The sequence below is a fragment of the Oryx dammah genome, unplaced genomic scaffold (assembly GCF_014754425.2).
Source record: "Oryx dammah isolate SB20612 unplaced genomic scaffold, SCBI_Odam_1.1 HiC_scaffold_29, whole genome shotgun sequence".
Taxonomy (NCBI): domain Eukaryota; kingdom Metazoa; phylum Chordata; class Mammalia; order Artiodactyla; family Bovidae; genus Oryx; species Oryx dammah.
In genome coordinates this window covers 23,711,491-23,855,669 of record NW_024070213.1, presented here as the reverse complement: position 1 = coordinate 23,855,669, position 144,179 = coordinate 23,711,491, and the positions used below count along the sequence as shown (strand labels likewise).

The 144,179-nt window shown below is 41.7% G+C and overlaps 4 protein-coding genes and 1 non-coding gene across 5 annotated transcripts; 3 read left to right on the top strand and 2 right to left on the bottom strand.

The window, feature by feature from the left end:
• Window positions 1-19,855: 19,855 nt before the first annotated feature.
• TRNAY-GUA lies at window positions 19,856-19,928 on the bottom strand. The gene has a single exon. It is a non-coding gene; the product is annotated as a tRNA-Tyr (tRNA).
• A 413-nt stretch (window positions 19,929-20,341) lies between these two features.
• PDE6H (phosphodiesterase 6H) lies at window positions 20,342-24,942 on the bottom strand. The gene is made up of 3 exons (XM_040235251.1): window positions 24,772-24,942; window positions 23,721-23,761; window positions 20,342-20,791 (listed from the first exon to the last, which is right to left on the bottom strand). Exons 1-3 carry the CDS (start codon window positions 24,903-24,905, stop codon window positions 20,715-20,717), a joined length of 252 nt encoding a protein of 83 aa, XP_040091185.1. The 5' UTR covers window positions 24,906-24,942; the 3' UTR covers window positions 20,342-20,714.
• Window positions 24,943-42,725: 17,783 nt separating this feature from the next.
• On the top strand, window positions 42,726-64,600 carry ARHGDIB (Rho GDP dissociation inhibitor beta). Its single transcript, XM_040235250.1, is given in 7 exon segments — window positions 42,726-42,776; window positions 53,852-53,929; window positions 53,931-54,036; window positions 54,716-54,799; window positions 57,150-57,226; window positions 58,796-58,859; window positions 63,933-64,600. Coding segments are annotated over 6 exon segments (603 nt in total). The 5' UTR covers window positions 42,726-42,776; window positions 53,852-53,857; the 3' UTR covers window positions 64,133-64,600.
• Window positions 64,601-65,952: 1,352 nt separating this feature from the next.
• On the top strand, window positions 65,953-89,914 carry ERP27 (endoplasmic reticulum protein 27). The gene is made up of 7 exons (XM_040235249.1): window positions 65,953-66,587; window positions 67,158-67,255; window positions 69,397-69,534; window positions 82,990-83,106; window positions 87,193-87,318; window positions 88,719-88,916; window positions 89,795-89,914. The coding sequence occupies exons 1-7, from the start codon at window positions 66,494-66,496 to the stop codon at window positions 89,840-89,842; spliced, it is 819 nt and encodes a 272-aa protein (XP_040091183.1). The 5' UTR covers window positions 65,953-66,493; the 3' UTR covers window positions 89,843-89,914.
• A 39,897-nt stretch (window positions 89,915-129,811) lies between these two features.
• Window positions 129,812-133,481, top strand: LOC120858893 (matrix Gla protein). The gene is made up of 4 exons (XM_040235248.1): window positions 129,812-130,053; window positions 131,542-131,574; window positions 132,425-132,500; window positions 133,097-133,481. The coding sequence occupies exons 1-4, from the start codon at window positions 129,993-129,995 to the stop codon at window positions 133,236-133,238; spliced, it is 312 nt and encodes a 103-aa protein (XP_040091182.1). The 5' UTR covers window positions 129,812-129,992; the 3' UTR covers window positions 133,239-133,481.
• The last annotated feature ends 10,698 nt before the right edge of the window (window positions 133,482-144,179 follow it).

The window sequence follows — 144,179 nt, the reverse complement described above, 5'->3', positions numbered from 1 at the left end:
CTAAAATTAAATAAAAGAGAAATTTTGAGTGATCAATAGCTTCTAATGGCCAGTAGTGTTAGGTCCATGGGGAAAATGGTGTATTCAATCCACATCCTTTCCCTAATGTGATGAACGAAAATTTTGCAGAAATAACTAATTGCTCCAGTTTACCTGAATTGACATTTTACATTAACTTTCTCCCTGCCATAAGCCATTGTTTCAACTGTCAGTGGCTCAGGATAAGCAGCCCGATTGACAACATGTACCTGATAAAGGAACACCTAAGATTTGTTGCTTTCCGGGAAGAGCTTTAATACAGACACATCAGCTCAAGGCCAGCTCATTGAGTTGGGTGGGCTGCAAGATACTTTCTTTGAGGATGTTCTGGGGTCCCAGACATATTCCATGGGTGTCTGAAATGATCTATCTCAAAGAGTTTTTCTGATGAGCTGCAGGTGCAGATTTTGTAGGAGAAATTAAAACCTAGAGCAGATGTTTCAGGGACTGATGCTTCTTTTAAAGCTTCAGTGACAAATCCTCTATTTGTAGCTTACTCCAAATTCCTAGTGGCTACTGCTTGTAGATGTCATCTAAAATGTAGCACAATCTCTGGTTCTGCTCAGTCAGCTTTACCCAGTTCCATCACCTACTGGCCCAAGAGATATTTGAGCTTTTCAGACTCTGTATTCTACTGAACAGCTCAGAAGAGATATTAACAATATTTAATAACCAGTAAGGCATGGGCAGGGTGACAATATACAGCCTTGACATACTCCTTTTCCTATTTGGAACCAGTCTGTTGTTCCATGTCCAGTTCTAACTGTTGCTTCCTGACCTGTCACCATGCTTATTTAACTTATATGCAGAATACATCATGAGAAACGCTGGGCTGGAGGAAGCACAGGCTGGAAACAAGATTGCTGGGAGAAATATCAATAACCTCAGATATGCAGATGACACCACCCTTATGGCAGAAAGTGAAGAGGAACTAAAAAGCCTCTTGATGAAAGTGAAAGAGGACAGTGTAACAGCTGGCTTAAAGCTCAACATTCAGAAAACGAAGATCATGGCATCCAGTCCCATCACTTCATGGGAAATAGATGGGAAAACAGTGGAAACAGTGTCAGACTTTATTTTGGGGGGCCTCCAAAATCACTGCAGATGGTGACTGCAGCCGTGAAATTAAAAGACACTTACTCCTTGGAAGAAAAGTTATGACCAACCTAGACAGCATATTCAAAAGCAGAGACATTACTTTGCCGACTAAGGTCCATCTAGTCAAGGCTATGGTTTTTGCAGTAGTCATGTATGGATGTGAGAGTTGGACTGTGAAGAAAGCTGAGCGCTGAAGAATTGATGCTTTTGAACTGTGGTGTTGGAGAAGACTCTTGAGAGTCCCTTGGACTGCCAGGAGATCCAACCAGTCCATTCTGAAGGAGATCAACCCTGGGATTTCTTTGGAAGGAATGATGCTAAAGCTGAAACTCCAGTACTTTGGCCACCTCATGCGAAGACTTGACTCACTGGAAAAGACTCTGATGCTGGGAGGGATTGGGGGCAGGAGGAGAAGGGGACGACAGAGGATGAGATGGCTGGATGGCATCACTGACTCGATGGACGTGAATCTGAGTGAAATCCGGGAGCTGGTGATGGACAGGGAGGCCTGACGTGCTGCAATTCTTGGGGTCACAAAGAGTGGGACACGACTGAGCGACTGAACTGAGCTGAACTGAAGGCATGGGCAATAGGGCCAAATTCTAAAGGTCTTAGGCAATGTTAGGTATTAACCTCTTGGTTTCTGATTGTGAGGAGAAGAGGCTAGGGTGTGGGGGTGCAGGGAAAACTTAGGGGGCTCAGAGTGGTAGTTACTTGCCTATGTTGTGAAAATATCAATATCTGAACAACCCAATGGTCATATTGATTGAATGTCAGATCTAGGTGAACACTTTAAGCAAAGGAGTTATGAAACTTTTCATGAGTTTAAGGTGACTGTTGAGAGAAAAGAAGATATAGAAGTGAAAGAAAAGATGGAGTGAAGAAAGAAGATATGGGATCTTCAGTTGCATAAATCTAGAGAATAAAGGAAGAGGGGGTGTGTGTGTATACCAGAAAACCTAACTAAGGAAAGCCTGTAGAGAGTAGAAACTGAAACAGGAGGAAAGGGGGTAGGGCACAACCTTTAAGAGAATGAAATAAGCATAGGACATGCATGATGAAAACTGATTAGTACCAAATAGGTCCAAGATGACAGACGAGTCGTCTTCCATGAGACCTTGAGCCTCAGTATATGCTCATTGTAACACATCAGCAAGCTAAATCACACCCCCACAGGCTCCACGACAGACAGTTCCAAAGCTGACCATAAAGGTCAAAAAGTAGGCAGTGAGCCAATTCCTGGAAATCTCCACCCCTTCCCCAAAATAGCTGGAATACTCCTCCTACTCATTAGCCTATGAAATTCAGTTCAGTTCAGTCGCTCAGTTGTGTCGACTCTTTGCGACCCCATGGACAGCAGCACTTCAGGACTCCCTGTCCATCACCAACTCCTGGAGTTTACTCAAACTCATGTCCATTGCGTTGGTGATGCCATCCAACCATCTCACCCATCTCATCCCAGGGGTATGAAATTACCCACTCTTATAAAAACTGACAACCCCATACCCTGGGGCTGCTCTCACCTTCTGAGATGACCTACACTCTGTCTGTGGAGTGTGTTTCTCTCTAAATAAGTCCACTTGTTAACTATCATTTTGTCTCTCACTGAATTCTTTCTGTGATGAGACATCAAGAACCTGAGCTTCATTCAATCCTGAGACCAGGTATGTGATCTCAGTTAAAAGACTGTGGGTTTATACCCCAATGTGAGTTACATGGTTTCAAGAGAATATTGTTTCTGAGGCCCTGAACTTTGAGCTCTATCAGATGCTAGGAAACAACTAAGAGACTCCTGTCTTAAAATGGATAAGGAAAGCAATGATTCCCTGGGCCTGCAGGCCTCATAATGGAAAAACTTGGGCAACAAGACCACTATTTGATCCCTTATTCCACTTATCTTTCCCTTTCCACTGGACTGAGATTTCTTTGGACTTTGTATTTTCCATACATAAGACAGCGCCTGGCACATGGTATATTTCTGCCAATACCCTTCCAACTTCAAGCTGATTTAGGTGTTCTCCTTTTGCTCCAATTTATCAGTCTTCACTGGAAGGTCCCTGAGGGAACAGACTGTGCCATTTACTTATCATTGTGATAGCACTTGGCTCAGAGTAAGACTTAATATAAATATTTGTTGAACAGATAAGTAGATGAATATCAATCCATAAACTATCTTGGCAAATCCTTTTAGGGAAAAGTCCATAAGCTTAGGCATTTATTTGTTTAAAATATGCTGCTGATTTATGGGAAAATGAGTCAGACGTTAATGACTGTGCCCAAAAGCTATTCCCAACACCTTCATCTTAGTGGTCTCTTTGTATAGCAGCTGAAAAGCTTCATAGTTCACTTTGCTTAGAGGTAACCATGTAATGTAGCTCTGATCCATAAACAGAAATCCACAGCGGGGAGGATAGGTGTAAGTGTCTTATTCTCTGGCTATTTTTGGATCTTTTCCATATTTTCTTCATCCTGTCTTAAACATGGATGTGATGGCTGGTACCGAAGCAGCCATCTTGAAGTCATGAAAGAAAAGACATGAAAATCCAGTCCAGGACATCTTTGAGCACCTGAACTTTCACTAGAATCTACATATATTCACTCTACTTTTTTATGATTAAAAAAAAGTGAAGGTTAAAAAATAAACAAATGTCCTATTACTTGCAACTGGAAACAATACCAATTAATAAATTGCAAGTGTTAAAGTTATACAGTTCTGGAATATAGTCTCTGGTGAGCACACTGTGGGACCAGGGAATGTAAATGTATTTAGATTGAAGGATTTGAAAGAGTGGGAAAAAAGTTAGAAGCCAAGGTGTGTTTCCTGAATTTTCTCTACAGTCTTTAGACAATTTCCTGCCTACACACACTAAGAATGAACCTACCTTGCTGAAAAAATGAGAAAAAAAAAAAAGTAGACTTAGAAATTTATTACTCCATTTTTCTGAAATGAGACAAGCCTCTTGTTAAGCTAATTTTCAAGTTGGAAATGTTCCTAAACTTCTGGGTACAATTTCTCTCCTTTCCCATTTCCCCAGTGGCCTTTGCACCAGTTTTATTGACTAATAATAAGTTTAGCCCTGCCCCAAAGTGTAGTCCTTCTGTATTTTCACAGTAAAACTCTTATAAGAAGTGCTTTATTACCCTACTGTATGTTAGTCATTTGGTCATGTCCAACTCTTTGTGATCACATGGACTGTAGCTCGTCAGGCTCCTGTGCCTGTGGAATCCTCCAGGCAAGAATAGTGGTGTAAGTAGCCATTCCCTTCTCCAGAGGATCTTCCCAACCCAGGGATTGAACCCAGATCTCCACAGTGTAGGCAGATTCTTTACCATCTGGGTCACCAAGGAAGTACCCTACTACAATGTTATAAAACCAATTACAGTAGTTAAAATATTAATCATATTGCTACCATTAATACTTATCATTGAAAAACTAGTGAATATTGATTAATTCAACTCTGTCTGTCCTTGACTTTCATTTCCAGCAGCTTGAAAGCTTCTGGATTAAAAATGAAATAGGCAACAACTTATTGAATAATCTTTAAAAGGAGACTTAGAGATTCTATCAGCTGATTTTACAAGTGAGGAAACTGAGTGACCTAAAACAGAAGTCATCTTTATGTATATTTTCATGTTTCCATCAGCTATGTTTATTTATGTAATCTAATCGGGACAGTTTGAAGGTGAGAGCCATTTGAAAGTGGCTCAGATGGTAAAGAGTGACTTGGCAATGAAGGAGACCTGGGTTTGATCCCTGTGTCAGGAAGATCCCCCGAAGAAAGGAATGGCAACCTACTCCAGCATTCTTGTCTGGAGAATCCCATGGACAGAGGAGCCTGGCAGGCTACATACCATGGGGTTGCAAAGAGCTGGACGTGACTGAAAGACTAACACTTTCACCTTCACTTTCAATGAGGGACAAAGATTGCTTTCTCACATCCTTTTTCCTGCTTTATTCATCCAGTGGCTGACATAGTACTTTGCACATAGAAGATGCTCAGTTAATGTTTACTAACTGAGGACATGATTCCACACATTTGACTGGGTTTCGTCTCATTCATCAGACAATAAAAAGCTGGCCTCCATCTAGTCCTCATGGGCCTCAATGGACCTCTGAATGTACCTTGATCATTCTTACCCACCCATCTTCTGTCTGATTGCGGTCCCCTCTTCAGCCAGCTCAGATTCTAGCTCCCCTAAGGAGTCATCCATGCAATCTCCAGGCCTCATGGTTCTTATCCTGCTAAAAAAGCTCAAAGGGCAATCAGCCTGTTTTATACAATTTAGTATTTCTTTTATTGATTTCTCTTTTGCTTGAATAATTGTGTCCCTGCTATATCTAAACTCCCAGAAGGCAGGAATAATATGCTATGTTTTCTATGTGCCAAAGGGCACATCTTGTTCCAGAGTACATGAAGGTCCTCAGTCTGGAAGAGACAGAAGCTGCCTCCAAGTTCCTTTGTGAATTCCTACTCTAAAAAGTAGATATGAAACAACTTCCGTATCATGAAACCAGCATCCTAAAAACACAAATACACAAATGAGAGGCAGAATATTTTATTGAGAATCAGAAAGCCACACTATCACTAATAAAGTAAAACAATTTAACATCAAAAGGATTCTAACAAATTGTTCAAGATGCTGGACTGAGTAACTGTATTTATATGCTGTACCTCCCAGAACACACTGAAATAGTTCCAACACACACACACACACACACACACACACACAATCCAGAAAACAGCAGGGATAAGGGATGAAAATAACCAATAGATGAGAGGTTTCAATAAGCTCGTGGAAGACAGGACACAGATAGGAGTATATTGATGGACCACACTAAAGGAAGTCAAAGCCTGGAATGTTCTATAAGGGGGCCATTATGGGGATGGGGGTGCCATGATCTGCCAACTAGAATCTCGGTGGGGCTCTGGACTCAGGAGGAAAGATTGGTCTGAGTCCTAGAAAAAGATGGATTTATTGAACATATAAACAAAGAATAGGTATGACAGTTCATTTCTCCTCTCTACACCTCCTTCATCTGGGGAGCTGAGGCTTCTAGCTGGCACCCACAGTAAAGTTTTCTCACTCTCACCTTTGAAGGAACCCCACCTGACAGCCACCCCCACATCATTTCATTTTACAGCTAAGCCTGCCATTCCACAAGCTCCCATCTGTGTAAACAACTCCATCTCAGAATTTCCACTCCATGGAGCAGCCTATCAGGAAAGCAATTGGAAATCAGTTTAGCAGAGGAGATGCCTGTACCAGATGCCATCTCTCATTCTTAAATATGAAGATAATCAAAGATAACCAGACATGAGAGCGCCAAAAAGAGAAGAAAAGAAGAGAAAAGCAAAAATGAAATCACAAGGAAAAAATGAGAATTCAAGATATTCAAAAAGACTTTTTATTCATGAATCAATGCAAAGAAAAAGGAGCAAGCAAAGGACAGTAAAGAGGTTAACAATAGAATTGCCAACAAACCCAGTAAATAGTAGAAAAATAAAAAAGAGAAATGTCAAAAAATGGAAGAAAAATGATAAAGAGAAAGAAACATAACACAAGAGAAAAAAGAGAACCCATCTTTTGATTTAGAATTCCAGAGAAAAGGGGACAGAGAAAATGGTAGAGAGGATATTATCAAAGAGTTTTAATAAAAAGAATCCTCAAACTTGGAAAGACAGAACTTTTCAACAGAGAAGGATTCCCTGATAGCTGAGAGGATGTGTGAAAAATCTTTGTCATTTTTAGATCACCAAGGATAAAAGATAATCATAAACATTTCTATAAAGGAAAACACAAGTGTGATCTAAAAAACAAGGGTGTCTGAGATGACACAGTAATGCTATGAGGTTGGAAGATAAAGAGTCCAGAGTGGTCCAGTAAGACAGAGGCTCTGGTAGGGACTGAATTTAGGGAATAAGATTATATAAGGCAAGTAGTCAATGGCATAAGATAATATTTCATCTTTTATAGCAAGGAGTCTATAAATGGTAATTAAATAAAGGTATAAGCCTATTACTTAAAGTTGTGGTAACTACAAGAAGATAAAAAATAGAAGCATAAGCATAGAAACAGTCGCCTCTAAGAAGCGGAGAAGTGAAAGCATATAATGAGTACTTTGCTGTGGAATAAGCTCTTTAGCTTTACAAAACATGTTTTTATACTGTTTTATAACACTAAAATTGTGATAAAATAATATATTAAGAATTATCCCTCAGCCTCATTCCCATTCTTGAACCTCATCCTATCTTTTAGTTCTGTTCAGTTGCTCAGTCGTGCCCGACTCTGCAACCCCATGAATTGCAGCACGCCAGACCTCCCTGTCCATCACCAACTCCCAGAGCCTATCCAAACTCATGTCTATAGAGTTGCTGATGCCATCCAATCATTTCATCTTCTGTCGTCCCCTTCTCCTCCTACCCTCAATCTTTCCCAGCATCAGGGTCTTTTCAAATGAGTCAGCTCTTCTCATCAGGTGGCCAAAGTATTGGAGTTTCAGCTTCAACTCCAATTGAACACCCAACTGAACCTTCCAATGAACACCCAGGACTGATCTCCTTTAGGATGGACTGGTTGGATCTCCTTGCAGTCCAAGGGACTCTCAAGAGTCTTCTCCAACACCACAGTTCAAAAGCATCAATTCTTCGGAACTCAGCTTTCTTTATAGGCCAATTCTCACATCCATACATGACTACTGGAAAAACCATAGCTTTGACTAGACAGACCTTTGTTGGCAAAGTAATGTCTCTGCTTTTTAATATGCTGTCTAGGTTGGTCATAACTTTCCTTCCAAGGAGCAAGTGTCTTTTAATTCCATGGCTGCAATCACCATCTGCAGTGATTTTGGAGCCCAAAATAATAAAGTTAGCCACTGTTTCCCCATCTATTTGCCATGAAGTGTTGGGACCAGATGCCAAGATCTTAGTTTTCTAAATGTTGAACTTTAAGCCAGCTTTTTCACTCTCCTCTTTCACTTTCATCAAGAGGCTCTTTAGTTCCTCTTCACTTTTTAAGATGCCATGATCTTAGTTTTCTGAATGTTGAACTTTAAGCCAACTTTTTCACTCTCCTCTTTCACTTTCATCAAGAGGCTCTTGAGTTCCTCTTCACTTTCTGCTATAACGGTGCTGTCATCTGCATATCTGAGGTTATTGAGGTTTCTCCCGGCAATCTTGTTTCCAGCCTGTGCTTCATCCAGCCCAGCGTTTCTCATGATGTACTCTGCAAATAAGTTAACAAAGCAGGGTGACAATATACAGCTTTGACATACTCCTTTTCCTATTTGGAACCAGTCTGTTGTTCCATGTCCAGTTCTTTAATCTCACCCCAAATCTCATATCTGTCCAACCTGGGACTTACTCAGTCTTCATTACTGAGCTGGGAGGGCATAGTTCATATATCAAAATTGCCCATCAGATTGACCAAATGAAAATGTCACGAGGTCATTTCATCCTCTGGGCCTCAAGCTTTTCTTCTGCAACATGAGGGCCTTCAGTGAATAATCAAATCTCTTCCAATAGTTTTCATATACCTTAAGAATGAATGTGTACATTTGTTTACATATTTGTTTTTGTCAGCACTAGATTGCAAATCTAAACATCCACAAGATGGCAGTCTAAGTCCAGTTCTATGAAGACTCTGCCTTTGTTTTGTTTTATAGCTCTCTTAGTCTTGCTGGTAGGAACTACACACCATAAAGAACTAAGAAATATTTTGAGGAAAATTCATTGTAGCCATCAACACCACCCACAGACCAGGCTTACTTCTCCTAACTTTCAAGTATTTATGATAAATAAATGCTCTCCAACTGCTTGTGAATTGCGTTGTTGTGCTTTCCAGGTGGTTCCATGGTAAAGAATCCACTTGCCGATCCTGAAGATACAGGTTCAATCCCTGGATTGGAAAGATCCCCTGGAGAAGGAAATGGCAACTCACTCCCGTATTCTTGCCTGGAGAATCCCGTGGACAGAGAGGCCTGGCTGTCTACAGTCCATGGGGTCACAAAGAGACTCAACTGAGCAACACACGCACACAAGTTGTAACAGCTTGAGTGTAAAGGTGGTTTCAAAATAATAATCATAGGGAATTCCCTGGTGGTCCAGTGGTTAGGACTCAGCACTTTCACTGCTGAGGGAGCAGGCTCAGTCCTTGGTCAGGGAATTAAGATCCTGCGAGCCAGGCAGCATGGCCAAAAAACAATCACAAAACCAGATTCTCTGGTTTGGACCTCACCATCACTGAAGGAAGCTGAGTCTGCTGCCCATTCCCCCAAGCCACCTGGCTATTTCTGAGATGCCTGACAGGTGCTTTATCAGCCAAACCTATTACAGCTTCACTTCTGTATCAGCCTCAAGTCTCTAAGGAAGCATCTTTCCCTGCTTCACCCAGCTTCTGATAGTACAGGTGTTTCTTGGCTGTCACAGCACAACTCCTATCTCTGCCCTTATTGTCATATGGCCATCTTTCCCTCTGTATGTCTGTGTCTGTGTCCAAATTCTCTTTCTCTTTTTTCCTTTTCTATTGTTATTTATTTACTTATTTATCAAAGTACAGTTGATTTACAGTATGACATTAGTTTCAAATGTATAGCACATTGATTCCTATATATATATATTCTTTTTTGAATTTTTTACCCTTAAAAGTTATTATAAAATTTTGAATATATAGTAATATATTAAGTATTGAATATATTAATATAATATGTATATGTGTATATATTATATATTAATATAATAGGATTAGTATAATATATTGTGTGTGGGTACTAAGCCACTTCAGTCATGTCTGACTCTGTGAGACTCTATGGACTGTAGCCTTCCAGGCTTCTCTGTGCATGGGATTCTCCAGGCAAGAATACTGGAGTGGATTGCTATGCCCTCCTCCAGGGGATATTCCTGATCCAGGGACTGAACCCACTTCTCTTATGTCTCCTGCATTGGCAGGTGGGTTCTTTACCATTAGTGCCACCTGGGAAGCCCAATATAATATCTTAATATATGTCAATTAATTATTATATAGTCAACACTTTGTAATAACTTATAAAAGTAAAAATTGATATGTAGTAATATATAATGTTAATTGATATACTAATATATATAATAGTCAATATTTTCTAATACTAAGGGTAAAAATTTTGATGCATATTAATATATAATGTATATAATATAAATATAATACACAATGAAATATTAATATATTATATAGTCAATGTTTTATAATAACTCATATGGGTAAAGATTCAAAAGAATATATATATATATTTATGTGCTATACAGGTCCTTGTTGATTATCTATTTTATATATAGTAGTAGTATCTGTTAATCTCAACCACCAATTTATCCCTCCCTTTCCCCTTTCTCCTTTGATAATCATAAATTTGTTTCCTATGTCTGCAAGTATCTTTCTGTTTTGTAAATAAGTTCATTTGTATCTTTTTTTAGAGTCCACATATAAGCAAGATCATATGATATTTGTCTTTGTCTGGCTTACTTCGCTTAGTATGATAATCTGTAGGTCCCCATGTTACTGCAAATTGCATTATTTCATTCTTTTTTATGGCTGAGGAATACTCAAAAAATGAAAAAATCTAATAGCCACTTCCCCAAAGAAGACATACAGATGGCCAACAGGCACAGGAAAAGAAGTCTAAATCACTAATTTTTGTGAAGTCGCTCAGCCGTGTCCAACTCTTTGCAATCCCAAGGACTGTAGCCCACCAGACTCCTCTATCCATGGAATTTTCCAGGCAAAAAAAAACTACAATGAAGTATCACCTCACACTGGTCAGAATGGCCATCATGAGAAAGTCTACAAATAATATTAATAAATACTGAGGGGCAGTGGAAAAAAAGGAAACCTCCTACACTGTCGGTGGAAATGTAAATTGGTGCAGCCACTGGGAGAACAGTATGGAGGTTCCTTTAAAAAGTAAAAATAGAATAAACAGATGATTCCTATAATGCCACTCCTGGGCATATATCCAGAGAAATCTATAATTCAAAAAGATACATGCACCCCATTGTTTGTTGCAGGACAATAGCCAAAACATGGAAGCAACCTAAATATCCATCAACAGAAAAGTGGGTAAAGGAGATGTGGTACATATATACAATGGAATATTACTCAGTCATAAATTCCCCTTTCCTTAAAGATAAGAGTCACATTGGATATGGACATAGAGCAGTGAGTGGAAACAAGACTTATGTTGAATTTATGTTCACTTGAGAGATGGCAACCCACTCCCGTGTTCTTGTCTGGAGAATCCCAGGGATGGGGGAGCCTGGTGGGCTGCCGTCTCTGGGGTCACACAGAGTCGGACACGACTGAAGCGACTTTACAGCAGCAGCAGTATACGCTTTAGTTCCCCCTGGTGGCTCAGACGGTAAAGCGTCTGTCTACAATGTGGGAGACCCAGGTTCAATCCCTGGGTCGGGAAGATCCACTGGAGAAGGAAATGGCAATCCACTTCAGTACTATTGCCTGGAAAATCCCTGGTAGGCTACAGTCCATGGGGTTGCAAAGAGTCGGACACGACTGAGTGACTTTGCTTATTTTGTATACTCTCAATGTTTATGTTCACTTGTATACTCTTTTAATGTTTATGTTGTGGGTAGACAAATATGTACATGATAAATATGAATAAGACTTCCCTGGTGGCTCAGACGGTAAAGTGTCTGCCTACAGTGCGGGAGACCCGGGTTCAATCCTGGGGTGGGGAAGATCTCTTGGAGAAGAAAATGGCACCCCACTCCAGTACTCTTGCCTGGAAAATCCCATGGACGGAGGAGCCTGGTAGGCTACAGTCCATGGGGTCACAAAGAGTCGGACACAACTGAGCGACTTCATTTCACTGCACTTCAAATATGAATAGCCAAGAAGCATAACAGTTCAAACTGATCAATAGAAAGGAACAGATTCAGAATCAGCCCCATGGATTCAAAAAGTCTGTTAGATAAGGTCTTCACAGTGCTCATGAAGCGCTCATTCATGACAGCAGGTGGCAGCACTGGATGCGATTTAGTTTAGGGGACCCTGGAGAAAAGTGAAAGTTGTTAACCATTCAATGCAAAAAGCTGGAAACAGGCTCAGTGACTTAGGACTTCTGGCCATAAAGAAAAATGGTTTGTTCATGTTTGAAATATGCCTAGATTTATTACTTGGTTTTTAGCATTTTATACTTGTCAATTATTTAATGCAATATCCTTGCTTTAATTCTCACACACTGAGCCCAAAGAAGACAAGTGAATTCCTGATCACTTAGCAGGCTCTGTGCAGCACAGCCAGGCAGAGCCCAGGCCTCCTGGCTGTTTTGCCCCAGGAGATGGTGTGACCAATGTGGAGAATCTTCCCCACGATTCTCACTTGTAAATTTCAGTTTTCAGCAGTCTGACTTCTCCATAGTGATGTTAGAAATCTAGCAGCTCATTTCCAGTTGCAAAAAGCACAAGCGAGTTTACACAAACATGCTATTTTTGTGGCCAGTGTAACCCTTGCCCTCTAGTCATCTATAAAACATAAGCCCTCCTCTGTTTCTCTCTCTTTTAAATAATTCAGTGTTATATTTGCTTTGTTCTCATAATATTGGTTTTGATGTTGTTCAGTCTTGTGTGATCATTTTCCCTCTTGCACTGAATATTGGGCTTAGTGATTATTCTTGTCTGTGTATCTTTTCCCTTCACATCTCTAGTTGTTGAGAAAACGCTCTCCTTTCCCCAGTTTACAGTGCTTCTTGATTTTTTTTCACAGTCAAGGTCAACAGCACCATAGCAATTGTCTAATAGCAACTGTGTCTATCTGCCTCCGGCATGCATACCAGAGGAGCATTTTTTCTCCTTATATACTATTTTCTGCTCTAACTGTGATGCTCGGAACTCTGGAGTGGGGGTTGATGCCTACCTCACCAGCTCCATCACCCCCAACTTCTTCCCAAGGATACCCACAAACAGGAAAGAGGTGGAGGATAAGTGAGGTTCACTGCCACCACCTGTCCAGAAAAAGCTCTTGATGTCCCTGGTCCACCTACTCCTGTCAGAGGAGGCAGACAAGGACAGGGAGTGACAGAGGCTACAGACGGAGAGTAGCCTCGCAAGGCCCCGGCAAGAGGTCAGCCCTAGGAATAATGGTGCAGGTTTGGCTCTAGCTTCTTGGAATTTGTCCAACACTTAGATTCTGAACTCTCTGACATTCTCTGCAACTGGAGAAGCACTTAACTGGGTTAGGTGTGGAGGAGGGAGGCATTGTCTATTCTATTAGTCAACACAAGAGTCTGAGTCAGAACTCATGCTATTAGGCCCTATTCTCACACATTACGTATGTTACTAGAGGCAAATAAGGGCTTCCCAGAAGGAAATGGCAACCCACTCCAGTGTTCTTGCCTGGAGAATCTCAGGGACGGCGGAGCCTGCTGGGCTACCGTCTATGAGGTTGCACAGAGGTGGACACGACTGAAGCGACTTAGCAGCAGCAACAGCAGCAGCTGGTGGCTCAGACAGTAAAGAATCTGCCTGCAATGTGGGAGACACAGGTTTGATTCCCTGGGTTTGGAAGACCCTCTGAAGAAGGGAATGGCTCCCCACTCCAGTATTCTTGGAGAATTCTATGGACCGTGCAGCCTGGCAGACTACATACAGTCATGGGGTTGCAAAGCATCAGACACGACTGAGTGACTAACACAGAAAACCACTTAAATCAGTCACTGGGTGGCAACATTTTCAGCATTAGCTAATTCCTAATGTTTAAAATGTAGTCTTGGACCACATCAGGGTGCAAACTGGTACAGATATAAGAACCATTGGGGAGGGACTTCCCTGGTGGTCCAGTGCTTAAGACTCTGCACTCCCACTGCAGGAGGCATGGGTTTGATCACTGATCGGGGAATTAAGATCCTCCATGGTGAAAAATACAAAACAAAATAAAGTGTTTTAAAAAAGAATTATTGGGGACTCGTGAAAAATACAGATTCTAAGATAGCTTCCTTAGAGATTCTTATTCAGAAAACCTGGAGTGGGGCTCAAATTTTGTGCATTTTAAGAAGAGATTCTCCACAGCTCTTATTTATCAACAAAACATAAAAGATTTTTTTAAATCCTCCAAATCCTAAAATTTGATGAGGATTCCTGCACTGTTTTCTTTCATGTTGTGTTCTTCATATTTGACACTGCTTCCTCCACTTCCGAGGTTTACCTTTAGAATCATATTTGAAGGTTTCAAAGGTATCCACGCTGTTTCCCACTTCTAAGTAAACATCACTGGCTGACAAAGTGTCTGTTCTTCCATACTACTGCTATGCAGTACATTTCCAACTTGCCTCGTCACACTCACTTTCCACCCTTCTCCACCTGATCTTTGGTGTTGTAAGTGGACCCTACTGATCACATTGATAAGCTCCTTTGCTTCAAAGTTAGATTTATCCAATGGGAAGGCATCAGGGCAAGAGTAGAGCTCAGGAGAACAACGTTGAGGTATTAATTAGCCTCACCCCTCCCCTCCTGACTGCCCATGTGATCAGCATGGGTTGGCAGTATCTCACTACTGAAGACCACCTCCCTCTCACCAGGTGGGTGGTGGGTGGTGGTGGTTTCTTATGATTAGAGCTGAACTTAGAGTTCCTCCAGGTCTAGGTTGGTCATGTAGCCCCAAGTTACTCTACTACCTTTTGTAGATTCTGCTTAACACTTCCCTTTGCAAATAGTCCCTTTGTTAAAAATTTCCTCACTCTGTCTTAATATGGCATCTCCACTCCTGGGATTTTGATGGGGACAATAATTTAGCTTTATCTCTTTCATATGTGCTGTTTGGGTAATCAGGATTTTCTTGTTTCTTTAGAGTTTGAAAGAGCTTTATGTCTATTCCACACCATGTTATGTAACAGGAACTAATGTAGTGTTGTAGGTAAATTATACTTCAAAGTCAAACAAACAAGCAAACAAATTCATAGGAAAAGAGAACAGATTTGTGGTTACCAAGAGATGGGGTGTTGGGAGGAGAGGGAATTAGATGAAGACAGTCAAAAGATACAAACTAACAGTTATAAGATAAATTAGTACTATTGGTGTGACGTGCGTGCTTGTGTGCTGTCGCTTCGGTCATTTCTGACTCTTTGTGACCCCGTGGACTGTAGTCCGCCAGGACTCTCTGTCCATGGGATTCTCCAGGAAAGAATACTGGAGTGGGTTGCCAAGCCCCGGGGGAGCTTCCCAACCTGGGGATAGAACACCTGTCTCCTGCATCTGTTGCATTGCAGGCGGATTCTTTACCCACGGAGCCAATGGAAGTCCAAAAATTGTATAACAGGCCCCAGAAAGATGATAAATATAGTTAATACTGCTATATGTTATATGTAAAAACTGTTGAGAGTAAATTCTAAAAGTTCTGTCATATGAAAAACATTTTTTTCCTATTTCTTTAATTTTGTATCTATAGAAGATGATAGATGTTCACTAAACTTATTGTGATAATTGTTTCATGACAAACTTAAGTCAAAATCATTATGTTCAGTTCAGTCGCTCAGTCGTGTCCAACTCTTTGTGACCCCATGAATTGCAGCACGCAAGGCCTCCCTGTCCATCACCATCTCCCGGAGTTCACCCGGACTCACGTCCATCAAGTCCATGATGCCATCCAGTCATCTCATCCTTGGTCGTCCCCTTCTCCTCCTGCCCCCAATCCCTCCCAGCATCAGAGTCTTTCCCAATGAGTCAACTCTTCGCACAAGGTGGCCAAAATACTGGAGCTTCAGCTTTAGCATCATTCCTTCCAAAGAAATCCCTGAAACTTATATAGTGCTGTATGTCAATTATATCTCAATAAAACTGGAAATACGAAATGAATTATATCTATTCTAACTTACCATTAATTACTAGAATCCTACAGGAAATGTTTGCGCCATCCTGTTCACTACAACTTTGTAAAAAAAAAATTGCTGGCGATGATCATTTTCTATTTCAGCCTAACTATTATGCATTCTTCAACAGTTCTTCATGTAGGGTGGTTTCTAGATACTTCTCCATCGTGGCCCTTTGCTGTGTTCCTTTGGGTGAATTGTGTTGTGTCAAAGTTATTGCTTCACATTTAGAAAACATTTGCAAAGTAAGCTGAATGTGGACAGGCTTCCAGCTGGAGAAGAGCACAGGCATCCCTAAGTGAAAGGCACACCCTTCCACTGGGAAGAGCAAGTGCAGACTAAAGGTTCTGGCTGCCAACAAAGCAACTCCTCGAAAACAGACACACGAGTGGAGGCAGGAGTTCCTGAGGGTGGAAAGGCATCCTTACCACTACTCACCTTGCAGGTCATAGTTTCCCTTTTAAATTTAGACCCTACTCTTTCTTCTATACTGTTTTATTTCCCACTAAGTGTACTATGGCTTCCCTGGTGCCTCGGATGGTAAAGCATCTGTCTGCAGTGGAGGAGACCTGGGTTTGATCCCTGGGTTGGGAAGATCTCCTGGAGAAGGAAATGGCAAGCCACTCCAGTACCCTTGCCTGGAAAATCCCATGGACAGGGGAGCCTGGTAGGTTACAGTCCATGGGGTTGCGAAGAGTTGGACACACCTGAGCAACTTCACTTTCTTTCACTAAGTGTACTAGGGAAGAACAAATGTGACTCCATATTGGATCTGCTTCTTTTACTTTAACCTTTCTATTCTAGTGCTTTTGCTATAAGCTAATCATGAAAAGGATGTTACCTATAACTTGGAGTATACATAGGGCTCCCCAGGTGGCTCAATGGTAAAGAATCCACATGCCAAAGCAGGACACGCAGTAGACTTGGGTTCTATCCTTGAGTGGGGAGATCCCCTGGAAAAGGAAGTGGCAGCCCACTCCAGTATTCTTGCCTAGAAAATTCCACGGACAAAGGAGGCTGGTGGGCTGTAGTTCATGGGGTTGCAAAGAATCGGACACACCAGAGCATGCACACATGCAAAGTATGCATGACAGCCCATCTCTGGGAACCCTGGCTCCCATGTCTGAATGCTGGGCTAAAATACCTCTGTTTGAGCTCACTGGAAACATCCTGACCAGGCCCACTTATAGATGGCTGCAGGAAAGAAGAAATTAACAGTCCCCTTTGGATTATGACCAAAATCAGAAAATACTTGAAAAAATTTATCACCTTTTAAAATTTTACCTCCTGCTGCTGCTGCTAAGTCACATCAGTCATGTCTGACTCTGTGCGACCCCATAGACGGCAGCCCACCAGGCTCTCCCATCCCTGGGATTCTCCAGGCAAGAACACTGGAGTGGGTTGCCATTTCCTTCTCCAATGCATGAAAGTGGAAAGTGAAAGTGAAGTCGCTCAGTTGTGTCCGACTCTTCACCATCCCATGGACTGCAGCCCACCAGGCTCCTCCATCCATGGGATTTTCCAGGCAAGAGGACTGGAGTGGGTTGTCATTGCCTTCTCTTACCTCCCGATACCTCTCTTACTTTGTTCTATAAAATAAAATAACATCCAAACCTAAGCAACACAGTTCTCCAGGACTGTAGTCCACCATCTTCTAGGTCTGCTGGCTTTCCAAACAAAGTCACCATTCTTCCCCAAATGACTCATCTCTTGATTTATTGGCCTGTCATGCAGTAAGTAGCATGAACTTGGTCTCAGAAACATAATGAATGAAAAAATGAAGTCACTCTGTCGTGTCCAACTCTTTGCGACACCATGGACTGCAGCCTACCAGGCTTCTCCGTCCATGGGATTCTCCGGGCAAGAATACTAGAGTGGGTTGCCTTTTCCTTCTCCAGGGGATCTTCCTGACCCAGGGATCGAACCCAGGTCTCCCACATTGCAGGCAGACGCTTTAACCTCTGAGCCACCAGGGAAGCCTTAAAGCAACATAAAGAAAGGACAAACGGAATTCTAGTTGGGCAAGCTAGACTTCAACAGTACTTGAACTGAGAACTTCCAGATATTCAGGCTGGATTTAGAAAAGGCAGAAAAACCAGAGAACAAATTGCCAATATCCATTGGATGAAAAAGCAAGAGAAGCCCAGAAAAACATCTACTTCTATTCCATTGACTATGCTAAAGTCTTTGATTTTGTGGATCACAACAAACTGTGGAAAATTCTCAAAGACTTGGAAATATCAGACCACCTTACCTGCCTCCTGAGAGATCTGTATGTAGGTCAAGAAGCAACAGTTAGAACCGGACATGAAACAATGGCCTGGTTCCAAATTGGGAAAGGAGTACATCAAGGCTGTATATTGTCACCCTGCTTATTTAACTTATATGCAGAGTACATCATGCAAAAATGCCAGACTGGATGAAGCACAAGCTGGAATCAAAATTGCAGGAAGAAATATCAATAACCTCAGATATGCAGATGACACCACCCTTATGGCAGAAAGTGAAGAGGAACTAAAGAGCCTCTTGATGAAAGTGAAAGAGGAGAGTGAAAAAGTTGGCTTAAAGCTCAACATTCAGAAAACGAAGATCATGGCATCCAGTCCCATCACTTCATGGGAAATAGATGGTGAAACAATGGAAACAGTGTCAGACTTTATTTTGGGAGGCTCTAAAATCACTGCAGATGGTGATTGCAGCCATGAAATTAAAAGACAGTTGCTCCTTGGAAGAAAAGCTATGACCAACTTAGATAGCATATTAAAAAGTAGAGACATTACAGACCAACAAAGGTCTGTCTAGTCAAGGCTATGGTTTTTCCAGTAGTCATGTATGGATGTGAGAGTTGGACCATAAAGAAAGCTGAGCACCAAAGAATTGATGCTTTTGAACTGTGGTGTTGGAGAAGACTCTTGAGAGTCCCTTGGACTGCAAGGAGACCCAACCAGTCAATCCTAAAGGAAATCAGTCCTGAATATTCATTGGAAGGATTGATGCTGAAGCTGAAACTCCAATACTTTGGCCACATGATATGAAGAAGTGACTTATTGGAAAAGACCCTGATGCTGGGAAAGATTGAAGGCAGGAGGAGAAGGGGACAACAGAAGATGAGATGGTTGGATATCATCACCACCTCGATGGACATGAGTTTAAGTAGGCTCCGGGAGTAGGTGATGGACAGGGAAGCCTGGTGTGCTGCAGTCCATGGGATCACAAAGAGTTGGACACAACTGAGCAATTGAACTGAAATGATGTGAGCTTTAAATTACCATGACCTGGAAATCCATTCTCTTTACCCAATTCCAATCCAGATGTGTCCTTCGGGCTTCCAGATTTCTGGCCAGAAAGTAACAGTGTTGTTGCTGCATGCACAACAGTGAGTGTAGAACCACCAGCAGAAAAAATGTTCTCCAGTGCAGAGCACCTCTCATGCTCATTCTGAGTCCCAGGATTTATCCCTACTGTGAACTTTGATTGTCTAATTCAGGCAAACTGGAGAATCCCAAGCATGAGATCTTTGCTCAAAATGATGACATGGCATTAGAACCCAAAACTCTTTCCCCTCTATCATCCTGCCTCTCTTTTCAGTTAATTTACTTCATTCTTTTACCACAAATTACAAAATTGACATGAAGAAATCAATACTGCTAGTACCCTAAAGCATCCGGGTCAGATAGAAAGCCCTTGAATTGCACAACTGCCTGGAAAGTATTGGGGAAACATAGCTGTGTGCACATTACATTTGACACAACATTGGGGTGAAGCAAAGTGAAGGCACTCAGTCATGTCCAACTCAGGCTCCTCAGGCGACAGTCCACAGAGTTTTTCAGGCAAGAGTACTGGAGTGGGTTGCCATTTCCTTCTCCAGGGGATCTTCCCAACCCAGGGATCGAACCTGGGTCTCCCGCATTACAGGCAGATGCTTTACCATCTGAGCTACAGGGAAGCCCAGGGTGAAGCAAATCATCATTTTATTTTTTGGATTCCATAACCTAGCTTTTGTATGTAAGTCTAAACTTTAAAGGATAAACAGCTTTTCAATCAATGGAACCAAGGCACTGAAAAGAAGACTCATTGTCAGGGTCTTGAGTTTACATCTCCAGTTTGCCACCGCTCAAAACTGTACAGTTTAAAGTGGCATCAGGTCTCAGGGATAACCTGGTGCAAAAAAATTTAGACCCTGAGAGGTCGTGACAAAGTCAAATCAGAACTTGCCTATTAATCCCATGCTTTTTTGCACGCACGGTGCTTACTTCCTGTGTAACTGTGCCTTCTTTGTTTGATTGGGTCTCAGAACAAGGCCACAGATATTTGCTTATAGCATTTAATACAACTTCATCATGAGATTTGAGGTAAATATCTCCTTTATTAAAGAAAAGGGGAGAGGAGGGACATGATATCTTAAAAGCCTTCTACCAAAGGTAATGAGTGCCTAAGCAAAAACAGGTTTGAAGGACTTAAGAGAAATATGCATGACTTCTAACCAGCTGATAGGAAAAAGGGGTGATGTTGGAAATGCCTCTTCACAAGTTGATTTCACCCACTGTTCTGAGTTAAACTATACTGCATGAAAGAGTCTGGCACTAAGACAACTCTTAGTAGTTACTTAAGGGAAGTGAGTGTGTGGGAAACCACTTCCGACACCTGTGTGTCAAAATTCTGGTAGATCAATAGGGCAGAAGTAATCAAAGTTACAGCAGATGCTAATGAGAGTGGCAGAACCTCCAGTGGCTTAGATGATCCCAAACTGAGCGAGCTCGTGCAACTCCAAGTGGCTGAATGCCTCCCAAGGGCAGATCACAGTGATATCTGCAAGAGAGAGAAGAACTGATAAGCCAACCTCACCCCGCAGAAGAGCCTCTTCTGCACAAAAGGATATCATTCAGGCAGAGACACCTTGCCCCTGTTTCCCATCTGTTGCCCAGATGATGGGGAAGAACAGCCCCTCATCCCAGGGAGGATCAGAACAATTGTTTCACTAATCCTCTTCGGGGCTCTGATTCCCCCCAAACAGGCTCCCCCAGGATCTGTATTAGTTTTATTTGGCATCCTTTCTGGGGAGATGCTCCAAGATTTTGGACTGGGACTATTCTGTGGGAGTGTAGTTCTCTGATCGTTCGAAGTCTCAGCAAAACACCAAGGAGGGGACAGAGGTGGAATTCTAGTTAGGCCATGGGTTAAAGTGAGAAGTTGTTCTTGTTTAGTCGCTAAGTTGTGTCTGAAACTCTCTGTGACTCCATGGACTGTAGCCCTCCAGGCTCCCCTGTCCATGGGATTTCCCAGGCCAGAATACTGGAGTAGGTTGCCATTCCCTTCTCCAGTAGATCTTCCCGACCCAGGGATCGAACCTGTATCTTGGGGTGCTTTAAATTCTCATGGTCTAGAAATCTAGTTTCCCTACTCCCTACCAACCAGATGCATTCCTTGGGCTTCTCTGACTGCTCTCAAGCTTCTTTATGTATTGTTAAAAGTTATAATATTATTCCCAAGTTACAGAGAAGCTGGCTGATACCCAAAGAGGTTAAATACCTAGAGAAAAAAAAAAAAAACTCATGGTTGTAGAGACTGAACTAGAACCAGGTCAAAGACTTCAGAATTTTCCTCAGAATAAACCTCTTGTCACTATTCCAAATAGGTTGGCAGAGTTAAGAATATATTCCAGAGTCCAAAGTGAATTTGCTGGTCTTATATACACATGGTCAAAATAGAGAAGCATTTGATTTAGAAGAATAGCAGATAAGCTTTATCAAAGTGACTAGAAATTCTATTTGAGATCTGAGGGGTAGCATCAGACAATAAAAAGTAAATCATAAGTATGCTTACGACTGATTCATATGGATGTATGGCAGAAACCAACACAATATTGTAAAGCAATTATCCTCCAATTAAAAATAAATTTAAAAAAGTAAATATACTGAGAGTTGCCCAGAAAGGAAACTAATTGCTATGAATGCCATCATTTGTCAAAAGTGTATTGGATGAGTTGAAAACTTGTGTCCACACACAAAACCTGCACAAAGAAGTTTATAGTAGCTTTATTCATAATTGTCAAAACCTGGAAGCAATCAAGATGCCTATCAACAGGATAAATAAACTGTGATACAACCATACAATAAAGTATCCAATGATAAAAAAGAAATGAGCTATCAAATCATGTCAAGACATGGAGGAAGTTTAAATAAATATTACTAAGTGAAAGAACTCTTACTATAGGATTCTAACTGTAGGACTATCTGGAAAAGGCAAAACTATAGAGCAGGAGGAGAAGGGGGTGACAGAGGATGAGATGGTTGGATGGTTTCACTGACTCGATGGACATGAGCTTGAGCAAGCTCTGGGAGAGAGTGAAGGACAGGGAAGCCTAGAGTGTAGCAGCCCATGGGGTCACAAAGAGCTGGACACAACTGAATGACTAAACAACAGCAGCAATAGAGACAGTAAAAAGATTTCTGGTTGTCAGGAGTTTATGGAGAGAAAGAAATGAACAGATAGAGCACAGGAGATTTGGGGGGGGGGCTAGTGATTCCATATGAACCTGTAATGGTGGATACCTAAGAACTGGACAACACAAAAAATGAACAAGCTATTTTGACTCATAAAAATGTGGTAATATTGGTTTATAAAGTATAACAAATGTACCACTCTACTGCAAGAGGTTAATAATAGGGGGTATGACTGATGTATGGGGGAAGAAGGTGACAGAGGGGATCTGTAGGAATCCCTTAAAAATTCTGCCTAATTTTTCCACAAACCTAAAATTTCTTTAAAATTTAAAGTCTATAATTTTTTTAAAGAGAATGTAAAGTAGTTTGCATGCATCATCCAACAAATAAAAATTCTAGCCAATTAAATCTTATTACTCCAACCCACTCCAGTGTTCTCGCCTGGAGAATCCCAGGGACAGGGGAGCCTAGGGGGCTGTCGTCTATGGGGTCGCACAGAGTCAGACACGACTGAAGTGACTTAGCAGCATTCCAGATACTTTAGTGTCTAGGGCCCTGTTCTGAGCACCAGAGGATGTGTAAAAAAGAGGAAGTTTGTGAGGGAGTGGCTGGCCCATTGCAGAGGAAAGGCTCTCTAGGCCCCACCTTTGTTTCCAACAGCTCTCTCTGTGGACTCAGATTGTCATTTAATTCCTCTATGTTTCAGATTTCTCTCCTGAAAAATAAAGGAGTTGGGCTAGACTCATTCTGAGAATTGTTCTACTGTGAATGTCTACAATTCACCACTGTATGCCTGAGAGAGAGAGAGAGAGTGTGTGTGTGTGTGTGTGTACACTCAGTTGTGTCTAACTCCTTTGTGACCCCATAGACTGTAGCCTGCCAGTCTCCCCTGTCCATGGAGTTCTCCAGGCAAGAATACCGGAGTGGATTGCCATTTCCTCCTCCAGGGGATCTTCCTGACCCAGGAATCAAACCCACTACCCATCCATCTCCTGCATTAGCAGGCGGATTCTTTACCACTGAGCCACCAAGGAAGCCTATACCTTCGAGAGTACATAACAAAACACAAGGATTCACTGAATTCTGTGACCAGTCTGATTTCTCTGAGTTTTTGCCTCTGGGCACACACATACTTATTTAGGAATTTAAATTAAAACCCTACATTCCTAGGTCTTCAAAAAAATCTGTTGCGTTATGTATTTCCAATAACATTGAACAGCTCCTTGAGGCCTGAAGCAGAAAAAATGGTCAAAGTCCAGGGGTAAGATTCTCACTTAAATATTCAGATTGCTCACCTGTTCCTAGTCCCTCCATGCCTGGAATGTCATCTCCAAACCTATGGAAAAAACACAAGAGAAGTTAGCTGATACCGAGGCCAAACGATCCTGGAATGAGTCATGTGAAGAGTTTCCTGATTCAAGGGGAAAGAAGAGGCTTCAGTTTTTGTATTTGAGAAAACCCCTTTGTTTGCACTGAACTAGGGCAAAGGAAGTGTTACTCAAGCAGGTTTTAAATAGTGTGTCCCAGAAGAAAGAGTTTCCCTCTGTAAAAATGTAAACTAAGACAATTGAGAGCCAGAAAAAAAAAAAAAAAAAGATCCGTGGAGCAACGTGGTCAAGCTCTACTTTTTAAACTAAAAATTGGAATGAGAAAGCAATATGAAAAGTCATTAAAATGATTAATTTATCTATTTGTTTAGTTTATTCAAGAGTGCATATTAAGCATCTGCTTTGTTCCTGAAACTGTATTAGGTACTGAGAGTTAAGAAAAAACAAACACCCAAATTTTCTCTCAGGGATCTCAGACTCAGGCAACAGATGAAAGAAATAGATGCACTATAAACAAGTACAAGTTACAATAGCTGAATGTACAAAATGCAAACATGGAAGGAATGACAATGTTTGTCTGAGAGAGTCCGTAATGGTTTCCAAAAGAAATTATCATGAGTGTGTGTTGAAAAACAAATCAGATTTTGCCAGGGAGAAAAAGAGAAAAACAAAGAACTGAAGAGAGAAAATCTGAAGCCAGAAAAATAAACTGTGTTCTAGAAGCAGCCAGTGATTCTGTGTTCCAAATTAAAGCACAGTTTACATCAGCAAAGGAGAGTGGTCAAGAAGAGTCTGGAAGGTCAAGCCAAAGATCACTGTGAAAGGGTCCATTTTCCATGTTAAATTTGGCTGTATATGTGGGAGCTGAGAGAGAAAGGATTCCAGGACTGAAAAAATATGATTCAGCAAAGATTGTACTAGGAAACAGAGGGTGAGGTGGAAATTTTTATGTCTATTTAATATGGTGAGTATTAATCTCTCAAAAAAAAAAAGGAAACCTTTTTCATTTTGGTCTTACCCTTTCACACCTTTCTTAGGAGGCTTGCTCTTGAACTGACGAGTCTGCCTCTGCTTGAACTTGGGGGGCCCTTTGCGTGGGGTGGTGGGACCCTGGTTTGAAGTTGGAGGAGCCAACACAGTATTGTCACTCATTCTGCTAGAGTTTGGGTGGCTGATGGTTTTCTTTCAGGCTCTTTGGACAGTGAGAGAGAGAGAAGAGAAAGAAAGATTATTCAATGATCAGTGGGGCAACGTGGTCAAGCTCTACTTTTTAAACTAAAAATTGGAATGAGAAAAGCAATATGAAAAGTCATTAAAATGATTAATTTATCCATTTGTTTAGTTTATCCTAGAGTGCATATTAAGCATCTGCAAAGGAGAGTGGTCAAGAAGAGTATGATGACCATTGCTTACTAGACCTTTACAATAATCTTCAGGGGCAGGGGGACAGGGAGAAAAGCATCTTGATAAAGAAGCTTGGCATTTTTTATTGACAGCAAAAGGGAGAGGTTACCATCTTTTAAAGAAGTTACCATCTAAGAAAATAAGGTATACGTCAATGGAGGCAGCCAGCAGAGTGGGCTATAAGCCAAAACCTGATAAATCTAGGTAGCTTTGTTGTTGCAGTAAGCCTGTCACCAGATTTCTGCGTGAATGTATAGTAATTATGTCATTTTCATTGACCACCAGTTCCACCATCTGTAAAGGGAGAGAAATGTGCTAAAGACTATTTAGGCTTGGCAGCACTGAGATGTTCTGTAAGCTTTACATATTTCTCCATCTAACTGTAAAATAGTCTGCTTCTAAATGTTTATTGACCCATTCTTATGGCCTGCATTCTTTATGGTCCGTATTTAATTTAATCCTCATGTGATCCAAAGACTTCTTTTCTAGTTATGGGAGGTGACAGTGTAGTTGTCTGGATAGGGGTAACTCTGAAACAGGTATATTGACACTATGAAAGCATTCAGTACATTCCCAGTACACACACACACACACACACACACACAGAAGACAGCAGGAGGTGATTAAGTCATAAGCTTGTACTTTAAATCCCCTACCAGATAAGAAATTCTTTAGCCACTTATTTCTCAGGAATCTTCAACTTTTTCTCCTATCCAAATCAAGAACTTATACAATATGGTTTTCCCAGACTTACATTTTAGAGACAAAAAGATACATTGTCATTCTTTAAGTACAAAGAAAAGAACATAACAAATTACTGTTATTACACGTTACAGTAACGTGATAACAAATTAATATGACAGGCTAAACTATAAGTTTTTTTTTTTTTCTTTTTCCTTTTCTATTGAAAAAGTTGATAGCGCTTAATCTGGGAAGGGAGATTCTGAAAAAGCTCCAAAACCTTAAACTCCTACTTTGAACCAACCTCTTCCATAAACCTACTGCCTGTTTTCATAGAATTCCATATTTCATCCATTATAAATTTATGCTAGTGTCCTTAACTTCCTTCTCCCTGACAATGCTAGGCTCATGTAACCATGTTCTCTCTCTCTCTTTCTGCTACAATAGTGAAAGTGAAAGTCACTCAGTCATGTCCGACTCTTTGCGGTCCCATGGTCTATTGGGATGGTAGCTATCAGTGTTACCTTACACATGCTAACATTTACATAGCTACTAGATTTCAGGTAATATTCTAAATATAAACATGCCAACTCATTTAATATTCAAGACAAGCAAAAGTCGCTCAGTTGTGTCCAACTCTTTGCGACTCCATAGACTACAAAGTCCATGGAATTCTCCAGGCCAGAATGCTGGAGAGGGTAGCCTTTCCCTTCTCCAGGGGATCTTCCCAATCCAGGGATTGAACCCAGGTCTCCTGCATTGCAGGCAGATTCTTTACCAGCTGAGCCACAAGGGGAACCTAGTATACATCCCTCAAATCTTGCTCCAGGAGAGGGAGTGGGAGCCCTCAGCCTTGTCCCTCCAGCAGGGTGGGGACCTCAGCAGAGAGGGCCTGACTGCCCTCTCTGTGTCTGAACAGATGGACACTGTGCTGACCTCTTAGCACTTCTATTTGGTGGCAGTTCCAGCAGGTGGGCCATGGCCTCCAAGCCTCAGCCTTTCTGGCTAGCTGCTCTCCATGCTCCCCGTCACCTCCGTGCTCATCCCTTCAAGTGTGGGCACTGAGGCTGCCCTGGGGAGACCCTCCTCCTGTTCTGCAGGTTGGAGACCCTCCTGCCTGCCCCAGGCCGGGTCTGGCACCTGCTGTGGGTCAGTGCATGCCCGCCGGCTCTCTTACGCCAGTTCCTTCTCTGTCTCATCTTGCAGGTTTTGGGGTTTGAGGTCACATCCCTCAAATCTTACACTGTAAAATTTATCAACTTTTTCTTCTGACTCAAAGTCAGGTTAAATTATTAATAAACCCTTGCCTCTAAAATGTTTTTCCTATTTTCTTTTCCTCAGTTACTATTTTCATTCTCTGCTGCCAGTCCTCAGCTTGTCTGATAGAAACACACTGATGATGCTGTGAGCTAGAACCAAGAAGGATGGTGAAGCTGCCCAAGGCCCTGGATCACCTGTGCATGCAGTGGATCTTGTCTTTTTTCTTTAATATATATTTTTTGATGTGGACCATTTTTAAAGTCTTTGTGGAGTTTGTTACAATATTGTTTTTTTTTTTTTTTTAAGTTTTGGCTTTTTGGCCATGAGGCATGAGGGATTCTTAGCTCCCTGACCACTGATTAAACCCACACCTCTGCATTGGAGGGTGATATCTTGGGCACTGGAGTACAACAGAAGTCACCAGTGGATCTTGTCTAATCCTTCACTGGAATATGCCCCACGAAGCTGTTTTTTCAGTCTTTATTTATTCCTGTACCCTCAGAACCTACAAGAGTACCCGGTACATAGTAGGTGTGCCATATATATTTGTTCAGTGAGTGAATACGTAAACGAAGAGACCAAACTAATGCCTTGAACCTTGGGTCTTAAGATCCCAACCCTGGATCTTCTCCATCAAGCCATAGGGAAGGCATCAGCTGATCCTCACCTCATAAAGCCCTCCGTGGTTTGGGGAAATGTTCTGCCAGGTCCTCTGCCCACTGAATCCAGTTCTGTGCCATGGGTCCTCTCCTGCCCTGGTAAACAGGCCAAGTCTGTGCCTCTCCCAAGTGTGGTTGGGACCATGGGAATGGCTGGAGGGCAGCCAAGGGCACCATTACTCTCACCCTGTGCCACCAGTGACTGACACATCCCAACTCTGCCAAAGCCACAAAGGAAAACTGGAGAGTCAGTCTCAGATCAACCTTTCTGTACTTCCCAATTCTTTCAAAGCAATGAGAGACTACAAACTTTTCTCCAATCTAGAGAGCCTACTATGTTTAGGATTACCAGATTTAGCAAATCAAGATACAAGACATCCAGTTAAGTTTGAATTTCAGATAAACAACAAATGATTTTTTTTTTGGTATAAGTATATCCCATATATTTCATGGATTTCATGATACATACTTAGAAACTAGGTGAAGGAAATGGCAACCCACTCCAGTATTCTTGCCTGGAGAATCCCGTGGACAGAGGAGCCTGGTGGGCTGCTGTCCATGGGGTTGCACAGAGTCTGGCATGACTGAGGCAACAGCATGCATGCATGCATGCATTGGAGAAGGAAATGGCAACCCACTCCAGTATTCTTGCCTGGAGAATTCCAGGGATGGAGGAGACTGGTGGGCTGCCATCTATGGGGTCGCACAGAGTCGGACACAGCTGAAGCAACTTAGCAGCAGCAGCAGCAACTTAGAAACTGTTGTTGTTGTTTATCTGAAATTCACATGTAACTGGGCATCTTCTATAATATCTGGCAACTGTAACTGGGGCCCAACCATGTAAGACCCCAAATCTATAATGTGGCTCGGTGGTAGAGAACCCACCTGCCAATGAAGAGGACACAGGTTCAATCCCTGGGTCAGGAAGATCTCCTGGAGAAGGAAATGGCAATCCACTCCAGTATTCTTTCCTGAGAAATCTCATGGACAGAGGAGCCTGGTGGGCTGTATCCATGAGGTTGCATAAGAGTCAGACAGGATTTATCAACTAAAGGACAATAGCAAAGGTAACCTTCATCAGCCAAATCACCCTTTAAGGGCAAAACAGTGTAAACAGTAGATGCCTTTGGATCAGACAGAAATAATTTCAAATTCCTGTTCCACCAAACTGTTTGATATGAACTTGGATAGGTTGCATAGCCTCTCTGGATCTCATTCTATCTAAAAATGAATCAAATATTTTTTTCTTTTTTAGGGTAATGGGGAAAATAAGAGGAAACTATGTACAGCTTTTGGTGAAAAGTACTCAAAATGGAGTAACTATGTAGTAGATCTTCTGTCAAGGGAAACTGAAAACAAATTTATGGTTGCAGCGTAGGTTCATCTGGATCCACACTCATTCCCCTGGGACCATGAGGAGTCCTTGACAAACACCAGAGAAGTAATTGCTATCTCCACTTCTTGGGTAATCCTCTGCATCATTCAAACACTAAAACTATTCCCCACTTCTGGTCTCAAAATTCCCTCTTAAGCTATCCTTGGATTTCTTTGATACCTCTAACAGTAACCCCAAAGAATTTGAAATTGATTTCTATGTCCCCCTGATTATACTTCCCCCTTTCTCTGGTGAGTTTCTTTTGCATATTTATCTAATTCTTAAGTTACAACTCTAGGCCGGGACTGAGTTCATGTCTAATTCTAAATGTGATGCATTCTGTAAAAGAATTCTCCTCGGAAAGTTATGTAACAATTGCCTGGCTAATCTCTGGATCCTCGTGACACTCAAGATTTGCCCTATGAATAACTCTTTTTACATTCATTGTGCATTTCAGGTACAGTATTTCATTTCTGAGTGTGTAGGACTGTCTACCAATTGCTAGGGTATTTCTGTCATAGACTTACCCTCCAATTTTCCCTGTAAAACTCTTGGGAGGAGCAGAACAAATATGACCCTGTCCTGCCTTGAAAGTCAGTCCTGTCAGCCACAGGTATCACCTATGGCTGCACTTATCCTGACCATGTTTTCCTAGGAACTCCAAGGACCTCCATGGAGCTGAATAAACCTGAATCCAGTATCAGACATGATTTTAGCTACAAGCAGACATTTCACATTTTTGCCTCCAAAGGGTCAAGTAATTCATTCCTTTGGGAGGCAGAATGTTTTCCTGTTTTTAAAACAATGTTAGCCCTTCCCTGTTGAAGATTACAAAGTGTTCTCTGGGAGAGAGAAGTATATGCAGCAATGTAAGATTTCAAGGCATAGTTTTGCAGGGCACTGAGCTTGGCATTGCCTTAGACCCAGGGCAGCAGAGCTCAGTTGTAGGAAGCAAGAGGGTGATGCTCCATAAACTCCAGCTAAATAAGGGCAGTTTCTGAAGATTCTTGAGTCAAGCTCTCGGATGCTTTGATTATCATCCTAGACTTCTTGTCCCTCTTTCTTAACAAAGATATGATCAGATAACCGATTCTGTTGTTGATGGCCAAGGATGGGGAGAAGACAGGCAGAGGACCCATCTCCTCCACTGATGCCATTGGACCCAGAGATGTCACCCAGGGTCCTGCTGAGGCAAAGAAAATCAAATAATTCAGAGAGTCAAAGAAGACCCAAACCAAGGCCATGAAAAAACAAAAACAAAAATCCAGCAAGTACGTTGCTTCAGCTAGGAACAAACAGACACTTTCCCCTTGGAGGGAGATGGTTGGGCGCACGCTCCTTGCACTGTGGTCGTTCCCTGGCTAACTCTGGGCTCTTTACCTTCATCCTCCCACTCCCCTGTCAGCCTCTTGATGGCTGGACCAAGTTTCCAGGCACATCCTGGGAGTAAAGGACTGTTTGCTCTTGTGGTCATCGAGTGCCCCAGATCCCTCCTTTTCCAGAAAGCTGTTTGCTATGGAGCCACCAAAAAGGGAGGGTCAGTTTGGGGTTAGTAATCAAGGTTTGCCGTGACCTTGTAAAAATGAAGTTTCACTTACTAGCTTGTCACATAAGGAAGTTTTGATGTGTTTTCTTCATGTTTTCACCCATTTCCATCCCCAATCCTGGTCCAGACCCACAGGTTCAGTGTGTTCTTTTCTTCTATTTCTTGGTTTTAGAGCCAGATTGAACCCCCAAACTCCCACAAAAGCCCTTTGATTACATCCTGCTTAAACTCTCCAGAAGTTGAGAAATACTCACAGAGTTAAATGTTTCTCTTATAAGCTGTCCAGCTGCCTTCTTCACGGTAGATGAATAAAGGACCTTCGCATCCTGATTTATCTCTCTGTAATACCCTCATGCTACCTAATCGCATCGTCATAGGCTTAAGAACATTGGCCTAGGTGCAAAGAAGTTGGAAGAATGTGGGGTGAGACTGGGGCAGGCTTTGCTGATAATCGGATGCTCTTACAAACTGACTTGGGCTCTCTCCTATCCACAAACAGGTATTGAATTCATAAACACACACAAAGTGTTGATTTCCAAGGGGGAGATTTGCAGATTATCATTCAACACTTTCTTTCCTTCTCCATTGCTACCTTTAGTTTTCACCCCCCATCCTTCCCTTTCTTTGACAAACACACACACTCACACATACTGTTTCTCTCTTTCTTCTCTCTCTCTCTCTCTCTCTCTCACACACACACACACACACACCATCATTATGTAATTCTTATGCTGCAAACTGCTTCACTGAGAACTGATTATGTGAACCATGACAATGAAAAATACTAGCATCTCTCCCTAAATGATGTTATATTAATTTTTCTCTGAAAGATGAAACCACATATCAGGAATAACCTCAGTGATATGTAACTGAGAAGGAACCCAAGCTATAGCTGGGAACTCTTAACTTGTAACTCCGTATTTGAGAATTGATTACTGGATCTTTTATACCCAAAGGGTCTAGGCTATAATCCCACTCAGTGTAACACTTGACTTCAGTCGTCCAATTGCATCGAGCCATTGGTATGAATTTATACATCACTTTGTACAGTTTTGAAATGACCTTAACTCCGATGTCTGGAGAAGGAAATGGCAATCCACTCCAGTCTTCTTACCTGGAAGATCCCATGGATGGAGAAAACCGGCAGGTCCCAGTCCATGGGGTCACAAAGAGTCGGACACAACTGAGTGACTAACACACACAGTACTTCATATGTCAGTACCATGAAGCTCTTTTGACAAATTTGTCATAGATAAATCAAGTGATTTTTTCAAGAATGCACATATAAAAAATAAAAATATTGAGAATTGGACCATAAGGAAGGCTGAGCACCAAAGAATTGATGTTTTTAAACCATGGTGCTGAAGAACACTCCTGAGAATCTCTTGGACTGCAAGAAGATCAAACCAATCAATCCTAAAGGAAATTAATTCTGAATATTTGTTGGAAGGACTGCTGTTGAAGCTGAAGCTCCAATACTTTGGCCATCGGCCCTGATGGTAAAGATTGAGGCAGGCGGAGAAGGGGACAACATAGGACAAGATGATTGGATGGCATCACCGACTCAGTAGACATGAGTTTGTGCAAACTCTGGGAGATAGTGAAGGACAAGGAAGCCTGTAGTGCTGCAGTCCGACTCTTTGTGACCCATGGACTGTAGTCCACCAGGCTCCTCTGTCCATGGATTCTCCAGGGAAAAATATTGCAGCGGGTTGCCATTTCCTTCTCCAGGAGATCTTCCAGACCAGGGATTGAACCCAGGTCTCCAGCATTGCAGGCAGATTCCTTACCTACTGAGCCACCAGTGAAGACCATGGGGTCTCAGAGAGTCAGACATGACTGAGCACCTGAACAACAACGATGACCTATACTTGAAACTAATAGGGTATTTTAGATCAATTATACATCAATAAAAAATAAAGTATTTTTTAAAGGCTGCATATAAAGTTAGAAGGGGAGCCAAGAGTAAGACCCAACCCTGCAAGTATCTTGCATATTCAGCTACCTTTCTACTCTATGAATACAAAGTGAGCCTGGACAGAGATTCCTTGTTCTGGTCACTCTTACATGTTGCTGGAAAATTGCAATGTGCTTCTCTAAATTGTCACTTGTAAGAAAAGTATACTCTGTAAGATGATACAGAAAGAAGGTCAATTTATCCTTTCTAGGCAAAAAAAGATTCTTAACCTGCCCACGCAAGCAGATTACATGGGCAGCTAACCAGCTTAAGGGTTCTTCTCAATAAGCTTTCCCTTGGTAGCTACCAAAATTAGAGGAGTTCTGATGGCAGTGAGCACCTCACAAAGGCGGCAGGGTGTTTTGTCTCTGGATGGGTCCTTCCACTCCCTTCTTTGTCTCCATCATTGTTATTGTTCAGTCGCTCCGTTGTGTCTGACTCTTTGGGACCCCATGGACTGCAGCACACCAGGCTTCCCTGTCCTTCCCTGTCTCCTTTATTACTCCCATCTTTCTCTCCATCAGACCCACGGATGTTTTGATTCTCCTCTGCTGAACCCTCCCACCATCTCCATGATTTTTTTGGTGAAGGACAGAGGATTTCTCATCAGAAACAGTGGGGGGGCTGGACGGAAATGGCACATTTTTCACATCCGGAGAGAGAAAAAAAAAAAAGTCAACTTTTGAATTCTATTATCAAGTGAACTGATCCTTCAGGAATGAAGGAGAAATAAAGACATCCTCTGAAAAAGGAAGATTAGAAGAATCTATCATCTAAATACCGGATAAGAATAATAAAGGAAGTTCTTGAAACAGAAAAAAAAAAAAATGACAGAGGGAAGTGTTGAACATCTAAAAAGAAACAGCAGTGAAAAAATTATGGGATTTGAGGTGGAGTGTGAAAGGCAGGGAATTCAGTCACCCTCAAGAAGGTTGTATGGAGAATGAAACATTGTTCAAGACACTGACATTCTAGAGTTCCCTGGTTAAAACTCTGCACTTCTACTGCAGAGGGCATAGGTTCCATCCCTGGTTAGGGAAGTTCCCTGTGCTGTATGATGCAACCAAAACAAAACAAACCAAAGAAATGTTTTTAATTAAAAGGAAAACACTGACATTCTAAAGATCTGGTCACCGTGTACTTTCAGAAAGTGCACCCATGTTTTCCTGCTCCAAGTGGATGCTCTTCCTGCCATTATCTCTACTACTCCTGCTACTCCTGAGTCTTAGAGGGTTGGGATCGACTGGTCAGTCAGTCAACACTGTCTCTGATCTTACCAATCAGGTAAGAGGGTCACACAGCTTTGTTTAAAGCTGTTTCGTCTTGTTTAAGATGATCAATGGCCAAGTAATTTCCTGGAAGAAGCTGGAGTGTGCCTTGATTTCATAGGCAAAAGAAACAAAGCTGGCGACTTCCCTGGTGCTCCAGTGATTAAGACAACCTGCTTCAAGTGGAAGAGGCGTTGGTTCGATCCCTGGTCGGGGAACTAAGATTCTACACGCAACATGTTGTAGCCAAGAAATAAAGGAAGAAAGCCAGTGCAAAAACACTAAAAATTTTTAAAAGAGAGAGAGAGAAGAAGCAAAGCCAGCAGGAAACTTGTTGAATGACAAGAAAAAGAGAGAACTTATGGATAGATGAAGTGACACAGATGTAATGACATTGTTTAATAGATAAATATTAAGCACATTTTGCCAAGGGAAAGAATCAAAGTCAAATTTTCTATGCTGTCTGACTTTATTTATGATATTCTTGGAAAGGTAAAGCTATAGCATGGGCCAGCAAATCAGTGATTCCCAGGAGTTGAGAGGAGGAGCTGACTATAAAGGGAAATGAAAGGAACTTTTGAAAGGTAATGAAATGATATTAAAGGTAGATATACAACTCTGTGTACTTGTCAAAACCTATAGAATTGTATACCACATAGAATGAGTTTTCCTAAAGCCAGTTTAAACCTAAATATCATAAAATACCTATTTTTAAAAAAAATCTTTGCTTCATAGTTCTATAATCCTTGGTTCTTGATCTTTTCCAGTGGATGGGGAAGTGTTATTAATTATATACAGGAAAAAAGTTAAAGGGCAGGTACTAAGTCATTAGAATGTGATTAAAATTTTAGCTATCCTATAAGCTGCTTACACCAATGCTAATCTCTAATCTTTCTTTAGTGTTTCTTAAAATACCAGTGAGTCAGAAGACACACGTCAAAGTCACATCTCTTCCACATTTTGAACCCCCTATACTGAACTTCCCCCTCTATCAATGCACAGTGGACTCCAGAGAGGAACATTCCAAATGTGAAGGAAGAATGTACAAGGCTGGTCCCTCCTTCCCTTAACATTTTCCATGCTTAGGAATTCTCCAGAACAGCATTCTTTTTTTTTTTTTTTTACTTTTTATTTTGTATTGGGGAATAGCCAATTAACAAACAATGTTGTGACAGTTTCCGGTGAACAGTGAAAGGATTCAGTCATCCATATACATGTATTCATTCTCCCCCAAACTCCTCTCCATCCAGGCTGCCACATAACATTGAGCAGAGTTCCCTGTGCTACACAGGAGGTCCTTGCTGGTTATCCATTTCAAATACAGCAGTGTGTACATGTCCCTCCCAAACTCCCTGACAATCCCTTACCTGCATCCTTCCCCCTGGCAACCCTAAGTTCATCCTCTAAGTCTATGAGTCTCAAGTTCATTTGCATCATTTCTTTTTATATTCCACATGTAAGGGATATCATACAATATTTCTCCTTCTCTGACTGACTTACCTCACTCAGGATGACACTCTCTAGGTCCATCCATGCAAAATAACACTCTTAATCTTAAAAAAATAACCTCATTAAAAATACAATATTCTCTTTCAGAAAATAGAAGAGTACACTTCTCAACTCATTTTATGAGACCAGTTTTACCCTTGTGGATTTTAAAAATTATTTTTAGGTAAGATTCAGGTGGAATAATTATAGTTTAACATCTGTATACACCACAAAGTGATCACCACCACTGGTCCAGTTATCATATATCACCATATAGTTGACCCCTTTACCTATACCTTCGTGAAACATTTTGACACCAAAATCAAACAAAAACAGTAAAAAAGGAAAAATACAGACCAGTGTCTCCTGTGAATTTGGATGTAAAAACCCTTAAAATTACCTTATCTAATACAGTAATATGTAAAAATGCTAATACATCAAGACCTAGTGGAGTTTATTCTATATATGCAAGATTTGTTCAATATCCAAAACTCAGTCAACATAAGGCTCTATATTAACAAACTAAAGAAGAAAAATTGTATGATCATATTAACTGATACAGAAAGCATTTCACAAAATCCAGCATCTATTAATGATAAAAACTCTCAACAAACTAGAAATAGAGAGAAACTAATAAAAAGTATCTACAGAAACATCACATTTAGTTGTGAAAGCCCGAATACTTTCTCTCTAAGATAAGGAACAAGTCAAGAATATCTGCTCTCATCACTCTTACCAATGTGGAACTGAAAGCTCTGGCCAGTGCAATCAGGCATAAAATAACAGAAACCACAAAGACTGGAGACAAAGAGGGGAAAAAAGCCTGTTTCTAGTCACAGATGACATGATTAGACAATCCTAAGGAATCTATATTTTTAAATCTCCTAAAGCTTATAAGTGAGTTCAGCAATGGACTATCTCATCCATTTTCATGGTTTAAACCAGTGTTTCTCACACTTTACAATTTACCTCAGAGTTTTTGGTGTTTTTGTTTTTTTTTTTAACAGCTTCCTGTCACCAACCCTAGAGATTCTGATACAGTAGGCCTGAAATCAGGCCTAAGGATTTCCATTTCTAAGAAATTCCTGGGTGTACTGATCTGCTGATCCTCAAACCATACTTTGGATAACCTAGTTTAAGTTACTGCCTATAACTTGATGAAATGTAAATCATCAATTTAGGGTTGAAATTCAGTTTTCTATATCTCACTTACAGTCTGAAATCACTTCCTAGAAATGACCCAGTGTCTTTCAGACTTGATGCTCATCATCTTCAAACTGAAGTCTTTTTCTCCCCCAACCCCTCTGATCCTTCCTCTGTGTGCTTTATCTCAGCTTGTTTTCCTACTGAAGGAAAGTTACATGGCTCAAATAGCCTGGAGTTAAAACTCCCCTCCGGGTGCGCCCCTACCATTCTATGCAAAACAAAGAACTCTCCCCAATTACGCCCAGCTCCCAGCCAGTCCGGCCTCTGGCCTATCTTCAGAATTCCTTGCCCCGGCCGTTTAAGAGATAACTACTCCGAACAACCTTGGAGAAGAACAGGCCCCTTAAGATAGTAGATTTCCACGTATATGCCTATATATCCTTACTCTTTTCTTGGGTTAGTGCTGCAGCTCATAATCTGACTGCTGCCCCTTCTCGCCTCATTAAAGCTGATCTGTTCCTGTAAAGTGCCAATCTCATTCTTTTTCTGTACCTCGCCTTCTCTAACTCCCTTACCCTACACCTACCAAGGACCCATTCATTCTAGCAAGAAATCCATAAGTCATCTTTGATTCCTCACTCCTCTTTACCCTCATCCTTCGCGTCTCATTAACCAACAAGCCAGGCCAATTTCACTTATATATTTCTCAAATCTGCCTCTGTCTCTACTATGAGCACTCTAGTTCAGGCCTAAACTGTCACCAAATGGTTTTTGTTCCCGTCAAATTCATCCACAGAGCTATCAGAGTAAACTACACAGGAAAACATATTCTTTCTTCACTTTCAATGGCTCTGAACCATGGACAGGATCAAAACCCAGCTCCTTGTTCACACAGCATAAGTCATCTACCATGATCTGTACCTGCACCGGCCCACCTCCAGGCATGCTTCTTCTCCTTGTGTGATGCACATTTTGAGGTCCAGCCAACCTTGAGCTGCTTTCTTGTAATCCCCTGCCCATATCATCTTATTTAAGGACGCTGCATCTTTGCTCATGCTTCCTCTTTCCTCCTAAGGCTTCCCAGGTGGTGCTAGTGGTAAGTGCCTGCCAATGCAAGAGACACAGGTTCGATCTCAGAGGAGGGGAGATCCCCTAGAGGAGGGCATGGCAACCCACTTCAGTATTCTTGCCTGGAGAATCCCATGGACAAAGCAGCCTGGCAGGCTACAGTCCATAGGCTCTCAAAGAGTCGGACTCGACTAAAGCGACTTTGCACATATACGTGACCCTTTCCGCAAATGCCTTCTCTTCCCGTTCCAACCCTCCCCATGTCAACTACCTACTATCCTTTGAGACTGAGAGCTCTAGTCACTTCCTCCAAGAAGCCTTCTCTGATATGGGTACTTAGTGCTCTCATAATACCCCAAGTATATTACTTTTCCTAAACTAACAAAAGAGTTTTCCATTTGTTTATTTCTGTTTTCCCCCATTACATCTTTGGCAACTAGAACTAGCTGCACAGATGTAGGATTGTGTCTTATCTCTGTACCTGTGCACAAGTCCTGGCCTGGTGTAGACTGGGAATGATCAAGGGTTTGTTGACTTAAGAAATGAGTTTTTATGCCAAGGCTATGAAACCCTGAATAGTATAGTTTAAAATGTCATATATATAAAAGACAGGAAGAAAAAGGAAGTTTGGTCTCAGTGACCACTCTCATGCTAATCCTTCCCCGAGGCAATTTTCTTACCCCAGAAAAGAGATGGAATTGGTGGTAGCATGTAGGTAACTCTAATTTATTTTATTTAATTTCTAAACTTATTTATTTATTTATTTGGCTGTGTCGGGTCTCAGGTGAGGCATGCAAACTCTTTGTTACAGCATGCAAGATCTAGATCCCGGATGAGGGATCAAATGAGGCCCTTGCATTGAGAGAGTGAAATCTTAGCCACTGGACCACCAGGAAGGTCCCAATTCTTTCTAATTTAGATATAATTCTACTGGTGGTGGTTTAGTCACTAAGTCGTATCTGACTCTTGGGACCCCATGGACTGTAGCCCACCAGGCTCCGCTGTCCGTGGGATTTCAAGGCAAAAATACTGGAGTGAGTAGTCATACCCTCCTCCAGGGGATCTTCCAGACTCAGGGATTTAGCTGTCATCCCTTATGTCTCCTGGATAGGCAGGTGGGTTCTAAAAAATGAACTACAACAGAAGAAAGTGAGGAATGGTAATTTCAGGTAGCCCCCAGCCCTAATAGTGATGCTGAAAGTCGTTTTAGAAGAGTTTGAAATTGTCCTCCAACTTACTGAAAGTCCACCATTGTGTCATCAAGAAGAGACTCTGGGGGCTTACCTGGTGGTCCAGTGGTTGGGATTCCTCAATTTCATTGCAGGGGGCACAGGTTATATCCCTGGTCTGGGAACTAAGATTCTGCATGCTATGCAGTGTGGCCAAAATAAATAAATAAATAAATAAAACTTTTTTTAAAAAGAAAGAAAAGAGGTTCTTCATTAGCAACTCAATCCATTTGAGGTCATGGACTTCCTTGAAAATTTGATGAAAGTTAGGAATGCTCTCCAATCCCCCCACCTCCAGTAAATGCACAGAAACACTGCATATATACATATTGATGTCACAGACACTTTTAGGGGTTTCCATATCTTCCAATGTCTGTGCCTAAAGCAGCGCATTAGGAATAATTTTGATGACACATTGGGCTTACTAGAAAAAAACGCCCTGTTTGACTAACGATGTCTTCCCTAATAGCATAAGAAATGGGTAGTGGCACCCACTGAATCTACCATTCCAAATTCTTCAAGTCCTTCTTGTTCCAAATAATGTATTCTACCTATGTTTTTCTTTTTGTTTTTTATTGAGGTACAGTGGATTTACAGTGTTGTGTTAGTTTTAGTTGTATGGATTCTTCAGATTCTTTTCCATTACAGGTATTACAAGATAATGCTTCCCTGGTGGCTCAGATGGTAAAGAATCCACTTGCAATGCAGACCTGGATTCAGTCCCTGGGTTGAGAAGATCCCCTGGAGGAGGGCATGGCAACCCATTCCAGTATTCTTGCCTGGAGAATCCCCATGGACAGAGGAGCCTGGCGGGCTACAGTCCATCGTGTCGCAAAGAGTCAGACATGACTGAGCAACACACAGTGAGCACAGCACAAGATATTGAAACAGTTCCCCATACCACCCAGCAGGATCTTGTGTAGCAGTGTTAGCTGTTAATCCCAAACTCCTTGGGATTTCCCCTTTGGTAACTATAAGTTTGTTTCCCGTGTCTGGGAGTCCATTTTTGTTTTGTAAATAAGTTCATTTGTATCATTTTTTTGGATTTCACACATAAGTGGTATCATATAATGTTTCTCTTTGTCTGACTTACTTCACTTCAGTATGATGATCTCTAGGTCCATCCACATTGCTGCAAATGGCGTTATTTTGTTCTTTTCTTATATCTGAGTAATGTTCTATTGCATGTGTGTGTATATATATATATATATATATAAAGCTCAACATTCAGAAAACGAAGATCATGGCCTCAGGTCCCATCACTTCATGGGAAATAGATGGGGAAACAGTGTCAGACTTTATTTGGGGGGGTTCCAAAATCACTGCAGATGGTGATTGCAGCCAGGAAATTAAAAGACGCTTACTCCTTGGAAGAGAAGTTATGACCAACCTAGATAGCATATGAAAAAGCAGAGACATTACTTTGCCAGCAAAGGTCTGTCTAGTCAAGGCTATGGTTTTTCCAGTGGTCATGTATGGATGTGAGAGCTGGACCATAAAGAAAGCTGAGCACCAAAGAATTGATGCTTTTGAACTGTGGTGTTGGAGAAGACTCTTGAGAGTCCCTTGGACTACAAGGAGATCCAACCAGTCCATTCTGAAGGAGATCAGCCCTGGATGTTCTTTGGAAGGAATGACGCTGAAGCTGAAACTCCAGTACTTTGGCCACCTCATGCAAAGAGTTGACTCATTGGAAAAGACTCTGATGCTGGGAGGGATTGGAGGCAGGAGGAGAAGGGGACGACAGAGGATGAGATGGCTTGTTGGCATCACCGACTCGATGGACGTGAGTCTGAGTGAACTCTGGGAGTTGGTGATGGACAGGGAGGCCTGGCGTCCTGCGATTCATGGGGTTGCAAGGAGTTGGACATGACTGACTGAGTGAACTGAACTGATATATATAAATATAACATCTACGTATATATGTGTGTGTGTGTATATACATCACACCTTCTTTATCCATTCATCTATCAGTGAACATTTAGGTTGCCTCCATGTCTTGGCTATTGTAAACAGTGTTGCTGTCAATATTGGGATGTGTGTATCTTTTCAAATTAGGGCTTTTGTCTGTTCTGGAAGTATGCTCAGCAGCGGGATAGCTGGATCAGATGGTAACTCTTCCTGTTTTAAAACTAGACCTATTTTTAAACTGTCTTCTCCCAGAACATAAATTCCACAAGACAGCAGAGATTTTGAGATTACGACTGTTGCCTGCTGCTGTATCTTGATACTTTGTATTTACCGACCGTGTATCTAGATGCAATATGTAGAACAGGACCTGGAGGAACTATGTGCTCAAAAAATATTCTTGAAAGAAGAAATATGTCCTCTCTTGAGAGTTCTGTGCTACAAAATTTACTGCCTACTGAGTAAATTAATATTTGCTTCTATTTATAATATGGTCATCCTCTTTGTTTCAAAAGCTCTTTTGTATCTACATCATCCTGAAATTTATAGACTAAATCTGTTTTTTGTTTTCAGCACTTTTACTCTTTTTCTTTTCATATTTTTCTAGATTAATCTCTTTTCTTCCATCAAATGATCACCACTTTCTTGATTACTTTAGTTCCATTGACTAAAGATAAGATTTAGCTGGTGCCATCAATATACAAAATGAAGTAAACAAAACGCATTACATTTCAAAGACAACAAAATAAATGTCAGTTTCTCCAAATATATTTGCATAATTAATCAGCTCTAAACATATTGGAACGATGTAAATACTGAATGCATGTGTGTTAAGTCACTTCACTCATGTCTGACTCTTTGTGATGCTATGGATCATAGCCCATCAGACTCCTCTATCCAAAGGATTCCCCAGGCATGTATACAGGAGTGGGTTGCCATGCCCTCCTCCAGGGGATCTTCCCCGCCCAGGGATCAAGCCCACATCTCTTACATCTCCTGTATTGGCAGGTGGGTTCTTTACCACTAGCGCCACCTGGGAAGCCCCGGAATACTGAATATTTAAATATTAATAATAAGCATTTATTATTGGCAGCAGTTGTGGAGAAGTCTAATGAAAATGTGGTTTGGGTGCTTTAAAAACTTCCCTCAAATGATTTATTTTTTTTTCCTCAAATGATTTAAATTTGGCCTCTGTAACTTGTTCCCATTCAAATTACTTCATGAGCCATTTCCTCAAATAAGGTACAAAGTCAGTTTTAGCACTTGTTAAATTATAACAAGTTCTGACTTAGAAGACTATGAATTAATGAAGTTTTATTTTTTATCTGCAATCCTTAGGTTTAATCAAAACAGGGCTTTGACTTTTTTCATATAAAAGAAAAATTAGTGAAAACTACAATACATAACGTGATGATTTGTGCTGGCATACAAGCCACATCTTGAAATTCTGACCAACAAAACTCTAAAAATCAATTTGAGGACCAATGTTAAGATTTAGGGCTAAATACGTGTGGTTAAAATTCATAATTTCTTAGCACCCCTTAGCAGTATTCACTGCCAGCAAACTTTCGACATATCTGGCTGATAAGAGAGCTGGCAGAAAACCCAAAGGAACAGAAGTTAGTCATACAAAGTAAGGCCTATGTGAATTTTCTGCTACTGGTTTTAGACAACTTGCCTCAGAAGTGTATGCACTGAAATGGCTTGATTTTTAGATGCAGCCACACAATTATTCACAGCACTCACAATGATAGGCTGCAGACCCTTGTCTGAACCCTCAGGCAGCTGCGAGTTCACCTGGGTGGGCAGGCTCTAGCATGTACCATGAATCGTCAAGAGTGCTGCTCAGAGTTGGCTGATCAAGAGATACGCAGTGCAAAGGAACAGGATTTGAGACAGCCCAGGGTTTCCTCTTTGAGTAGGTTTAAAATATTTTTTTTTTTCTCACAACTTCCTTCCTGTTCTAACTGCCAGTGCTCAGAAGTCAGGCTTGAGAGGCAGAGGCACCCAGGACGGAGACGTGGACCACTGACAGTAAGTTGAGATCCCTTCGGGGTGGGGAAGGCTGCAGGTGAGCACAGACAAATGCAAGAAATTTCTGAACCTGGCTACCGCCCTGTACAGTTTATTTATTTTAAGAGGGGTTGTTCCTCTTTAAAACAAACCATGATAAGAAAGTTATTAAGGAGGCTGCAGAGAAGGGGAAATCCGGGCAGGGAATGGCAACAGTGACTCAGGGGAGGCTGGTCTATGAGGGAGGGCGTGCACGCCCGCCCAGGAGACCTATGCTTCATGTCCTGGAGAAGGATTCCAAGGGCACCCGCCGGCAGTGCCTGGCTGGGTTCCTACAAGGTCGAAGCCGGCATCTGGCCAAGCTCAGAAGCAAAAAGACTGTAGAACCAAGTTGATACGAATCAAGCTGGTGCATGGTGAGTTGGTTGGTGCTGGGGTGGAGATGTGTGGTTTCCTGTTTTTAAGCAGACTTAAAGAGATGGGTTGAAAAGAAAAAAAATCGATTTGAAATTGTCAAACATGAAACTGTTCTCCACGGGAGGAATTTTCTGGGCACATAAAGGAAATATATAATGAAAGCCTCCCCTGGGGTCCAGTGAGATTTAACAATCCAGGGGGAACATAGCAGAACTCATGGCTATTGATTCATCAGTCTACTGAGATGGCATTTCTACCATTAGCAAAAGCCAGTGAGATGGGCAGAAAGATAACTGCTGCTGTTGCCAAGACCAGCTCTTTACATCTGAGAGGGCTAAAAGGAAACCCAGAAGACACCCAACAATTTATTGAGAAATTCGTGCTTGGTTGCTCCATCGTATCTGACTCTTTGAGATCCCATGGACTGTAGCCTGACAGGCTTCTCTGTCCAGGGGTTTTTCAGGCAAGAATACTGGAATGGATTGCCATTTCTTCCTCCAGGGGATCTTCCCTACCCAGACTGAACCCTGCATCTCCTGTCTCCTTCATTGCATGTGGATTCTTTACCTACTGAGCCATCAGGGAAGCCCCTTATTCAGAGATGCATTCTAGAAAAATTCAAGTAGGCTCAGCTAGGACACCCAGTCAGTGGGCCTTCCAAATGTTGGGGTATGGTTTTGGCAGTCATGAGAAGTGCTTTAGGTGTGACCTGGAATACTTTCTTCTCTTTTAAAGGATGTTCCAGGTAGCACATGTTACAAACATGGTCTGTACTTCAACTCTGGTTTTTTGTTTAGTTGCTAAGTCATATCAGGCTCTTTTTGTGACCCCAGAGCACACCGGGCTCCTCTGTCCCTGGCATTTCCCAGGCAAGCATACTGGAGTGGGTTAAACTCTGGACCTAGGGTAATTGGTGGTATAAGTCTGATAAACTCTGAGCTGTTCTGTTCAAGGTAGGGGAAGGCAGATGCCCTTACTTGGAGGTCCCATGGTTGTATCTTCATGGAGAGACCAAGAAACACTGGATTCAGAGTTAGCATATTGGATGCTCAAGCAAGGGAAGTCAAGAGGTCTGTGCTGGCACCCAGGAAGTTCAGTCATAGGCAGTTGCCATTTATCTTTGCCATTGCTTGATTTCATTACATTTACAAGAAAAGGCCCCTCCCAGATCTGGATAGGACACAAGCACCGTAAGATCATTTTATTCTTTCCTGATATGTGTGCAATTCTGAAAGAAAAGTTCATTCACCACCCATCCTACACAGATACAGCCCATGAAGAATAACCGGGTTATAGCTGAACAAAAGCCAACAACCTCCTCTCTTATTTGGGAGAGCATGAGCTTGTCCCTCAGGCAGTATACTCTGAGCAATGAGCAGGTTCTGTTTTCAGTGGAAGCTCAGAATAGCTAAGTCAGTCTGATGGGAACATGAGGGCCTTGGCCAATTCATGGAAGCACCATAGATTTCAACTTCAGCCGGCTGATAGAGAGACACCCTGAGGAGTGGGGGTGGGGGGCAGTAAAAATTAAGAAGATAAAGAGAATCAGCTTATGTGGAGGGCATTCTGTGTGTCAGATCTGGTGTGAGAAACGTATAAAACTGAATCCTGTGAGGACACTGAGAGGACAAGAAGGCTCAGAAGTATGCAATGACTTGACTGAAGTCACACACTGATGCAAAAAACAATCAGTAGCTATCCCGCCTCAGAAGGACATTTTAGGAAATGCCCCATGGCAGAAATGTTCTTTAAGCCCCCATTCTGAGCATCCTTATGCTGGGTCAGTATTATTGTCACCCCAGATCTTGTGTTAGAGTCCATACTGGCACCCCCCCACAGATGGGTTTCGTGTTCTTTTTGAAACTTCAATATTTATCCACTTAATAAAAAATTACTGAGTCCCTCCCTACTGGTTTCCACATTCTGGTTCCCACAACCAGATCTGGTAAAAATTCACTTGGGTTTTCTTAGAGGAGCTAATATTCACCATGTGTGCTTATAAAAATTGTCTTTGGAAAAGTGTCAGTTGCTCAGTTGTGTCTGACTCCTTGTGACCCCATGGACTGTAGCCTACTAGGCTCCTCTGTCTGTGGGGTTCTCCAGGCAAGACTACTGGAGTGGGTTGCCCTTACCTTCTCCAGGAGATCTTCCTAACCCAGGGATGGAATCCTGGTCTCCTGTATTGCAGGTGGATTCTTTACCATCTGAACCATAATTTTTCATGTTTAATTTAAAACCTCTGTGAGTGGACTGAGTAATTGCAGTGTAGTCTTTTGCCCAATAATGGCTGCCTTTATGCAATTTTCTTTGCAGATTATTTAAAATGAGTATTCATGAAAGCACCTAGCACTGTGACTTTACATAGTAGACACTCAGGAAAGCTGAATGCATCCACTGAGTTCTCTCTCCTTTTGCATATGAATCTAGGTGTCCATGGGGCATTGGTTCTAGGACCACCCCCATCCTCCTTGATACCAAAATCCATGGATGCTACAAGTCCCGTGCTCTTGGTATCGAGAGGACCAACCATACTATGAATGCCCAGGAAGGAATAACGTATTATATCTTGGGAAATAATTACTTCAAGGGAAACACTAAAGAATTCTGCTTCTAAGAATCTGTACCCCGCCTCTGGCTCGATCTTAATGTTTAATGCATGTAAGAGGACACTGTCCTCTCAGGCACTGGCTTGGTTGCTGTCTTCCGGCTCTGCAGTTGCAGAAGCTCGTGGTGGGGTGGAGGTAGTATAGAGCAGCTCCTAATTGGACGCATCAATTCCTCTGAGTCATTAGGGAATAGTGACACACCAGAAAGGAATTTAGAACCCAGACAGCGTGCTGTGTCCCGAGGGATAAAGTTAGATTCCCCAGTGAAGCCAAATCACCAGGCAGCAGAGCAGACCCAAATCCTCCTCGATTGGCTCCGAATCGTCTGTGGTCCTTCAGAGACGGTCCAGCTCACCATGACCTGCTGTAAACCAACTACCTCCAGTTTGGGGAAAGTGGGCATATCCTAGACCTCAGGAAGTGAAGATGACCGGGTGACATAGCATGCTGATGCTCACATAGGTACTTCTCTGCTGGAAACCCCCTACTTCTGGCACTTCCCCATTTCTTTCTATCCCTCCCTCAACTCTACCTCTTCTGTCTAATCCTCCTGGCCGGGGCATCAGGTTATGTGATTAGGCAACTTCGGGGCTTGAGTTAAGCCTCCACGGTGCTTTCCTCCAGAGCCAAAGGAAAATCTCTCTATTTGCTGTGCCTGTGTCTCCTATCATTTCCCATCAGTCCCAGAATGACCTCTGGCTTCACTTAGGAAACAGAGCAATAAATAGAATCTAAAATTAAATTGCTCTTTAAAGAACTAGAATAGTGACGATTGCATTTTATAGGCTGATTCAGTTCCTAAACAATCCTGGCAGTTCCCAGAACCTCTTGTCTCTTCCATGCTCCTCAAAGAAACCAAATCTATTTTTAAGAAGGAAGGAGAGGACTTTGTCAAGATGGCAGAGCCCAAAGAAAGCCTTGGTGTCTGGCAGTCAGGTACCTCGCCGAAGCTGAAACCAGCAAACACGGAGTATCATGAAGAAGGGAGGAGAAGAAGGGAACAGAGGGTCACTGAACATCTACTGTTGGCCAGAATAGTCCTAGAACTTTTCACGTCTTCTCTAACTCTTCAACTCCATCAGAAAAGTTTATGATTCCCACTTTACTGGTAGAAAAACTCAGGCTCAGTGAGGCTAATAACACCCCTACATCCTGGAACATCAATCATGGACACACATTTTGAATCTCTAGTCTATCTGACTCAGTGCTCAAGTCCCAAGAAACACAACAAAGGGTCATTTTTTTATGCATTAACCAGGTGGTTTGTTTCATCTAAATCCAAGAGTTTTACCTTGTCTTTGCCTTCCACTTATTCGGAACTGTATTATGAACCAGAAGCGTGTGCTGCCTCCTGAGGCTGGTAAATTCTTAGGTGTATGTCACTTCCGGTTTCTTGGAAATTTCACTGAATTTTTAAGCAAAAACTCTGATTTGTGCTGTTTTACCCATGCCATGAATACCCACCCTAATTTAATCTGGCATTTTAATTGAGCCTGAGAAGATTAAGTTCCTGCCTCAGCCCATCTGATGCTTGACCCTGTTTCACTGAGCAGTAAACATGGGTGTGTGAGGGTTTGCTGTGAAAATTCACCTGTATAGGCATCTGTGAAGCAGGAAATAAAGATAACTAGAGAGGCGAGCACATGAAAACAGAAAAGAAATGCATATGTGCTTTGGGGCCTTATTAAATATGTAATTGATAATTCCCCATTTCACTTTGGTGTTTCCCTGGTGGCTTGGAGGTTAGAGCGTCTGCCTGCAATGCGGGAGACCTGGGTTCGATCCCTGGGTCAGGAAGATCCCCTGGAGAAGGAAATGGCAACCCACTCCAGTATTCTTGCCTGAAGAATCCCATGGACGGAGGAGCATGGTGAGCTACAGTCCACAAGGTCACAAAGAGTTGGACATGACTGAGCGACTTCACTTTCACTTTCATTTCACTTTTACTGTGTAAAAATCTGTAGTCAAACACAGCATGAAAACAAGCGACACAGCCCTGCTCTTTGTGGAACAGGGTACAAGCCCCAGAGGGAGGTGAGCACAGCCCAATCTAGAATGTTCATTGCTGATGATCTGGGTTCTCCCCAGCCTCACATCCACTTCCTCTTTCCCTTTCTTGGTTTACAGCCTTGTTTAAATTAAGTCGCTCAGCTGTGTCCAACTCTTTGTGACCCCATGGACTGTAACTTATCAGGCTCATCTGTCCATGGGATTTTCCAGGCAATAGTACTGGAGTGGATTGCCATTTCCTTCTCCAGCGGATCTTCCCGACCCAGGGATCGAACCCAGGTCTCCCGCGTTGTAGACAGATGCTTTACCATCTGAGCCACCAGGGAAGTCGTAAGGACAGCATTAGAGTCATTGAATTATGAAGGAGCCTCAGAGATCTTTCAGTGCAACCGTCTCACTTTGCAGAGGCCAAAACTGGACCAGAGGTTTAGCAGCTTGTGCAAGGGGACATGGAGTAGAGTTGCACCAAAGTTTTCTTTAGATGACACTTCCCTGACTTGCTAAAGCCGCCCTGCAGAGTTTTGCAAAGCAGCACTTACCTCTGCCTGTGCAGCATCCCCCATGGAGATTCTCAAGATAACCAATGAGCTCTCTAATTTCATTATTACTTCTTAATAAAGACAGCTGGAGTGACAGAGCTTAGAGCCTCCTGTCAGAAACCCCCCTGGGCTCATATTCAGGCTCTCACACAGCATGCTTTCTCAGGCAAGTTATTTACTTCAAGTTTAGTTTTCTAATCTGTAGAAGGCAATGATGATAACAGCCATCCTTAAGGCTGTGGTGAGGACTAAGTGAGATAATCCTCGGGACAGGGTTTAGCACTATGTGTGATAGCTGTTAGAATTACTGTTATCAATAACAAAACCAGATGTTCTTCACGGACTTACAGAATGAATTTATGGTTTTGGGGGTGGAGGGTAGTGGGGGGAAGGAATAATTAGGGAGTTTGGAATGGGCATGTACACACTGCTATTCCTAAAACGGATAACCAACAAACATCTACTGTACAGCACAGGGAACTCTGCTCAATGTTATGTGGCAGCCTAGATGGGAGAGGAGTTTGGGGTGGAATGGATACATGTATATGTATGAGTCCCTTCACTGTTCACCTGAAACTATCATAACATTGTTAATTGGCTATACTCCAACACACACAAAAAAAGCTGTTCTTTAGATGATGCAATTGGAGAGCAACCTGGCATTTCCCTAAAATTCCTACAAAATGGAAGGGTAAAACGAGAAAAATGAGGGAGTTCCCCAGTGGTCCAGTGGCTAGGACTCTGTGGTTTCACTGCCTTGGCCAGGGTTCAATTCCTGGTCAGGAAACCAAGATCCTGCAAGGCACATGGTGCAGCCAAAAAACAAACAAACAAACAACAAGAAAAACAAACACACACACACAACACAAACAAAAAGTTTTAAACTATTTTTAAAAGGAGAAAAATGATACTTGTAGTTCACTATACACACACAGTTAGCTTGGGAAACTGTTGTCAAGGTATATTAACCAGTTGGGGCTTCGGGAGAATCTGAAATTTCCCGGAAATGAATTGTAAAATTGCAAATGCAGACTCTTTGAGGAATTCACATAAATAAACAATATGAAATAATAAAACAGAGGCAGATAGCCTTTTATACAGGTGAAATAAGGTAACGGAAGGACAACTGAGCTGACACCTGACTACAGGTAGCAACCTTAGAAAAGGAAGCACCTAGAGATGGTCTCCCCTAACCCGTCACCTCCCAAGATGAGGAAAGGAAGATCACAGTGGTTGGAACATTTGCTCACAGGGTCATAGCTAGTTAGTAGCAAAGCCAGAATGAAAACTCATGTGTGATGAGGCCTAGTTCATTGAGGGGATAATTATCCAAAATCAAGTAGATTGACCCAGAACTCTTCCCAAACCACAGCTCTTCTACTGGACTATGGTCATGTTCCCTGAGATCCAGACGTTACTCGGTATCTCTTCCTGCCTCTGCAGGTCCAGGGTTTCAGGTTCACAGACATGATCCTTGGCTTGAGGCTGAGTTGTGTTGTTGGTCTGGCCAGGCTTCAGAGAGAAGCAAAAAGTGAAAAAGAAAGTGAAGTCACTTAGTCGTATCCAACTCTTTGTGACCCAATGGACTATAGCCTACCACGCTCCTCCATCCATGGGATTTTCCAGGCAAGAGTACTAGAGTGGGGTGCCATTTCCTTCTCCAGAGGGTTTTCCCAATCCAGGGATCAAACCTGGGTCTCCCACATTGTAGGCAGATGCTTTACCATCTGAGCCACCAGGGAAGTCCATGCTTAACACTCAATGCTTTGCTTCACTGTTTCCAAGTTATAGTTTCAAGTCAAGTTCTTAGTCATGAACTCCAGGAGAGTCTACAAAGGACTTCCGGGCTCTGTGAATCCCTGTGCTGCTTGCACAATTTCATGGGCTTTTGCTTTTCTCCTTTTATAAAGACCACGACTCTTACTAGATTTTTAAAGAGACTTGCTGTCTCCAGAAAGATTAAGAACCACCAATCAAACGAGCTGGGCATTTTTGGTACGGCTAGATTGCTCATCCCCCAGCTTTTTCCACTTTGGAGAATAACTTAAACATCAGTATGTGCTAAAGAACAGTGTCTTGTAAATGCTAGATGCTCATCAAATATTTGTGACCTTCATTTTGCTTTCAGAAGGGCTTTCCCTGAGAAGTGCTTTCCAGTCCTTTCTTATCATTTTATGACATTTTCACCTTTTTTCCTTTTTTCTAATCAGCTCTTCAAAGTGAACTGATTTGGAGTCATCTGACTTCATATCTCTTTTTCTTATGCTACATAATTAGACCAAATTATTTTCATGTGGTCCCAAATTTCCTCCTCTTGACTGCCACAATTTCATATCGTAATCCCACATTATTCTCTGCTCTTCAATTCTCTAGTTAGTTAGTTAGTTAAGTTGCTTGGTCAGTCGTGTCCGACTCTTTGCGACCCCATGGACTGTAGCCCACCAGGCTCCTCCATCCATGGGATTCTCCAGGCAAGAATACTGGAGTGGGTTGCCATTTCTCTGCTCTACATTAAATAAATGTGTGGCTTATTTTCATTAAGCAATTATTATATCTGTTTAGATATGATAAAAATTTAGAAGTGACATGTCTCACCAATTAAAAAATCAGGATCTAGATGACAGATAAATTATGTTGCCAAGTATGACATTATTAAAAGTTAGAAAGTACTGTCCTAGACCAGATCTTTCTCTGTGTGTGTCTCTGTTTCCTTCTCCTTTCAAAATTGAGGTTTGAGGGTGCAGAATTACAATTTCCTGTGTGTGTGTTCAGTCACTCAGTCATGTCCGACTCTTTACGACCCCATGGACTATATCCTGCCTGGCTCCTCTGTCCATGGAATTTTCCTAGGCAAGAATACTAGAGTGGGTTGTCATTTCCCTACAGATTATTAAAATCACCTTGAGCTAATTAGTGGCTGGATGTGATGTCATCCTCTCATAGTCAAACTCTAAGCACATGACTTGTGAGAACCAAGTAATACATTCCAGAAAGGTCTTTCTGCAGTGCTGAGATGTCCTCACATGGTGATAGCTTTGCTGATGCTCTATCTGCAGTTTTTTTATGTGACCTCTACCCTGGGTATTTGGTCAGGCTTCTGGGTGTCACCAGAGGAGAACCTGTCTCATCTAATTAGTCTCATCTGCGTTGTTCTTTATCTGTGGCTTAATGGTTGTCCTTAAACTACCCACAGCCGACAACCTCCACCCACTGCATCCTTCATCGTTTTTCCAGCCAGTTCATTCACTTTCGCTGAGTGTTGTTTGGAGTAGGACTTGAATTAGTCACTCTGTTTATTGAGCTGTTCTCTAGAGGCTCAACTCTGAGTGGTGCTGGTTCTTCGGCAGAAGCAAGAGTTGCCATAGCAACAGGCCTACAAGCTTCCTTCCTGCACAGGAAGTGGGCCCAGGCGATGCAATACTGTTTGCAGAGTTGATCAAGGCTCCTAGTGTTCAGCTCGTTATTTTTCTGGAAGAGGATAAATGAGCCAAGAGATATCATTTCTTTTCCTTTCCTTTTTCTTTTTTTCCCTGTTAAAATTGCTTTTGTTTGGCTTCACTTCCAAATTATTTTTCTTCCCATTGCCAATAATAGCAACATTAAAAGTTGAAACCACAATTGATTTTGGCCACAGATAGCTTCACTCTGAGAGGAACCTTATAGGACTTGGCAGGGTCACATAAGATGAGATGTGATAGGTATTGTCTTAGAGTTCTGCCACTTTGGAACAGTAAAGCCTTTACCCAAGGCAGGGAAGAGAGTTACCCTGGGAGCAGAATGAAAGGAAACCAGGAAATTATCTCCTTGTCTAAATATCTCCCTTTTTTCCCCCAAATAGCTCCATTTCTGTGAATCCCAGGCCTGAAATTCTTCTGAGAGATTCCTTCCTCTTTATTAGGACAGGGCATCTCATTGAAATACATGAACTTGGGCAGTTCTCTTAAGCTCTGGGTTTCGAGTTTCTCAGTGATAAAATGAGGAGGAGGGAATGGCTACCCACTCCAGTATTATGGCCTGAAGAATTCCATGGACAGAGGAGCCTGGTGGGCTACAGTCCATGGGGTCACAAAGAGTTGGACACGACTGAGTGACTAGCAAGTTTTTGGGCTATATCACCTCCGCGGTTCATTTCAACTCTGAGAAGCTCTGACTATACATGCTTTAAGAAAAATAATTTTTAAATTTATGATCAGTCATTAACACTTACGTGTAAATAATTGTATTAGATCTTCCCTTGATGTTTCAAAACAAACAAGTAAATGTAGACGATGAAGGAAGAAAATAGGGTATGCCCAGGTGAGGTCTTAGAGCATAAGGTCACAGGAGATCTGGAGAAGAGAAGGAGGTACTAAAGGAGAAGTGGAGATGGATAGAAGGGCACTAAAGAGACAGTTGCAATTTGTCTAGAGGAAGTTGGAGTCCTTTATTATTTTGTGTTATTTCAAAAGAACAGAAGCTCGTTAGATACAGAACCTATTAACCCAATCAATGAGCGCCTATAAAATGGCAAGTATTCAAGTGTTTCAGGAGATTCAAGAGACTTTTTGGTGGTCCAGTATCTTAGACTCTGTGCTCCCAATGCAGGGGCCCTGGGTTTGATCCATGGTCAGGGAACTAGATCCCATATGATGCAATGAAGACCCAGGACAGCCAAATAAATTTTTAAAGTGAGGGAGAAACAAAACCCACTAGCTGGCCTTGGGGAATTATTAGCAATGTTGGGAGCAGGGGGAGGACACTCAGGCAGATATCACAGGGGCCTAAAACTCTCATGAGTTGCCTTTGAACTCTTACAGGAGTCCAGGGAAAGATGCAATGAATGGGGAAAAACTAACTTGCTTTACCAAGTACTTGACACCATTATAACTGGGATTGTATTGATACATGCTCAGCACTTTGACACCTGCAAGACTGGCTGGGTTTGTAGGACTATGATCATTTCTATAACTCTCTGAACTGGGGCTGTTCATTCACTGTTCAGGACAGCCTGTGCTACGCTGCTTCACTTGTTTTATAGAATTCACAAGTGAGTTACTTACTGTCAGTTTCATTGAGTGAATAGGCGGGATTCATCACAGTATGAAAACATTCAAACATGTCAAAGGAAAACTTGGAATGTGTTATATTCTTATTTTGTGAAATAGAATGAGGCTGAATCAGAGGGAAATCTCCTGGAAAATCATTGACAATTGCAGAAGTTTATTAGGGCAAAAAATAGCACTGAGAGTGGGCTTCCCTGGTGATTCAGTGGTAAAGAATCCATCTACCAGTGCAGGAGATGTGGATTCAATCCCTGGGCCAGGAAGATCCCCTGGAGAAGGAAACAGCAACCCACTCCAGTATTCTTGTCTGAGAAATCCCATGGACAGAGGAGCCTGGCAGGCTATAGTCCATGGGATCACAAAGAGTTGGACAGGACTTAGTGACTAAACGACAAGACTAAGAGCAGCCCCTCAAGCATAGCTCATATCCATGGACTTTTGGCCAATAGATCATCACTGTCTCTCTTTCTGTCTCCCTCTAGATCAAAATGACTGAAAAGGCCCCAGAACCACACGTGGAAGAGGATGACGATGAGCTGGATGGCAAGCTCAACTACAAACCCCCCCCCACAGAAGTCCCTGAAGGAGCTTCAGGAGATGGACAAAGATGATGAAAGTCTAATTAAGTACAAGAAAACGCTCCTGGGGGACGGTCCTGTGGTAGCAGGTATATGTATGTGAGGAGACAGAGTGGAGCAGGTCAAGGGGCATAGAAAAGGCAAACATTTGAGCTACTCAGGAGCAGGTGCAAAGGAGAGGGTACCAAGTGCTTCTAAGGTTAAGGGAGTGAGCTGCAGTCTCCATGTGCCAAACCAAGTTACAGATGGATAATTAAGTTTTCTTTGGAGATAAGGTGTACGTTGCCTTGAAACAGACAAAAATAACACATAGATAGGAAGGATTTAGAAGGAGTTTCAGACTATTACTCAGAATTGTATTTTCTCCATGGTCTTTCATATTCTCTCTTCTCTTTCTCCTTCTCTCCTTCTCCTTACCTAACATCCATCATTTCCAATACACAACAGAAGAGTCAGACATGGCCCAAAGATATGGATGCACCCTGACCAACCAGCAGACTACCTTACCCATAGCCACTCAGGAAATGTTTGCTATTGATGAATAAGGTGGACCTACAAGTACCTGAAGCAGAAATAGCATTACAGGAAGGTCCAAGGCCACTAAGACCAAGCCTGGTGAATCTGCCACTTCCATCTTTACGTCTCCTCTAGAGACAGAGATCCATTTTTCTTTTTCATCTTCTCTCTTTCCTACTTGAAATGTACACATACACACCCTGTATGTATATACCTCTTCTCTGTGCTCACAGTGCCTTTTAATTTCTGCAGACCCAACAGCCCCCAATGTCACTGTCACCCGCCTGACCCTCGTTTGTGAAAGTGCCCCAGGACCAATCACCATGGACCTCACTGGTAAGTGTTCACAGCTCTTCTGTTTGGTGGGGCCTCATGTCATCATGAGGACAAGGGCATCGTTTTTGTCCCTTGTCCCAGCACCCCCCCCAAAACAAAACCTAGTAAGGTAAACAGCTTCCCAAGTGGCACAGTGGTCAAGAATCCACCCGCCAGTGCAGGAGACACAGGAGACTCTGGTTCGATCCCTGGGTGGGGAAGATCCTCTGGAGAAGGAAATGGCAACCTACTCCAGCATTCTCGCCTGGGAAATCCCATGGACAGGGGAGCCTGGCGAGCTACAGTTTATGGGGTGGCAAAGAGTCAGACACAACTGAGCATGCACGAACTCAGTAAGGTGATTTCTAGTAAGGTATGCTGGGACCAGATCACAAATCAATGTTTTCACAGTATTTACCATGCTTAATGAGAAGCCCAACCTCCATTTCTATTTAATTGAAAGGGGTCAAGCATAAGTACTAGATATGTCTACCTGTATTATATTTATTTCAGATTTTATCTCCCCATGGCATGGGAGAATTATTATTCGTGGAAAAAGACTGCTAATGAAAATATTAAGAAGCAAGTTGTAGGCTTCTGAAATGGTAATGTTTTACCATTTCAGGTTTGGGAAGATCCCCTAGAGAAGGAAATGGCAACCCACTCCAATATTCTTGCCTGGGAAATCTCATGGACAGAGGAGCCTGGCAGGCTACAGTCCATAGAATCACAAAGAGTCAGACATAACTGAGTGTGTGCGCGCACACACACACACACACAAACACACACACATACACTATAAAGATCAGAGAAAATATTGATCCTGTGTCAGTACAGAACTTACCTGAAGGCAAGAAGAAATCTAAGACCTCCTGTTTAATGCTAGGAATTCCATTGTGAAATATGCAGGATTTTTTTAGCTTAAAACTCTGATTCTTTGAAAGAAGCAACTTCCCTCACTAAAGATGTACAACTTAACATGTTATTTTCTTTCACTTTATTGCTGCCAAGGTCAAGTCATTTCCTGAGACTTAGGTCTGGAGGAGATGATGAGAGATTGGAAAGGTGGCTGATTTGGGGGAAAGTAGGCCACTGGGAGAAATAAGGAAAGGGCCACGAAGCCAGGGGTTGGAGACATCAAAGGCAGGTCTTTCGTGGAAAAAAAAAAATATTATTACCAGATTCATAAAATAGACTCATGAGACAGAACAGAGCATGCCTCTAGAACAGTAAGCTTAGGAGCAAGGTAGTTCCTCTCTCATAAGACAATCACTCTTTACCTTATATGGGCTTTTTGTCAGAGGGAGGAAATTGGAGGCTGAAAAGACACACTTCCTGTTCAACCGAAATCATTAGAGCAGAATCCCACATTCAACTACCCCCACGTTCTAGCATCTCTTAGAAAGAAATTCTCTCTCTCTCTCACCGGGCCTCAGACCTCTTCCTGTGAGAAATTGTGTAAAGTTAACAGGTATAACTGTCATTTTGCAAGATAAGGTCTGAAGTAGTACTAAGGAAACCTGCTCTGTTCAGAAAGGCTCGATGATCGATCCTGCAGGGAAAATTTGGTCCCTGTCCCTGCAACAAGAAAAGCTTGGTTTTCTATCACCAAAAAAAAAAAAGCTACTGAAGTGAATCCTAGATGTATACAGAGGAGGCTGGTGCCAGCTATATGCATGAAGCATCTGCACAAAATTGTGCAAAACACACACACACACACACACACACAGAGTCACCCCAAATGTCAAATTATACAGGATCATAATGAGAAAGGAACAAAGACCACCTCTCTAACCAAGGTACAGGAATTAGGGGGCAGATCCCAGTTTTATGGAGCCTGAAGCCTTTAGAACTTAAGTGATGTTATCTTTTCCTTAAGGAAAAAAAAAAGTGTGCAATTGCAAATGCAAAAGCAAAATTAAGTACAAGTCTATTTTTTAAATTTTTAAATTTTATATATTTTTTAGAATGATAAAAAGAAACCAAACAAGCACATTTTCTAAAGCTTAGAAAACACCACACACATTAACAAATCTACAAAAACAAATAGCTGGCATTCTTACATAATATTTTTCTCCTATATATTTGAGGACTGGGGGCAGAGTATTTAAGGGCAAAGTCTTGTGTATTCTTAAAGCTGCAGTCAAACTTGGAGGGAAAGCTCTATCATGTTTCTTTCACATCAGCTATAAGATTTCAGGGGTTCCAAATGCGTGTTTGTGCAGCGATCTCAAACATTCTTTGACCTGAGGACCATAGGGACCGTGTTGCTCTGAGGAGTCCAGAAATGGCTCAGGAGCTTCGACTTCATTCATCTCCTTGTGAATGTCCTTCCAACGAGAATTAACGCTTTTAAAATTCGCTTCTACAGGGGATCTGGAAGCCCTTAAAAAAGAAAACTTTGTCCTAAAGGAAGGTGTTGAATATAGAGTCAAAATTAACTTCAAAGTAAGTATCTGGCCCTGTATGTTTGTATAAAGTTTTAAAATTCTTTCTGTAATCAGAAGAAGAAAAAAAATCAAATTTCTTGCATCATCACATTGGCATACTTTTTGTTAATTTCTATTTCTCCCTAAATCTGGCTCTTGGTTTTAGTTCCCAAAGCTAGGGGTGGAAGACAATCGGGAAGGGTGGGCAGGCAGAGGCAGGGAATAACAAGGAATATTCACACCTTTCTTTTGTCCATCTCAACCATGTTTATATTAAATGGATGATCTGTGGAGCAGTGGAAAAACAGGAGTCTTTCTTTTTTGAAGTCCTTATTACTACTCCACCACCATTTCTGTCCTTTTTTGGTCTTTTACCCACTAGACCACATCTTCTACTATGCCCAGGAGACCAGCTTAAAGGCTTCTAGAAGGATGTGGGTTTTTTCCCTATAGCTATGAGTCACATGCAGAAGTTAGAAGAATTAGAAAGTTAGGGTTTCATTTTATCACACTTTCTTCAATGAAGCTGTTTTCCTTCTGTCTGCTTTTGATAGCTTTATGCTACAGGTTTTGCTGAGTGCCTGTTCCAAACCTAAGCAAGAAGTATTCATGGCTATACTACTTCATTGCCAACAAAACAAAATGTATCCCTGAGAGATTGCTCTGATTGTTCTGTCCAAAATAAAATCGGAGCCCTGGTTATTGTCGAGGAGAAACAATACTCTTTCCTTCTTACATGGGTGAACAATTGATCAAGCCATCCAGCTGCTGGGGCCATGCCCACTTTAATTTGCTTGTATAAGTATGACCATGGCATAAAATTAACAGACTCGTTCAGCCCTAGGTAGAATGAATCATGGAAAAGTAAAGTGCTCAAGCTGTGTATATTTTCATTCCGCTTTAGTAAATTTTCTCTGAAAGGCTTGGGAAAGTGGCAAGATTCCAGGCAACATTTGAGAATGACAGCCATCCAAACTACATGCCAGAGGCAAATGGATTTCACCCATTATTTTCATCCAAGGAGGCTGTTTTCCTGTGACTCATCTCATCTCTAGACTCCAATCACAGTTATGTTACAAGCAAAATCATCTTCTAGGTCCAACTTTCCATTACGACTTTTCCCCCTGTTTGTTTTTCATATGTTCGGTGGATCATTTTTGAGATTAGGATTTTCAGATATTTACTTAATCATTAGTTTCCATTAATGCCTTTGTAACCTAAAAACGAGAAAGGCCTTATGGACAGTCTTCAGGGAGAAGGAGCTCAAGACCCTTCTCTGGGCCATGGAGGAAGGAGAAATGTAATGTAGAATGCTGAGACTGTGTTCTAATTAACCATCCCCTCCCCCGCACCAAAAATCATAGTATTCAACAATTGGAACCAGCTTCGGTAACACTGAGTCTTGTGACTTCCTCTCTTTCATCTCTGCCTCATCGCCAGGCTAAATGATGGTAGTGACTTATTCTGAACTAAATCTTCAGTCCTTTCATCCTTAGAGAAGCCTCAGCTAGGTCAGATCCGCATGAAATGGGAGGAAAACTTGAAGACCCTCTTTAATCTGAATGACTTGGCTCCTTCCCACCTACAGGTGAACAAGGACATTGTGTCAGGACTGAAGTATGTTCAACACACCTACCGGACGGGGGTGAAAGGTAAAGTATGCCCACTTGCCACTGTCCCAAACTCCGCTTCTCGGGGACACGTAAACTTCGGGTTATTAGCGATGTTTAGTCCTAAATTCATTGAAGAATATGATGACAGCCGTGGACATTCACCCTTGGATAGGCACACGGATATTTCCTTCCATGTTAACAGAAACCTAGTTAGGACTGGGTCAGCCACCAACCTGCAGCATTCTTCTGAAATCCAATTTTATTACTTATAAAGGGGAAGAATAAGAATTCGATCCCTGGGTCGGGAAGATCCTCCGGAGGAGGGCATGGCAACCTACTCCAGTATTCGGAGAATCCCATGGACAGAGGAGCCTGGAGGGCTACAGTCCATAGGGTCGCAAAGAGTCAAGCACGACTAAAGCAACATAGCACGCAAGCGAACACAACCAAGTTTGAATTCAAGTACATAAATGTACTCTTGAAATTTTTTAAAAAAGCAGTTCCCAAGTAAAAACTTGTGTCAGAGAAATCCAAGAGAGGAAAGACCTACCCAAATGGGAGGTGCTAGTAGCGTGTGATAGGCAGGTGGCAGGGGGCAGGGGTGGGCTGCGGTGTTCAATTTCCTAGCCAAAGAATAGGGGACAGGGGATAGGGATGGGCTGCGGTGCTCAATTTCCTAGCCAAAGAATAAGGGGGAAAAAATAGACCAACCTAGATAGCATATTGAAAGAGTTTTCTAGAATTGAGAAAAGCGGCTCAGATGGTAAAGCATCTGCCTACAATGCAGGAGACCAGGGTTCGATCCCTGTGTAGGGAAGATCCTCTGGAGAAGGCAGTGGCAACCCACTCCAGTACTCTTGCCTGGAAAATCCCATGGACGGAGGAGCCTGGTAGGCTACAATCCATGGGGTTGCAAAGAGTCAGACAGGACTAAGCGACTTCACTTTCACTTTGTAACTGAAACAAATAATATCACATTATTTAATCTACAGTTTCCTTGGCAAGCTACACCTAAACAGTACATGTTCAGTTGTGTTCTGTTAATAAGAGCAGAGAAAAATGAAAAGTGGAAGGCTGATGAAAGCATTTCCATCGTTTCGTTAACCTAACGGTGTGAAACAGCGTCGCCTAGAGGTGTGAAGCAGTAATGCATAGGTCAGTTCCACCAAATCCATCAATGAGGGTTAAGGAAGACAATAACGAGTTCATGATCTGAGCCACAGTCAGCTCCTGGTCTTGTTTTTGTTGACTGTATAGAGCTTCTGCATCTTACAAATAGCTGTGAAGAGAAGAGAGGCGAACAGCAAAGGAGAAAAGGAAAGATATAGGCATCTAAATGCAGAGTTCCAAAGAATAGCAAGAAGAGATAAGAAAGCCTTCTTCAGGGATCAATGCAAAGAAACAGAGGAAAACAACAGATTGGGAAAGACTAGAGATCTCTTCAAGAAAATGAGAGATACCGAGGGAACATTTCATGCAAAGATGGGCTCGATAAAGGACAGAAATGGTATGGACCTAACAGAAGCAGAAGATATTAAGAAGAGGTGGCAAGAATACACGGAAGAACTGTACAAAAAAGATCTTCACAACCCAGATAGTCATGATGATGTGATCACTAATCTAGAGCGAGACATCTTGGAAAGTGAAGTCAAGTGGGCCTTAGAAAGCATCACTACGAACAAAGCTAGCGGAGGTGATGGAATTCCAATTGAGCTGTTTCAAATCCTGAAAGATGATGCTGTGAAAGTGCTGCACTCAATATGCCAGCAAATTTGGAAAACTCAGCAGTGGTCACAGGACTGGAAAAGGTCAGTTTTCATTCCAATCCTAAAGAAGGGCAATACAAAAGAATGCTCAAACTACTGCACAATTGCACTCATCTCACATGCTAGTAAAGTAATGCTCAAAATTCTCCAAGCCAGGCTTCAGCAATACGTGAACTGTGAACTCCCTGATATTCAAGCTGGTTTTAGAAAAGGCAGAGGAACCAGAGATCAAATTGCCAGCATCCGCTGGATCATAGAAAAAGCAAGAGAGTTCCAGAAAAACATCTATTTCTGCTTTATTGACTATGCCAAAGCCTTTGACTGTGTGTATCACAATAAACTGTGGAAAATTCTGAAAGAGATGGGAATACCAGACCACCTGACCTGCCTCTTGAGAAACCTGTATGCAGGTCAGGAAGCAACAGTTAGAACTGGACATGGAACAACAGACTGGTTCCAAATAGGAAAAGGAGTACATCAAGGCTGTATATTGTCACCCTGCTTATTTAACTTATATGCAGAGTATATCATGAGAAACGCTGGACTGGAAGAAACACAAGCTGGAATCAAGATTGCCAGGAGAAATATCAATAACCTCAGATATGCATTTGACACCACCCTTATGGCAGAAAGTGAAGAGGAGCTAAAGAGCCTCTTGATGAAAGTGAAAGAGGACAGTGTAACATATGGCTTAAAACTCAGCATTCAGAAAACGAAGATCATGGCATCCGGTCCCATCACTTCGTGGGAAATAGATGGGGAAACAGTGGAAACGGTGTCAGACTTTATTTTTTTGGGCTCCAGAATCACTGCAGATGGTGACTGCAGCCATGAAATTAAAAGACGCTTACTCCTTGGAAGAAAAGTTATGACCAACCTAGATAGCATATTCAAAAGCAGAGACATTACTTTGCCGACTAAGGTCCGTCTAGTCAAGGTTATGGTTTTTCCTGTGGTCATGTATGGATGTGAGAGTTGGACTGTGAAGAAGGCTGAGCGCCGAAGAATTGATGCTTTTGAACTGTGGTGCTGGAGAAGACTCTTGAGAGTCCCTTGGACTGCAAGGAGATCCAACCAGTCCATTCTGAACGAGATCAACCCTGAGATTTCTTTGGAAGGAATGATGCTGAAGCTGAAACTCCAGTACTTTGGCCACCTCATGCGAAGAGTTGACTCATTGGAAAAAACTCTGATGCTGGGAGGGATGGGGGGCAGGAGGAGAAGGGGACAACCGAGGATGAGATGGCTGAATGGCATCATGGACTCGGTGGACATGAGTCTGAGTGAACTCCTGGAGATGGTGATGAACAGGGAGGCCTGGCGTGCTGTGATTCATGGGGTCGCAAAGAGTCGGACACGACTGAGCGACTGAACTGAACTGAAGGAAGACAATGATCAGTTAGCATGGAGTAAAGATCCAGACTGCAGCCATAAAAGTACAATACACTTCTTGGAAGGAAAGTTATGACCAACCTAGATATCATATTGAAAAGCAGAGACATTACTTTGCCAACAAAGGTCCGTCTAGTCAAGGCTATGGTTTTTCCAGTGGTCATGTATGGATGTGAGAGTTGGACTGTGAAGAAAGCTGAGCACAGAATTGATGCTTTTAAACTGTGGTGTTGGAGAAGACTCTTGAGAGTCCCTTGGACTGCAAGGAGATCCAACCAGTCCATTCTGAAGGAGATCGGTCCTGGGTGTTCTTTGGAAGGACTGATGCTGAAGCTGAAACTCCAGTATTTTGGCCACCTCATGCAAGAGTTGACTCATTGGAAAAGACGCTGATGGTGGGAGGGACTGGGGGCAGGAGGAGAAGGGGACAACAGAGGATGAGATGGCTGGATGGCATCACTGACTGATGGACGTGAGTCTGAGTGAATTCCGGGAGTTGGTGATGGACAGGGAGGCCTGGCATGCTGCGATTCATGGGGTCAAAAAGAGTTGGACACGACTGAGCGACTGAACTGAACTGAACTGAAAGACCCACTTAATGACTCAAATCCCACAGAAGATTGTTAACCTGAAAGATCGTCCTTGCTCTTCCAATATCTAGTCTCATGAAAAAATAGTTCAGTTTCCTATTTTCCTTTGGGTGTAAAGACTCTGATGTGTCACTTGGGCAAAAGTTTGTCAAGAATGTCTGCAGCTATTTCTTCAAACTTATTCAAAATAACAACCAATTTAAACATCACCTGCTTGCCCCCTTACCTTTACTTAAACTTTCTAGTCCTCATTATTCTTAATATATATCCCAGTTGCTCACCTTTTAATAACTCTGGTTGGCTATTTTTACCGTCTGTTTCAGTTCACCACTACTTTTTAAAAAAAAACAAATTATTGGTTTTCCCATTTCACCTAATTATCCCATCCATGATTTCTGTTCATTCTAATCAGAATGAACATCTAACATCAGAATGATTCATTCTAACCAGCTGTTACCTTATCTCTTGCAACTATCCACAGAATGATAGTTTGTAGGTAGAAGATCCTCAAGGTGGATTATATAGAAAAGAAACAGAATCCCCGAAAAGTAGATAGTAGCAGAGCTGAGATCAGAACTCTGGTCTCAATTAGCTTCAGGTATTTTTTTATTGAGATATAATTGGCATATAACATAGTGTTAATTTTAGGTATACAACATAATGACCCGTACCTGTACATATTGTAAAATAATTACCGTAATTAGTCTAATTAACCCACATCACCACACACAGTTTCAATTTTTTTTCTTGTGACGAGAACTTTTAAGATCAACTCTCTCTGTAACTTTCAAATACACAGTATAGTATTGGGAACTATGGTCACCATGCTGTACTTTAGGGCCTCCCTGGCTCAGTTGGGAATCTGCCTGCAATACAGGACACCCAAGTTCGATTCCTGGGCTGAGAAGATCCCCTGGACTTAACTTCTCTTGTAACTGGAAGTGTGTACCTTTGGAGTACCTGGAATTGTTTTTTGTTTGTTTGTTTGCTTTGTTTTTATGACATAATCTGCTACATCTTCATAGAGTCTTGATCCCCATTGATTTAGGGCACTAATTCCTCAGCTTTCCTGGATCTCAGAGTCAGCTGTGATGTGTTTTAAGGACACTGATTCTTGGGACTCACAATAGTACTAACCATAGATTGAGAGTGGGTCAAAGTATACTACATTATGAAGAGATTCCAATTTTTAAAAAAAAAAATGTTTTTTAAGGGGAAAAAAAGGTGCTCCCGGTAAATCTGATATTTAGCCAGGCTTGGAAAGTATTGCTTGGCTTTGATCACAGTGAGCTCTGCTCCAGATTGTCACATGCAGCGTTTCATCTAACAGGCTCTCACCCTAATGAACTTTCCTTTCTTCCCAGTGGATAAAGCAACATTCATGGTGGGCAGCTACGGGCCTCGGCCAGAGGAATATGAGTTTCTGACTCCAGTTGAGGAGGCCCCCAAGGGCATGCTGGCCCGAGGCACTTACCACAACAAGTCCTTCTTCACTGACGATGACAAGCATGACCACCTCACCTGGGAGTGGAACCTGTCCATTAAGAAGGACTGGACAGAATGAGCGCCTCGGCCCTTCTCTCTGCCTATCTTTGCCACCCAGAAGAGCCCTTGGTCCCTCCTCACTGATCACAGTTGGGCCCCTTCCCCAGCACCCTCCACCCTCTTAGCACTGCACCCTCTCCCACAAGGTGTCTCCCAGTGATAGCTGAACAAGATGCTTAAAATTGGGCTTTCATCCTGCCCTCCTTCTGAACATGGCCAGATCGCCCAAGTTCTCTGTCCCATAGATGATCATTTAATAGTCCCTCTTTTATTCCCATTTGAGCAACTGGAGATCAGAAAATGGGCAAACTAGCACAGTCCTTCTGCCTCAGGTCCTCGTTCCTCCCTCCACCCCTGGATTCTCCTGTGGTTACTGCTGGTTCAGTGAAGGTCTCTCATCACGTTCCCTGCCAACTGGGGTTTTTCTTTTCTGATAGACACTGTAAACAGCACAAGAGAACAAGAATAAAGCAGTTATAAGAGCTGACTGAGACTCTCCTTTCTCTGCATTCTCCCTTTAAGCAAATATGGTAACTGGATGGTTCCCATTCAAGTGTTTCCTCAGAAGAGGTGGGCAGAGCTCAATACAGGAGGTTTTACATTATTGATTGGGAGCAGTTTCACCCCCTGTTTCAGTGCAAATGCTAGAAAAATCTCAATTTATTTATTTATTTTTTAATAAGCATGGTCTTCTTCTTTTTTTTTTTAATTTGCTTTGCTGTGGCTTCCCTGGTGGCTCAGATGTTACCATCTTTACAGAAACTGCCTGCAATGCAGGAGACCCGGGTTCGATCCCTGGGTCAGGAAGATCCCCTGGAGAAGGGGATGGCAACCCACTCCAGTATTCTTCCCTGGAGAATTCCATGGACAGAGGAGCCTGGCAGACTACAGTCCAGGGGATCTCGAAGAGTCGGACACGACTCACTTGCTGTGGTAGATATTAGTTGCAGCATGCAGGATCTAGTTCCCCGACCAGAGATAGAACAAGGGTCCAATAGAAGCAAGGAGGCTGTTTTTAAATTAATTTGCTTTCTCTTTGGCCCTGCTGGGTCTTGCTGCACACAGGCTGTCTCCAGTTATGGTGAACAGGGGCTACTCTTCATTGTGGTGCTCGGGCTCTTCATTGGAGTTGCTTCTCTGGTTTCAGAGCGCAGGCTCTAAAGTACAGACTCAGTAGTTCCAGCTCCTGGGCTCTAGAGCACGGAGTCAGTAGCTGCGGCTCATGAGCTCAGTTGCTCCAAGGCATGTGGGATCTTTCTGGAGCAGCGATGGAATGTGTTCCCTTCATCTTCAGGTAGATTCCCATCTACTGCACCACCAGGGAAGTTCCTCAGTGCATTTTATTATCATATAGTGCATGCTTCAGCCTTGTCCAACTCTTGGCTAACCCATGGATATAAGTTTCTGCTAAGCTTGAGACTTACATATCCCCTCCCTACAAGAATCCCTTGGATTTATACAGGCACTTGGGCCACATCAGGCATTTTTTCTCTCCTGCTTAAGATCTTCAGTGGCTTCCCATCACCTGCAAAATATAGCTGAAGCTCCTACGCTTAGTATACAAGGTCCCCTGGGATCTGGCCTCAGAATGCCTTTCTGCCCAGATTTATTATTCCATTTTCTGGTAATGCTTAATTGCTAATAATTAGTAATTTGCACATCACATTTGCATCTCAGTGCTTTGGCTCTTTACATGAAACTCCCTTTCCACCTTCATTGCCTGGAAAAGTTTTATTTACCCAGGACTCTGCTTAGGCATGCTTCCCAGGTGGTGCAGTGGTAAAACGGCCTGCCAGCACAGGAGATGCAGGTTCAATCCATGTGTGGGGAAGATCCAAGGAGAAGAACATGGCAGCCGAGTCCAATATTCCTCCCTGGAGTCAGACATGACTGAGTCTGCACACACGCACTGCCTGGGCAACCCCCGCAGGAAGAAAGCTTTCACCAGACACCATCATTGTCCAAAATGTCTTTAGTTCATCTTCTCCTAGCACCCTTGAGTTTCCCAATTTTTTAATCACTTTCCATTTTACATTTAAATGATCTATTTAATTGCCCATTTTTCATAGTAACAATCTAAGTTGGGAGAGGTGATCAGATCACCATTATTGCTATGTACGTAGTGCCTAAGTCAACACCTGGCTAGAATGTTTTGTTTTATTTAAAGGAACTAGCCTGACTTTCTTCTGATTGGTTTTGTTCTGAGGCCCTGTTACCGAATCCTGTTTCTTATCTCAAAAGTTGAAGGTCCCCCTGCCCCGGAGCCAGCTGCAATGTTCCCAGAGCACAAATTACTCCACAATCCCTTAACTGCAGAGTGGGCTGCCCAAAGTCAGCGGCTCCAAACACCAAGACCAGGGCGTGGAGCAGGAGCAGGAAAATGGAAGCCATGCCGTCCGGATGCCTGTTTCTGTTATTTCTCTCCACATGCAAACTGTCTCCGGAAGTTGCTGCAGAAGTTCAGGAATCATCAGGTAAAAGAAAAGAACACTTGAGTGACCAGGGGATGAAAGTGTTACTGGGAGAAAGGAAGGGAATATTGGTAGAACTCTGGGTATTTGTTCCCCAAACCTAGGGACTTTTCAGGAAATGCTGGGTAAAGATCTGCCTTGCCTAGTAGAGAAGAGCGGAGTCTGACATCCTTCAGAAATAGGCTATCATGGACTTCCCTGGTGGTCCCATGACTTCAGTCTCCATGCTCCCAGTGGTGGAGGCCCCAGGTTCAATCCCTGGTCAGGGAGCTAGATCCCACATACTGCAACTAAAGATTCTGCATGCCACAACTAAGATTTGGCGTGGTCAAATAAATAAATAAATATTATTTTAAAATGGGCTATTATGAGAGGAGTCCTCCTTCCACAAGTTAGTAAAGAAATAAAACCTTGGAATGACAACTGCACTCCTAAATCTCTTTGGCCGTAGTATGAAGAGGAAAAATAGAGATGCCCTTGTGATTTAGAGTTGCTTTTTCTCCACTCAGTACCGCAAATTCTCTGTCTCTCTCTCTCTTTCTTCCTCCCACCCCTACTCTCATCTCTGGCTAGATGGTCCTGGCGCCCAGGAACCCGTGCCGCTCACAGATGTCCAAGCTGCCATGGAATTCATCGCTGCTGCTGAGGTGGCTGTCATAGGCTTCTTCCAGGTTTGTTCCGATATTGCCACCTGCCCTTCTCCCAGTTCAGTTCAGTTCAGTCACTCAGTCGTGTCTGACCCTCTGTGACCAGAAATATGCTACCTTAAGGGAGCCACGCTAGTCACTTGCTGGCCGGATGATACTGCCTTAAAAGTCAAAGGGCAGGGTCTAATTTTAGTTTGTCAATCAAGATCTCACAGTCTCTAGATGTTCCCAGTCTCTGAATCATATCTTTCTCATATTTGTTTTGAGAGTTCTGAGGCTGCTGTCTGGGTCTCCCCATCTGTACCTGCTTTGAAGCTTCAGTCAGTATTTTAACTTCCAAGGCAGGGCCCAGAGTAAACCAACTGTATCAAGCAGGCAACACACTTGTGAATAGCTGCCTCCAGTCTAGAACCTCTTACCAAGTAAGGAGTCCCCCACTCATTTTTTGCTTCCCAGGTGGCTCCATGGTAAGGAATCCACCTGCCAATGCAGGAAACACAGGTTCAATCTCTGGGTCAGAAAGGTCCCCTGGAGTAGGAAATGGCAACCCACCCCGGTATTCTTGCCTGGGAAATCCCACGGACAGAGGAGCCTGGTGAGTTACAGTCCATGGGGTCACAAAGAGTCTGACACAACTGTACAACTGAGCATGCATACACACTCTTCTTTTTTTTTTTTCTCTGAAATGTTGAACAAGGATGACATTTTGCATATTGAAGGTCTTAGCCAATCTTCCAGATTGGCTGCCTGGCTAAAAAAAATCAACCATAAAGGAGAAGGCATTATTCCAGCATTTTTCCTTTTCTCTGGAGGTAACATCTGGTGATTTCACAGCTAATCAATCCCCTACTCTCTCCTCTCAGACCTTCTTGTCTGTTTCTATTCATTAATTCCAAATCACCATCATCTTGTCTTTTCTGTGTACACAGCTGGAAATAAAATCGATGAGATATAAGTAGGGGAGGAAGACGGGAGTGGAGTGGGGAAGAGGGGGTGAGGCCTGGGGGCAAAAACAGCAGCCTACACTCAGGCGGGAGTGGCAAGGAACTGGAGGAGGGTGCGATAACTCAAATGGCCACCAGGTGTCGCTGTTTGCTCCGAGAGGAAATTCACTCTAAGGAGCAGATTTTTTAAAAAAAGACGAAGCCTTGAAGAACAATTGTTCATAACCTAAAATGAACTCCACACGCCCTTTCGGATGAGCAAAGTGCCAGCTCCCTCTACTTGACCCCAGCTGCAAGGCTAACCATGATCTTTTCTCTGAGCACATCTCCCTCTCTTGCCAGAGAAATGTCAAGGACAAACATGTTCACGGCTGTTTATTGCTCAGAGCTTCTGGGGAGGAGGGCCCCATGACCACAGGGAAATAAGGCCAGCTTGCTGTAAAAGGCCTGGAATCATCATTCAGAACAGGCTTCCCTGCTCTGTCTTGCAGGCCTTGGTTCTAGAGTTGGAGCAACAGTGGAAAGAGCATCCCAACGTCCTACACAGCCTTGTTAATAAAACTTCTAAGCTTCCACTTTAATTTCTCTTATTTTTATTTTCTCAGTTTTTGTCCTTTTGACAGCACCTATTTCTGATTTTTGCATTTCTTCTTTCCTCTACAAATTATTCCCCAAATATTTGCCTCCTTTGGTTTATCAATGACTGTGGAGGCTAACTCTTCGGGTCTTTGTGATTTTGAGCCCCCTCTCAGCTATTAACAAACTACAAGTTAGTCATTCAGTCATGTCTGACTCTTTGCGACCCCATGGATGGTAGCCCGCCAGGCTCCTGTGTCCATGGAATTCTCCAGGCAAGAAAACTAGAGTGGATAGCCATGCCCTTCTCCAGGGGAATCTTCCTGAACCTGGGTCTCCTGCATTACAGGCAGATTCTTTATCGGCTGAGCCACCAGTGAAGCCCAACAAGCTACAAGTTCTATGGTAAAGCCAGATAGGTGTTCTAGACTTAGCCACTATGTCATAGTTACCTATTAACCCACCCAGCCTGGAAAATTCAACCATGTCCCTGAGAAGCCAGCCTACATTTTTAGAGGTCAATGTTGTCTCACTGGACACTTTGATTTGATAAGTGTGAGCATATTTCTACTCTCTAGTCTCTTTCCTCCAGAAACAACCTGTGGGGTTTTTTTTTTTATTTTATTTTTTCCTTCTTGTCTTTAGGATTTAGAAGTACCGGCAGTGTCCCTAATCCACAGTGTGGTGCAAAATTTCCAAGACGTGTCTTTTGGGATCAGCACTGCCTCCAAGGTTCTGACTCACTACAACATCACTGGCAACACCATTTCCCTCTTCCGTCTGGTAAGTCAGGTGGGCAGCTCGAGCCTTCTAGTTTTTCCTTGCGTTGTGAATACACAGACTTCTGAGACCAGAAAGGAGTCTAGATCTTGAATCGCAATGGTGTTGCCAGCATCAGGGACCATATGAGGAGGATGGCTCAACTCAAGGTTCCTAAACAGATGCTGTCGTGAAATGAGAAGAGGCCTGGACTGAGGGTCAGGACATAAGATTTACAGCACTGCTTTGTCACTGAGCAGCCATGTGACTTGGGCAGGTCACAAAACACTTTCTTGGCTTCAATTCTTTCATCTATAAAATAAGGGGAGTGGGAGGGAGGCTCAGGAGGGAGGGGATATCTGTATACATATAGCTGATTCATGTTGTACAGCAGAAATTAACACAACATTGTAAAGCAATTATACTCTAATTAAAATAAATAAACTTTAAAAAGAAAAAATACCAAGAAAAAAACTACTGCATACAGCTCCATAGTTTGGACATGGCATAGCTTAATTGGCCATTTTCCTATTTATAGATAATTTGGTGTGTGTATTAGTCCCTCAGTCGTGTCTGACTCTTTGCAACCCCATGGACTGTAGCCCACCATGTTCCTCTGTCCATGGAATTCTCTAGGCAAGAATACTGGAGCGGGTTGCTATTCCCTTCTCCAGGGGATCTTCCCAATCTAGGGACTGAACTCAGGTCTCCTGGTTAGGTCTCTACAGATAATTAGATAATCCCAAGTATTTTATATTATAGCAGTTCTATAATAAATGTGTTTATGGGCCTTCCCTGGTGGCTCAGACAGTAAAGAATCTGCCTGCAATGGTGGGAGACCTGGGTTTGATCCCTGGGTCAGAGATTTTTATATTTTTATATTTCCATATATATATACTTTTAGTATCTTCATATCTTTGAGAGTTTACTTATCTTTATCAAATATGTGTTAACAACTACTGGGTTCTCTGTGCAAGGTAATGATCCTTAAAACACATTGAGTATATTCTCCCCTCTCATAGCTCTTAAAATATGGTAGAGATTGTAAACGTAACATACAAGTATCTATAATACAAACAGCATCACCATGGGTAAAATATTGTGTGTGTGTGTGTTAGTTGCTCAGTCGTGTTTGATTATTTGAGACCCCATAGACCTCCAGGCCCCTATTTGAGCCCTCCAGGCTCCTCTGCCCATGGAATTCTTCAGGCAAGAATACCGGAGTGGGTAGCCATTTCTTTCTCCAGGTGAAACATTATAAGAGTTTAAATGGTCAAAGCAGGATAGGCACTAAATGACTTGGCCCAAAATATCAGCTTTGTAACCCATGATAAAGCTCTGGCTGAATGGCCTTAAGAGTTATTCCACACTCTGGACCTTCTGTATTGCCTGCACACATTAAATCCCGAAATGTGCAAAACATAACATGTCATTTTCCTCCTTTGAGCCATCTCCCAAACCCCTACCCTTTCCCTGTCCCTTTTACAATGAAGAAAATCAACAGTAGGTTAAGAAGATTTCAGTGAGTATTGGAACATAGTTCCCTTGTTCCCTTCTTAAGGATGTTCTCAGTACTGACATCAACACAGTTTCTAATGTTAATGCTATTATCAACACAGTGTTAAGGGTAATATATTCTAATAAAAAGAATAAAAAATGAATTTAAAAAAAAAGCAGAGTAGGAATTCTGACCAAAATAAGTTATGAAGGAGACAACTGAACTGGGATTTAAAGAACAGATAAAATTTGGACAACATAGAGGAGAATTCATGGCCAAAATGGGGGAAAAAAGTTAAACTTGGGAAAGAGTGATCAAGCCAACTTGACTGGATCTCAGGGAACATGTTTTGGGCAGATGAATAAAAGAGCAATTTGATTGGAACCATATTGTCGAGAAATTTGAATACCAGCTTAATGAGTTTGCACTTAAGTTGACTGGCGCTGGGCAGCCCCTCAAGCCTTTAGATCAGGGGAGTAACATGAACAGAAATGTGTTTGTGCAAGATTATTTTGGCAGCAATGAGTCAGATGGATGATTAGGCAAAAAAGACAAGAATAAAGAGAACTTTTATTAGGCTGATGAGATAGATCGTGTACTAAGGATCTGTAGCAAAGAGGTAGCAGCAGAAAGTGAAGAAAAGGCATCATATTCTCTCTTTCCTTGACCTGGGAGCCTGCTTCTCTGGGTCCGTCTCTTCTTTTAGTCTCCTTGAGTTCTCTTTCTCTGTCCACACTACTGCAAGGATCAGATATCAAATTATGGAAAGAAGGAGAGGTTGGAAGTCACAGTATCTAAGGAATAGTGAGGTTATAACAGAAGTAGGTATTTCTGATGTTTTCTTTGGTTGTTATGTTGTTGGTGGAATGTCAAAGTGAAGATGACCAGAGTCCACTGGAAATAAGAAAGTGAGCAAACATTAAAGTTTCAAAATTTCTGGTCTGAATGTCCTTCCCACTACTCTTTATCCTTTCTCTTTCTTACATTCTTCAAATCTCTTTAAAATGTATTTTGTATTCAGTGTCTTCAGCTTTCTTTAAGCTCTTAATACATTGTTGTCTAATTTGCATATCACTCCATTAAAACTGCTTTCATCCAGGTCACCACAGCTTCCATATCTCCAAACCCAACCAACATTGTTTAGATCTTATTTTACTGACCATTTATGCCATATTTGACATTGTTAGCCACTCTTTTCTCTTTAATATTCTCTCTTTCCTTGATCTAGGAACCTGCTTCTCTCGGTCCACCTCTTCCTTTAGTCTCCTTGAGTTCTTCTCTTTCTCTACCCACACTACTGCCTGACCCAGTGCTCTTCCCAGTCTAAGTTATAGAATCGATGGAGGCAGAGACTGTCTTATTCACTACTTCAGCCACTGAGCATTTAACAGCACCTGTCAGGACCTCCTTGGTGGTCCAGTGGTTAATAATCTGCAATTCCACTGCAGGGGCATGGGTTCGATCCCTGATCAGGGAACTAAGGTTCTGCATGGGGTGATCTGTGGCCAAAAATAAACTAAAAATAAATTTAAGTAAGCATCTTTAAAAAAAAAACAAACAAAATAAAAAATAAAAGTGCCTCCCATGTAGCAGTTACTCATAAGTATTTGTTGAATAAATGAATATGTGAATGAATCATTTTTTTTAACTTTTGAAAAAGGCTTTATTTACTTAGAGCAGTTTCAAATTCAGAGCAGAATATTGAGAGTAAAATGCAAAGATTCCCCTTATATCTCCTGCCGCACACATCAATGGCCTCCCCCATCAGCAACATCTCCACCAGAGTGGTAGATTTGTCACAGCTGATTAAGCTACATTGAAATGTCATAACCACTCAAACTCTATATTTACATCATAGGTCACTCGTGGTGTTCTACAGTGTATGGTTTTGGACAATGAGTAATGGCATAAATCTATCGTTATGGTATTCCAGGATTTTCACTGCCCTTAAATTCCTCTGTGCTCTGCCTGTGAATGAATCAACTAATGAAAGAATGAGTAAGTCTTCAGTGTAGGATCTTCTCTTATGTTTGACGGTTATGTGTTTGTTGAGGATTCCGCATGTTTTATCTCTAGCCTGGACCTCTCCATGATTCAGAGGCTTGCTGGATATAACTATTTGAATAGCCTCATAAGTACTGCAGTCCTGGAGTCTGAGCAAGCTCCAGGAGTTGGTGATAGACAGGGAAGCTTGGCGTGCTGCAGTCCATGGGGTTGCAAAGAATCAGAGATGACTGAGCAACTGGACTGAACTGACTGACTGCGGTCTTCACTTAGTCAAAACTGAACTTGTCATCTTCCCTTGCTGTGCCACGTTCTTCCCATGAAAACACTATTTTACTGAATAGCCTTGTTCACTTAGTCTCTAATCTTTGCCGATCATACCTCCCACCCTGTATTTGGAGCCTATGTTCTCCTTCACTATTCTTTTTATTTTCTATTACATCAGTTTATTCAGGCACCATCAAAATATATGTAGAGACACATAAAACACAAGTGATACTTCTGAAGGAAGACAGTAATCAACAATAATGAGTTCGTAAATGTAAGGGAAAGGGTTAGTGGCTCAATTATGTCCAACTCTTTGGGACCCCATGAACTGTAGCCCACCAGGCTCCTCTGTCTGTGGAATTCTCCAGGCAAAAATACTGGAGTGAATAGCCATTTTCTTCTCCAGGGGATCTTCCTGATCCAGGGATTGAACCCAGATCTCCTTCACTGCAGGCAGATTCTTTACTATCTAAGCTATGAGGGAGGTCCCTTAACAGCAATGAAAACTCAGTGTTGCCACTGGTGAGGCTCCGTGATAGAGTCTGATTTAGCCAGTCCCACAGCCATGGCCATGACACGTTGTTTTATTATCCAGTTAATACTTCCATCTTTATTAAACAGATTAAAGTATTTTCTGTGTCTATAGCTGCCGTATCTTTTGTTGCTCCTGTGTTATTATTATTGATTCAATTAATGTACTGATGGTGTTATGCACAAAATGGACTTTTCCTCTGCTCTTGCTATTTTGTTCCTCGCTTAGACTCTTAGTACCTTTGGCATAAACATTTTCAATACCTTCTTAATAGGTTTCCCTTCATTATTTCTTATTCAGTTTCTAGACTGGTATGACAATGATGGATTTAAAATGGACATTTGACCATGACACTTCCTTCTTAAAAAACTCTTCAATATTCCCCCATATTACAAGAACAAAACCAAGACATTTAAATTTGTAGTTTTTTATGACCAGGCCACTACCTGTTTCTCCATTCCCTTTTCTAGCCCATTCCCACCTTGGTCTCTACTGTTTCAATACCCAACTATACACAGTATGAGGACATGATTCCATCATGTCACGTGGGCTATTTCTCTGCCTAGAATGCCAGCCCCACTCAGGGCCCCTTTCTCGTAGGCTCACCCAGCCAACTCCTCCTCATATTCCAGTGAATCAGTTCCAGCAGCTTATCCTTCGGAAAGGCTCCCTGGAATCTCCAAATTGTCGTAACTACTCCTCTAAAGCGTCCCAGGTCGCACAGTGGTAAAGAATCTGCCTGCCGATGCAGGAGATGCCGCAGACTCAAGTTTGATCCCTGGGTCAGCAACCCCTGGAGTAGGAAGTGGCAACCCAGGCCACTAGTCTTGCCTGGAAAATCCCATGGACAGAGGAGCCTGGCAGGCTACAATCCATGGGGTCTCAAAGAGTCAGACACGACTGAGCACAGACAGAGTTTCTGCTAAAATCCCATGTAACTGACCACTTTGGAGTGCATGTCATGTATTTCTGTGTGTTTCACCTTTTACCCTACTAGACCATGAGCTTATTCAGGCAGGAACCATGATTTATTCATCTCTGTGTCCCAAAGGTCTACAGTAGGTCTCTGGTACCTCAAAGACACTTGGAAAGTGTTTGAGGAATTTACTCACTCCCAAAACTCTGTCTGAAGATGCCTGACTCCCGTCAGCAGTTCTTCCCCCACCTGGACAGAAGCTGCTGGTTTGCACTGTAAAATAAGATTAAATCAAATCCTTCTGTGAAGAGTTTTGGTGAGAAAGATAGGGACTATGTATAAAATAGATCATAATAAGGTCTTAGTGTATTTCACAAGGAGCTATATTCAATATACTATAATAAACCATAATGGAAAAGAACATGAAAATATACATACATTATATATTAAAAATATATAATTGAATAACTTTGCTGTATACCAGAGAGTAACATAACATTGTAAGTTAACTATACTTCAATTTAAAAAAAAAAAGATGTTTTTTTAAGAAAGATATAGAAGGTTACACTAATGCATTTCCTGGTACCGCTGAACTATTTGTAGCAAACTGTCAATACAAAAAATTCCAATTAGCTACAGATCCACAAGTACTTCTTTCCCAATTTGTTGTTTATAGTCTTATGAAAGCCTGATTTAAAAGTCCTAGTTCCACCAAGATACACATTTGGGAAGAAAAACAAGTGCTTGTTGCTTCGAGTGTCTCTGCAGGTTTTACAACCTCTAACGAACGCTTTAACTTTGTTTACGATTTATTCTCTACAAAGCCCTGTTGATGACTTCCCAGAGCTGCTCGCTCTTCTTTAGAATCTGCTGGTTGTTTCCCACCAGTGACAGACCTACACCAAATGAACTCTTGGAACCTCTGTGGACAAGATTATTTATGTGCCGTATTGAAAACAAGCACCCTGCTCCACTGGCAGGTCTGTGGTGACAGATTTTAGATAAACATTTTTTTCTCAGTTTCAGTTCAGTTCACTTCAGTCGCTCAGTTGTGTCTGACTCTTTGCGACCCCATGAACTGTAGCACACCAGGCCTCCCTGTCCATCACCAACTCCTGGAGTCCACCCAAACCCATGTCCATTGAGTCGGTGATGCCAACTCCAACCAGCTCATCCTCTGTCATCCCCTTCTCCTCCTGCCCTCAATCTTTCCCAGCATCAGGGTCTTTTCCAATGATTTAGCTCTTAGCATCAGGTCACCAAAGTCTTGGACTTTCAGCTTCAACATCAATCCTTCCAATGAACACCCAAGACTGATCTCCTTTAGGATGGACTGGTTGGATCTCCTTGCAGTCCAAGGGACTCTCAAGAGTCTTCTTCAACACCACAGTTCAAAAGCATCAATTCTTCTGAGCTCAGCTTTCTTTATAGTCCAACTCTCACATCCATACATGACTACTGGAAAAACCATGGCCTTGACTAGACGGACCTTAGTTGGCAAAGTAATGTCTCTGCTTTTTAATATGCTGTCTAGGTTGGTCATAACTTTCCTTCCAAGGAGTAAGCGTCTTTTAATTTCATGGCTGCAGTCACCATCTGCAGTGATTTTAGAGCCCTACACTTTGGAAAATTCAGTCCAAATTTTACTAGGATTATTATTCAGGTTTGGGGGATAATTTTTTTTAAAAAAGAATAAGAACATCAACCACAACTGTTCTCTTTTTTTTTTAGTGTTTTCTTAAATTGAGGTATATTTAAAAGTTTGGCATTGAACAAACTGAAGCTTTTAATATATTCAAAAAATACCATACAATGTGACCATGCCCTTCAGAAGAGGATCCCAATGTTTAGAAATGATAATCAACTCCTGTGTCCTGTAGGGGTGGTCTGGGAGCGAACAGACATATTTACACAATGGACATGGTCTTCACTGATTCCTGCCTGTTGGTCTCTGTGACTCTATGCAGACCCATTAGGAGGCCCTTTTACGTCTGCAGTTAAGACTTCTTCTTGACACTGGGAAATGTGAACCAATTGCAGATCTTCTGATACTTTCTTTTATTTAAGATCTAGAATTTCATGTTTGTTTTAGTGCCTAATTTATGATAGACACTAGAATCTGATGAAATTATTATCATCCCTGTGCGCACTTGGTCACTCAGTCGTGTCTGACTCTTTGCAACCCCATAGACTGAAACCCGCCAGGCTGTTCTATCCATGGGATTTTCCAGGCAAGAAAACTGGAGTGGGTTGCCATGCCCTCATCCAGGGGATCTTCCTGACCCAGGGATTGAACCCAGGTCTCCATCATTGCAGGGGGATTCTTTACCATCTGAGCCACCAGGGAAGCCCATTATCAACCCTGTATTATCAATAAGGAAACTAAAGTTCCATGAGCTTGATTCTGATGTCTAGACTCTCAGAACTATAAAGTCACAAACATCTGACTCATAGCCAGCATTCTCTAGGCCAGAATACTGGAGTGGGTAGCCTTTCCCTTCTCTAGGAGATCTTCCCAACCCAGGGATCAAACTCATTGATCCTGCATTGCAGGCGGATTCTTTACCAGCAGAGCCACCAGGGAAGCCCAAGAATGCTGCAGTGGGTAGGCTGTCCCTTCTCCAGCGGATCTTCCCGACCCAGGAATCGAACCGGGGTCTCCTGTGTTGCAGGTGGATTCTTTACCAACTGAACTAAGAGGGAAGCCCATACCCAATATGGCCAACTCCAAAGCTACCTTTTCTACCTTATTATAGTGACTTTCTACAGTATTTAACTCTGAAAAAAGCCTGTTTTTACTCCTATATTCTACCTACTCGAATGCTCCTCATTAAATAAAGCTTTATTAAATAAAGCTAAAAAAAAAAATGTTTTTCCTAAACCATTTCTCTCTCCCTAGCACTCCTTAATCAAATCCCCAGCTTATTTCTCAAGATTTAACCTAGGCAGGACATATTTTGGGTTTTCCCAGGTGGAGCAGTAGTGAGAAGGAAAAGGCAACCCACTCCAGTATTCTTGCCTGGAGAATGCCAGAGACCGAAAAGCCTGGTGGGCTGCTGTCTACAGGATCACACAGAGTCAGACATGACTGAAGCAACTTAGCAGCAGCAGCAGTGAAGAACTCACCTGCCAGTGCAGGAGGTACAAGAGACGCGGGCTGGGTCCCTGGGTCAGCAAGATCCGATGGAGCAGGAAATGGCAACCTGCTCCAGTATTCTTGCCTGGGAAATTCCATGGACAAATTAGCCTGGTGGGATCCATGGGATCCCAAAGAGTCAGACATGACTGAATGACTGAGCATACACACACACACATATGAGGTATTTTGGCCAAAAAATTTCAGAATTAGCCCATACAGCAAATTTCCATTGGAAGAACATGTTCAGAAATAAGCTGATATAATAAGTGGAAATATGAGTTGACAGTTATATGGGAGAGAAAAGAGGGCAGCATTTGCTATATTTATGGAATGCATCAGTCTGCAAAAATAGCTCAGGCCAACTATATAAATGTGATTGAGAAAAAATTAAAATGGAGCATTAATAAGTTGTGTATGACAACCTGCCTGTGTGAGAACACAGCTTGCCTTAGCACTAGTGCGACATCCCTCCCCACTCTCCCATCCAAGCACTAACCAGGGCCGACCTTGCTGAGCTTCTGAGATCTGACGAAATCCAGGGCATTCAGGGTGGTATGGCCATAGACAGCCCCCCACTCTCAATAGGACTCTTAGTGTTACCCTAACAGAGATGTAATCCTGTGTTGAATAAACCGTGAGCCTGTCCTAAAATGGAATCTCAGATATTGTTTGAATGTGTACCTCATTTTGAGTATTCTCCATCACTTCTATTTGAAGAAATAGAATTAGTCTAACTTTGACCCAATGGGATAGTAATAGAAATAGAGTAGAGGCATCCTTTCCTGCCTTTCACAATTATTCCTGGAAACCTGTTATAAGAAATGCACCTAGCCAAGCAGAGAATCAGAGCAGAGTGCCTAAAAATAAACTGATAAGAAAGGCAATAAGTAAGATATGCCAAATGTTAAAATATTTTTCTAAAGTATATATATATATATATACTTTATATATATATATATATACTTTATATATATATATATATATATAAAAGTAAGTAAGTAAGTAAGTAAGTAAAGTCACTCAGTCGTGTCTGACTCTTTGTGACCCCATGGACTGCAGCCCACCAGGCTCCTCAGTCTATGGGATTCTCAAGGCAAGAATACTGGAATGGGTTGCCATATCCTTCTCCAGGGGATCTTCCTGACCCAGGGATCAAACTCGGGTCTCCCACATTGGAGGCAGACGCTTTAACCTCTGAGCCACCAGGGTATATAAATTTATTTATTTATGGCTGCACTGGGTCTTCACTGCTATGCATGGGCTTTCTCTAGTTGTGGTGAGCAGGGACTACTCTTTAGTTGAGGTGTGTGGGCTTCTCATTGTTGTGGCTTCTCTTGTTGCAGAGCACGGGCTCAGTAGTTTCAGCTCACAGGTCCTGGAGTTCAGGTTCAGTAGTTGTGGTGCATGGGCTCTGTTGCTCTGCAGCATGTGGGATCTTCCTGGACCAGGATTAGAACCCATGTCTCCTGCATTGGCAGGCAGATTCCCAAGCATTAGACCACCAGAGAAATCCTAAAGTATATATTTACCAAGTATATGGTAACCAAGCAGCTTATAAAAACAAACCTCAGAGACGAGAGGGCATGTACTGAACAAACGATTTCTCCATGGTAGCCAAGATAATTAATATTGTAATTGGTGCAAACTAAAACAACTTTAATGTTTTACAAAAAGCTGGGTTGTTAATTACAGGAACCTACCGGAATTAATTCAAAGGAGTATTGCCGAAATACTAACAAACAGAAAAAGAATGATGAAATCCATTGGTATGATAAAGTGTCTGAATCATATAATAATCTACATCTGATACTCTCGGGGAACCTCAAAATTATATTGTAGGGTGACAACCCTTCTGGTTTACTGTTTCTGTTTTTCTTCTGGTGCCTCTTTTCTTGAGGAGAAAAATAATGTGATTTTTCAAGGAAAATTCTTTTCAAAAACTGGAAAATATATTAAAAAATATTTTCTCCCACTCTGGGATCCAGGGCCAGATTTTCTTTCCAGGGCATTATGCAAATAAATTCCCTTTACAGAAGGGAGGTTTCCTGTTTAAATGTTTCCAGGAATCCTACACATGAGCACTCCAGAGTTTGTTGGTTTAAGAAATAGAGAAATAATCAGGTATGCTTCATTTAAAGAGCCATGACCAACTGGAGAGGCTTCGGAGGATGGCTTTTATGAAAGATCTTTGCTTCTTAGAGTATGTTATCACCACTTCACAAACTCTGCCTCCCCTATACTGCATTCCTCAAGTCCAGAGCCACCTGGAGTAGCTGGCATTTCTTGTTCATCCTGTTCTGGGAAATGCGAGGGTTTGCGGGAAAAGAGAGCAGCAAGGGAGGAGCTCCTGGCTCTGAGCACAGTTCTATCCGCTGTGGTGTAGACACTAGGCCTCCAAGTTTCTAGAAAAATAATCAGAAAGTATTTAGACATATTAAACATAAAAAGGATCCCAGTTGTGATTACAATAATGATTCTGATGGTTGTGCAATTAGCAAAACCTTAGGAAGGAAAGGTACAAGGCATTGCTAGGTCGCTTTAGTCGTGTCTGCCTCTCCAACCCCATGGACTGTAGCCCGCCAGGCTCCTTTGTCCATGGAGTTCTCCAGGCACGAATACTGGAGTGGGTTGCCATTTCCTCCTCCATGGGATCTTCCCGACCTGGGGATTGAACTCGTATCTCCTGCCTCTCCTGCATTTGCAGGCAGATTCTTTACCACTAGCACAACCTGGGCATTATGCAGCTTTAAAAATCCTTGGTGCTCATTTTCTTTCTCCTAGAGGAGAGGAATGGGAGAAGGGTGGGCGAGGCCCCACCTAGGATGACTTTTTCTCCTGCTTTCATAGTTCTCTCCCAGGATTTCTCTTAAATAGTGTGAATTTTAAAACAATTAAATATGCAAAGGGAACTCACATTTTAAAATATCCTGTGGTTTCAATGAATTTTTTTCAAGATTCTTTTTTTAAAGGCAAACATTTTCTGTACCTCGGCATTTATGTATTTCATAAGTTTGAGTTGTGGAAAAAAAAAACAACAATCATAAGGTTATTAAGTCGCCAGTTGAGTGAATGTCAGCACTTCTGGATCTCAGTACTTTGGTGTAGTCAAAGCATTTTAAACAAAACAAAAACACACACTAGTTATAAATGAAAAGGTTGATGACTACATTGAAATTAACTTCTATTCATATGCAGTTACCATTAAAATAGAAGTCCCCAGTGAAAAAAGATATGTAATATATAGCCATAAAGGGCTCATATCCCAAATATATAAAACATCTTCAAATCAACAAGGAAAGGATCAACTCAATAGAAAAACAAGCAAGTGACTTGAACAGACACTTCAAAAAAAGATGATATATAACTAGTTAATTGGGGAATTGGAGGTTAAACCACAATGAAATACTACCACATATTCATCAAAATGAATAAAATTAGAAAGGCAGATAATACCAAGTGCTGGCCAGGATGTGAAGCATTGGGATCTTTCAAACAGTACAGATGCAAGTGTACATTTTCATTCATTTTAGAAAATAGCTTGGCCTTATCTCCCCAAAAAACATCAACATGCACGTCAAAAATATACATATCCTATCGTCAAAAATGTCAACCCTAAATACATGCTCAATAGAGACAGAGGCATGAGTTCCAAGAGAAATGAACAAGAGAGTTCATTGCAGCATTATTTTAATAACCAGATCCTAGAAACAACCTAAATATGCATCAGTAGTAAAGTAAGATTTTGCATATTTATACAATGGGATACTATTACAGCAAGGAAAATGAACGTATTACAGCTATATGCAATAATATGGATGACTCTTACAAACAAAATAATTGAGATACGCAAACAAAAAAACATAGTCTGTTTCCACTTACATAATTTTTTTTATGCATCCCCACTGCATGTGGGATCTTAGTTCCCCAGCCAGGAACCAAACCCACACCACCTGCATTAGACACATGGAATCTTAACCACTGGACCACCAAAGAAGTCCCTACATAATATTTTTTAAAAGAGGAAACTAAACTGTAATAGTGAGATGCATTGTTAAGCAGTAATGCTATAAAGAATGAAAATCGTCATTGTAAAAGTCAGGATAATGGTGAACATTGGCAGAAAAATAATGGATTATAAAATGGACATGAACTTGAGCAGACTCTGGGAGATCATGGAGGACAGGGAATCCTGGCATGCCGCAGTCCATGGGGTTGCAAAGAGTCATACACAACTTAGCTACTAAACAACAACAATAGAAAGAGCACAGAGGGCTTCAGACATTCTGGCAATATTCTGTCTTTCCCTGAGTGGTGGTTCCACAGTTGTTTACTCTGTGACAATTTTCTGAGCTTTATATTTTCCATTTTGTGCTTTTCTCTGCATGTGTGTTTTATTTCACATTAGAAATGTACATAAATAAAACATAAATCTGATCCTGTAAGTGGCTCCCCTTGCTCTCAGGTTAGAATTTAATTACTTGTCTTGACCTCAAGGTTCTTTGGGAATTTGCCCTGCCTACCCCATTACCCTGATGGCTCAGATCCTAAAGAATCTGCCTGCAGTGCAGAAGACCTGGGTTTGATCCCTAAGTCAGGAAGATCCCCTGGAGAAGGAAATGGCAATCCACTCCAGTGTCCTTGCCTGGGAAATCACAAGAATAGAGGAGTCTGGCCAGCTGCAGTCACTTTCTACCCCACTGTCCATGTCTCTCTCCTACTGCACTTAACATCCACTGCTATAGTCGAGCTAACCTAACTGCAGCTTCTAGAACGGAACATCTGTCACCTTTTTGCCTTTTGCAAACCCTGTTCTTTATTTAAAACTCCCACCCCATCCTCATCCACCTGACCAAGTCTTAGCCGTTCATTAAGAGCTGTCTCTTCCTGGAAGAATTTCTCCTCTTCCTTAGGTGACATACGGGTCTGTGATGATACTTGTCACATTCTGTGGGATATTCCTGTTTACTTCTCTGTGACCCACAGGACAGTGCATTCCTCGAGGGCCAGGCACATTTACCTTTCTGTCTTTGGAGCTTGAGTTAGTGCCTGACTTGAGGTTAATAGTTCAGAAACATTTATTGATGACAGAACAGTGACAATTTTATCCTTTCTGTGTGACCCAGGTGGATAACAAACAACTGGATTTAAAGGGTGAAGACATTGAAAGCATGGATGCCACCAAGTTAAGCCGTTTCATTGAGAGCAACAACATCCACTTGGTTACAGAGTACAACGCTGTAGTAAGTAGCCCCTGTCTCTAGACCCTTAAGTCCCTTTGTCAGGGAGGGCAATTGTCTTCATAGGAGAAATCTTTTCCTCCAAGCATTCTGATCTTTTAATGAATAATAACAATTGTTATTGTTGTTTAGTCACTAAGTCATGTCAGACTCTTTTGGGACCCCATGGACTGTAGCCCACCAGGTGTCTCTGTCCATGGGATTTCCCAAGCAAGAGTACTGGACTGGATTGCCATTTCCTTTTCCAGGGGATCTTACCAACCCAGGGATCAAACCCAGGTCTCCTGCCTTGCAGGTGGATTCTTTTCCAGCTAAGCCACAAGGGAAGCCAAAGAATACTGGAGTGTGTAGCCTATCCCTTCTCCAGGGGATCTTCCCAACCCAGGAATCAAACCAGGGTCTCCTGCACTGTAGGCAGATTCTTTACCAACGGAGCTACCAGGGCAGCCCATAATAACAGTAACCACCATTAAATCAACTCCAAATTGTTTATATTGCCATCCCTACTAAAACCCTTAAGACTGATAAATTTGTTCCTACCCAACAAAGAAAGAAATAGAAAAGTGAGATGACACGTTACATGACTAGTAAGAGAGTCAGAATGCAAAGTTAAGGTGACTAATCAAAAACTTCTAAGTTTGGTTGCAAGAGAGTTCAGTGAAGCAACTCTGATGTGACCAGCATTCTAGACCATGCTTCTCAAACAAGATGGCAAGCTGGCCACAACTGCAAAAATGCTGAAGGTCAATTTTTTTCCTAAAGCATTCGAGACCAATACTTTTGTAAAATACAAATGAGCTGTTTAAAAACACTGATCACATATTTGGATGTTGCAACAATGTAAAATTTCTAAAAAGTTTTTACACACCTATTTCCATTTTCTGTGTCTACCTCCTTGCAGACTCATGACCAGCAATTCTGTCTGGTACAATCAGCACTTGCCTAGACCCTCCTGGAGTCTCAGGTTTCTTTCTGGGTGTCTTCCTTGGTTGTTGCATGCTGTCTACAACCCAGGTGAAGGTGTTGGTCCACCTGTCCTGATAATCTTCTGGACTTCTAACATCTACAGCTTATAGAACCTGAACTTACATCATTAAGTGATGGAGTGTTGATTTCTAGTGATCTACCTCGGCTCCGAAATGCTACACATTCTCTCATAACAGTACTTTATATGCATGTCATGCTTTTCAGAACTAACAAAACCCTTTTATGTCACTTTTTCATATAATACTCACAGATTTTTTTTTGAGGTAGAAGAGAGGAGATTATTATGTCCATTTTATAGAGGAGGACTCTCAAGTTCCAAGCAACATTCAATGTTACACAGTAAGTAGAAAAGACATCACTGAAGGGAGAAAATTTGATGATGCATGAAGTCATATTGTCTATTTCCATTTTATAGGAGAGGAAATGGGAGTTCAGAAAAGTGAAGTGACTTCCTCAAGCCCTACAACTTGTCATTTGAAGTTCAGTGACAGCCCTGTCCACTTGTCCCAGCTTTTTTCATGACTGATCTGTCTGACTGAGTCCTGTGGTTTTTCCATTCCCCCACATAGCCTACAACAGAAAACATCCCTCTTCCTATTGACTAAATTCCTGTCCATCTCTCACACCACGTTTGTCTCCATAGAATGGTGATCCCATTTCCACTTATACTAGGATTGCAAACACATGCATCCCAGGGGAACTGGTAGCAATAATTTAAAAGGCATTGAAAAGTGCCTAGACCATTATCATTCTGGTCATTGTCTATAAGGCTGCCAGGAGTGCACTGGGGACCAGAAAAGATGATCTTCCAGTCCCTGGTTTATGACCCAGGGTCCTGAAATTCCACAGGTGAATGAGGGCAGAGGCAAAGACTAGCCTTCCTAAGTTCTGATGATTGGGCCATCTCTCATCTTATAGAACAATGACACATTTTGTTGAATTCTACATTAGAGGTGACACCAACTCATATCAAGAAGAAATTAGGAAAGAATTTCTCCAGAGAAGCAAGTTTTATCATGACTTTTTCATTTCCCCAAAGTAGTGTTTTTCTCTTTTTGAGACCTGCCCACACTGCTATGGTTATTTCTCATCTGTTTCTGGTGCAGAGGTTTGTACCAGTAACAACTGGGCAGAAATTCCCAGTCCCGTAGTTGACCTCCTGTGCACTGTTAATGCATACACTCAACACTTGGCTTCAAGATGCAAATCGGACTGTGTCTATTAGGATTAAACTCATCATTTCTGCAATGTTCAGTCTCTTCCTCTATCCTGTCACTATATCATTTGACTCTTTAGCTTTGGTTTTTTGACTCTTCCCAAGATTTATCCTCTATCTCTGTTTTAGGCGGGTAGATTGCACACTATAAATTTAAGTAATAAAGCAAGAGACAATTATTTAAATTTCTAACCTTCCAAATTTAAAATTGAAGCCCTGTTTTAAACTCCAGGGAGAAAGTTTTTGGAAAGAACTTATTGGATCCTCCTTGCCTACATGTCGGCCAGTAGAGCTGAAAATTCTCTACAGGGTAGTGTGTAGCTTCTGGAAGAATCCTATTTAGTGACTCCCATTCCCATCATCCTGGGACTTTGCCCAAAGGTTCATTAACCTACAGCTCTCTCTCTCTCTGTGCACATGCTAGTTTTATAGCAATACTCTCTGTATTTAGAAGGGAGAGGTAAGAAGAAATGGGATTTTGTTTAAAATAGAGACAGTTGCAGCTCTGTTTCTGAAAAGGGAAATGAAGGGGGCTAGAGTCATAGTTTTACAGTCTCCCTTCTATCCTCCCTCTGCCTCACAGCTGTCTCCTCCACTCGACCATCCACAGCCTCAGGGGCAATCACCAGCTCTAATCAGCAAAGAAGGGCCAAACTTCCCGTCTGTTGAAGCAGTTATCTTACGGCTGACCTGAAATGGACTAACTCAACCGTGCTTAGGGCTGAGTTGATTTTGTTGAGGTTTTGCCATCAGCTGTATAGGAGTCTCATGGATAGTCTCATGTATAGAGTCTGTACTCTTTAAGTACAGACTCTCAAGTCACTCTGCCTGCTGAGAATTCCAGCTCATCGCTTATGTGACTTTAGGAGATCTTGCACCTCAATGTCTTTATTTATAAAACTGGGACTTTGAGGATTAACTTAGTTATTATATATAAAGACCTGAAAACACTACCCAGCACATCATAAGCACTCAAAAGTGTACACTACTAACAAGGATTCAAAATCCCATTTTAAGTGTATCTGGCTTCTCTTGGTTTTATGTTTGTTTTGCTTTGTTTTTTGCTGTGCTGTGTGGCCAGCAGGATCTTTGTTCCCTAATCAGGGAATGAACCCACACTTCCGACAGTGAAAGCTTGGAGTCCTAACCACTGGACCACCAGGGAATTCCCAAAATCTGACTGCCTTTGCCACATTTCAAAAGAGGTTGAAAAAAGTGACTAAAATATCCCATGGTGTATTTGTTGTCTAATGATGCATAACAGTTTATTCCAAAATGTAACAACTTAGAACAGAAAAATAATTGATTATCTCATACAGTTTCTGTGGGTCAAGTTTGGGAGTGGCGAGGGATGGGGGCCTCTGATCCCAGGGGCTCATGTGAGGTTGCAGCCATTGGTCAGGGAGGCAACATCTGAAGGTTTGATGGGGGCTGGAAGATTTCTTCCAAGATGATTCAGTCACCTGATTGGCAAGTCAGTGCTGGCTGTTAGCAGGAGAACTTAGTTCCTTCATAGGAACTATGTGAATCTCTTCCCAGGGCTGGTTGAGTGGACAGTATAAGAGAGTAAGTGATACAGGAGAAAACAAGCAGATGCTACTATGTCTTCTATGACCTAACCCTTGGAGGTCACACTCCATCACTACTGCAGTATCCCTGTGGTTACTCAGCTCCACCCTGTTTCGTGTGGGGATGAGGAATCTACTAAGTTGCATAAAAACTAGGAGAGTGAAACTGATCCAAAGCCATCTTGTAGGAATTGCCATTGGTGTGATGGGTGGACAGCTATCATTTATGGTCCAGTGTACCTAGTCATTGAGTTGCCACTAATATTTTTTCCCCTCCTTTTCTCTTTCATTCTGCTTTAATACATTTCAATTTGCCAGACTGCAATTGGCCTATTCAACAGTATGATTCCGATTCATCTTCTACTGATTATGAACAAGACCTTCTCAGAGTTTGAAGAAAATTTGCACAGATTTCAGGAGGCAGCTAAGCTCTTCCAGGGGAGGGTAAGTCTGGACTGGGAGATTCCCTTTTGAATACTCAGCTGTAGGACACCAGAAAAAGAGAGATGGGGCTAGGGAAGTGAGAGAAATGAGGAAAATAATTATGGTTAAGAGATAACGAAGTAAGAATTGGAGTATAATCAATCCCATTACTCTGCCTTAAAACTTAAGATGTATTTTAAACAGTTAAAGATGTATTTAATCATATCTTCCATTAGCAGTAAGTCTATTTCTTTTTTATTCATTGATGGGTGGACAAAAAATAGAGATCCAAAGAGACTGAACATAAAAATCACCTGTTAGTCATGAGAGCTTCATGTATCTGTGCTGTGCCAAGTAACTTCAGTTGTGTCTGACTCCTGGTGACTCTATGGCCTGGTAGCCTGCCAGGCTCCTCGTCCATGGGATTTTCCAGCCAAGAATCCTGGAGTGGATTGCCATGCCCTCCTCCAGGGGATCTTCCTGACTCAGGAATCAAACCCATGTCTCCTGAATTGCTGGCAGATTCTTTACCACTGAGCCACCAGGGAAGCCCTGTGATTTACTTACTCCTTACTATAAACTCTGAAGTTTTAGACCTCAGGGCTTATTTCTCACATAAAACACATATCTTGTACCTACTGCCTACTGGATAAGCAATAAATGTTTTTCTCTCCCTTCCCCACTTTGTGCAGTTCTGCTTATGTCAGTGAAATAGTAAAACTTCAACTACTTCAAGTCTACTGCATTGAACTAGAGACCACAATGATGAGAGCTATTTAGTAAAAAAGAAAAGAAAAAAGAAAAAAATCTTTCTGGTGGTTGTTTCCCTAACATTGGAAGTTTTCAGTGTTGCTAAATATAGATAACTCTCTAACTAGACTGTTATCAAGGAGATTTCCTCATTGGGCAGAGGGTTTGGTTTAATAACATAAAATAGTTAACAATTATTTACCATCTGAGCCACCAGGGAAGCCCTGTCAAGCACTTAATATGTATGCTAAAAACTGTACTAGAAATATTATCTATTCTCTCATTCAGTTTCCCCCCAACAAAATCCAATGAGAACATTGAATCTCAGAGAGGCTGAGTAATGTACCCAAAGTCAGACAGCTGGAAAGTACTAGAGGCAACATTTAAAAAGAATTCTCCATGTTTAGCCATTTAGACCATACTTTCTCCCTTAGCTAATCATTAAACTGTCTTCCAATTCTATGTTCTTAAAATTAAATAGACCTGATCCAAAGGGAAAAAACCTAAAACAATGCAAAGTAAAAGAAGAAATTCATTTTAATTCAATGAAGATTTAAATTGTGTGGCATAGACCCTAAGTTTAATCAGTGTAAACTGCAACAATCACCAAGTATCTCTTTCTTCCAAGGACCTCAGACAGATCTTTCTCTTTCAAATTTCCCCAACTGCAGATTCTTTTTATTCTGGTGGACAGTGGAGTGAAGCAAAATGAAAAGGCGATATCATTTTTCAAACTAAAGATGTCTGAACTGCCTGCTTTAGCAATTTACCAGACTCTGGATGACAAGTGGGATACATTACCTATAACAGAAGTCTTAGTAGAACAAGTGCAAAATTTTTGTGATGGATTCCTGAAAGGGAAGGGATTGGTAAGTATGAAACTGCAGGTAAAGCAAGTTGAGGTTTTTATCCCTCTCAGTTCAGTTCTGTCGCTCAGCCATGTCCGACTCTCTGCAACCCCATGGACTGCAGAATGCCAGGCTTCCTTGTACATCACCAACTCCTGGAGCTTGCTCAAACTCATGTCCATCGAATCAGATCCATGTTACCCCCTTTAATTTTCTGTTGAATAAAAATTCTTTGACCTCCACTGGATTTGATTAAAAGTAAAGGAGTAGGAGGATGTGGTGGTCAGGGTGGAGACTCTTTTTAGGATGTAATCATGGGAGTGAGTGAACTTCACTCAGTTGTGTCAGACTCTTTGTGACCCTATGCACTACCGTCCATGGGATTCTCCAGGCCACAGTTTTGGAGTGGGTAGCCTAACCCTTCTCCAGGGGATCTTCCCAACCCAGGGATAGAACCCAGGTCTCCTGCATTGCAGGTGGATTCTTTACCAGCTGAGCCACAAGGGAAGCCCAAGAATACTGGAGTGGGTAGCCTATCCCTTCTCCCAGGGATCTTCCTGACCCAGGAACTGAACCGGGGTCTCCTGCATTGCAGGTGGATTCTTTACCAACTGAGCTATCAGAGAAGCCCATAGTCATGGGAACCAAACCAAAACAGAACTCCAAAAGCACTTTGGGGAAGGTCTTGTATATTCAAGGGAGCTGAATTTTGGATTTTACCATTCTGTGTACAATATCAATGGGAAACAAGTCAAATTCATATGAGGAGTTCATGAGATAACAGTGGAGGATGGATTTGGGGCTTTCAGGAGGGATTAAATAGCTCAATTTGTTAATCTCAGAGCTCAAAAACAAGATTGGGCTCCAGAGCTCAATATCCATGTCATGATGTTTTTCAGAGAGAAAATCATGAATCAGAAGAGAAGACGTCAAAGGTGGAACTCTGATTGCTTCCCTGTTTCTTCTGCATACAATCAAGTAACTACTTTATGCTGAATAAAAAGGGATCAATAAAAAGACTCAAATCTCAGAGAAACTATATAACAGACTCACCAAGCTTCACACACACACACACACACACACACACATATACACAAAACTCCAGTTTGTTCCTTAAAATCTCAATTACTCTACTTGCCCTTTCTTTTAAATTTTCTATACTCTCTACTACCCATCTGATTTTTCTCTTCTACATTCATATTGAGTGGACCCATACACTGGATGGAGGTTTTAAGAGAAACACTGTGCTCTTGCTGTAAAGTGGGGGGGCGGGGGGAGGTTGGGAGGTGGGGAGCATTCCTAGAGGGAGACTGCTCTGATGGATCATTTAATACTGAATTCATACTGCACGAGTCTTACATACAACCTCTGGTAGAGTTGCCTAAGGGTTGAAACCTTACTCTTCATAAGCCCTTGTCCCTCTCTGACCCAGAGCCAAGGACACAAACATGGTTTTAAACACCTTTCTGGAATTGTCTTCATGCCAGAAGTCTAACAATATTTCCAAGTCTCTGAACTCGGCAGAAACAGACCGTGTACAACTCTATGCTTGTTTCGCGTTCCTAATGCCCCATATGCATCAACAACCGCACGATAAATTAAAAGCCCTATTGTATAGGAAAAGGCTGGCATCTCTTTGCAGACCTAACCTCTTGTAAATACCCCCTTGCCCAGCTCAGCAGAGTGGACCTCCCTCTTCAGTGCCTACTGTTTAGAGTCAGGCCATGAGTCACCTCTGTGTCCTTGTTCCCCGTGGTGGGGTGGGAGCTGGTGGAGACCGTCCTGCATGACCATTGGGATAAACATGGTAGTGGAGCTGGGGATTGAACTAGGTGAGAAGTTGGGGGCGAGGGGAGAAGAGAAGTGGGGCGCCTGGCCCCTGGGGCCGAGCTGGGGCTGACTGAGTGTGGGTTATTGCAGATGAGGTGTGCAATCCAGCCCATGTGGGACAGAGGGAGAGTCTGGCTGAGTGTCTCTGGCCCACAGGCTGTTACTGTCAACACACAAATGCTGCATTGTTCCCAGGAGGCCTTTGGCTCCGAAGGAAAGTGCCTAAGTGCTGAAGAGCTGAAAAACCACAGTGTATACCTAAGGGCTGGTCCAAGTGGGGAACAGACACTGAAAGACTTAGTTGTTCCTTTCTGGGGGAAAAACTCCATGGCCTGTGAGCTGGGAGCTGGCTGCTGGCTGGGAGTCCATGAAAGCAGCTGTGGAGGGCACGCCCCTCGGCAACATGAGACCAGCGGATTCCAAGGAGGCAGACCCATCCATCCACAGCGCTGCTGAAAACCACCCAAACAGTCTCCTGCTTGAGGCTGAAAAATATTCCTGGGATAGGCACATCCCAGAAGCTGCCCTTTGATCCTGCGAACCAGAACTCTTGACATTTACCATCAGGAAATTCTTCCTGATATCCTGCTGAGGTCCACTAACCACACAAGCTCGTTTCTTCTAACTTATACTGCATGGAAATTCCTAACGGCTGCCAATCACCATCTCTAAATAGTACCTTTAACTCCTTGCTGACTGCTCTTAAACCTTCCTAACCTGTCTTCTTTCCTCTATATTCGTCGTAATCCAAAATTTTCACCTTTTAAAAAAATTTCCAAGCCATTTAATTGACTTTATTATTTTCTCTTTTCCTCTTTTGTCAACATTCCTTCTTTTTTTGCGTAAAAGAATGGGATTCCAAACCCCTGTAGGTATTTGGTAAATGCTAACACATAAATTCCCATGAGCTATATTCTGTTCAATATTGGGTTCATTTTTCAATTATTTCACTTGAAGTCTTCCTGCCAATAACTATGGTCAGCATTGACTACACAGATCTTAACATCTTTACAAGGTATTTTTCTCTTGATGACCTTCAATAGCAATTTCATTATACTTTGTGCTCGGTATGTTTCTTTTTATCTTATGGTATTAAATTATTCCTTTTAGGTTTATATTTCTCCAAAACTGAAAGATATTCTTGTCTGTCTCCTTCACAGCCAATCTTGTTCTTTGTATGGGAAAGTGTTAGTTGCTCAGTTGTGTCTGACTCTTTGCAACCACATAGAATGTAGCCTGCCAGACTCCTCTGTTCATGGAACTCTCTAGGCAAGAATACTGGAATGAGCAGCCTTTCCCTTCTCCAGGGGATCTTCCCAACCCAGGGACTGAATCTGGGTCTCCTGCTTTGCAGGTAGATTCTTTACCGTCTGAGCCACGAGGGACTTATGAGCAAAGAACGGAACTTATCTAGAAAGAAGAAATTTCTAAAGGTTCTCATTCATTCACTAAAGATCAGACTTAGTACTAGAAACTTCTGTCATCTCTAGATCCTCTCTTTGTGTAATTATCTTCCTGCTGCTGCTGCTGCTAAGTCACTTCAGTCGTGTCCGACTCTGTGCGGCCCCATGGACGGCAGCCCACCAGGCTCCTCCATCCCTGGGATTCTCCGGGCAAGAACACTGGAGTGGGTTAATTATCTTCCTAAGACTCTATATTCCTTTCCCCAGGGCTGTATTATTGTTTAAATAGCTAAACATTAATATGTCACAGCTATTTTTCACTGTGGAAACAGCCATTCATTAGTCCTAGTTGGCAAGACTGCCATGTTTTTTCCTTAAATTATGCAGGAAGTGGTGATATTATCCAATACTTTGTAAAAGCTATTGGATGGTTTGGAAGACTATGACAGAAGGAAGGAGTGGGAGCAGCATGAGTCAGAGGAATGCCAGGAAAGTTTATATTTGAGACTTACCTCTCTGTGTCTGTGGCGCTGTGACCTTGGAAAAACCACTATCTTAGAACTTCCACTCATCAAGGATAATACAATAATAATTCATAGGATTTTTTTTTTTGAGATCTCAAAGTGACAATATATATTAAATAAGGTTTGTCATTACTTTTTTTGAAGACTTTTTCTGATGTGGACCATTTGTGTAAAGTCTTTATTGAATTTGTTACAATAATGTTTTTGTTTTATATTCTGGTGTTTTGGCCCCAGTGCCTGTAGGATCCCCCCAACCAGGGATCAAACCTGTACTCCCTGCACTAGAAGGTGAAGTCTTAAGCACTGGACTGCCAGGAAAGTCTCAATCATTACTTTTATTTTTTTAAATTTAATGCTACCCTCCCTTTTCTGGGTAATAATCATTTATCTAATCGTCTGAACTTATAGCAAAGGAGAGGCTTCCTTCAGGGTCTTAAAAGAATTAGGATGGGGGGCGGGGCCTCACACCTGAGATTGGAGAAATAGTTGAAACTTTAAAAGTTTTTGTTTTATCAAATATGGAGGTACTGGGAGTTGAATCTAGGGCCTCATTCCTACTGTGCATTTGCTCTACCACTGAGCTCCACCCCGACCTCCCTTGAAATAACTATAACTTGTAAAATGTGAGCTTTATTATCATCCAGATATGGTGAAGCCGACAGATCAGGAGATGATCGCCACTGCAAAGAGAGCTTGTTACTCACAGTTCCCAAGAGGAGGGAACAGCTGTGTCACAAAGAACCACTTGGGGAAGCACCAGGGTTGGTCAAGAGACAGAAGGACCAAGGGGGAAATATGGGCAAGGGCCTTCATTGTGGCATTTGTGGGAAGGAACAGTCAAGGCAGGGTAAGCAGGATGGACTGATATAAATAATTTCAGCAGACTCTGGGCTATAGAAACTGTCCTTAGTTGCATTGAACCTGGCCCTGGTGTTATTAGAGCATATGGACTGTGTTCCAGATGCGATGAGAGTCTTGTGAGAGCTCAGTAACAGAAGTAGTTGGGGTATAAAGTATGGACTTGTTGGTTTGCATATTAAAGAAACTCTATCAAGTGAATTGTTTATTATCATTAGGATTGGCTAGCTCTGGAAGGAGCAGTCTCTCCGGGGGGCAGCAAATTCCCAGATGTCAAGTCATCAGAAACATTCATTGCTTATCTGCAATCTTCTATCACTCACCTGTCATGAGATTTCTTTGTCAACTCACCTGGTTTGGTCATGCTACAAAGGAAGGCATACTGTCTTTATCAGGCCCTTATGAATATACATACACCTTGGGTGTGTGGGGATAAGATGGGTGCTAAGTGGCCCATTATGAGAGGACACTTCACTTATTCATATGTCCACTCATTTATTTAAATACTAATCAACTACAAGTAAGTCAGGCAGGACTGGAAAAGGCCAGTTTTCATTCCAATTCCAAAGAAAGGCAATGGAAAAGAATGCTCAAACTACCGCACAATTACGCTCATCTCACATGCTAGTCGGAGAAGGCAATGGCACCCCACTCCAGTACTCTTGCCTGGAAAATCCCATGGACGGAGGAGCCTGGCGGGCTGCAGTCCATGGGGTCGATGAGAGTTGGGCACGACTGAGCGACTTCACTTTCCGTTTTCACTTTCATTCATTGGAGAAGGAAATGGCAACCCACTCCAGTATTCTTGCCTGGAGAATCGCAGGGATGGAGGAGCCTGGTAGGCTGCCGTCTATAGGGTCGCACAGAGTTGGACACGACTGAAGCGACTTAGCAGCAGCTTAGCAGCAGCACATGCTAGTAAAGTAATGCTCTAAAATTCTCCAAGCCAGGCTTCAGCAATACGTGAACCGTGAACTCCCTGATGTTCAAGCTGGTTTTAGAAAAGGCAGAAGAACCAGAGATCAAATTGCCAACATCCGCTGGATCATGGAAAAAGCAAGAGAGTTCCAGAAAAACATCTCTTTCTGCTTTATTGACTATGCCAAAGCCTTTGACTGTGTGGATCACAATAAACTGTGGAAAATTCTGAAAGAGAAGGGAATACCAGACCACCTGACCTGCCTCTTAAGAAATCTGTATGCATGTCAGGAAGCAACAGTTAGAGCTGGACATGGAACAACAGACTGGTTCCAAATAGGAAAAGGAGTACATCAAGGCTGTATATTGTCACCCTGCTTATTTAACTTATATGCAGAGTACATCATGAGAAATGCTGGACTGGAAGAAACACAAGCTGGAATCAAGATTGCTGGGAGAAATGTCAATAACCTCAGATATGCAGATGACACCACCCTTATGGCAGAAAGTGAAGAGGAGCTAAAGAGCCTCTTGATGAAAGTAAAAGAGGAGAGTGCAAAAGTTGGCTTAAAGCTCAACATTCAGAAAATGAAGATCATGGCATCCGATCCCATCACTTCATGGGAAATAGGAGAAACAGTGGAAACAGTGTCAGACTTTATTTTTTTGGACTCCAAAATCACTGCAGATGGTGACTGCAGCCATGAAATTGTTATGACCAACCTAGATAGTATATTCAAAAGCAGAGACATTACTTTGCCGACTAAGGTCTGTCTAGTCAAGGCTATAGTTTTTCCTGTGGTCATGTATGGATGTGAGAGTTGGACTGTGAAGAAGGCTGAGCACCGAAGAATTGATGCTTTTGAAGTGTGGTGTTGGAGAAGACTCTTGAGAGTCCCTTGGACTGCAAGGAGATCCAAACAGTCCATTCTGAAGGAGATCAATCCTGGGATTTCTTTGGAAGGAATGATGCTGAAGCTGAAACTCCAGTACTTTGGCCACCTCATGAGAAGAGTTGACTCACTGGAAAAGACTCTGATGCTAGGAGGGATTGGGGGCAGGAGGAGAAGGGGACGACCGAGGGTGGGATGGCTGGATGGCATCATGAACTCGATGGACGTGAGTCTGAGTGAACTCTGGGAGATGGTGATGGACAGGGAAGCCTGGCGTGCTGCAATTCACGGGGTCGCAAAGAGTTGGACATGACTGAGTGACTGAACTGAACTGAACTGAAGTCAGGCAGAAATGCCTCCTAAGAGAGAAAGTTAGCCTTGACTGATGAACGACAGAACAGGGAAGTTTCAACTGTAGTGACAACAGGCAGCACAGAACCCATCAGACTGATTCTGGGTCATGGATAGAGAAAAGTAGAGCAGGGAAAGCTGGATAAAAATGAATGGAGAGCTATGTGAAGAGATGGATAAGAGGCTGGTGGTGGGCTGGGGAAGAGAAGTCAAAGGAAGAAAAAAGTGACAGGAGTATCCCACAAAAGGGAAGAGGCTCACCACAGACAACTTTATTTCACAATCGAGTTTGGAACCAGCCCTATGTGATTCAGACAGTAAGGAATCTGCCTGCAATGCAAGAGATCTGGGTTCCATCCCTGGGTCAGGAAGATCCCTTGGAGAAGCAAATGGCAACCCATACTAGTATTCATGCCTGGAAAACCCCATGGACAGAGAAGCCTGGAGGGCTACAGCCCACGGGGTCACAAAGAGTCAGACACTAGACACAACTGAGCGACTAACAACATTCGCCATGTATTTCACCTTCCTGAAAGGATCTGGTTTCCTAAGCAAGGAAAATAAACAGGAAATGGGATGGTATCTGACGCATGCCCCTAATTACAGCACTTTTACATCCAGAGACATAAGAATAGAAAAAGAAGAACATTTAAAAATTCTTTTACATTCTGAACCTTTGGAGAAAATATACTTGAGAAATCAAAGAAACAAATGAATTTTAAAATCATACTTCTGTAAACAGGCGTGAGATTCACCTGCATTCAGATCATACCTAAGGTAGGTCAAGGTGTCATTCTTGTTTTTCTGTTCCACAACCAGAGGTCATTGTTTCTGTGAGTTTCACAGCAAAATCTCTGAGTGACACTAGAGCAGAAGGTTAGGGAGAGTGAAGGGTGAGGAGGTTAAAAGCTGCATGTATGGGTTTTGAAAAGTTGTGTGGAATCCAGACTTTAATGCGTCATTGTCCAAACAGTTGCACTCGGTCTTAATAGCAGGATTCGATGTCTACATTAGACCCACTATTCTTAATATGGTAACATGGTTTTAGCCTAGGCTCGAGGAAGAAAAAAATAGATGAGATTTGATGTAATTCCAGCTGTAGTGAAGTAAGAATTTAAAAATTAACAAATGTGTAGTGTTTCAGGTCCTATTTCCCAGAAAGAAGACTCTGAGACTGAATTTCCTTCAGGAAGTTTATTGCAGGGGGAGCAGGGGGTGGTGGGCAGTGTTCTTAGGACCTATGAGGAAATGAAGAAAATCGGATTGGGCAGAAGGAAAAGCTGGTATGTGATATTGTCACATAACGTCTCAAATTATCCCATGGGGCTATTAAGGGCTGAAATGTCTTTGCAGGGTCATACCAAATTGGAGAATGGAGAAGGCGCCTTTATACCCTGACGCTGATCATTTGATGCAAATCACGTTTCCCAGGTGGCTCAGTGGTAAAGAATCTGTCTGCCAAAGCAGGAGCCCCTAGAAACAAGAGTGAGATCCCTGGGTCAGGAAGATCCCCTGGAGGAGAATATGGCAACCCACTCCAGTATTCTTGCCTGGAAAATCCCATGAACATAGGAGATCTGGTGGGCTATAATCCATGGAGTCTCAAAGAGTTGGATATGACTGAGCATGCACGCATGCACATTGCTTGTTGGGAAAAGATATTTAACAGTATCAACAGTGCCTTACCTTCCTGTCTCCATTTCCTGTTCCTCATTCCTTCTTGTACGTTCCCTTTCTTGCTAATAATTGCCAACCCTGAGTTCCATCTTTTATTACTTTCCCACCAACGCATGGTCTCTGTCTCCACTTCTTCCTCCATCTTTACCTATCCTAGGATATTGCTCCAGGTGACTACGTCGGGGAGAGGTTGAAACAGGTTGAGTTATAATATGAGCGCTGAGCACAAAGGGTCCAGGGAAAGAAGTATCTGGAAGGAAGCAGGTACATGTTGAACATTATATTGCAAGTCCTGGCCCTGTCCCACACCATCCACTTTTATCTCTGTGACCATGGGACTCTCACTGGTCTCAGTGGGCACTCCACTGCACTTGGGCAGACGTGCCACTGAATGAAAATGGGAAATAATTACTTGCATTGACTCAGTCTGCTCACTCCACCTGCTCGTTTCCCTTCACACCACTAATAATATGCCAGGGCTGGAGAGGGGAAGAGGCTAAGTCAGTCAACAAGGGGAAATGTGAGGTGTTTGTGGGCAGGCAGGTGGTTTTGTGGTAAGATATTTACACGATGGTGCAATGCAAGAATGGTAGCAGCCAATGATGGGATGTTGATTTGTAAGGCAACAGGCTAATGGGTCAGAGAACTATTGCAGGGCTGGGGCCAACCAGTGTTTGGAAAAGAATGGTAGTCAGTGAGGTTAAGCCTGGATATAATTATGGAAGCTAGACCAAGTGTTAAAATGGCAATTTACCAAAGGTGACAGTTTTAGAATTGCCGTCAACTTATGACCTCTCTTTCTCCTTCCACCATCTCATTTTCCAATTTGCTAAATTACAGCATATTCAAGTTCATCAGGACTTCTTCAGGGAGAAAGTCACCATTTTCTAATTACATGATTTTAATTACATTTTAGCATCTTATTAGCACAGCCATGTCTGAAAAGTCACAAAACACAATTTTCACATAGTTTTCAAAATATCTGGTTTTAACCACAATGTTCTCAACTTCTGAGAAGAGATAGAAATTTTAAGAATAAACTTTAAAAGGACTTTGTTGCTATATAAGTAAGGAATGAATGAGGAAGACTGTGATAACCATCAAGCAGGATCTTACAAGGGATGTATTTGGAACAAAACATATAATAGATACAACTCTTAGTCACCAAAAACAGAATAAAATCCAAACCACAGCAAAGGCTTTTTCATTTGGGAAGCCAACGGTGATTTCTCATGCACTTCTACAAATTCTTGACCATGTTTCAGTTTATCCTAAAAAAAACAGATACTCAATAATCGAGATAAAAGATTTTATTTTTTTTTCCTATGAGGGATTGACCCCTTAGAATCTGAGCAAAGTGGTTACAGTTGTATGAAAAGGAAGAAAAGTCAAGGGAATAGGAAATCTCTAAAGGAAAAAAAATCACCTCTCCAGGCAACTGTCCCTTCAAGTTACTCCTCTGTTCAGCACTAAAACGATGGTCATGGGGGACTTCCCCAGTGGTCCAGTGGTTAAAACTCCACCTTGCAATGCAGAGTACATGGGCTCAATCCCTCATCAGGGATCTAAGAACCCACAGACCCTGGTGGGGGGGCAACTAAGCCCATGTGCCACAACTAGAGAGTCTGTGAGACAACAAAAGATCCTGCGTAACACAATGAAGACTTCACATGCTGCAACTAAGACCCAATGCAGCCAAACAAACAAATAAACAAACAAAACATTTTTAAAAAGACTGTCACAGATTTTGTTTGATTAAGACATCTTACCTCTAATAATTTGTCATAATAATTGTCCACTAGAAGTGTTGGCTGTGGATAGTCCACAAAGAGGTATATGAAAGGATCTGTCTCTTTAGACTAGACATGGAGAATTAAAATTTAAAATAATAGAGTCCAAAAGAGAAGCGACTCTTAACAATCCAACCGCTCTTCAAAATTAGCCCAACATATTGAAGAAACAGAAGCATCTCTTGTGAAAATAAACCTAGGAGCAAACATGCCTTCCAGTCTTCCTTTATTAGACAACTTCTCTAATTCATATTAATAGGAGGGAATAGTAGAAGAGGGACATGATGAAGTCCCTCTTCATCATGAAGAGAGGGGACATTTGGGTTTGAATCTGGATTGGCCCATTAAATTCACCATGTCATCTTGGGAATACCGTAGATCTCATTTTCCCAGCATATAAAATAGGGTTGTCTTAAACTTTCTAACTCCTCACATTTATATAGCCAGGATTAAATGAGTTGAGGAATGTAAAACATTCTGAGATGTAAAAATACACATTGACTTTGGCCTCAGAAACTCCTGTAACTAGCCCTGCACACACACACACACACACACACACACACACACACACACCCTGTCCAGATGTACTATAAAAGGCAGTCTTGAATGGCTAAGAAGGAGAAGGGACAAAACAGGAGAATCCCCAAACATGGAGTCAATCGATTCATAAAGCGTTAACTCAGAACATATGATCAGCTGTGTTCAAGCCAAATTGTTTCTACATTAATTTCTCAACCCAGAAGAGCCAAAACTGAAACTCCTCCTTTGTAGGTGCTATGCTGTGCTTAGTCATGTCCGACTCTTTTGAGACCCCATGGACTATAGCCCACAAGGCTCCTCTGTCCATGGAGATTCTCCCAGAAAGAATACTGGAGTGGGTTGCCATGCCCACCTCCAGGGGATCATCCCAACCCAGGGACAAAACCCAGGTCTCTCGTATCGCAGGCGGATTCTTTACTGTCTGAGCCACCAGAGAAGCCACCCCCGCACCCCCTGCCCCTTTGTAGGTACTGTTTGAGACATGGTTTGATCCAGCACTAACAAGGGAAGACATCTTACTTCTCTGAAACCTAGTTCCCAGCACACAATATAAGTGATGGGAAATGTGACTGTAAAGATTCCTTGAACTAACATTGTCAATTTTGGAAAACTGAAGGACAAAGAGTGCACAACGGACTGATAGTTCCTGTCCTGGGCACCAGGCCAGACATATTGCTTCCTTATTGTCTCCTCAGAATGAAAATAACTTTGGTTCAGTTCAGGCCAGCACAGCCTTAATCTACCACTGGTTTGTAAATCAATTATTTGACTCAACTCAAAAGCAGCTGATTCTATTCCTGTCTGACTCTCCATGCCAAAACTCAGCCCCCAGTTTGTTTGATTTTAATACATTTATTCTGTTGTTGTGAACATTGTGCAAAATGGAAAAAACAAGTCTAGACGGATTTGAGTTCAGGAAGGGAGGGCAGGGTCTCTTTATTAAAAATAAACATCCTCCTCCTTGCTTCCTTTCCACTCTTTTCTCACAAATCTGCTCCCCCAAAGCCCTCAGAATCCAGGGCTTCAACATGTGCTTATTCCCTCAGATCTGTGTAGAGCAGCTCAGCGAAAAATAGAGCCCAGAATACAAGAAATTCCCAAAGGCAACTAGCAGGAACATGAATTACCTAAACCCTAGCAGAAACCTTTATCTTCCTTTTATGAAAGTTGGCACATTATCCCAGTGAATGAGACACATTTTTATCTGAATCTTGCCTTCCATGGTTTTTGGGCTCTCACTGCACTTCTAGTGTTAAGCAGGGATGGTGGTCTTTATCACTTCCTGTCCCAACATGATATTCCAACCTATAACTAAACCCAGGATTGAGTTTATTTTTGGCCCTCTCCTTCCACTTTTAAGGGTTTTCTTTTCCTTTTAGGTCTGCTTTTCTTTTTTTCTCCTCAGGAGATTTTATGAAGGGCTATTAAAATTTAAGGATTTATAGGATATTGCAGCTCTATTTACAACAGCCAGGACATGAATGTCCATCAACAGAGGAATGGATAAAAAAGATACAGTACATTATACAATGGAATATTATGCAGCGACAAAAAAGGAACAGAATAGTGCCATTTACAGTGACATAGGTGAGCCTAGAGATTGTCATACAGAATGAAGTAAGTCAGAAAGAGAAAGACAAATATCTTATAATATCACTTATATGTGAAATCTAGGAAAATGATACAGATGAACTTATTTGCAATGCAGAAATAGAGTCATAGATGTAGAGAACAAATTTAAGGTTACCAAGGGAAGCAGGAATGAGATAAATTAGGAGATTGGTATTGATATATATTTACACTATTGACACTATGTATAAAATAGACAACTAATGAGAACCTGCTGTTTAGCACTGGGACTTCTACTCAGTGCTCTATGGTGACCAAAATGGGAAGGAAGTCTAAAAAAGAGGAAATATGCATATAATTGATTCACTTTGCTGTGCAGCAGAAACCAATACAACATTATAAAACAACTATGTACCTAGTCACTCAGTCATGTCTAACTCTTTGTGACCCCATGGACTGTAGCCCACTAGGTTCCTCTGTCCATGGGGATTCTCCAGGCAAGAATATTGGAGTGGGCTGCCATGCCCTTCTCCAAGGGATCTTCCCAGCCTAGGGAAGATCTTCCCACATTGCCAGAGGATTCTTAACCACTGAGTCACCAGCGAAGCAACTATACTATAATAAAAATTAATTAAAAATATATAGAGGTTTACAATTAGTGAAAGACACAAGTGACCCACAGAAGGAACTAACACTACTATTTATTTCTAGTTCAAAAAACATGTGGAAGGAAGTGTAACATAGCATTTAGCACACAGACTCTGGGGGCAGACAGTCTGATTCTACTACTTATCAATAGTATAATAAAAGTAATGACTCTCAAAACATTACTGGTTTCTCTGTGCCTCAGTTTGTACCATGTAAAAGGGAATCATAACAGAACTAATTTCCTCAGTTTAGTTCAATTCAGTTCAGTCGTTCAGTCATGTCTGACTCTTTGCAACCCCATGAACTGCAGCATGCCAGGCTTCCCTGTCCATCACCAACTCCTGGAGATTACTCAAACTCAGGTCCATTGAGTCAGTGATGCCATCCAACCATCTCATCCTCGGTCGTCCCCTTCTCCTCCCACCTTCAATCATTCCCAGCATCAGGGTCTTTTCTAATGAGTTAGTTCTTCGCATCAGGTGGCCAAAGTATTGGAGCATCAGCTTCAGCATCAGTCCTTTTAATTAATATTCAGGACTGACTTCCTTTAGGATGGACTGGTTGGATCTCCTTGCAGTCCAAGGGACTCTCAAGAGTCTTCTCCAAGACCACAGTTCGAAAGCATCAGTTCTTCAATGCTAACTTCCTCAGTTCAGTTCAATTCAGTCACTCAGTCGTGTCCGACTCTATGCGACCCCATGAATCGCAGCACACCAGGCCTCCCTGTCCATCACCAACTCCTGGAGCTCACTCAGACTCATGTCCATCGAGTCAGTGGTGCCATCCAGCCATCTCATCCTCTGTTGTCCCCTTCTCCTCCTGCCCCCAATCCCTCCTAGCATCAGAGTCTTTTCCAATGAGTCAAGTCTTCGCATGAGATGGCCAAATTACTGGAGTTTCAGCTTTAGCATCATTCCCTCCAAAGAAATCCCAGGGCTGATCTCCTTTAGAATGGACTGGCTGGATCTCCTTTGCAGTCCAAGGGACCCTCAAGAGTCTTCTCCAACACCACAGTTCAAACGCATCAAGGTGAAGATTAAATGAAATAGCACAAGTAAACGACTTAGCACAGAGCACTTATCTGTTATCCTACTTGAGAAATATTAAAAAATGGGCAGATGTCACACACTTCACAAGCTTTCTTTGTTTTTCCTTTGCCTGGTATGTACTAAGGTATTAACTGTTCATTTTACCTAGAAATGCCCACCCCCACCTTTCCTTGTTGGCAGCCCCTCATCAATCATCAAAGGCCCCACTCAAATGGATCTCTCTGGAGCTTTCCTTGGGTCTCATTCCTCTTATTGCCATTATTAATTTATTATATATTATGTTTAAATGATATATATTATATATCATAATATATATATATTTACAAAGCATATAGCACACACTGAGAGCACAATACATAGCTTTGATCTCTGGGAAACACCTCCAAACCTGTTTTCACTAGTTTCTTTCCATCACGTCTATGATGCTCTGATAATGTATGAGCACATGACCATGACCATCAAAAGACTCAGAGCTATCTGGGCATATAGAAGGCTCTTGAACACAGGCCTGGGGCACAGTAAGTAGAGCCATAAACCTCAGGACCAGATCTGAACAAATCAAGAGACTCCACAGAGTTTATCTATTTGGTTTAGAAAATTAGCTTCACTGCCTCCAAGAATACCTTTGCTGGAAATCTATTGGTTTTCTCCTCTAAGAAACTGTATGTATATTTCCCTCCCCCTTGGAAGGCCATAGAAATTAGCAACCCCTGCTAAACAAATTAACTTTAAAAAATTTAGCTCGTTATCTAAAGAGCTTTTGCAAAATTTTTAGATTAGACCAGCCATTTATTGATGGAAAACTGTATCAGGGAGGTGGTAAGAAGGATTGATATGCAAGAAAATTAATTTTCTTAAAATAAATGAGTGTGTTTATGAGCAAGAAAAGGCAATGGCAACCCACTCCAGTACTCTTGCCTGGGAAAATCCGAAGGACGGAGGAGCCTGGTGGGCTGCAGTCCATGGGGTCGCTAAGAGTCGGACATGGCAGCGACTTCACTTTCACTTTTCACTTTCATGCATTGGAGAAGGAAATACCAGTGTTCCTGCCTGGAGAATCCCAGGGACGAGGGAGCCTGATGGGCTGCCATCTATGGGGTCGCACAGAGTCGGACACGACTGAAGTGACGCAGCAGCAGCAGCAAGAGTACAAAAAGTAGCAAAGACATAAAAGAAGAAAGACAAAAACCAAAAGAGAAGAAATGGAAGCTTTTCTCATTTGAAATGAGAAGGCACAAAATGCGGATCTCTCTCTTTTTTCCTTCTCTCTCTCTCATTGGCTCCTGTTTAGACTGGCTCTGGAGATGGTCAGAGAAACTCTAGGAGATGGGGAACATAAATTATGTAATCAACAATTCAAATCAATCAAGTCAACAAGTGTTCCAGGACAGCCTAGCGTAGAGAAGAAAGATCAAACCTGACTTCTGATCTCAACCCCAGCATCTACTGGTTCAATCTTTGAGCAAGTTAAACTTTCTAAGGGTTTCACTGGTGGCTCAGGTGGTAAAGAATCCGCCTGCAATGCAGGAGACCTGGATTTGATCCCTGGGTCAGGAAGATCTCCTGCAGGAGGGTATGGCAACCCACTCCACTGTTCTTTCCTGGAGAATTCCAAGGACAGAGTAGTCTGACAGGCTACAGTCCATGGGCTAGCAAACAGTTGGACATGACTGAGTGACTAAGCATAACTTTTCTAAACCCAAAATGGGAATAATATCCATATCTGGAACAGTTTTTATGAAAATTAAAAATAATAAAGGTGAAATATCTGGAATATATTTGGCACTTCATGAATGATAGATATCATTATTATTCAAAAGTATATAAAGCAATATAAGTAAAACATGATTCCTAACCTGCAAGAAGTATTATGTGCTGTGGGCTAAGTGGCTTCAGTCATGTCAGACTCCGTGTGACCCCATAAACTGTAGCTCACCAGCTCCTCTGTCCATGGAATTCTCCAGGCAAGTATACTAGGGTGGGTTGCCACACCCTCCTCCAGGGGATCTTCCCAACCCAGGAATCGAAACCATCTTTCCTACATTGGCAGCAATTTCTTTACCACTAGCGTCACACTGTAGTAAAGTAATGCTCAAAATTCTCCAAGCCAGGCTTCAGCAATATATAAACCATGAACTTCCAGATGTTCAAGTTGGTTTTAGAAAAGGCAGAGGAACCAGAGGTCAAATTGCCAACATCCACTGGATCATGGAAAAAGCAAGACAGTTCCAGAAAAACATCTATTTCTGCTTTATTGACTATGCCAAAGCCTTTGACTGTGTGGATCACAATAAACTGGAAAATTCTGAAAGAGATGGGAATACCAGACCACCTGACCTGCCTCTTGAGAAACCTGTATGCAGGTCAGGAAGCAACAGTTAGAACTGGACATGGAACAACAGACTGGTTCCAAATAGGAAAAGGAGTACGTCAAGGCTGCATATTGTCACCCTGCTTATTTAACTTATATGCAGAGTACATTATGAGAAACGCTGGGCTGGAGGAAACACAGACTGGAATCAAGATTGCTGGGAGAAATATCAATAACCTCAGACATGCAGATGACACCACCCTTATGGCAGAAAGTGAAGAAGAACTAAAGAGCCTCTTGATGAGAGTGAAAGAGGAGAGTGAAAATGTTGGCTTAAAGCTCAACATTCAGAAAACGAAGATCATGCCATCTGGTCCCATCACTTCATGGGAAATAGATGGGGAAACTGAAAACAGTGGCTGACTTTATTTTGAGGGGCTTCAAAATCACTTCAGATGGTGATTGCAGCTATGAAATTAAAAGACATTTACTCCTTAGAAGGAAAGTTACGACCACCCTAGACAGCATATTAAAAAGCAGAGACATTACTTTGCCGACAAAGGTCCGTCTAGTCAAGGCTATGGTTTTTCCAGTAGTCATGTATGGATGTGAGTTTTGGATTATAAAGAAAGCTGAGCACCAAAGAATTGATGCTTTTGTTGGAGAAGACTCTTGAGAGTCCCTTGGACTGCAAGGAGATCCGACCAGTCCGTCCTAAAGGAGATCAGTCCTTAATGTTCATTGGAAGGACTGATTTTGAACCTGAAAGTCCAATACTTTGGCCACCTGATACGAAAAGCTGACTCATTGGAAAAGACCCTGCTGCTGGGAAAGATTGAAGGCAGGAGGAGAAGGGGACAACAGAGGATGAGATGGTTGGATGGCATCACAGACTCAATGGACATGAGTTTGGGTAGACTCCAGGAGTGGGTGGTGGACAGGGAGGCCTGGCATGTTGCAGTCTATGGGGTTGCAAAGAGTTGGATACGACTGAGAGACTGAACTGAACTGAACTGAGGCTGTGGTTCATGGGGTTGCAAAGAGTGAGATATGACTGAGCGACTGAATTGAACTGAGCGCCACCTAGGAAACCCTCAAAAACAATATGAGACATTAAATTTAAAGTGCTAAGACATCCTCAGTAATTATTCCCTGAAATTAGAAAACTTTTCCAAAGCAAAGAAGAGAGGGGTTTCCCTGGTGATCCAGTGGAAAGAATTCACCTGCCAATTCAGGGAACACAAGTTTGATTGTTCTCCCAGGGAAGATCCCATGTGCCACAGGGCAACTAAGCCAGTGTGCCACAACTACTGAGTCCACGCCACTTGAGTTCTCTGCTTTGCAACAAGAGAAGCCACAGCAAGGAAAAGCCCACATACCATACCTAGAGAGTAGCCCCCATTCACCTCAATGAGAGAAAGCCTGCACACAGCAACAAAGACCCAGCACAGCCAAAAATAAATAAATAAATATATAAATAAATAAAATTTGAATGGTAAAGAAAGAAAAGAAAAAAATTTGCTGAAAGTTCTGGAGAAAAGAGGACACAATACTTTAAGACACACCAAAGATGGCAAAATTTACTTCCTAAAACAAACATGCTGCAGTGACTTGGCATTTTCATTAGGAAATAGATTTTCCCACACTAGTTCTCAGGCCCATTAACTATTATATCAACATTTAAACAAGATATAGGACTTGAATTGGTGTGCAAAAAATAGAAAGGATTTAAGTTAGCAAAGGGAAAGGGAAACATTCCAAAAGAAAGGAGGAGTGCACTGCAAAAGGACTCACGTGTCTGAGACGATCCTGAACTTTTAAATGCCCCATTGCCCAACCCCAATAAAAGAAACTCCTGACACTCTTGGTTTATTTTTTATTTTATTAATTACTTATTAATTTGCAAAGGTCTTCACAACTGCATTTGGATTTCTTCCATATTGTTGTATCTTAGCATTTGGGTAGGAGAACCATCACTGATCTCTTGATTTCTTGCCACATTTCCTGTCTATAGCCCCACACTCTACCCTAGGCCCCAGTGTATAATATATTATTCCTCTGGCTTTACCTTTGGCTTGCTTTCCTTGAACTTGAACTTGCCTCTTAAATAGTGTCTTTTTCTGGTCCTTCCAGATAACTAACTATTCAGCCTGATCCCTTGGGGCTACTAGAGCTAGGGTTCATGCCAAGTCCTCGGTCCCTAGAGAGGGAATGGAAAAGGACATGGAAAGTACAAGACCTTTGTAAATTAATTTGACTGAGGCAGTATTTGGGATGGTGAGTGGTTAAAAACACTGGCAAAATTATCGAGTTCTTTCCACATCCCCTGTCTTATAAAACACTTTGTGTTTGCCAAATTATATTAGGTATGAAGGCCCACAGCCCACCAAGGGCTGAGTGACAGCCTGAAACTTTGGGTCTGAGGTCAAGCTAGGTCACTGAACTATGGTAACCAATGTCAGCCTCTTCAGATTTGGAAGGGCTTTCTCTTGTCTTCTCAAATACATAAAAGTATTTATGGCCATAATTATGGTTCTTACAACAAACTCAATTATAAGCCATCATTATAAAGTGATTTAATAATACTTTTTGTGTGACTTGGTCAAGCAGCAAATATGTATTGATCGCCTACTCTGAACAAATCATTCCAGTGGACTTAAGTGGTTTAAATTCACTATATATAACTTAATTTTGTTGAGATTGTGCAATATATTGTTTGATTTTATTATTACTACTATTATAATTTGGTTTATTATAGTTATTGGTGAAAGAGTTGAAAAATAGTAAGCAAAAGGAAATGACAGTCACTTACTCCTAAGGACTCATTCATCCCATTCCTCATCTCTGAGTACAAAACCATCTATTCTGTGGAGGAAGACAGGTGGGAAACCATTTAGGAAAAGCTGTATTTTCATTTATTTTAAAAAATAAATGTGGCCACTTTATTTGCATGAGCTGATGACTATCAAATTTGTATTTCCACTTCAGATGAGACCCTGAACCCCAACCACCTACTCTATATTTCTAACTAGATATCATGAAAGCATTTCAACTCACTATATATATCCATTTTAATTTCTCCCATAAGCTATGAGCTAATTTCAATTAGCACCAACTTGTGCAAACCAGAAACAAGGGCTGCCATCTTTGACAACACACCTTTATCTCTACATTCATTGGTTCAATGTTACCTTCTAAATAACTTTCATATCCCTCTTCCTTTGTTCCATTTCAACATTTTCTTGGTTTAAGCTCCCATCACTCTGTACACGAGTTACTACATTGACCCCGTAAACTGATCTCCATGCATAAATTCTTACCTCTTTTTAATCTATTCTCTTCACTGCACCCAGACTCATTTTTTAAAACACAGTTTAATTATATCACTCTTTTCTTTCTTAAAGTTTTTCAATGGCTTTCAAATACCTTTAAGGTTCAAAGAAGTTATGGGACTTCCCTGGTGGTCCAGTGGTGAAGACTCTGTGCTCCCAATGAAGGGAACCTGGGTTCAATCCCTGGTCAGAGAACTAGATCCCATATGCCACAGCTAAAGATGCATGTAGCAACCAAGACCCAGTGCAGCCAAATAAATAAATAATTTTTTAAAGGTTTTTAAAAAAAGATTTTTAAAAGTTGGACCTTTGGCATTTTTACATGGTCCTGCCTAATTCTCCAGCTTTGTCTTGTGTGTTTTGGTTTTATTGAGGTATAATTGACAAAAATTGTATCTATTTAGGTTGTACAGTGTGATTGTTTAAGGTATAGCAATGTGTGAAATTATTACTATAGTCAAGTTAATTAACTCATTTATCACCTCACATAGCTTCCTTGTACATATGTGTGTATAGTATGTGGATATGTGTATGGTTAGTACACTTAAGATCTTGTGCTTTTAAAAAACACAATGCCTAATTCCACTTTATAACTTTTTAAAATATAAATTTATTTATTTTAATTGGAGGCTAATTACTTTACAATACTGTATTGGTTTTGCCATATATCAACATGAATCCACCATGGGTGTACACGTGTTCCCAATCCTGAACCCCCCTCCCACCTCCCTCCCCATACCATCCCTCTGGGTCATCCCAGTGCACCAGCCCCAAGCATTCTGTATCATGCATGGAACCTGAACTGGTGATTCGTTTCACATATGATACTATACATGTTTCAATGCCATTCTCCCAAATCATCCCACCCTCACCCTCTCCCAAAGAGTCCATAAGACTGTTGTATACATCTGTGTCTCTTTTGCTGTCTCGCATATAGGTTATCATTACCATCTTTCTAAATTCCATATATATGCGTCAGCAATACATGAACCGTGAACTTCCAGATGTTCAAGCTGGTTTTAGAAAAGGCAGAGGAACCAGAGGTCAAATTACCAACATCTGCAGGATCACTGAAAAAGCAAGACAGTTCCAGAAAAACATCTATTTCTGCTTTATTGACTATGCCAAAGCCTTTGACTGTGTGGATCACAATAAACTGGAAAATTCTGAAAGAGAAGGGAATACCAGACCACCTGACCTGCCTCTTGAGAAACCTGTATGCAGGTCAGGAAGCAACAAGTAGAACTGGACATGGAACAACAGACTGGTTCCAAATAGGAAAAAGAGTACATCAAGGCTGTATATTGTCACCCTGCTTATTTAACTTATATGCAGAGTACATCATGAGAAACGCTGGGCTGGAAGAAGCACAAGTTGGAATCAAGATTGCCAGGAGAAATAACAATAACCTCAGATATGCAGATGACACCACCCTTATGGCAGAAAGTGAAGAGGAACTAAAAAGCCTCTTGATGAGAATGAAAGACGAGAGTGAAAAAGTTGGCTTAAGGCTCAACATTCAGAAAACTAAGATCATGGCATCTGGTCCCATCACTTCATAGCAAATAGATGGGTAAACAGTGGAAACAGTGTCGGACTTTATTTTGGGGGGCTCCAATATCACTGCAGATGGTGATTGCAGCCATGAAATTAAGAGATGCTTACTCCTTGGAAGGAAAGTTATGACAAACCTAGATAGCATATTCAAAAGCAGAGACATTACTTTGCCAACAAAGGTCCATCTAGTCAAGGCTATGGTTTTTCCAGTAGTCATGTATGGATGTGTGAGTTGGACTGTGAAGAAAGCTGAGCGCTGAAGAATTGATACTTTGAACTGCGGTGTTGGAGAAGACTCTTGAGAGTCCCTTGGACTGCAAGGAGATCCAGCCAGTCCATTCTAAAGGAGATCAGCCCTGGGTGTTCTTTGGAAGGAATGATGCTAAAGCTGAAACTCCAGTACTTTGGCCACCTCATGAGAAGAGTTGACTCATTGGAAAAGACTCTGATGCTAGGAGGGATTGGGGGCAGGAGGAGAAGGGGAAGACAGAGGATGAGATGGCTGGATGGCATCACTGACTCGATGGACGTGAGTTTGAACTCTGGGAGTTGGTGATGGACAGGGAGGCCTGGCACGCTGCAATTCATGGGGTCGCAAAGAGTTGTACACAACTGAGTGACTGAACTGAACTGCATACTGTATTGGTGTTTTACTTTCTGGCGTAATTCACTCCGTATAATAGGCTCCAGTTTCATCCACCTCATTAGAACTGATTCAAATGTATTGTTTTTAATGGCTGAGTAATACTCCATTGTATATATGTACCACAGCTTTCTTATCCATTCATCTGCTTATGGACATATATGTTGCTTCCATGTCCTGGCTATTATAAACAGTGCTGCGATGAACATTGGGGTATACGTGTCTCTTTCAATTCTGGTTTCCTTGGTGTGTATGCCCAGTAGTGGGATTGCTGTGTCATAAGTGAAGTGAAGTCACTCAGTCGTGTCTGACGCTTTGTGACCCCATGGGCTGTAGTCTACCAAGCTCCTCAGTCCGCGGAATTTTCCAGGCAAGAGTACTGGAGTGGGTTGCCATTTCCTTCTCCAGGGGATCTTCCCAACCCAGGGATCGAACCCAGGTCTCCTTGTCTGCAGGCAGACACTTTACAGTCTGAGCCACCAGGGAAGCTTGGGTCATAAGGCAGTTCTATTTCCAGTTTTTTAAGGAATCTCCACACTGTTCTCCATAGTGGCTGAACTAGTTTGCATTCCCACCAACAGTGTAAAAGGGTTCCCTTTTCTCCACACCCTCTCCAACATTTATTGCTTGTAGACTTTTGGATAGCAGCCATTCTGACTGGCATGAAATGGTACCTCATTGTGGTTTTGATTTGCATTTCTCTGATAATGAGTGATGTTGAGCATCTTTTCATGTGTTTGTTAGCCATCTGTATGTCTTCTTTGGAGAAATGTCTGTTTAGTTCTTTGGCCCATTTATTGATTGGGTCATTTATTTTTCTGGAATTGAGCTGCAGGAGTTGCTTGTATATTTTTGAGATTAGTTGTTTGTCAGTTGCTTCATTTGCTATTATTTTCTCCCATTTTGAAGGCTTATAGTTTCCTTTTTTGTGCAGAAGCTCTTAATTTTAATTAGGTCCCATTTGTTTATTTTTGCTTTTATTTCCAATATTCTGGGAGGTGGGTCATAGAGGATCCTGCTGTGATGTATGTCAGAGAGTGTTTTGCCTATGTTCTCTTCTAGGAGTTGTATAGTTTCTGGTTACATTTAGATATTTAATCCATTTTGAGTTTATTTTTGTGTATGGTGTTAGAAAATGTTCTAGTTTCATTCTTTTACATGTGGTTGACCAGTTTTCCCAGCACCACTTGTTAAAGAGATTGTCTTTTCTCCATTGTATATTCTTGCCTCCTTTGTCAAAGATAAGGTGTCCATAGGTGTGTGGATTTATCTCCTGGCTTTCTATTTTGTTCCATTGATTTATATTTCTGTCTTCGTGCCAGTACCATACTGTCTTGATGACTGTGGCTTTGCAGTAGAGCCTGAGCAGGTTGATTCTTCCAGTTCCATTCTTCTTTCTCAAGATTGCTTTGGCTATTCGAGGTTTTTTGTATTTCCATACAAATTGTGAAATTATTTGTTCTAGCTCTGTGAAAAATACCGTTGGTAGCTTGATAGGGATTGCACTGAATCTACAGATTGCTTTGGGTAGTATACTCTTTTTCACTATATTGATTCTTCCAGTCCATGAACATGGTATATTTCTCCATCTATTAGTGTCCTCTTTGATTTCTTTCACCAGTGTTTTATAGTTTTCTATATATAGGTCTTTAGTTTCTTTCAGTTCAGTTCAGTCATTCAGTCGTGTCCGACTCTTTGTGACCCCATGAATCGCAGCACACCAGGCCTCCCTGTCCCTCACCAACTCCCGGAGTTCACTCAGACTCACATCCAGCCATCTCGGTTTCTTTAGGTAGATATATTCGTATTTTATTCTTTTCATTGCAATGGTGAATCGGGTTGTTTCCTTAATTTCTCTTTCTATTTTGTCATTATTAGTGTATTGGAATGCAAGGGATTTCTGTGTGTTGATTTTATATCCTGCAACTTTACTATATTCATTGATTAGCTCTAGTAATTTTCTGGTGGAGTCTTTAGGGTTTTCTATGTAGAGGATCATGTCATCTGCAAACAGTGAGAGTTTTAATTCTTCTTTTGCAATTTGGATTCCTTCTATTTCTTTTTATGCTCTGATTGCTGTGGCCAAAACTTCCAAAACTATGTCGAATAGTAGCAGTGAAAGTGGGCACCCTTGTCTTGTTCCTGACTTTAGGGGAAATGCTTTCAATTTTTCACCATTGAGTATAATGTTTGCTGTGGGTTTGTCATATATACTTTTATTATGTTGAGGCATGTTCCTTCTATTCCTGCTTTCTGGAGGGTTTTTATCATAAATGGATGTTGAATTTTGTCAAAGGCTTTCTCTGCATCTATTGAGATAATCATATGGCTTTTATTTTTCAATTTGTTAATGTAGTGTATTACATTGATTGATTTGTGGATATTGAAGAATCCTTGCATCCTTGGGATAAAGTCCACTTGGTCATGGTATATGATCTTTTTAATGTGTTGTTGGATTCTGATTGCTAGAATTTTGTTAATGATTTTTGCACCACTTTACAACTTATATAGTTATCATTCCTTGAGCGTGTAAGACTTTCTCTCTTCCAGTTCTTATTACCTCTTTTATACATTTAACTCATGCATGCATGCTAAGTTGCTTCAGTCAAGTCCAACTCTTTGCGACCCTATGTACCATAGCCTGACAGGCTCCTCTATCCATGGGATTCTCCAGGCAAGAATACCAGAGTGGGTTGCCCTTCCCTTCTCCAGGGGATCTTCCTAGCCCAGGAATTGAACCCACATCTCCTGCACATGCAGGCAGGTTCTTTACTATCTGAGCCACCAGGGAAGCCATAGGCTGTATGTTAATTGGTGAGTTTGGCCCATTTACGTTAATTAGAATTACCACTTATTAAGACTAGACTACAGTACTATGTTTTTTATATAACTGATGAAAGATTTATCATGGTACTTAGAATTATTTATTTATATATCATCCTAGCCATCTATAGACTATAATTTTCTTGACACTGATACAAATTCCAATTAATACAGTATCTAGAATAAAGTAAGTAGTTTAAAAGTGATTGTAGAAAAATTAGCAAATGAATGGATTATCATTATCGTGCTTAGAAATTGCCTTGTCAATAATATGTTGACTTGTTTTTATAAATTTTATTCAGCAAATAATTTTTAACTGTTTATCATTTGCCAGGCAATGATTTATGTACTACATTAGAACACAGATATTATGAATATTAGAATACATAATCTTCACTCATTAGATACCTATAATCTAATATAAAAATGATATACAATCCACTACAAATGATACATACACTCACATATAAACATGCACACAGAGAACTGTTTGAAGTCAGGTGAAATCCAAGGCATCTAAGCCTATGATATCTTTTTGAACAAGTCTACTGACAACTTCAAGTGTCGCTTTCTCCATAAAAACTTTATAAAGATAAACTATATTCTCTTTATTGAGATAATATTTTAGACTCTTGTATTTATATGCATGTGTGAATTTTTATTGTAGATTTGCTTGGTTGGTTGCATACCTTTTATTTACTGATCCTCTTTGAAGAGTACTAAGAATTGCCTCTCTTTTGTATGTATATATTCTATTTTTTAAATCAATTTTGGTGTATGCCAGTAGTGAACATTTTTTCCTTAAAGTATTATTTAAGTCCTAGATAGTTTAAATAATATGCTATATTCCAGGGTCTGTATAAATTATTTAGATAGACTCTGAAATGTTTCAGTATCTTCTCCTTTCTTGATCTTTTTTTTTTTTTTTTTTTTCAGAACACTTAAAATCCCTGAGGGGTCTTTAACTGTCTTTGTTTGAATAATTAATTCTAATCTTACACCATATGGAAGTTATCCCTACAAGCCAGCCTTGCCAAATCTATTCATGGCAGCCCATATGGTTGTTTTCTTTTTGTGCAACAGAAAGACACATTGGCAAGAGGAGCAGTGAGTCGGTTGTTGTATTTATCTTTGAGCACACACAGGAAAAACCTCAGCCAACCAAGGAACTGTGCCTGGCTCTTGAAGGGGTGAGTTTAGGTACAAAGCATAATATGAAGACCAAATGTTCAGCTGAGAAATCCAAGTTCAAGTTGCCACACTAGCCAAGGTCAAAATTGACCTCCACATTTTTACTTTTGCACCATTGTTCATTTGATTAATTTCCAGCACCAAAATACTAAATATTTAAGCCCATCTTTTCTGGAGAGTCCACAGTATTGAGAACAGCCAATATCTGTATTCAAGTTCTTTCTCATTCCCAAGACTTTTGGGCTTCAAAATGTGTATCCCCACAAATCCTCTAGCTCTGGCTGATGACCTTGTGAGAAAGTTCATATGTCATCGTTATCTGAAGATGGAAAGAAAGGACCGAAATTCATTCCAAGAAATACAGCACAACTTCTGGGAAAACAAAAATAGAACAAAAATTTTCTTCCCTTCAGCTATTCAGCAAATGTTCAGTGAATGCAAAAAAAAAAAAAAAAAAAAATTGCCATGAAGAGAGCAAGCTGCAAGAAGCTTTTGAATAGACTTGCAGTCTCTTTTTCAAGAATTAACTTTGTTTATATTACAGATAAGATATTCATATTTTTCCTTTTTAAAAAAAAAACTGTGCTTTTTAAAAGATAGTTGGTGTAGATGAAAGGCTTGCTTGGGTGAACCAGAAATATGAAGAGAAAAGAAAGAAGTGAAATATTATTTAATAAATAAAAATTAATCAACTTAATGAAAAACATGATATGACCATCTTTCACATGTTCTTGTTTTCGGTCCATTGAAATTCTTTTATCTATTATCTGCAATGTTGGCTGCTATATATGGATTCAGTTTCTTTACATGACCTCAACTGATATGTACAGGTTTGATCAATATGTAAAAATCTAGATGTAAAGAAAAGTACATAAGGGAAAAATTCACATCCCACGCATGATAAAGGGAGCATTTCTTGTTTTGCTCTTCCAGAAGCATTCTTGCTATTCAAGTGATTTTCTTTGAAGTGAGAGGATACTTCTTTCATGTATTTACACCATAACTTAATTTTACAATGTTATCATCTGGAAGTTTTTCAGGAATATTTCTATTTCATAAAGCAGATAATTAGCTAATTTAATAGTTGGGTTGCCATATGAGCCAAATGTAGAAAAAATATGGGAGAAATAGTATTTTTCCCTTTTTTGAGCATACATATTTAGTTTTTCAAAGTATAGAAATTTTGTTTTCACAAGGAATTAAATTTGTGCTTCAACCAATGGACAGGAATATTCTGTGTGTGTTATGAGACTGCTGGAGTGAATTGTTAAGGGTAACTTCACCTAGTTCTTATGATTTTCAAACACTGCACATGGTTAGGTCATACCTGAATGGGTCTAGTGGTTTTCCCTACTTTCTTCAATTTAAGTCTGAACTTGGTAATAAGGAGTTCATGATCTGAGCCACAGTCAGCTCCTGGTCTTGTTTTTGTTGACTGTATACAGCTTCTCCATCTTTGGCTGCAGAGAATATAATCAATCTGATTTCGGTGTTGACTAGCTGGTGATGTCCATGTGTAGAGTCTTCTCTTGTTTTGTTGGAAGAGGGTGTTTGCTATGACCAGTGCGTTTTGTTGGCAAAACTCTATTAGTCTTTGCCCTGCTTCATTCCGCATTCCAAGGCCAAATTTGCCTGTAACTCCAGGTGTTTCTTGACTTCCTACTTTTGCATTCCAGTCCCCTATAATCAAAAGGACATCTTTTTGGGATGTTAGTTCTAAAAGGTCTTGTAGGTCTTCATAAAACCGTTCAACTTCAGCTTCTTCAGCATTACTGGTTGGGGCATAGAATTGGATAACTGTGATATTGAATGGTTTGCCTTGGAGACGAACAGAGATCATTCTGTTGTTTTTTAGATTGCATCCAAGTACTGCATTTTGGATTCTTTTGTTGACCATGATGGTTACTCCATTTCTTCTGAGAGATTCCTGCCCGCAGTAGTAGATATAATGGTCATCTGAGTTAAATTCACTCATTCCAGTCCATTTTAGTTCACTGATTCCTAGAATGTCGACGTTCACCCTTGCCATCTCCTGTTTGACCACTTCCAATTTGCCTTGATTCATAGACCTGACATTCCAGGTTCCTATGCAATATTGCTCTTTACAGCATCAGACCTTGCTTCTATCACCAGTCACATGCACAACTGGGTATTGTTTTTGTTTTGGCTCCATCCCTTCATTCTTTCTGGAGTTACTTCTCCACTGATCTCCAGTAGCATATTGGGCACCTAATGACCTGGGGAGTTCCTCTTTTAGTATCCTATCATTTTGCCTTTTCATGCTGTTCATGGGGTTCTCAAGGCAAGAATACTGAAGTGGCTTGCCATTCCCTTCTCCAGTGGACCATGTTCTGTCAGACCTCTCTACCATGACCCGCCCGTCTTGGGTTGCCCCACAGGCATGGCTTGGTTTCATTGAGTTAGACAAGGCTGTGGTCCTAGTGTGATTAGATTGACTAGTTCTCTGTGAGTATGATTTCAGTGTGTCTGCCCTCTGATGCCCTCTTGCAACACCTACCATCTTACTTGGGTTTCTCTTACCTTGGGCGTGGGGTATCTCTTCACAGCTGCTCCAGCAAAGCACAGCCGCTGCTCCTTACCTTGGACGCGGGGTGTCTCCTTACCACCGCCCTTCCTGACCTTCAATGTGGGATAGCTCCTCTAGGCCTTCCTGCCTGCACAGCCACCGATCCTGGGTTGCTCCTCCCGGCCGCCGGCCCTGGCCTCGGGTGTGGGTGGCTCCTCCCAGCTGCTGCCCCTGGCCTCGGGCTTGGGGTGGCTCCTCAGGGTCACCACCCCTGGCCTCGGGCGAGAGGTGTCTCCACCTGGCCGCCACCCTGTCCTCGGACACGGGGTGTCTCCTCCCGGCCGCCCCTGACTTCGGACGCAGGGTAGCTCCTCTCAGCCGTTCCTGCGCCATAGCAGCCTGGCACTCTAGGCCGCTGCCCCTGACCTCGGAGGTGGGGTAGCTCCTCTCGGCCGAGCTCAAGTGCGTTGGCCGGCCCTCACAGCCGCCTGTGCTCAGTGAGAAATAGATTTAAGGGCCTAGATCTGATAGATAGAGTGCCTGATGAACTATGGAATGAGGTTCATGACATTGTACAAGAGACAGGGATCAAGACCATCCCCATGGAAAAGAAATGCAAAAAAGCAAAATGGCTGTCTGGGGAGGACTTACAAATAGCTGTGAAAAGGAAAGAGGCAAAAAGCAAAGGAGAAAAGGAAAGATATAAGCATCTAAATGCAGAGTTCCAAAGAATAGCAAGAAGAGATAAGAAAGCCTTCTTCAGTGATTAATGCAAAGAAATCGAGGAAAACAACAGAATGGGAAAGACTAGAGATCTCGTCAAGAAAATTAGAGATACCAAGGGAACATTTCATGCAAAGATGGGCTCCATAAAGGACAGAAATGGTCTGGACCTAACAGAAGCAGAAGATATTAAGAAGAGGTGGCAAGAATACACGGAAGAACTGTACAAAAAAGATCTTCGCAACCCAGATAATCATGATGTTGTGATCACTCATTTAGAGCCAGACATCCTGGAATGTGAAGTCAAGTGGGCCTTAGAAAGCATCACTACGAACAAAGCTAGTGGAGGTGATGGAATTCCAGTTGAGCTGTTTCAAATCCTGAAAGATGATGCTGTGAAAGTGCTGCACTCAATATGCCAGCAAATTTGGAAAACTCAGCAGTGGCCACAGGACTGGAAAAGATCAGTTTTCATTCCAATCCCAAAGAAAGACAATGCCAAAGAATGCTCAAACTACTGCACAATTGCACTCATCTCACATGCTAGTAAAGTAATGCTCAAAATTCTCCAAGCCAGGCTTCAGCAATATGTGAACCGTGAACTCCCTGATGTTCAAGCTGGTTTTAGAAAAGGCAGAAGAACCAGAGATCAAATTGCCAACATCCGCTGGATCATGGAAAAAGCAAGAGAGTTCCAGAGAAACATCTATTTCTGCTTTATTGACTATGCCAAAGCCTTTGACTGTGTGGATCACAATAAACTGTGGAAAATTCTGAAAGAGATGGGAATACCAGACCACCTGACCTGCCTCTTGAGAAACCTGTATGCAGGTCAGGAAGCAACAGTTAGAAATGGACATGGAACAACAGACTGGTTCCAAATAGGAAAAGGTGTATGTCAAGGCTGTATATTGTCACCCTGCTTATTTAATTTATATGCAGAGAACATCATGAGAAATGCTGGACTGGAAGAAACACAAGCTGGAATCAAGATTGCTGGTAGAAATATCAATAACCTCAGATATGCAGATGACACCACCCTTATGGCAGAAAGTGAAGAGGAACTAAAAAGCCTCTTGATGAAAGTAAAAGAGGAAAGTGCAAAAGTTGGCTTAAAGCTCAACATTCAGAAAACGAAGATCATGGCATCTGGTCCCATCACTTCATGGGAAATAGATGGGGAAACAGTGGAAACAGTGTCAGACTTTATTTTGGGGGGCTCCAAAATCACTGCAGATGGTGATTGCAGCCATGAAATTAAAAGACGCTTACTCCTTGGAAGAAAAGTTATGACAAACCTAGATAGCATATTCAAAAGCAGAGACATTACTTTGCCGACTAAGGTCCGTCTAGTCAAAGCTATGGTTTTTCCAGTGGTCATGTATGGATGTGAGAGTTGGACTGTGAAGAAGGCTGAGTGCCGAAGAATTGATGCTTTTGAAGTGTGGTGTTGGAGAAGACTCTTGAGAGTCCCTTGGACTACAAGGAGATCCAACCGGTCCATTCTGAAGGAGATCAACCCTGGCATTTCTTTGGAAGGACTGATGCTGAAGCTGAAACTCCAGTACTTTGGCCACCTCATGTGAAGAGTTGACTTATTGGAAAAGACTCTGATGCTGGGAGGGACTGGGGGCAGGAGGAGAAGGGGACGACCGAGGATAGGATGGCTGGATGGCATCATGGACTCGGTGGACATGAGTCTGAGTGAACTCCAGGAGATGGTGATGGACAGGGAGGCCTGGTGTGCTGCGATTCATGGGGTCGTAAAGAGTCGGACACGACTGAGCGACTGAACTGAACTGAACTGCACATGGTTAGCAGGTAAGACAATGTATAAGGGACTAGGGCTACAAAGACGAATAGAATACAAGTCCTGATTTCCCTTTGAGGAGCTTAAAATTCAGTGTAGGAGTCACTTATGTAAACAGTTCCAATATTTTGCAATGAAATTGGGTGTGATTTATGAAAGGGTGTCCTAGGGTTACTATGAGGACACACCAAAGGCAGTTAACTCAATATGTGAATTCAACAAAATAATTTTTTTTCTTCTTTCCACAAGAAAGAATCCAGTCTTTCTAGAGATGAAGATTTCCTAGATAATCAGTTAAAGTCTGGTAGATAAATGTGTTTGGATTGGTGGATGAGTAGGAGACTGATGACTACACTATCAATACTTGGGGAGTGGGTTTATGACACATACAGAGAACTGAAGACCTATAATTTGAAAAAGGAAGAAGGTTATGCACTGATAAATAAAACAAGAGTTCGGGGTTTTGTAAGGCATGAACCACACATCTCCTTGCATGGCCTTTCTCTGTTCCAAAATGAAAGAAAACAGAATGCCAAGGGAGTGTTTGAAGGAAGGAGAAATAACCCAGTTGAGAAGCTTACTTATGTAATACATCATGAAGCAAGTGGTATTTGAGATTAGGCCTTAAAATGTGCCCAGGGTTGCTATAGACAGAGACAGGAATGCAGAAAAAAAGATGATTCAATGAGCAAAAGATGTGATGGCAAACACTGTGGACCATCTTCGAACAAGTTACTCAGTTTGGCTGAAGGATTGGTCACATGCAGGTGAAAAAGCGAAGGAAAAGAGTGGAACAGAAAACTGGGAAAATAAGGAAGGAAACTGGTATTTAATGAGCAGCTACTGCATTACAGACACTGGGTATTCTACAAGGATTATGATTAAATCTTTGTAATTTATGTAACGATTATCATCCCTCACATGCTACAGTGAGGAAATGACTTATCCAGGGTCACACAGCAAGAGTAAAAATAAGAACTACTTTCATGGAACATTTACTATATGCCAGCACTGTGCCTTAGTCATCATTACAACTCTATAAGGGGCTTCCCAGGTAGCTCAGTGGTAAAGAATCTGCCTGCAAATGCAGGAGAGGCAGGAGATACGAGTTCAAGCCCCAGGTTGGGAAGATCCCATGGAGAAGGAAATGGCAACCCACTCCAGTATTTTTGCCTGGAGAATTCCACAGACAGAGAAGCCTGGTGGGCTACAATCCATGGGATCACAGAAGAATCAGACATGACTGAGCAACTGAGGACAAACCTGCACACCCAACTCTATAAGCTATTCTTCATCAGCATCCCCATTCTTTAGATAAAGAAAATGAGAATTAAACAAACAGCAGATCACTCAGTGAGAGAACAGAATTCAAATTCAATCTTGCTCACTCCAAACACATGCTCTTTTCCACTATCTACTAGGTCACCAGACCTAGATAAGAAGGATATTGGCTCAGTTCAAACACCAGACAGTTGTTGGAGGTTTGAAAGATGAATAATATCCACTGGCTAGGAACTTCCCTGGTGATCCAGTGGTTAAGACAGCACGCTTCCATTGCAGAGGGCACAGGTTCAAACCCTCGTATGGGAACTAAGATCCTGCATGCTGCAAAGCACAACCAAATAAAAACAAAGAAAGAAATATGTATACACACACACAGAGACACACATATATATATATATATTTCCAGTGGCCAACCTCAAAAACCTCACAGTTTGATGGGAGAACAAGACAAACAAGAGTTCATGCTGTACTCTCCTCCTTACACATCCCATACCACAGCCCATATCTATTTCACCTGCCCTTCTGTTGCTCTCTCAAAGCAAAATAAAACCAAAATTTACATTATATCTTGTTCTCCTCTCCCTTCTGATCCCATCCTTACTCCAATTCATTTATCTCCTACCAAAAGCAAAAATCCTTTCATTCTCCTCAACAGAATAAAAATGTCTTTTAAAATTTCAGAGTGGAAAGAAATGAAATAATCTAGGATTACAAGAAAGACAGGAAGCAGGGAGAATGATAAATTGGAAGAATCACAGTCAAGGATGATGACTCCAAGATTCAGACAAACACTGGCTATAGGACTGTTTAAGAGAAAAGCAACAAGCAGGCCAAATTAAATTTCCACAGGTCATACCAACCCACACTTCACAATAGTATTTTCCATCAGAGAACTATCAGGGAGCAGTCAGATGTGAAAACAATCTCTTATTTCACAGCCTGTTCACTTTTTAGCTTGATTAGCAAATATATGCTCTGCATTATGCTCTGTCTACTATTAACCTGGAAATTTTTCCTTCCTGTCCTCTTTCAGCTTTTTCTGAATCTCATCCTATTTCCAGGGTTTGCAGTGACTAGATGATGGGACGAAGGAGAGGAATTGCAGAGTTTTAGATCTCTGCCATGAGATTTTTCTCTACTGACCAAACCCTGGCTAAAAAGATTGCCCTTTTTTTTTTTTTGGCCCAAGGATTTTGAAGCACATCAAAGTCCAGCTTGAATGAATGAAATTATCTGACAACACTGGGAAATGAGAGGGCTGACTGGGAAGCAGTGATTTGGATGAAGTTTTTGCAAAGCATCTTGCTAGTGATTTTCAGGCCCAGAGTGGACACCCAAATACCCATCAGCCCTGGAAGAAACACTTGCAAAACAGCACTAAGAACACAGTGTCCCTTCAAACCCTGGATTATATAATTATTTCTCTATCTTGTTTACCTATTCCAAGCATTAAATAATTTAGAAGCACACAATTACAGCAGTCTATTCCAACTCATGTTTAGAAAGAGAATTAAATGTTTTGTTCAAAAGTCACACAGGCATTTTGCAACAGTGTTGGAACTAAACTGAGCCCTTCCAGGTTCCAATTTGGTTCCCACTGGATGAAACCTTGCTGATCCAATTGCTCCCACTTTTCACCTTCTCTCCTGTTTTGATCTATTCCTTGACTATTGGGGGAAAACCAAAATATATGTCCAAACCAAACCAAAAATATTGTTTAACACTAAACCAACGGAGTTAAGCCAATCTTTTTTGAAATGACATTGTGTGTGTGTTTGTGTGTACTCGGTGGCATTACATCCAATCCTAATCATTAGCAGAGAAAACTCTGGATGTGTTATCTTATTTAATCCAGTCAACAGTCCTGTTAGTCAAGTTTTATATCCCCTTACTGTGTCACTGAGAAATATGATGCTCAGGAACTTAAATGACTTATCAAATGTCACACAATAACTTTCCATTGTCTAAGTACCACTTTCTCTTTATCCAGTCATCTGTTGATGGACACTTAGGTCATTTCCAAAAATAATATCCCTCAACCAATAGGATTATTTACCTATTACAGGACTTTTCTTCAGAACCCAGTTTAGCTTATATGAAGATTGTTTCTCTGAGGAAGTAGCAAAGATTCAGAAGGAATACCAAGGTGGAGTAAAGCCAAGGGATCGTCACTCCTTCCAGGGATTGAACTCGCAGTCTCCTGCATTGGCAGATGGATTCTCTACTACTGAACCACCAGGGAAGCCTACTCGATTTACTACCTAAAGCTAATATCACCTTAAGAATTAGTAAATTTCCACCTAAATGAAGTACTTTTGGATTATACTCAAGGTCCACCCAGATATCTACCTCTGATGGAGGGAGTTCAAAGAACATATTTTCATTTCTTCAGGTCAACTTTAAAAGTGGCTATTTTTAACTTCTCTTATTAATAATGATACCATTATTATGCTTACTTAAATTTCTTCTGAATCATTCACTATTGTTTAAAGTTATTGTTTTATCTTCCCTAAAACTACTTTTTGTAATTTAAAACTGTACTCTCAAGTTCTTGTGTGTTGTGATTTGGTGAACAAAGGTATGATCCTTTCCCTTCCCTTCACATTTTTACAAATGTTTAAAACAGTCCTGCTCTGCTTTCACCTTGGGCTTCCCAGGTGTCACAGTGATAAAGAAATCTACCTGCTAACCTCAGAGATGCAGGTTCAATCCCTAGTTCGGGAAGATGCCCTGGAGAAGAAAATGGCAACCCACTCCAGTATTCTTGCCTGGAAAACTCCGTGGGTGGAGGAGCTTTGTGGGTGGCAGTCCATGGTGTCTCCAAGAGTTGAACACAACTGAGCACTGCTTTCATCTTACCTGTAGAGACACCATTTCATCCTTCTCATATCACATTTTACCAGCCCCATCTCCAAACCTCCTGTTTCTGCCAGTCACCAATACCTTCTTCAGTTCCTGCAAGTTACTTGGCTCTATTTCTTGCCATTGTAAATTTCCTGAATATAGGAAGAACTATTTTTATGTTGGTGAGTTGGAATAATGAAAGGAGAACACAGGATGTGGCAAAGGGTGGGATGGGAGGAGAATGGATCTAATGGGGCCCCTTCCCTTCCAGCTAGGGTCGTGGTGCCATGAGAAAAGTTCTCCAGACTTTAACTTCATACCTTTCCCACAGGAAGCAGCCAGAGTCTGATGAGTAAGCAGCCAGACTTCCCCAGTTTCATCTCTAGCCAAGATTCAAGACACACAGAACCTGTTCTCTGTTTTGCTTTGAGTTGAAGGAGCATCTTGTAAATTGAGTCCAGATTTCCAACTTTGCTTGGGGTCTAAGTAACTGTAGAAATTGGCTTTGTAGACACTGTGGAGCCTGTATTCTTATACCAAATAGGTTGCTTCCCCAAACCTTTCAGCTTGCTTCAGGAATCACCAAGTCTCATCCCAGCCTATGAACACTCATGTTTGCTGACTGTCATCTGATTTTGTATAAGTAACTGTAGAAATTGGCTTTGTAGACACCGTGAAGCCTATATTCTTATACCAAACCAGATGACTTGGTGATTCCTAAAGCAAGCTGAAAGGTTTGGGGAAGCAACTTTTTGAGTTGGAGCTTGTTTGGACAGGCAATTTAGCATGCAGAGTGCTGGATAGAGAAATGAGGGATTTGGGTTCCAATACCAAATGCATCCCTTTTCTCTGATTTTATGTCATTAAACTATTTGAGATGAAATGGCATTATGAAAATCTGTGATTTCTGTCATCAAAATTTAAAGGACATTGAATAAATTATTATATTAAATACATATATCTTTGTTTAATTTTATCTTTAGCTCTGAAACTGGGAATTCACTGTCCCCTGCAGACACAATCATGGAATTATTTAAGTAGGAATCAGAACATTAGGGAATAATGTGTGATTGTATCAGTGGTTAAAATCATATTCTTTTAAGTCAGACAACCCTGTGTTTGAATCTCATCTTTGCCACTTAATTGCTATATGGCCTTGGTTTAAATATGCAACTGAGCTTAATTTTCTCATATATAATATGTGAATAATTATGTTTGGTATGTAGGATTATTATGAGAAGTGAAAAACACAATGACTAAAAAGTGATTATCACAGTGCTTAGTATATAGCGCAGACTTGATGTATGATATATTACTTTGATAGTTGTATTTTTTATATCTGCTATTACATTTTTTTAATGAAGCTTTTAATAGAAAAGAAAAGGGTAGAGGAAATCATCTATATAGTAAGGAGAGAAAAATTGCAGCCATTCCTAGCCAGGAGTTCAGTTTATCCAGCTTTCTTCACCTTTCCCCAGAATTTTGTGCCCAAGTTTCCAAGATGCTCCTCCCATACTTGAGTTTGACACAGATTGATTTTCACTTAGTTCAGCTACAACACAAATTAAGAAAAATACTGAGGAATTTGATTCACAGAAAGCTATGTGGATTCATAAATATGAAATGAAGAATACATTCAAGGAGCTTCCCTTAAAGGAATAGAACAAAGAGGTCGGCACTATCTCATAAAATTGGTTAGATGTTTTTCAATTCATTGCCTTTTGGCATCCTAGAAAGTGATTCCTGTTTTTATTTTCAGGGCTGTTGCTTCCTCCTCTTCTCTTCTTTGCCTTTTCCCCTTTACTGGCAAGAGTGAGGTTTTAGTGCTGCCAGTAAAATAATAATATGAACTCATAAAACCAACATTGTGTAAATAAAGCTGAAATTCATGGGACAGAAAAAAAAAAAAAAGACTTGATGGGAGCCAGGAAAATTCCTAAAAAAGACAAAATGCCTACCAGTCTGAAATAAAGGTAGCAGTCTCTACCCTAGAGAAAGGGTAAGAAAGAAGAGAAAGAGGAAGATGTAGAATTGGTGGAGAAACGCATTCACTTTATTTGTTGTTGTTCAGTTGCTAAGTCATGTCCGACTCTCTGTGACCCTGTGTATTGTTCCCCGTCCTTCACTATCTCCCAGGGTTTGCTCAAATTCATGTCCATTGAGTATGTGATGCTGTCTAACCAACTCATTCTCTGCCACCCCCTTCTCCTTTTGCCTTCAATCTTTCCCAACATCAGGGTCTTTTCCAATGAATCAGCTCTTTGCATTAGGTAACCAAAGTATTGAAGCTTTAGCATCAGTCCTTAATACTGTACCATTATTTTAGTAACAGAAATACTACAGAAAAGCGATAACTCTTTTAGCGTATGTCCCAGCACAAATTTTTCTGAAAAATTTCTCCCTTAGTAATTCCTGGCAGCTCTGCCAACCTTCCCCCGAGTCAAATTCTCTCCTTGAATTCTGAGCTTGTCCTCAGTGTTTTTCACAAGGCTCTGCAAACAAAGGCACTCCTGAGTGTCCATTAAAAAGTCAGTCCAATGAGAAAGCATATCACTTGGTCTTCTCTAGTGCCAATCGTCTATCTAAACAAATGTCCACATAAGAAGAGCCACTGATTAAATTTGTGATCTAAAAACACACTTTATTCATGAGAGCAGAGTTCATATCTGCATTTTTTTGTCCCTGTATTTCCAGCTTAAAGTTGGCACATAGTAAATAAATGCTCTATAAATTCGTGAGATGGATTGATCGACGGATGACTAAAACCTTGAGGTTACTTCTGGTTCTGAAAGGTGTGGCCATCCTTGTCTTCTCCTCTTGAGACAGGTAGAATAGGAGATCTTGTATTTCTGTTGCCTGGATTATACCACACTGCCAATCTCACATGAGAAAATTCCCATATAATCTAAATAAAAACTGGAAATCCTATCACTGCCTCTCTCAGAGCCTGGTTGTTACTTCTGGGAGTGTCCTCAAATATTCTCTTCCCTGAAAAATATTTCTCTTGAGTAGTTAGCGGGAAATAACTATATAAATGTTTTTCATTGGATTCCAAATGTAAGTTAAAACTTCACGTGGTCTAGTCTTTACAAGACATCCAAAATTTAAAAATGCAACTAGCAGCCAACATCATTTAACATTTTTTTGCCAGTTCTCAATCCTTTACAATCTTAAACAATACTATTCATAACCAAAGCCATTCTGATTTGTCTGTTTTCATGTCTTATTTTCAACAAGTCTCACATCCTACAGCTGTCTCAAAGCTTTTCTCTCTATAATTCAATCTCTTCCTTAAACTCCTCCATCCAACAAACCAAGCCTACAAAGCTCTTCATCTTTTTTTCTACCTCCATTTTTTTCTGTCTCTCGTAAGTCAGTCTTGGCCTTTTCCAATACAAAAGCTCCATCGAGTTAGTCCAAATCCTCTTTATAAGGATACATGACTGGAGTTGACATATACAGAATTGTCTTTGAGACAATTTAGATAGCCAGTTGGCACTAGAGAAGACCAAGAGATACGGGAGGAAAGAAATAGAAGGGCTCTGAATTCTTACACATGCATGAATGCTAAGCATTTACGAATCCTACATAAATGGAATTGAGCATAGGAGAACTCAGGCATAGATGGAAACAGTGAAAGGAAAGACAAGAGACTTGTGAGAGACAGTTTCCAAAAGGAAGTGTTAGCTAGCCGTACAAAAACCAAAACAAGTCTGATGCTACTCTCAGAGGAAAACCTGCAGTCTTTCAGCGTCATCTGTGTATGTTCTATTGAGAATGAACACCTTGGTTCTGGTTAAAACAGCTAATGCTATTGACAGTTGTGCCAGGAAGAGTTAGGATCAACTGCAAACTAATATGTGCTGTAAAATGTAATGTGTTTCCCTAAGTTCCTGTTTTCCTGAGAAGAAAATAATAAATCCTTTATTTAAAAAAAAAAAGGACAACAAAGAGAGATGCGTAAATGTTTAGGAAACCCAGTGGAGGCTGTGTTTAAAATGACTTATGAAAAAAGGTAAATCTTAAATTGGGCTTCCCTGGTGGCTCAGAGGTTAAAGCATCTGCCTGCAATGTGGGAGACCTGGGTTCAATCCCTGGGTGAGGAAGATCCCCTGGAGAAGGAAATGACAACCCACTCCAGTATTCTTGCCTGGAGAATCCCATGGATGGAGAAGCCTGGTGGGCTACAGTCCACAGGGTCGCAAAGAGTCAGACACGACTGAGCAACTTTACTTCACTTTAAATTGGAAAGAGAAATGTAAGATTTTTGTATTTAGAGAATGGAAAAATAAATAATTATGAGGTCAGAAAGCTGATAGAGTATGGCTGCCTTCTGCATTTGGGAGTAGAGGGGATTGCTAGAATAGACCAGAAAAAGATGGAGCTAGTGTACATCACAAAGCACATGTTTGTAGCTGGAGAAGAGAGAATCTGTAAAAGTGAAACTGTTTGTCCCTCAGTCATGTCTGACTTTTTGTGACCCCCATGAACGGTAGCCCACCAGGCTCCTCTTTCCTTGGGATTCTCCAGGCACTGGAGTAGGTAGCCATTCCTTCTCCAGGGGATCTTCCTGACACAGGGATCAAACCCAGGATTCCTGCATTGTAGGCAGATTCTTTACCGTCTGAGCTACCAGGGAAGTCCATCCCAATAAGACAAAAACAATGAGGCAAGAGGCTCTGTCTAGCTGTTCATCATTGCTCCTAGAAATTAATCTTCATTGAAAAGTATACACATCCACCCCATTGCAGCCCCTTTTTCTCTTCCAGCCCAAGTTAGTGGTTCTGCAACTTGCTCTTCCACAATCTGCTGTTCTGTGACACAAGTCTATTTTTCTGTTGAAAAGACTCTTGGGTACCCAGGCAACAGGGACACATCTGACAGAAAAGGTTTTCTGATTGTCCAAGAGGATAAAAAAATAAAAGAGACAGACAACCAGAGACACCAAATTGCAATCGAAGGATTGCAATAAGAAATAGAGACATAGAGCTTCTGATTCTGATGGAGGTGTGTGTTTGTGAAGGTGTGTGTTTGTGAAAATCTGTGTTGGAGGACACAGGACAGCTCAAGAGCAAAGTGAATAATAAGGAGGTTCTTACCTCCTTAGGGACTGTCTTGTTTGTCTCTAGGTCCCCACATCACCTAGCAGGGTACCTTGCATCTCATCTGCCACTCACTAAAAGCGTATTCAATTAGTTCATTATCAAGACAATGCCTTCAGACAATGCGAGGTGGATATCCTTGCTGCACTTTAGATGAGTGATAGCCAGCCTAAGAGGGCATCAGTGTGCAGGTCTGGACTCAAGTCACAAAACTGGATGGGCGAGTTGCTGCTGAGCCAATGGAGGAAACAGAAGCCAGGGGGTCCTTGGCCATCCCCGTCCTGTTGAGCACTTGGAAAAACTGCAAAAGGGATATATCACTAGGCGAACATCCAAGTGGTTAGGATTAACAGTTCAGCCCTACTAGGAAAATTATTCTAAATTAGAATCAGCACAGAAAGTGAAGTCCTTTCTCCCCCAGAACCTCTCATCCATCCATCAGGGGAGTGAAGAGAACACTATGGCTCTGTGTATGGACCAAACCTGAAAGACCCAAAGTCAAGGCCAGAGAGGGCAGACCAGAGAAGGAATTAGAAAGGCAAACACGTGTTTGCGGCAACTCCCTTCTCTGTGGACCTGTGCCCAGGTCTGACCCAAACATAGGGCAGCCACAACTTGTGTACCAGGGCAGTATCCTGCCATAGAAGTCAGGTCCAGGAGTGAGGGAAAACTGCCCACCCAGAGTAGATAATATCTGGAAGGAATGAGTATTTGGGAAAAGTCCCAGTGCTCATTCAATGCCAACCAGTCTCCACCTTCTCCGGCCCCCTCCCTCCCACTGGTTCCACCCATTTCAGCTGCTCTGATTCTTATAAAAACCCCACAGCCTTTCACCAACAGCCTGTAGCTGTCTCTCCCCACTGCTGCTCCAGGAGACGGTGCGAGTGACCCGGAGACACCATGAAGAGCCTGCTCCTCCTCTCCATCCTGGCTGCCTTGGCCGTGGCAGCTCTGTGTTATGGTGAGCACTTTCTCCTGCTCTCTCTCTGTTTTTGTTTTTTTCTTTTCTGCCTCTGACTTCAGTTTTCATGGATTGTTTCCTCTCCCTCCTTCTCTTCTTTCCCTTTTGCTCTTATAATCTTAGAGGACCATGAATTTGACATTTCCCAAGACCTTTGAGCACTGATCTGCTCCATCAAGTCTTTTTTTTTTTTTTTCCATCTTATTTTTTACCTCTTTAATATCCAGACTCTTGTATGTAACTTAACAAACAAGTTCTTTCTATGGTAAGTTGCTCTATACCTGGAAACTTTGCTATTTCAGGGGAAAAAAAAAAAAAAAGATATCAACTCTCCAGCCCCTAAGCTCTCATTTAAACAAATAAGGATGTTTATTTTGACTTTGGTTACAATTGGTTAAGGGTATTGGTTGAATCACTCACCTTTAAGAAAACCAGTTTTCACTCGAAGTGATATGTATGACCTTCTCTAGGAGCAGGACAATCTCATGAAGCTAACATTTTTTTTTTTAGTGAATGAATTTAAAAATAAAGTTTTACATTTAAAGAATCTCAGAGAAAAATCGCTTTCTTTGTTTCTATTGTTAAAAGATCGATTTTGCCTAGTTCTCTTTGTTGTTAAATATATGTGTGTCTGTTCAAAGCTAATGAAAAGAAATCTCAGGCAACGTGATTTAGGTCATTCAGTCTTATGGTTCAATTATGTGGATATTCTAGGTTTCCTTGAGCCTCAATTATATTAACAGCTATCTGTAGTTTGCTCCTTAGTCTTGAAATTATTCGCCAGTTTTCTGTATCAGAGTATTTGGTTTTTCACCTTCTTTTTAACTTTTCAAGCACACTCATATGCTTACAACTATGAGTTTCTTATTGCCAAATGTACCTGCTTTGCCTAGGAGAATGGGAGAAAGAAGAAATCTTTTCCTTCGGCATCGTCTCAGTTCTTTCTCTGACCTGGCATCATGCCCAATGTGAGATGTCAGCTGAAGCCAGTGGTTTCTGTGGCTGTCAGTTTAACACAGGTTCTTAAGAGGCTTTCAGAACCTCTTAGGAACCTGTTGTGGAGAAGCCCGGCCAAGCCATTTGCCAAGCCTGCCTGGAGAGTCTTGCCTGTTTCCTCAATGCTATGTCCCTTCCTTGATTTCAGGTCCCAAATTAAATCAATGAAGGCTCCCTGGAAACTTACATGCAGCACTTAAACTGTCTTATTTTACTAGCCTAGAGACTTCATAGCTCTTAGAAAATTTTAGCTTAAACCAGGGCCACTGGCTCCTTTAACACCGGAAAACTAAAGAGTAGATATATCCCAGCAAGAACAGAGCTAGAGAAACAGCTCATAAATCCTAAATGCCTGAAATTTGTAATAACCACACTGCCAGATATACTCCTCCCATGTTTTTGACTCTTCCCTTCCCTTCCTTCCCTATATTTAAACTCTTGTGGTCTGTGGAAAGGAACAATAAAATGAATCTTTTTTTTTTTAAATTCCAGAATCTCATGAAAGCCTGGAATCCTATGAAATCAGTAAGTAAATATTTTAATTCCCTATTGGAATCTCAGGTATTGAAGAATCTCCTAATTCTTAAATAGACAAAATGATAATACCTATAACAGAGAGGAAAAAGAGGGTATCTTTTGGAAAAGTAAAGTAAATTTTTAAAGTCAATGACTATTAAAAAAATCACCAGATGAGCAATTTTTAAATTTGTAAGATGGCAAGTATGCTTTCGACATGCTTAGGAACCATAAAATCTCATTTGGAAATCTTAAGTTGGCACCACAACAACCACACAGATGGAAAATGAGGGGTAGTGACAAATGAGAAAGTACAGGCTTGGAGGCCAAGTCAGCTGGGAGACCACAGACACCAGCATTCTGTTGGACACTATTGAATATCAACTTATAAAGACTGGGTAGAGAAATAAATATCATGCTCATCTTTAATTTGTTTATTATTTTATGCTGTTTAAACTGTTCATTTACTGAAAATCTAAAATTATGTTTTAAGACCTCAGGACAAAGAGGATTTGTCCTCACAGGAATGAAAAATACACTCGAGTAGAAATACCAAAATCGAGAAAGGCAAACTGATGACCCAAAGCAAATAAACAAGCCAGGTCTATTGTAGCCTGTGTGCCAAGTCTCTAGTAACCCACATGTAAGTTATTAATTTCTTTGGATCAGGCAATTTATGAAATTTGCTTTGTCTCCCCCTTTACTCTTCATAGTTACGAAACTATGAAACTAATTTTCATAGTTACATGAAATGCATAAATGAATGAGTGAGCTTTCAAATATATTTGTGTCAGAGAATACTCAAGGAAATATTATCAATGACCGATTGCCTAAAACTCCACCTATTTTCTGTTTTAAGATCCCTTCATTAACAGGAGAAATGCTAACACCTTTATATCACCACAACAGAGATGGAGAGCGAAAGCCCAAGAGAGGTAGGTGATGACACGTGATGGGGAAGATCATTATTCCCAGATCTGAATGGAGGGAGAAATGGATTTTTTTCGATCATATATATTATTTCTAAGCATATTCTAAAATCAAACAATTTAAAAACAATGTACGAAAACAACTGAATTTCTAGAAGACTATTTTGTGAAAGGCCCAGAAAGGAGAGGGAGGGAGGAGGTAAAGGAGGAAAGACAGCAATTTTCTATTTGTATTGAAAAAGAAAATTCCTCCTCTTTCACCTTTCCCCCTTGTTCTGTAAATATCTCTTCATCTTGGAGGAATCCCTGGTGGCTCAAATTGTAAAGAATCCACCTGCAGTGAAGGAGACCTCGGTTTGATTCCTGAGCCAGGAAGATCCCCTGGAGAAGGGAATGGCTACCCACTCCAGTATTCTTGCTGGGAAATTCCATGGACAGAGGAACCTGGCTGGCTACAGTGCGTGGGGTCACAAAGAGACACACCTGAGCCACTCACACTAACACTGTGGGATCTCGCCATGATATTTTCGTATTCTGTTTTTCTTACTTCTCCACTTCCTTTATGCCTCTCTATTTTTTTGTGTTTGTTTCTCACTTTCTAGAATCCGAGAACTCAACAAGCCTCAATACGAGCTCAACCGGGAAGCTTGTGATGACTTCAAACTTTGCGAACGCTATGCCATGGTGTATGGATACAATGCTGCCTACGACCGTTATTTCCGGCAGCGCCGAGGGGCCAAATGAGACTGGACAAAAGTCTCTTTCTTTCCAGAGCCTGGTGCCTGGTTTTGCATTCCCTTGCAGTAGCATTACTGAACTATATAGAAACATACGAATCGCTTTATTCTTCCTTAAACGTTCTTGTCTGGCTTCATCCCTCTTTCCTGCCCACACGTTGAAAAGTAATGAAAATGAAGCGGAGTGAAGGTCAAGGGGGAGTTAAGATGTGTGATTCTTCCATAATAAACTTCTGATTGGATACTGACATTTTGAGTCTGATTTCTTCTGGGAAAATACTGAGATATTTCAATCAAGGCCCACCTAGCCCAGAACAGGAGATTCTGTTAATCATGTTCTAATGCTGATTCGGTGCACAGGAAAAACTAACCTTAGAAGACACTTGGCCAGCTGTAGTTTGTCTAGACTGTCTCTACCTCGGGATCAGTGAATGGCTGCTTCTTAACATGTGTTTTCCAGGATTTTTGAACATCATAGATGATTGACCATATGATTTTCCTGCTCCCAAAATTTAAATGGCTCCTAAATTCCTTCTGTGTGGATTCTAGATTCTGTATCCTGGCTCATCACCCTCATCTCAATATTATCATATCCTAAGAGGCTATAGTTTTGACTCTTACTGGAACCAAGAAAATATGTGTGCTTCCAAAACCACTCAACATTTTTAGAGGATTTGAACCCGGATTTTGGAGCCATACAAAATACTAGAGCTCCTTTCAATCTGATTTCCCAATAAGGAGGCTGCAGAGTCTCCTGCTTGGTAATTAGGGACAAAATCCAGGATTTCTCAATCCCCATTCAGACTTTGTTCTTCTCTGCCCTGAGAACTGGTTCGTGTCCATCTCTACATCCATTCCTTCCAATAGGCCCACTGCCTTCATTGCTTTAGTGTAGTATCTTTCTAAGCCTTCAAAACCCAGCTTAAGATTCAAGCACTTTATGAAATCTATAATGGTTAAATCCACCCAGCTCCCATCACGCTACTCAAGCCAGCATCCAGCCCCTCAAGATTCATGTAAACTCACTTTGCTATAGAGCAGTGATTGGTACAACATTGTAAATCAACTATATTTCATGCTGAGAATGCACGTATATAAAGACTCAAGTACAATGATATTGTTCAATTCATGTTTTGATTAAATTTCTTTTTATGTATATTTGCCTAACATTATGGTAAATTCTTGGACGGCAGGCACTGTAACTGCAATTTCTTTTCTCTCTATAACCTTGGTGCTATGCTCTGGCTGTAAAGGGTAATTCAATGAAAGCAGAAAAAAACAGACTGACAGTCATGGGGAGTAATCAGCCAATTCTGAAACTGATTCATCACAATAATGTGTTGTATAATTTCAACTATCATCGTATTAATATAGTGATGGGTGTTTTACAATTTTCTAAACTTTTTTGCAAGCTCTAATTCATTAGATCTTAGAACAATGCAGAAAATAAGTATTCTTAGATGGTAAAATTGAAACTCAAAGAGGTAATTTTCTGAAGATAGTGTAGTAAATGCATGTTGGTGTGGTCTGGTCTGTTTTTCTTATTCTGGGGTTTATTGAATTTTTGAAATGCATTGGATTTAGAAATTTTTCAGTCATTATTTCTTCAAAAATTTTCACTCCTTCATTCCTCCTTTGGAGATTGCAGTGACATGCACATTAATCACTGGCAGTTTTTCCATAGCTCCATCAAATTATTTTCATGTTTATAAGTTGTTTTTTCTTTATTGTTTCATTTTTATGGTTTCTCTTAATGTATCTATAAGTTTACCAACTTTATCTTCAGCAATGTATGCTGCTGCTGCTACTGCTAAGTCACTTCAGTCGTGTCCGACTCTGTGCGACCCCATAGACGGCAGCCCACCAGGCTCCCTCGTCCCTGGGATTCTCCAGGCAAGAACACTGGAGTGGGTTGCCATTTCCTTCTCCAGCAATGTATAATTTACTGTTAATCCTACGGAATGTATTTTTCATCTCAGTCATTATAGTTTTCATCTCCAGAAGTTTGGTGTGGCTGTTTTAATATTCTCCATGTCTCAACTTTTTTTAACATATTGGATACAGTTATGGCGACTGTTTGCTTCCATGATGGCTCAGTGGTAAAGAATCCACCGGCCAATGCAGGAGATGAGGGTTCAATCCCAGGGTTGGGAAGATCTCCTGGAGAAGGAAATGGCAGCCCACTCCAGTGTAATTGCCTGGAGAATCCCATGGACAGAAGAGCCTGGTGGGCTACAGTCCATCAGGTCATAAAGAGTCAGACACAACTGAAGCAACTTATCATGCACACTCTAACTTTCAAGTCTTAAAGTTCCAGGAACCAGATATATGATCATCATTTAGATAATAAAGTGGGGGCCCAAGGTCTTTAAGTGCCAGACCTCTTAATATATTATACAACACTAAATTCATAGTTTTTGAGCTGGCAAGGAGCTCAGCAATAACCTAATTCAACTCCTTCCTTTTATCTGAGTAATTTGAGAGCTAAGAGACTAAATGACTATTCCAAGGACAGGTAATTCTATCCTCTCAAGAAATTTGCTTGTATTGACCTTATAAAAATATAAGCCCTTAAGTCAATTTTTAAAGGATTATAAACAAATGGTCCATATATTTGTATCAGTCTCAATTGGGTATAGTCATACTTCCCCATCTGATAAAGCTATTTTTTATGTAATTTCCACCTCAGTCAGAATTCTATCTATCTGCGTTCTCAGTTCCATTTCTTTTTTGGTATATTCTGGTTTTTCCAGAGCTAAGATAGATAAAGTAATAGCTCACAGGTCTTACTATTTCCCTTTCATAATCTTGGTAAGTCCTTTCATGGGAGTAGTAAATCCTGGGAACCAAAGAGTGTTTAAACACAGACAAGATATTCTGCTCCCATCCCATAAAAGCAATTTAGCATTTTAGCATAGCATTTGAGAATTATAAAAACTACAGAATTGGGTCTCCCAGTTCCACCACTTGGAACTGTGAAATTCTCCGTTAATTCATCTTGCTTATGTTTCCTTATGTCAAATAAGATGATTTTAGTTCCCACCTTACAGTTGTAAATATTAAATAACTGAATATATGTAAAATGCCTGAAATACTGCCTTATAGAGTAAGTGCTAATAAGTGTGAAGTATTTCTTCTGTTATTTTTTATTGTACTATTACTACTACTATAAAGCACCATACTCAGGATCTTAAGAAATGACAAGACAATTCCTCTTTGGAGAGTCTCATTTATATCTTGAAGGCAGTCTTATAACAAAAAACTATTGGTAGCACTGGCCAGCTTGTACCCAAGCCATTCTTCCTTTCTTCTACCCATGCTGACAAAATATGCAGTTTCAGAAGATCAAGACAGGATTTTAGGAAAACGTATGATCTTAGCTTTCATGCTCAACTAGGCTTGGGATTCTTATAGCCATACTTTTGTATCATAATAAAATATCCATAATAGAATGGAGTTAAACGTAAATACTTACACAGTAGTAGTATGTCCAAGCACTATTTTCATTCATCAGTTCAGTTCAGTTCAGTTACTCAGCTGTGTCCAACTCTTTGTGACCCCACAGACTGCAGCACACAGGCCTCCCTGTCCATCACCAACTCCCAAAGTTTACTCAAACTCATGTCCATTGAGTCGATGATGCCTCTGTCATCCCCTTCTCCTCCTGCATTCAATCTTTCCCAGCATCAAATGAGTCAGCTCTTCGCATCAGGTGGCCAAAGTGTTGGAGTTTCAGTTTTAACATAAGTCCTTCCAATGAATATTCAGGACTGATTTCCTTTAGGATGGACTGGTTGGATCTCCTTGCAGTCCAAGGGATTCTCAAGAGTCTTCTCCAACACCACAGTTCAAAAGCATCAGTTTTTTGGCACTCAGCTTTCTTTAGAGTCCAACTCCCACATCCATACATGACCACTGGAAAAACCATAGACTTGACTAGACAGAACTTTGTTGGCAAAGTAATGTCTCTGCTTTTGAATATGCTGTCTAGGTTGGTCATAACTTTTCTTCCAAGCAGTAAGCGTCTTTTAATTTTCTTTCATACATCTACCTTCTCAATAATAGAAATTTGCAAGTAATACTGTTGTTCTACTCTGAATTTTTGAGCACCATGATTATCCATCATTAGTAGACTTTCCTTCAACTTCTCCATCTTACTACTTCTGGCTTAGTCCTTTGTCACATTGTAACAGAGCAGGATGAGCTCAGACCTTAGGAGGTAGCCATTGCTGTGTCTCATTACTCTGCTCCCTGTCACTAGGCAACATGTCTTGCTCAGCCATTGTTCAGGTGCCTCAGTGGGACCCTCCCACAGGCAACCAACCGTCAATGAGTGGCCATTAGCTGTCCTGCTCAGCTTTTGGTCAGTATTGCAGTGGGGCCTGCCCACTGGTAACAGTCAATGAGGAACAACTGGGGAAATGACTCAGTCAAGGGTCAGTGGTGTGGTGGTCATCAGGTGGAAAGTAAGTAAAGAGGCAGATTCGGGCCTTCTCCTGGAGGCCCTCCAGCTCACCCAGCCTTGGGCCAGTGGGTGAGCCAGGGGTCCAGGGATCAGACTGGAGACGATATCCTGGGGGCTCCAGAGCCCTGATTAAGGCCCTCCAGAGCCCTGACTAAGGCCCTCCACTAGCCTAGAGGAGTGGTGAATCTCTCCCCCATCCCTGTCTCTGTGACCTTCTAGCAGTGACCGTCTGTCTGGCTTGCAGTTTGTGAGACCTGGTCTCCCTATTTGGGCAGCTTGAAGAGACTGAGAGGCAATTGGGTTGGATGCCTGGCTCCCTCAAAGATGACAGCTGGGCAGGATGAGGGAGCCTGGCCCTGAAGGAGCTGCCAACTAAGATCGGCCTCCTCTTAACCAGGACTGGGACCTCGGAGCGCGAGAGCTATGCCTTGGGGCTTTGCCCTTTCTGGTCAGGACAGAGAATAATATTCCTCTGGTAGAGATTTACAGGAACATCGTCTCTTGACCGTGACCAGACCTCAAGAAAAAAGGGCCTGACACCGAGAAGTCTGCAGCAACTAACCACGCCCCTCCCTCACCTTTGCCTTTAAAGGGACTTGCTGAAAGCTTTCAGTAACTTTGGGGTTCTTAAGGCATGAGCCACCCATCTCCTTGTACTAATCTGAAATAAACCTCTCTGCTCCAAACTCTAATGTTTAGTATTGGTGGGCCTCACTGTGTGTCTGACACACGGGCTTGTGATTTTGGTAACAATATTACAGATTCTTTACTGTCTGAGCCACCAGGGAAGCCCTTATAGAACTCTAAGGAGAACAAATGCTTTTTTGTTTGTTTGTTTGTTTTAATGTATTTATTACTTATTTTTGGCAGTGCTGGGTTGTTATTGGATTGCACCACACGGTCTTTCTCTACTTGTGGAGAGTAGGGGCTAATCTTTGCTGTGGTTCACAGGCTTGCTCAAGCTCATTAGTTGTGGCCCACAGGTTTAGTTACTCTGTAGCATGTGGGATCTCCCTAGACCAGGGGTGAAATCATGTCCCTGCATTGGCAGGTGGATTCTTTATCACTGGAAAGACAAGGAGGTTCAAATGAGAGTAAATTCTACCTCAAGCTCATTTTGACTTGAAATTCTAAAACATTGCCTAGATTGTCTCTGAGTTTTCACTTGTGAAGTAGGGTCCAGTTTCATCCCATATGGCCCTTCTTGGAACCCAGACATTGTTATCTCTCTATCACCAGATATACCTCCTTCCATGCCTCTTCTCCCCTAGTAAAAAACCTTGGCAATTGAAGATAATTCAGAATGAATATATTAATCTACTCTGCTTTTCCTAAAAGAATGGGGCACTTGTATCTGGAATATGTTATACACCCTAAGTTCAGTTCAGTTCAGTCGCTCAGTCATGTCTGACTCTTTGCGACCCCATGAACTGCAGCACGCCAGGCCTCCCTGTCCATCTCCAACTCCCAGCGTCCACCCAAACCCATGTCTATCGAGCCGATGATGCCATCCAACCAGCTCAGGCTCTGTCGTCCCCTTCTCCTCCTGCCCTCAATCTTTCCCAGCATCAGGGTCTTTTCAAATGAGTCAGCTCTTCCCATCAGGTGGCCAAAGTACTGGAGTTTCAGCTTCAATATCAGTTCTTCCAATGAACACCCAGGACTGATCTCCTTTAGGATGGACTGGTTGGATCTCCTTGCAGTCCAAGGGACTCTCAAGAGTCTTCCCCAAAACCACAGTTCAAAAGCATCAATTCTTCGCTGCTTAGCTTTCTTTACAGTCCTAATCTGACATCCATACATGACTATTGGAAAAACCACAGCATTGATGAGATGGACCTTTGTTTGCAAAGTAATGTCTCTGCTTTTGAATATGCTGTCTAGGTTGGTCATAACTTTCCTTCCAAGGAGTCCAGCTCAATTCAGTTCAATTCAGTCACTCAGTTGTGTCTGACTCTTTATGACCCCATGAATCACAGCATACCAGGCCTCCCTGTCCATCATCCACTCCAAGAGTTTATCCAAACTCATGTCCATCGAGTCGGTGATGCCATCCAGCCATCTCATCCTCTGTCGTCCCCATTTCCTATTGCCCCCAATCCCTCCCAGCATCAGAGTCTTTTCCAATGAGTCAACTCTTTGCTGAGGTGGCCAAAGTATTGGAGTTTCAGCTTCAGCATCAGTCCTTCCAATGAACACCCAGGACTGATCTCCTTTAAGATGGACTGGTTGGATCTCCTTGCAGTCCAAGGGACTCTCAAGAGTCTTCTCCAACACCACACTTCAAAAGCATCAATTCTTCAGTGCTCAGCTTTCTTCACAGTCCAACTCTCACATCCATACATGACCACTGGGAAAACCATAGCCTTGACTAGGTGGACCTTTGTTGGCAAAGTAATATCTCTGCTTTTTAATATGCTATCTAGGTTGGTCATAGCTTTTTTTCCCCAAGGAGCAAGCATCTTTTAATTTCATGGCTGCAGTCACCATCTGCAGTGATTCTGGAGCCCCTACAATAAAGTCAGCCACTGTTTCCACTGTTTCTACATCTATTTGCCATGAAGTGACGGAACTGGATGCCATGATCTTTGTTTTCTGAATGCTGAGCTTTAAGCAAACTTTTACACTCTCCTCTTTCACTTTCATCAAGAGGCTCTTTAGTTCTTCTTCACTTTCTGCCATAAGGGTGGTGTCATCTGCATATCTAAGGTTATTGATATTTCTCCCAGCAATCTTAATTCCAGCTTGTGCTTCTTCCAGCCCAGCGTTTCTCATGATGTACACTGCATGTAAGTTAAATAAGCAGGGTGACAATATACAGCCTTGACGTACTCCTTTTCCTATTTGGAACCAGTCTGTTGTTCCACGTCCAGTTCTAATTGTTGCTTCCTGACCTGCATACAGATTTCTCAAGAGGCAGGTCAGGTGGTCTGGTATTCCCATCGCTTTAAGAAGAGATCTTTTCAAGAAAATTAAAGTTACCAAGGGAACATTTCATGCAAAGATGGGCTCCATAAAGGACAGAAATGGTATGGACCTAACAGAAGCAGAAGATATTAAGAAGAGGTGGCAAGAATACATGGAAGAACTGTACAAAAAAGATCTTCACGACCAGGTAATCATGATGATGTGATCACTAATTTAGAGCCAGACATCTTGGAATGTGAAGTAAAGTGGGCCTTAGAAAGCATCACTACGAACAAAGCTAGTGGAGGTGATGGAATTCCAGTTGAGCTGTTTCAAATCCTGAAAGATGATGCTGTGAAAGTGCTGCACTCAATATGCCAGCAAATTTGGAAAACTCAGCAGTGGCCACAGGACTGGAAAAGGTCCGTTTTCATTCCAGTCCCAAAGAAAGGCAATGCCAAAGAATGCTCAAACTACCGCACAATTGCACTCATCTCACACGCTAGTAAAATAATGCTCAAAATTCTCCAAGCCAGGCTTCAGCAATATGTGAACCGTGAACTCCCTGATGTTCAAGCTGGTTTTAGAAAAGGCAGAGGAACCAGAGATCAAATTACCAACATCCGCTGGATCATGGAAAAAGCAAGAGAGCTCCAGAAAAATATATATTTCTGCTTTATTGACTATGCCAAAGCCTTTGACTGTGTGGATCACAATAAACTGTGGAAAATTCTGAAAGAGATGGGAAGACCAGACCACCTGACCTGCCTCTTGAGAAATCTGTATGCAGGTCAGGAAGCAACAATTAGAACTGGACATGGAACAACAGACTGGTTCCAAATAGGAAAAGGAGTACGTCAAGGCTGTATATTGTCACCCTGCTTATTTAACTTATATTCAGAGTACATCATGAGAAACACTGGACTGGAAGAAACACAAGCTGGAATCAAGATTGCCGGGAGAAATATCAATAACCTTAGATATGCAGATGACACCACCCTTATGGCAGAAAGTGAAGAGGAGCTAAAAAGCCTCTTGATGAAAGTGAAAGAGGAGAGTGAAAAAATTGGCTTAAAGCTCAACACTCAGAAAACGAAGATCATGGCATCTGGCCCCATCACTTCATGGGAAATAGATGGGGAAACAGTGGAAACAGTGTCAGACTTTATTTTTTTGGGCTCCAAAATCACCACAGATGGTGACTGCAGCCATGAAATTAAAAAAACGCTTACTCCTTGGAAGAAAAGCTATGACCAACCTAGATAGTATATTCAAAAGCAGAGACATTACTTTGCCAACTAAGGTCCGTCTAGTCAAGGTTATGGTTTTTCCTGTGGTCATGTATGGATGTGAGAGTTGGACTGTGAAGAAGGCTGAGCACCGAAGAATTGATGCTTTTGAAGTGTGGTGTTGGAGAAGACTCTTGAGAGTCCCTTGGACTGCAAGGAGATCCAACCAGTCCATTCTGAAGGAGATCAACCCTGGGATTTCTTTGGAAGGAATGATGCTAAAGCTGAAACTCCAGTACTTTGGCCACCTCATGAGAAGAGTTGACTCATTGGAAAAGACTCTGATGCTGGGAGGGATTGGGGGCAGGAGGAGAAGGGTACGATAGAGGATGAGATGGCTGGATGGCATCACGGACTCAATGGATGTGAGTCTGAGTGAACTCCGGGAGATGGTGATGGACAGGGAGGCCTGGGGTACTGCAATTCATGGGGTCGCAGAGTCGGACACGACTGAGCAACTGAACTGAACTGAAGAATTTTCAACAGTTTGTCGTGATCCACACAAAGGCTTTGGCATAGTCAATAAAGCAGAAATAGATGTTTTTCTGGAACTCTCTTGCTTTTTCCATGATCCAGCGGATGTTGGCTATTTGATCTCTGGTTCCTCTGCCTTTTCTAAAACCAGCTTGAACATCTGGGAGTTCACGGTTCACATATTGCTGAAGCCTGGCTTGGAGAATTTTGAGCATTACTTTACTAGCATGTGAGATGAGTGCAATTGTGCAGTAGTTTGAGCATTCTTTGGCATTGCCTTTCTTTGGGACTGGAATGAAAACGGACCTTTTCCAGTCCTGTGGCCACTGTTGTTTTCCAAATTTGCTGGCATATTGAGTGCAGCACTTTCACAGCATCATCTTTCAGGATTTGAAACAGCTCAACTGGAATTCCGTCACCTCCACTAGCTTTGTTTGTAGTGATGCTTCCTAAAGCCTACTTGACTTCACATTCCAGGATGTCTGGCTCTAGGTGAGTGATCACACCATCGTGATTATCTGGGTCATGAAGATCTTTTTTGTACAGTTCTGTGTATTCTTACCACATCTTCTTAATATCTTCTGCTTCTATTAAGTCCCTACCATTTCTCTCCTTTATCGAGCCCATCTTTACATGAAATGTTCCCTTGGTATCTCCAATTTTCTTGAAGAGATCTCTAGTCTTTCCCATTCTATTGTTTTCCTCTATTTCTTTGCATTGATCACTGAGGAAGGCTTTCTTATCTCTCCTTGCTATTCTTTGGAACTCTGCATTCAGATGCTTATATCTTTCCTTTTCTCCTTTGGTTTTCACTCTCCTTCTTTTCACAGACATTTGTAAGGCCTCCTCGGACAGACATTTTGCTTTTTTGCATTTCTTTTTCTTGGAGATGGTCTTGATTCCTGACTCCTGTACAATGTCATGAACCTCCATCCATAGTTCATCAGGTACTCTGTCTATCAGATCTAGTCCCTTAAATATATTTCTCCCTTCCACTGTATAATCATAAAGGATTTGATTTAGGTCATACCTGAATGGTCTAGTGGTTTCCCCCACTTCTTCAATTTCAGTCTGAATTTGGCAGTAAGGAGTTCGTGATCCGAGCCACAGTCTGCTCTCAGTCTTGTTTTTGCTGACTGTATTGAGCTTCTCCATCTTTTGCTGCAAAGAATATAATCAATCTGATTTTGGTGTTGACATTCTCGTGATGTCCATGTGTAGAGTCTTCTCTGAAACCACCAAGCATTTTATACTGGTGGGTCTCCAATAGGAAGAATACATGGATCCTAGAACTAAGGTATAAAAGCAAAAGTGGCTCCATTATATTTTTTAACCCACATGAGGAATTTGTTTTCTATCCTTAAAATTCTAATATCTATGAGCCTGGAAATCCTGGTTCATAGAGAGAGAACAATTTCACCACTGACATTGAAAGAGTCCTACTTAAGCTCCAGCTGCTCCTAGAGCAGGCCTTACAGTGGGCGAGCTTCAGTAGCTGCAGCCTGTGGGCTCAGTAGTTGTGGAGCACTGGCTTAGTTGCTCCATAGCATGTGGAATCTTCCCGGAGCAGGGATCAAACTTGTGTCCCTGGGGTTTCCCTGGTGGCTCAGTGGCAAAGAATCCACCTGCCAATGTAGGAGACGTGGGTTCCACCCATGATTCAGGAAGAGCCTCTAGGCCATGGAGCAGTCAAGCACCTGCACCACACCCACAACTATTGAGCCTGTGCTCTAGAGCCGGGAACCACAACTACAAGAGCCCCTGCTCCACAGCAAGAGGCGCCACCGCGATGAGAAGCCCGAGCATCACAACC

Coding starts and splice junctions, on each gene's coding strand:
- LOC120858893 (XM_040235248.1), top strand. CDS start 129,993: ATGAAGAGCCTGCTCCTCCTCTCCATCCTGGCTGCCTTGGCCGTGGCA. Junction 130,054..131,541: donor CGTGGCAGCTCTGTGTTATG/GTGAGCACTTTC, acceptor TTTAAATTCCAG/AATCTCATGAAAGCCTGGAA. Junction 132,501..133,096: donor AGAGCGAAAGCCCAAGAGAG/GTAGGTGATGAC, acceptor CTCACTTTCTAG/AATCCGAGAACTCAACAAGC.
- PDE6H (XM_040235251.1), bottom strand. CDS start 24,905: ATGAGTGACAATACTGTGTTGGCTCCTCCAACTTCAAACCAGGGTCCC. Junction 23,762..24,771: donor CCTAAGAAAGGTGTGAAAGG/GTAAGACCAAAA, acceptor TTTTTTCCATAG/GTTTGGAGATGACATTCCAG. Junction 20,792..23,720: donor CATGGAGGGACTAGGAACAG/GTGAGCAATCTG, acceptor TCTCTCTTGCAG/ATATCACTGTGATCTGCCCT.
- ERP27 (XM_040235249.1), top strand. CDS start 66,494: ATGGAAGCCATGCCGTCCGGATGCCTGTTTCTGTTATTTCTCTCCACA. Junction 66,588..67,157: donor AGAAGTTCAGGAATCATCAG/GTAAAAGAAAAG, acceptor ATCTCTGGCTAG/ATGGTCCTGGCGCCCAGGAA. Junction 69,535..82,989: donor CCATTTCCCTCTTCCGTCTG/GTAAGTCAGGTG, acceptor TGTGTGACCCAG/GTGGATAACAAACAACTGGA.